Below are 121896 nucleotides of genomic sequence, written 5' to 3' on the forward strand. Positions count from 1 at the left end.
GGTCAGTTTTTTGAAGCATCGAGAATACATTTTGGTCCAAAAATAGCAAAAACTACGACTTTATTCAGCATTGTCTTCTCTTCCGGGTCTGTTGTGAGAGAAAGTTCAAAACAAAGCAGTTTGTGGTATACGGTTCACGAACGAATCATTCGATGTAACCGGATCTTTTTGAACCAGTTCACCAAATCGAACTGAATCGTTTTAAATGGTTCACGTCTCCAATACAGATTAATCCACAAATTACTTAAACTGTTAACTTGTTTTTAACGTGGCTGACGCTCCCTTTGAGTTCAAAACAAACCAATATCCCGGAGTAATGCATGCACTCAAACAGTACGCTGATTGAACTGCTGTGAAGAGAGAATGTCTCGGTTACGTACGTAACCCTCGTTCCCTGATGGAGGGTTAATAGAGTTAATCCACTATAATCCCTAGTGGATTAACACACCTGAGCCACTCCCGTGTCGACGGGTATAAATAGGGCGACAGGTGCATCCACTCATTAGGTTTTACGCTATTTTTGGACCAAAATTTTCGATGCTTCAAAAAATTTACCACTGAGAGGGCATGAGTCTACTTTAATATCACAACTACAGCTCCCTGCATGCCAATAAACCTGCTTATGTGTGTGAAATTCAGGTAGCGTACTCACTGCTGCACAGAGATAAAAATATAGAAGAGGAAGAAGAAAGATATGACAAATCAAGAGAGAGGGGGAAAATGAGGCATGGATTTTGAGCATGAGCGACTGAGAGGTAAGTAGGGTATAGAGAAGAAAAATGCACAAAGCATGCTGGATTTGTAGTTGAATTAATTCATGCCTCTGGCAATAACAAAGCAGAAACGAGTTGATAAGTTCTGACAAGGTGAACAGGCCGCAGCTATAAGCCCCCATAACTACTGCAGTCATACCTACAACATTTAAACATACACACGCAGGAGCAAACACAGAGAACAAAAATAGAGACAACAAGAACAAGAAAAAGACATGGAGTTCAAAGAACAGATTGCCCAAAATCAATTGGACCATTGCAAGCGCTGTTTATTTCTATGCTCTGACTGCACCTGGTTCTACAGAAGTTCTAAGCGGCCATGCATTATAATTTTTTTCCTTTTTGTTTTCTCGCTATAACGACTTAATTTTAGCGTTATCTCGACATAACCAAAGTTTGTTTTCTTGTTATAACGACTTATTTTTATCGTTATCTTGACATAACGAAAGTTTGTTTTCTCGTTATAACGACATGACAGTTTTACTGTTTCTATAGTAACGAACTCAACTTTGACAGGCATCTGATGGACCATGCAGGCGCTCTTACTGTAGCCTATATTTCAGCAAATTTTGCTTCGCCTAGCTAATAATGTCTACAGTACTGTACATAAATAAAGGCTGATCAATCACTGTTGATTTTTCCAGCGACAGTACAACGAACGTTTTGTTTTTGTAATTAACATGTTTAAATGGCAACACCGCCCCATTAGAGCTGCTTGTATTAAACTCACTTTTAATTTCCCTTTATTTTAAATAAAATTATATATAATTTGTAACTCTAGTAGTCATTATATGATACCATATGATACCATATGTGTTACAAGCTTCTGTTTGAAAAGATCGTTCATGTGTAGCTATATGTGTGTGTGTAGAAAAAAATGATTACAACATTATAGGACAAAACTGAATTAAATTAGCCTATGGATTTTACATATACATCACATTTCTCATCAATATGGTTAACAATAAAGATTAGTAATACGGAAAAGAAGCACATCAGCCTACATCGTTAAATCCCGTCCTACTGTAGATAAACAGAATACAGTGATGTCAACCTTGGTTTTGATAAGCAGTTATTTTATGACACAGAACATGTTGGTTAAACTCATGCATCTAGCAGGAACTTAATACACAGAATATTCATATTGATTCAAGCATTTAACATTTATGAATTAATTAAATGTCAGTACTGAACAAGACTGCACAAATTGTAGCGATCACGAGGAAGGTCCGCGTACAGTAAAGTGGATAGTGTACAACACCCCATCAGTTATATTCAGGTCTATAGTGCCACCTGCTGGCGCAGTTTTGTAACTTCTTAGAGAAAACTAAGTTGTTATAACGAGAAAACGAACTTCGTTATGTCGAGAAAACGAGAAAATTAAGTCGTTATAACGAGAAAACTAACTTCGTTATGTCGAGAAAACAAGAAAATTAAGTCGTTATAACGAGAAAACGAACTTCGTTATGTCGAGATAACGAGAAAATTAAGTCGTTATAACGAGAAAACAAAAAGGAAAAAATTATAATGCATGGCCGCTTAGAACTTCCGTATGGTTCACTGAAGATGTACTGAAATATACACATAAATATATAAACCTTTAAAATATATGTTTATGTTGATCGCTGAATTTTGTGAACAAAAGCCATATAATGAGGAAAAATTTACATTAAAAAAAATTACATAAAAATATTGTGTTTCTTTTGAAATGTAAGGCAACAGCTTAAAGAAAATAGAGTTCTGCAATATTTCAACATTTAATGGCTAAACTGGATTTATGGTTTGGAAGAGATATAAAATAAATAAAAAAGTAAATAAATAAATACAGGGCTGTTGAATGAAAACTCAGAATTCTGAGGAATTTTGAGAAATAAACAAAAAATTGTGAGATGTAATTTCAAAATCGTGAGAAATTCAGAATTCTGAGCTTGTATCAGAATTTTTTTTGTTTTCTTTCAAAGATGTGAGGGGAAAAAAGGTTTGAATTGTGAGATTAAAAAGTAATTATTACCTTGTTTTATTCCATAGCAAAAACTGGTTTCCATAGTAAATAAGTACATGATAAACTTTCAAGCGATGAGTGAATAAAGTAGAAAAGTAATATAGCTGGGGAAAGAATAAAGCAGAGATTTTTGTGAAAAAAATAAAAATGAATAAAACAAAACTACACAATGGGCGAAGAGTCTTCAGAATCTTCAAAATTTCTCTTTTTGTGTTGCACTGAACAACAGGAATGACCTGAGGGTGAAGAAATAATCACCGTATTTTTATTTTAATATTTAAATTTTCTAAATTAAATTATTTTTAACTCAATCCAAGGTGATCTTCATTTGCCGGAAGACAAGTGGTTCTCCATTTATAAAAACAGCTCTTGTAATGTGCATGGTGCAAATTATTACCTATCCAGACGAAAGGACGAACAGAGAGCTTCATCTCGGGAATCCTAATGACTGTTTACACTGCCTTGTGTATGTCGATTGGAGTCACGATGTCGTCTCATTAACTTTAATGGACGCAAGAAGGCCTCTTTTTAAAATGTTCCCCCAGAGATACGTGAACCAGGATATCTTGCTCCACACACTCATATTTTGGACTGTTCTTTATGATGAATAGCGACATAAATCACTGATGGCAGCCCAGTAAAACCTAAACTCCCATCCCGAAAAGAAAGCATGTAAAATTAAGAGATGTAGAGAGCAGCAATAAATCTCTCTTGGCTAGCCCTCTCTCTCTCTTCTCTCTGGGAATGAAGTCATCAGTAACTCTTCCACTCTGTCCACTTTATCAGGTACGGTTTTATCTCTGACAGTCTATCATTCTTTCCCTTTCTTTGTTCGTGTTTTTCATTCACTCTCTCCTGTCAGGACTTTACATTGAGTAAAACCTAAGACACAATGACAGAATGTCACAGCTAATCAGAACAGATTTGATGGTCAGTATACTGATATTTAGAGTTTCCCTGGTTGGGTCTGTTTTAGAGTGATACAGCAGAAATAAACAGTCACTGAGGTCTATGTAGGCCTATATAGATCTATATTTATTATCAGTTAACTCAACTGACCAATAACAAAAATATTTTACGTGGCAGATATTATTCATCAAATAGTTGGTTTTTTGCTCAAAAACAATGGTTCATTCAGCCATTTTCAACAATGTCTTAATGGCCAAATCACTGAATCATTCATAACAGATTTGTTTAAAAACATTGATTCGTTCATGAACAAGATTATTTCAAAAGCATTCAGGAGCCGAGCAATCGTCTTTCTTCAGAAACGAGTCATTGAATCATTCACAAGGGATTCGTTCAGCAATACTAACCCATTCAGGAATAAAAAGGGCCTATGAGTGAATTACTCAATCAATTAATTCAACAAAACTGAATCATTTAGGAATGTGGCAGGTCGACTTTCCTTATAAATGACTCATTGAATCGTTAAACTATTCGTTCAACAGCACATTTGAATTTCTTCAAGTTACACCGAAATTTTATTTTGAAAGGGTTGTCGTAAAGACATTGCCGTTTCTGTCAGTCTATGTATACGATACGAATGAATGACGATAGTTTTATCAAATGAAATGGTGAAATCCTCTCATAGCGCACTGACGTGCACATGTGTAGCATACATCATGCATCAATATAGTGAAGAGCTGAAAACACCACGTGTGCTTCAGTGTGTGTGTGTGTGTGTGTGTGTAGTAGTAGAGCACACATTCCCAGAGACGTGTATAACAACACCTTCAGGGCCGCTGCTGGCCGAATGGGTGCCCTGAGCAGGATTGTATTGTTGTGCCCTCCTTCCTCAAATATGATGATGAAAAAACACCTACTAAAGGGGTGAAAAAAGAACTTTAATCAAATAAAAAACTAAATGAATAAATTGTCTTATTTACAAATCACAATTGTAGCTCTCGACATTTACCTGTGGCTATAACTTTATTATGACTCTAATTTAGTTTATAGTCTCAAGCATTCAGAAATCATGCAAAAGGAAATTAAGCAGTTTTACTATGATAAAACCATGGTTTATTTTTGTAAGGGTTGTTGTGATATGCACGTTTTTTTTTTGTTGAAGAAATTATAAAGGCTGTGTCATCTATAGCAAAAAGGTGTCCAAAAATAAAAGATTAAGTGAATATGAATTAAATTTTGGTCAGTAGCCTAAACAAGGATTTGATCGTCCTGTAAGTGTAACAACAGCAATTACAAGGCATTTATAATAACATGTATATAGTTTATTTTGTATTTGCCTACATTATGTATTGTAACAGTGTTATTATTAACCAATCATTATTGCCTCATTATTATTTTTTTTTATATAATGCATTTTAAGTCATTTTAAAGGCTATTGATGGCTTAGGTTTGTTTTTATAGCAACAACAACAACAACAAAAACAAAATATTACAGTATATTGATACTTTGTAAATTATTATTTGAAGTAACAAAACCATGGTTAATTTGCAGTTACCATGGCTACAAGAACAATGATTTGTGGTGTTATTGTTAAAACCATGGGTAATTTTCGTAAGGGAACCTGAAAAAAAACTTTTTGTGAAAGAGTAGCATAATTTACATATGATTTACAGATTATTTTAATAAATATCGAACATTTAATTCAATTGTGCATTATAGCTGACACCTACATGAACAATTACAGTTGTTTTTATGACTGTAAGTCATTCTCCTCAAATGCTACTGACGTTAGAAAAGTGTATAAAAATATTGCATGTAACTTTAGAGACGGTCCCTAAATTTGATACTCGTCCAACGTCCAACATCAAGCCAACTTTATGTCTGTTTTTTTCTTCTTTTTTTTTTTCTTTTAGTTTTCTTTTGTCTTCGCTGGATTGGATTCATCCATCAATTATGAACATTTAGCCGCAAACATGTGAGCGGTCGCGAGCGCGGATGGGAGAATGGATGAAGTTTTTTTTTTTTTTTTTTTTTTTTTTGGAGCAACTGGGATGGTGCCCCCTCTGGGAGTTGGTAGCAGTGTTTTTGATTGAATGCTTTCCTGAATGCAAGTTCGGGAGTTCGGAGCGGGATCGCGAATCATTTGAGTCAGTTATGGGGATCGAGAATCATTTGAGTCAGTTTGGGAGTTCAGAGCGGGTTCGCGAATCATTTGAGTCAGTTATGGGGATCGAGAATCATTTGAGTCAGTTTGGGAGTTCAGAGCGGGTTCGCGAATCATTTGAGTCAGTTATGTGGATCGAGAATCATTTGAGTCAGTTTGGGGATCGCAAATCATTTAAATATGTTCGGGAGTTCTGAGCAGCTTCGCGGATCATTTGTATCAATTCGAGAGTTTGGAGCGGGTTCGCGAATCATTTGAGTCATTTCGGGAGTTCGGAGTGGGATCGCGAATCATTTGAATCAGTTCGGGAGTTCAAAACGGGTTCGCGAATCATTTGAGTCAGTTTGGGGATGGGGATCGCAAATCATTTGAATCAGTTCGGGAGTTCGGAGCAGGTTCGCAAATTATTTGACTTAGTTTGGGAGTTCAAAGTGGGTTCGCGAATCATGTGAGTCAGTTTGGGGATCGCAAATTATTTGAATCAGTTCGGGAGTTCGGAGCGGGATCGCGAATCATTTGAGTCAGTTTGGGGATTGCAAATCATTTGAATCAGTTCGGGAGTTCATAGCAGTATCACGAATCACGAAAGATTCACGCTCCTAAATTTTCAAATTGGCCATAACCTTTAATTCGTTGCTGCCAACTGGGGTAGATCTGCCCCTGCTGATTTTGAACTGTAATGCACTGATAACCACCGAAAACTAGCGGTGATGAGAAAGTCACGTGATGAACCAAAGCTCATCACAGCAAAGAGCAAACATAATGTAGCATTTTTACAGTCTCTTACTGTTAAAATCACAATAATTTTTACAGTGCATGACATACTTAAGAATGTTTCCATGTCACAATTTAATTTGCTCCTAGTATGTTAGCACAACTACTTCACAGAGAACAAGTCACAAGAAAAAAAATAACAGCAGGAGAAATTGCACAACAAAAACAGTATTTACACCCAGAAGGAAAAAAAAACACTTTAACAACTCATAAAAAGAGAGGAAAGAGAGAGAGGGAGAGAGTGCAGCATCAAAAGAAAAGAATGAAAGAGGCCATCCGTGAGGACAGAAGCAGGAACAAGCCTTCACCACTCACATGAATGCGAGGGGAAAATGATCCAGGTTGAGTTTTGCGCTCCTGAAGTGAGATGGGAAAAAAGCCTTTACACTCACACGTCTTTCAACTTGAAAAACGTTCTTCAGAGATTAATCTCCATGATGTATGGCCACATCTCATTATTAAATGAAAAGACAGAACAACAACAGAAAACAGAACTCATTAGAACAGAGGGAGGGGCATAGTGTCTGGGTATGCAGGGTATGCAAGTACATATAGGAACAAGCTGATTGAGGGCCCACCCACGGGGGTATTTTAAAAGGGTTATATGATGCAATTTCAAGTTTTCCTTTCTCTTTGGAGCGTTACAAGCTGTGCATGAATAGATAAGATCCCTAAAGTTAATAAAATGAAAATAATTTTATACACCAAATTCACAAAATAATGTTCTTTTTAGCAGATGATCCTTTGGTGAGCAAGTGCTGTAATGACACATTTTTTTTCCAATTTTATTTTTAACAAAGAAACTATCTCATCTCCATCTTAAATTGCCTGAGCACATTTTCAGCTAATTTTCAGTTTTGGTTTAACAATTTCTGCAGAGAAAGAGAGTGACTGAAAGAGAGAGATTAAAGGATGGAGAGATGGGGAGAGACAGAGGGGAAGTTGTAGGGGAACTTTCCGCCCAGGTTAGCAGTTACAGGTCAGTCACAGACTAAGGTTTGGAACTGTGACAGTGATAGGAATAATATGTTTTATTCAAAAGGATGAAACAGCAAGTCAGGCTGCCGAAGCTCTCAGCGATTCAGACTTCTTGTCATTTGCCGGGGTTCAATTAAGCTGCAAAGTATCAGGATGACGTGATGAGAGAGCAGAAAAGGGGAGAGAAGGCAAGGGAAGCCAAGTATATGACACAGCAGCTGAGAGAAACCAAACACATAAGGAAGGCTACTGAGGATCATTCCCTCATTTTCTCTCACATTGCAGGTATGAGGTCGTCTCTTCAAAGAAACACTCCTGCTCTTCTTCAAATGCAGGTTACACATACTATCTTAGCAGGACACCATGCAGTTGTGGTTAATTTTACATACACCCTACAAAATCTGATTTATTTATTTACCAAAATAAGAGAGATCATACAAAATGCATGTTATGTTTTATTTAGTACTGTGCTGAATAAGATATTTTACATAGGAGACAAAACACTAGCTGAATTTATAAAAAATGACCTGTGTTGTTACCTATGGTAACTAATGCTATGATAATATACCTATGATAATGAATATTTATATGTGTGTGTGTGTGTGTGTGTGTGTGTGTGTGTTTGTCTTGAACAGTTAAACTACTCGTTGTTTTTCTCTAAAAAAAAAAAAAAAAATCCTCCAGGTCCTGCAGATTGTTTGGTTTCCCAGCAACTTTTGCGTATTGGAATATTTTCCAGCAATAACGGTAGGATGTTTTTTTACACTGATGACAACTCAGTGACTCACACCGTCACACGCAACTATCACAAACGGTTCAAACTATCACTGATGCTCCTGAAGGAAACACAATGCATTAAAAGCCAGGGGCTGAAAATATTTGTAAAGGATGAGGAGGTGTACATTTTCTTATTTTGTTTAAATATCATATTTTTCTTTTTAAAAGCTACAAAAGAAACGTATATGTTTCCCAGAAGACAATTTCAATTTACCCTGATCTTCAAATGTAAAAAGTTTATCATTTATAAATGAGTTTGTGGAAGAAGGCAATTGTATGATTCTAGCTCCTTTTTTGTATTTAATTCAGTGTTGATTGCTTGACATCATGCATCTATAAACATGCAACAGAGAGGTCATGTGCATCAGTGTAGGCTATGCAACACACCAGTATTTCTTTTCAAGCAACTGAATGGAGATGATTGAATCCGAGGAAGTTTAAATGCATCACGACTATCTCCTCGCACACTCTCTGCATACCAGCTGTAAGTCAATCACCCCTCCACGTCCATTTATTCTAACAGTAAAGATGAAGTGCGTGCCAGCAGGACAGTATTTGCTAAATATCATATTGTATTCGGTTTTTGTCTCTCTCGCCGCCTGTGAAGGGAAAGTTTCCCTCAGTGTGTGAGTACATGCTCATGCATGGAGAAATGGGTTTTAGTTTCCACATCTGACTTTATAAGTTCTGGTCACTTGAAAGCTAGATTTCTCTCTCTCTCTCTCTCTCTCTCTCTCTCTGTCTCTCTCTCGGGATTGTGGGCAGTGGGAGCATGTTTTTGAGAGTTTGTTTCACTTAACAATATTGTAACTATATATATATATATATATATGTATATATATATATATATATATATATATATATATATATATATATATATATATATATATATATATATATATATATTCTGATTCTGAAAATAAATAAATATAAAGAGGTAACTGCGCTTAAAAGCTTCCATAAACATGACCCTTCATTCTAATATGCTGATAAGTTGTGCTGCTTCATATTTTGGTGCAAATCAAAAGTTGATAAACTAACTACTGTATATATATATATTTCAGAGATTTAAAGGGCTTGCAAATGTCTGTACAGATTTAAATTCGTGTTCACACTACTTTTGCATCTTTTTTCAGTCATGACTCACGCAAAATCCAGTGGAGTTTGGTGTGATTGGTGCACCAGCAAGTTTGAATATGCATATGCAATGAGTTTTTAAGAGCTGCAGCAGAGGAAAAGGTTAACAGTAAATAACGAATCATCTGGGATATGCTACATTTCATTTAGCTAATATATGGGGGACGGGGGGTTGGGGGGAGTATGTGTGTTTATTATGACTGCAAACAATTTAAGGCCTCATCCAGTTACATTGGTCTTCTGTGATTTGTTGCATGTCTTATGACCTGAGGTTATTGAACTATAACAGACACACCAATGGATTTGAGGTATTGGTCAGTGGCTCCTGTCTGACTGATGCCCCCTGCTGGAAAATAATCATCATTCTCTTTAGGAAAATGGCTCACCTAGTTTAAAGGGGTCCTATTATACTTTTTCAACTTTAGTTAGTCTGTAATTTTGCTGTTTGAGCATTAAAAAAAAAGATCTGCAAAGTTACAAAGCTACAAAGGAGATATTTTATTTAACAGAAATCACTTTTCAAGAACTACAATGAACTACTCTTTTGGACTACAAATGCATCATGGGAAAATCACATCCTGGGTGCACTGGGCCTTTGCAGAGAAACAGAAGGAGTAGAGGTGATGGGACTGTTAGCCGTGCTCTGTAGCTACAGTATACTTACCCCGGACTTGTGAGCATCAGCCCGGGAGGTTTCTGAGAGCTCTTTGCTCTCTTAGCTGGGCCTGCCTCACCTCCAGGTCATGAATCTGCTTCTGCACCGAATGCATCTCAAATGTGTCCTCACCTGCACTCAAAGGTAGACACACATCTGCCATTAAAGCAAGGAACAGTGAGTAAAGAAATTGTAATGTGTGTGAATAGAGTATTAGCAATGCAAGCGGGATTATTGGCAACCACGCTGCCGATGCTAACGGGCTATAAGCTACTCTGGAAATTAAATTAAAACTAGTGATAACAAGGCGCTCTGATTGTTTTAGTTGTAGAATACGCTAGAGCAGTGGTTTTCAACCTGTGGTCCGCGGCCCCCTAGTGGGCCGCGGTGGTATTGCAGGTGGGCCGCCAATTATTTTCTGTTCATTTCCAGTCCATTCTAGGGCTGTGCGATTAAAAGAAAACGTCCTAAAATCACAATTTGAGCGTGCGCATATGCCTAACTCCAGGTTCACACACTGTCTGTGATGCGCCTTTTTTCTGAGCCAATGTTGACGGATCAGAGCGTTCTCACTGCGGTAAAAGGCTAAAAATAAAAACGTGCGAAAATAATTCATGTCTAACACATGAGCATAGAGTGAATTTGTTAGTGAACAGGATGCAGTTTAAGTGAGAGGAGACACGTTTTAAGTGTGCACACTCTCTCCTCGCAAAGCAGCGTGTATCTGAGCAAGCACGACCGGTTTTGTGACAGAGCGTTATATATATATATTTCGCGTTATATTTATGCGCTCTCACTGCTGACCGCATACACATACTGTATACACACTGCAAACACCTGAGGCACCGCTACAATTAATGAGCTCTATGAACAATGCATGGCAAAAAAGAAAAAAAAGTCCCTGTATACAGGATTTTTTTTTTATTTATTTTTTTTTGCCACAAGTCTATACATTTTTTTACATCTTCACTATAGTGATAATTTTGACTTATGTCTGTTCTAGAGATGTTACAACTTTTTGATAAAGCTCTGATTGGTTTTCTTTTGGAAATATGTTTCAAATTAATCCTGAATGCATTTATGACTGTAAAAGCACAATTGCAAAATTGATCAAAAAAATCGCGATAGTTTTTTTTTTTTTTTTTTTGTCCATATCGCACAGCCCTAGTTTATTCAATAAATATAGTTTAAAATCTAGCTTCTGAGTACTAAGTTATTAACCCAACAATAGCGGGATCAGTTAATTTTTTTGAAGTGGGCCGCGGAAACATATGTGTTTGGTTGTGTGGGCCGCGAGTTGAAAAAGGTTGGGAACCACTGCGCTAGAGGATATATTCACATGTTATAGAAACGAGAATGCTGGTGTACAACAAAGATTTTTAAGATAAAAAATAATTCCTTCCAAAATGAAAAACTGCTGACATTTTACTCAGACCATCCAAGATGTAGATGAGTTTGTTTTTTTATCAGAACAGATTTGGAGAAATTTAGCATTCCATCACTTGCTCACCAATGGATCCTCTGCGCTGAATGGGTGCCGTCAGAATGAGAGTCCAAACAGCTGATAAAAACATCACAATAATCCACAAGTAATCTACACCACTCCAAACCATCAGTTATCATCTTTAGAAGCCAAAAGCTGTGTGTTTTTAAGAAATAAGTCCAGAATTGAAACGTTTTAACTTCAAACCATTGTTCTGATTAAAAAACAAACTCATCTACATCTTGGATGGCCTGAGGGAGAATACATTTCAGCAAAGATGAGAAATATGCCAAGCAGGTGGAAACAAATTTCCTGAAGCCAAACGTGTGTGGCATCCAAACCAAGGTCTCAGTCCAAGAAGGATAATATGCTAATGGAACTATAACAATCAAATCAAAGACATTCAGAGATTCGGACATAACATATAGTGCTATTCTTTGTTGAGAAATTGCTAGTATAGAATGCATAGCCAGTTTTTTTTTTTTTTTTTTACATATATATATATATATATATATATATATATATGTGTGTGTGTGTGTGTATACAGTATATATATATATATATATATATATGTAAAAATGTGTATGTGTGTGTGTGTGTGTGTGTGTGTGTGTGTATACAGTATTGCAATATTACTGTATTTGATCAAACAAATGCAATCTTGTGAGCAGAAGAGAATTCTTTCAAAAACATAAAAAGAATAAAAAAAAATATTATTCCAGATTATTGAACAAGCGTATAACTGGAGCACATTTTCTACAGTGTAGAACAGCAATGTTTGCCAGACATGATAGATGGATGGACCTAGTTTGTAATGTGAACTAAATTTGCATTTAGTTTACATATTGCATAATATTTAATAAATATTTGCTTCAGGGTGGAAGAACACTTAATTTCCTTGTATGCATTACCTGTGCTGGAATTCAATTCTGCATCCTGCTGTTACTGCCATTTAAATTCCAGTTCAACTTCCTGTGGGTGTGACTAATTCAATTAAAATGAACAAAAATGTAAATAGAGCCAGTTATTTAATTTTGCACAAACCTGATTCATACATGTATATTGCTAGACTATACAATTATTTTTGTTGTAATGGACAGATATACCTAGTTATTATATATATATATATATATATATATATATATATATATATATATATATATATATATATATATATATATATATATATATATATATATATATATATATATATAAATGTATATGTATATATATATATTAAATTAAATTAATAATTAAATTTTATTTAAATTAAATTTTTTTTTTTAATTTTTTATAATTAAAAAATTATAGATTTATATATATATTTATATATTATACAGGTCAGCTCAACAATATTTCAATGCAATTCTCTACAAAATAATCATAATAATGATAATAATAATTATTATTATCACTAATATATGTAACTAATTTCTTAGAATGACTGGAAGAATCATGCAAAGTTGTGAATATTGGTAAAAAAAAAAAAAGAGAATCCAACCCATGTTGCTAACACCATGTGTGTTTTAGCTTAGCTAAGAGACTCACATAGTGCCTGCAGTAACCAGGTGGGGGTGGTGTAGTCCAGATGTTGAGTAATTCTTCACTCTTTCAGTTTGTCTTCGTCAGCATCTGAAGGCATCATCTGTAACACTGCATTTAAGACTGAATCAATTAAAGCGCATTTAACATTTCTGAATGTCATTCATTAGAGACCAAATATCAAGACAAGTGCAAACACAATATTCAAGCAGAATGTTTACAATAAAGAATATTGTTTGGTTTAAAAATGATAAAACATTTGTTGTGTTTGTGATGCAGTAGTAGATAATGTTAATGAACTCAATGTGATGAACTACAGGGACTTCCTTTAAAATTACTCTTACTTTTTCTGTAATTTAATTGCAGTTACTTCTGATCTAATTGCATTAAATACTGTCTAGACTATAGAGCAATAAAACAATAGTGGATTTAACATAAAGATGTAACATCTAATGTTAAAATCCTATGTTTGTAATGTAACCTTCTCCCTTTGAATACTTTGATCAGTTGAAGAATAATTTGTGTAATTTTGTATTATTTATTTGACTTAATTAAAAGAGCAGTTTTATGTCTTTCCTTGTATTTTTCAAGGTTTATATGGGATTTAGTAATAAGTAATGAGTAATGCAGTAGTTTTAATAGAGTAATAAGTACAGTATTACTGTTGAAGTTGTAGTAGCTAGCAATTAAGTTCTTGTTTAGAGTAACAGTTTTAGTGCAGTTGCATTCAGACATTACTTAGGCATATCCAAATACTTTTTGCATTCATGGTTTGTTGCAATTTGATTGATAATCGAAAATATTATCCAAAACTTCTTTAGCTCCTTTTAGCTTTATTCACCCCCCGGAGCCGTGTGAGAGACGTTTATTATAGACGCGCACACTTTATTTCACGTCTTCTGAGCTGTTGATAACAAACACCTTCCCCCATTGAAAGACTTGGAAGAGCAAGGACCGTTTTTAATATAACTCTGACTGGATTATTCTGAAATAAGAAAGTCACACACACCTAGGATGCTTCGATTTGTGTGTGAAGAATAACAGACTATTTCATTTAGACATTTTCCTTTTAAAGATACAATTCTGAATTTGTGTTCCAGTCTCACTGCTGTCCATTCTTACAGCTCTGGAAGTAATTAAATAGGAAAAGGCTGGATTAAGACAGGAGATCAATATGATTGTGTCGGTCAAAGACATTTCTTGCTGCGATGCTTCAAATGGCTCGTCAGCTACAGCAAATCCATGCTGATCCATAATTCACGCATGTCCAGTTGAGCATGATGGAATGGTAGCTCTGAGACACAAGTGAATGGAAAAGATCCCATGCTGGCGGGGTGTGTAGTTTAAGAGACGGACTGATCTCTAAAGGAGCTGCATGCTTGTCTGCTAGTCATTCATGAGATACTGTTACCTGCAGGGCCCGCTTTACAAGCCTCTGTCAGATGTGAGACACCTGGCAATAATGATTTCAGCTGGGAGAAGTGTGAGGGATGTTGCAGCGCTCGGAAAGACGTCAGGCCTTTGTGAACCCGTGTGCAGACCAGGCATTTGTCATGGAAGATAAAAGCCTTTGCCTCCTGGGTGCCGCGGTGCATTGGGCTGCTGTGCCATCACATGAGCGAACGCAACATAAATTACCATTTTGTTTCGCTTTGGCACTGTAGAAAACTTTTTATTGTTTTTTTATTTTTATTTTTTTGTGAGTATCTCATAAGTAGAGACTAAGACATAGATATGTTTTTATGACATATTAAGAAATGGCGTTTGCTAATTTTTATTAACATTTCCCATACTTTTCAATGCCATTTTTAACCATTTCTACTGCATTTCCATTGCCTAGGGTTACTCTGTTATATTAGAATAATTATTCAAGCATACTGTACACATACATTTAATTTTATTATCATTTTTAATTAGATAGATAGATAGATAGATAGATAGATAGATAGATAGATAGATAGATAGATAGATAGATAGATAGATAGATAGATAGATAGATAGATAGATAGATAGATAGATTCTCATTATAACTGTACTGACTGTATATATGATCAAACAAACAGCCTTGGTAATAATTGGTAATAAGAGTTATCTGTAAACATTTAAAAACTTTTACATTTAAATTTAATTCAAAATATAAATTTAAATGAATAAAATAAACATATAATTAAATGTGGTTTATGTATTATATATTATATGGGTATGCTTTTGCTGAACTATTATTGTGCTTTCTTCATACAGTGTGTTTTTGAATATTCCTCAGCTCTTCTGAGCCATGAATAAAAGCGTTCATTTGTGGAAACAACATGCATGCACTGAAGATCTGTGTCTACTTTTGGCAGGAAGTTTCTTTAAGTGTGAACTCACACATTTGGGTGTTGTACACTAATAATTTCAGATAGATATATGGAGTACTAGATGGAAAAAGGTGACCTGACATTATCATGAGAGCTGCACTGCTGTTCCTTCAAGAACATTGTGTAAATGATCCTGATTAGCTGCTCAGTGAAACCCTGAAAACATCCACAGAAAAGACCAGTTTAGACCAGACCAGTTAAAAGAGGTTAGTGCTAGTTTATAGTCGTTGATGGACCACCGAAACCTTCCTGTGAACCTTCTACTTTCAGTTTATTCATATTATGCCCGACTGCCCAGCTCAACTCTTAGGACAACCACTTACTTGACTTATGAAATAATTTTTCCACAAACCAGCAAATCTTACCATGTCCCAATGGATTCATGCAGGCCTTCATACAACCTTCTACAATATATGCTAGTCTGAAGGTTTCAGCAGTGCAGCTTTTTGTCATTAACTTTTCCCCTAATGCTTTCATGCAGTTTTTTGTTGTTGTTGTTTCTATTTTGCTTTCATTTGCATTTTTTTTTAGAAGCAAGCGATATCTGTCAAACAGACTAAAGACAGACTAAACATGTTTCCACAGCATACATCCAACCATAAAGGCCTCAGTCCAACAATTAATCTTTTTTGATGCTTGTCATAAATATTTACTTTAGCCAGCAGTTGTATTTGGCATAATGACTTAAACTAAATTAAAACAAAATAATAATAATATTTATAATATTAATTCAGTTATAAAATTCTGTCTATCTATCTATCTATCTATCTATCTATCTATCTATCTATCTATCTATCTATCTATCTATCTATCTATCTATCTAATCTAAGATTTCATATTTTTTCTGATAGCATAGACACATATTATTGTTTATGTATATATATATATATATATATATATATATATATATATATATATATATATATATATATATTTACAGTATTATATATATATATATATATATATATATATATATATATTTACAGTATTATATATATGCATGTACACAACATATATTTAAAATGTATTTAAAAAGTATTTGTGTATGTGTGTATGTAATTAATAATTAAACAAAGACCAAAAAAATGGCATGTAAATATGCAAATACAAACAAATACATAGTTTTGGTTGCTATAATTTGGATAATGTTCTGTATATATGATTGTAACCCATTTAAAAAACAAAATGGAACATGATTTTACATGAAAAAAAAAAAAATCCAGAGAAGACTTTGCTTAGTCATTTCCAAAGTCCTCTGCAGTGCATTTAAAGTGTTTATTTGCTGATGTTTCTAAGTCACTGTAGTGATTGACATGTGGCGAGAATAAAGCACCTCTCTCTCTTCCTCCAGCTTGCTCCCTTTTATAAGGGGTCGCCACAGCGAACAGACTTTTGGTCTTTCCCAGGAAATCCCTGACTTCATTTCAGCTGCGTTTCTTTCCAGACCATCGACTGGATGACTTCACCTCACTGCCAGTACGATGTCGTCACTCAGCGGCGTGCTTTAGTCATCAGATGGACCTACGAGAGCTTCATTCTGCAGACTAAACACAGACCGTTATGAATCTCCCGCTGCACTGACCGAGGCTGAAGTCACATTAGTTGCTGATAAATCTGAAATGCTAATCACTCAATATAAAGATGTGTCACCAGCAATCTCCATTAGGAGCTCTAAAAGCAAACTCATTCTCAGACACGAATGAATGTAAATGATTGTGTGTAGTCTGAGAATAACTTTAAAATCAATGCTAAATGCTATTTGTGTCATTTGAGACGGTTTGCTAAACTAACTATACTGAAATGAAAGCGAACACTTATACCTTTATACATTTTCTAAACAAAATGTGATAGATGCATGACTATCTGCAACTGCCACCATGATGCTTAGAGGTTTTACAAGGTTTGTGACCATCTTTTAATGTTTATTATTATATATTTTTTGTCTTTCTCTCTCTCATTCTCTCTTTCTATATGTATATTCAGACTGAGGACAACTGAGGGATTCTTATGCGACTATTACAAAAAGTTCAAACGCTCACTGATGCTTCAGAAAGAAACACAATGCATTAAGAGCCTGGAGTTGAAAACTTTTTGAATTTGGTAATATATCTATCATCTTTTGCTCTGTCATTCTGTCTATCTGCTATCGAATCGATCTGCCGATCTGCAAATGCTGGACATGTAGAATGCAATAATGTTTTATAACATATAGATTTAAAGTGGTAAATATGTACCAGCGAGAAGCACACAATGTTCAGTTTGTACTGTGTACTGTATTCCCATGAACAACATATGAGTCAGTATTAGGAGACAGTGTTGTGTTTGTTAGGACAGCCTCAGTAAATAGCATTTCTAGACATTTTGGGGCAGAACTATAATAGCTACGAAGCTTGCTTATATCAAGCGTGTTATTACCAGAAGACTCCATATGAAAGACTTTGAGAAGAAGCAGTCATCCCTTTCCCTGAGGTACTTTACACATCTGAACCCTTACCAGCTCCATGCTGGGATGTTTAAAGAAGAAGTAATAGCCTCCATTTATCTTTCAAGAGCCCTAAGCATATACAACCTAACAATACTAAATAGCCACTTATTCACGATTGTTTTTTGACCCACATTTTTGGCCGCAGAGCGGAACAGTATTTATTTCAAATGGAAATCTTTTGGAAGTGTCAGGATTCTCTGTGATGAGGGACCCAAATGCAGTTAGTTGCTCCAATAAAAACGTATTACAAAAAGGTAAACTGGTGACGATCTGCCACACTTTGGTTCAGAAGACATTGGAGAGGATGCCAAGACAGTTCGATCAGCAAATGAAGTGCAGGAAAGTTATAACACGTACAGAAGTCTGACGAGCGAAGATCAAAAACCAGGCGAGCGGCTGCAGCTGAAGCACATCATAGTCAGGACAGGCGAGGATCAATAACAATGATCAGTCCAAGAAAGCAGGAAGAAGAGAACAGTGATGGTCCAAAGTGAGAGTCTGAAGCCTGGAGAGCAAGATCAAAATCAAAAATCAAAAACAAAATCATAACTGAAAAGAAAAATCAAAACGTCTGTCTGCATTTTTCAGGACCAATTTTTTGTCAGGATTTTTCTAAATTTTCTCTCATAGCAATGTAAACCTGCTATATTTATGTGCATCCATTTAAACTGCAACTCTGTCACACTTTAAATGTTTACTGAGAAAATACATTGAACTGTTGAAATCATGTTCGTCTTTGAACCTTAATCGGAAAAAGCCTTTTAATGAAAGCCTCAGGCACTCTTGTGGCCTCCATAGGTTAGCAAATGCTGAGCTAGTTGACACATTTAAGTTTGAGGTGAATTAGTAGGACATTTATGTTAATCTAAAGAAATATATAGTTGAAGGATGGAAAGTTACAACAAAAAAAGTTAAATAAACTAAAGAAGGAAAGTCTGACATCACTCATTAACCAATTAAGATGCCAGGGAGGAAACTCACAATGATAATGAACATGAGGAGACAGGAAATATGAGTCAAGATCTAAATGGAGATTTCCAAACCTGTTTTTAATTAACTAGTCATCTTGTGCAGTGCAATTTCTGGTCAGTAAGATTTAATTTATTTATCTATATTTAGAAACTAGATATACATTTTTATTTAAATGTATTTAAGATTATAGGCAGCAAAACTGTTTTCAACATTTAAATGTTTATTGAGCAGCAAATCAGTATATTAGAATGATTTCTAGATTTCTAGAATGATCATGTGACACTGAAGACTGGAGGAATGATGCTGAAAATGTTCCATTTAAAAGGTTATTTTAAGTTGTAATAATATTTCACAAATTGGCTGTTTGTTTATTGTTAGCATAAGACATATATGTTACCCACCCCAAACTCTTGAAGTATTATTATGACGGATTTTTTCATTTATGGCTGAAGTATTCCTTTAAATAAGGAATTGCCTTGGAAGTCTGTAATTATTATTATTAATTATTATTATACTGTATCTGGAGAGATCTCAGTATGGCCATTTATTGATTTATCTATTTATTTATTTCAAGCAACATAGAAATTGCAAACTTAAAGAACAAACGAACGCACAAATATATATTCAAAAATCATTCTAATATGCTGATTTGCTGCTCAAGAAAAATTTCATCAGCGATGAAAACAGTTGTTATGTGTGTGTACAGTATATATATATATATATATATATATATATATATATATATATATATATATATATATATATATATATATATATATTAATATGCACACACTGGATATCCATTGAAAAGATGATTGGTTGACAATAAATAAATAAATCATTTTGCATGGTTGTCAAAAATCTAATATTTTTCCTTTTTAATGGTGCAGTTACAGTATCAGCCAAAAGCTGAATGCTCAGGAAATGCTTCCATGTTGTTGGGATTAACAATTATTATGTCAGTGTCAACTGAAGCGAAACTTCCAAGGTGGAGATGGAAGGGAATCCTGGATAATCAGGGAAAAAAAACGTGAAAAGAACTTGACAGACAGGGAATTTATCCAGGCAAAGGAAGTCTTTCCAAAGGGACAGAGTGTTACGGTAAAACCGCAGTGTGTCCCAGCAGTGGATTTAATAACGGCAACAGAAACAACAACAGCACGCCAGATGATGAGGTGGAAGAGATCTGTTTGAAAACCTCAGCTGAATGTACAAAAACAGCTTTCGCTAACCACACAGAAAAAAGGCCGTTAAACCACTTGGCAGGAACAGCAAAACTTTCTTTTCTTCAGCTAATAAATGCAGATACCGCTTTTTTGCTAATGCCTCAGTTTACCATGGTAAAATACGAAAGCAACAAGTTGTTATAAATCATGAACATTTATATTTTCATATTCATATTTATATGTGCATTTTTATATTAATACACTTCTGGACAAACGTTTGGGGTCAGTATGATGATTATTATTATTATTTAATTGTATTTATTTTTTCATAAATTAATAATTTTTTAGCATACATGCATTGCATTGATCAAAAGAGACAGTAAAGACTTTTGAAATGTTACAAAAGATTACTATTTTAAATCAATGCAAATAATTCATCAATACATAATGAATAAAATGTATCATGGTTTGCACAAAAATGTGAATATCACAACTCATTTCTTTTCAGATAATAATAAGAAATGTTATTCCAGTCTTCATGTGACACTGAAGACTGGAATAATGATGCTGAAAATGATGTTGTGTGTCAAAAATAACATTTTTACAATATATTACAATAGAAAACAGGTGTAATAATTGTAATAATTTCCCATAATATTACTGTTTTATGATCAAAATGAATGAATTAATGAATTAATTAAAATAATCCAGCTAAATGTCCCATGGGAAATCTACACTATGTTGGTAACACTGTTTGTTTCTCCATTGCCATCCATTCAAATGTAGCTGCAAATTAAACTAAAGACTTGTGAAAGCTAACTGATATTGGTCATCAAGAATTACTCTTTTGAATTTGCATTGTGTGTGCTTTTGACACGAACAGTGATGAAAGCTTGCAAAAAAAATTAATGACCAACAAAACTCCATTTCCCATAATTCTTTGTGCAGCATGCATGAGCATGAGTTTGTCAGTAGGATCTTTATACTGACAAAAAAGGAGCCAATTGGCATTTACAGATCAGGTGACTGGTTCAAAAACAAAAAAAGATGTCTGCTTCCAGGCCTCAAACTTCCAAGGCTTACTTGAACAAGTTGAGTCGCACAAGAATGCATGGATATGTACGCCAATGTTCATAGTTTGCACAGGGATTATGATTCACATTATGATGTCACACTATGTGATAAGAGTTAAAGCCTGCTTTCATTTGTCCTGCAACAGAACCATCTTCATGAATTGGCAAGATCATGAGCTTCACTTGACACTCTACAGTGATATGCATGAATGTAAACCATCACAGAAAATGTGGAGCTCTGGACTCACTAGCCATCCACCTGTGTTTTGAAATAGTTGATGTATTAGTTATTGACAATCAACAGTGTTTGCTTATCTGAAACAAGAAGGCATTTCCTCAGCTTGTGTAAATCTCAAATGCAAATGTAGTATATATTTTAATATTTTCTTCACTTCAGCAACCTATGATTGCTTTTTATAGTAGAGGATGGTGTAGGAAAGCATACAGTATATGCTTATATTGGATCAAATGAGTGTGTGTATATATGATATATAATGTGATGTGTTTTATATATACGTTTATATGGTGTGTGTATATACAATAAATGTTTACTCTTGGATTAAGTACATAATATTTTCATATTTGTCTAGTACTAAATGAAACAACACTTCAGTGGATCCGGTAGTGAGTCTTTTTTAATGAGTCAATAAACTCATAAGAGTCATTTGGACATGAATCAGACCACTTCTGGTTGCCCATATCTTTACGGTCCATAAGAGTCATTTGTTGGTGTTTGTGCTATAAATTTTGACTTGCTAAAAAGAATTGGATCATAAGAGTAATTTGCTCATGAATCAGAATACACTGCACTGTTTACACGCTGTTTATGATTCACTAAAAACATCTGGCTTAAGAGTCATGTATTCCTGAACTGGACAACACTAGTCTGGCTTTTCTGTGTGTGTTTGTTTTTGCGTGCAGTCCACAATAATGATTCAATGGAAAGATGTGTTTTAGTCGTGTTATTTTGCTGCATGCATCTTTTTTTCATTTAATTCAGAATTGAAGATGGGGTGTTATTTCTCGTGCATTGTTGATGTTGAAGGAAATGCATAGAATAATGTAAATGAAAAGGTGAGTATATAAATATATGGACATAAATATGAGCTATGGCCATGCCCTGAATCTGTGATTTAAACTGGATTTATTCTAGCACACAATGGCACTGGCTTTCAAAGTATCACAGGACATGGTGCATAAAAATTGATGCTATTACATTTCTGATTTCTGAATGATATGTGAGCTTTTTGACAGCCTTTTTTTATTTATTTAAAGCCACTTGTGAATTATTCTGAATGCAACAGCATAGTCTTATCATCCAAACAAAGCCCATCATTAAGGTTCCTTTCACATGTCTTGCACCTGATTCCAACCTCCTCATGCTGGAGAGGTAACTATGACAATCAAATTTTTTAATAAATTCCTTCATAAGAAAAACGATTTGTGTTTTTTGTCACGGTGACAATTCATCAGCAGCTTTGGATGGACAAAGTCAAACATCTGTTTAGAGTTGCTTATCTGTGTAAATCATTGTGACTCGCTCACTCTATGGTCAGCCGTCCAGCACAAGTGGCAGAATACACCGTGGATTAGATCATTCAGCTTTTGAATTTCTCAAATCTTGGATCTTTATGTCATCTTTACTGTAAGTCCCTGAGCTAAGGAAATAAGTATAGACAAATGAGACTCCGGGGCCGTTTTAAACATGTGCAAACCAAGTCACAGCATTGCCCATAAGACCGTTGGCCACACCACAAATAGCTGGTGACTCAGCACAGATTTCCACCACGGTGTGGCAGACGTCTTTCATCCAGAGCCATGCTTCAGTTTAAGTTGTCTGACTTGGTCTGGCTGTGAATCAGCAAGTTAATTATTCGTTTCCTTGAGACTCTTCTCTTCCACAATGTATGATGTTCAGTCCATGAATCGTTGTGTTCAAACAGGCTTTTTAAAGTGCATTCAAGACAGAAAAGTGTCTTATTCAGATTGTTAACATCTACAAAAAATTAACAGGTCGACACGAACGCTAATGTTTGTGCAATAACTTTTGACAGTAAGACTTAAGAAAAACTGTCTGTTTTCTTTCATTCTGATTGTTAATTATGCATCAAATGCATTAATAAAAATATTTTTTACACTGACTGGCATTGCTTGAAAGTGCTGGAAAAGTGCTTGACTAATCCCTGATATTACACTGCTGTTAAATTCAGTCTAAACTGATTATAATTAGTGGTGTTTGTTAAAGCAGTGCATCTCTTTTGCTAGTGAACTGGATTCGAACAGAACCCTAAGTGCTTAGATTTTTATAGAAATTGTTTGTGTTATGAATATGAATTGTAACTCAAATTATGTCTTGTTAAAACTGAAGATTTAAAGGATATTTACAAGTTTCACCTGGCAGACAATAAAATTGAAAATCCCCATAGACTTATATTAGACCCAAGCCATAATTAGAGAGCAGAATATCAGAGATGTCTGTTTTAACAGAACAACTAATTCTATTCTTTCTTACTCTTTTCTGTATTCCATGTGACAATACATACTGTGAAGATGTAGAGGGATGTCATTAGTGTATTGTGTAGTGCTTAATGTAACTGTAATAATTATAACTTTTCATTCATCTCTCTGACCTCTTTCGATTGGCTGATTACTCTGTATTAATATTGACTGCAGGCTCATGCAATATCAGGCTGCATTGAACCATTCACACTGAGGATAAGTGCATGTTAAACTCAGGCTTCAGTCACTCGAAGAATGGATGGATGGATTTCCTTTGCATCTGTTTGTTAGCTGAACACCCGGACACACAAATCAGTAAGTGCTGTTTGTAAACTTTTCCATTACCATGCTCTAGCTGTGTATATATACAAATGTGAAGTAACTTGCATGACAACAGTGATGCAGAGCATGCAGATATATCTCATCACGTAACGCTTTAGAAATTCACATTAAACATCTGTTTAGGCGCTTTCTTTCATTACAGCTGAAATCTCACAGTAGCCTTTCTGAACGTGATCTGCAGACAGATTATTAACTCAGATCTAGGCAAGAGATTTAGATGTTTACTCTGAAATTGGGACATGTTGTACATTTATGTAACATAGTTCAATTGTATTATTTAGATTTTATATTTCAAGGTTATAGTGATTATAGAAATTAACGCTTTGTTTTATGTACTTGATTTTACTTTTGATAGTACTTGCAAAAGTATGAAAAATGAGATGCTTGCTTACATTTTCATAAGAAAATATGCATGGTGCCTGACATGATTGTAGGTTGTTGTGGGTGGATTCCTAGAATCCTACACCTTCAAGTCTCTGATATTCTGTTCTCTAGATATGGCACACACTTAGAGGTGGAATTTATAGCAACAACAAACCTTAAAACTTACAGTTTGCAAGCATTTTTTAGAGGATATCATGCATTTGAGTCTGGTTTGAGTAGGAGACACCAGCTGGTTCTTGTGTTCCATCTGGTCGTCCAAATGGCTTCGGTCTTCCTGTTAATCTGTTGTTGTTTCTGTTTGGGATCATTTATGTCCACTTGTGTTGATGGAAATGGAGTGAGACCAATATCTTGTGATAGCTTCCTCATGGTCTTTCTGATGTTTCTAACATGTTTTCTATAACCCGCCTGCATTTAACAGATGCTTTAAATATGCAATCTGAGATTAAATATCTATCAGTGTTGCTGAAGAAGAGTCAGTAATATAATGTCCACCCTTTAAACTACTGTATTATGGTCATGGACGAGTTTGAGAGAGTCTGTGTCATGTTCCTTTCATCATTTTCTCAAACTCTTAGCTTTATTTGAGTGGGCGTGTTTTGCTACTAACAGGATGCTGATGTCTTTCACTTCCATCACAGACATAATGTGCCATAGAGATGCAATTCATCTAACAGTTGGAATAGTCTGCTCACATGCAAAGAAAAATGACTGATGATTAACATATTTGATTCTGTACCATACACCACAGACTTGTGCATTAGAAAGTGATGATGCAACCGGCGATATAGTCGTGTTTTGGTATAGCGCTTTAGAGACGTTCCACACCAAACTTATTGGCACTAGTAAGCCAAATACAGTCATTGTAATGCCTCTGTGTTCATAAATGCAATGTTCATGTTAAAAATAGCTATTTAAGAGATGATCATCATCCTGCATTATTGACTAACTATTTTCCTGTTTGACAGTGTAAAGCTGCTTTGACACACTCAGTTTATACAGTGCTATATATATAAAGGTGTCATGACTTGACATGACCTGAGGTGACAGTTTTTCGAACAGTGACTGTATTAAATTTGATGCACAAATTTCTAGATTTTTTTGTTTGTTTGTTAAATGAACCTAAAGTCATGACCCCATCAGTGTAACTCTTTAGCTCAGTTTAAAAGTGAAGGTCATTGGTCACTGCTGTGGTCCCTTGGATGTGGTTTCTTTTTTATTTTTATTTTTATTTTTTTTATTTTTTTTTATTGAAAGGCATTCCTGTAGCTCAAACATACAAATTGCAAATGGCAAATTACATTATTGTGTTGATGTAAAATGTAATGGCGGGTTAAGCAAGTATTTTGTGCTACAAAACTGAGCTGTTAATTTGATTCATTTGGCTGCTTAAATTGAGCTGCAGGTTTCATATTCATATTCAGTTTAATGCTGAATATGATAATAAAATGTATTTTATTTGGGCAGTTTAACATCCTGCCTGAAGGTTTTAATTCTGTCTCATTTAGAAAGCTAATGAGGCATATTTACTAAAGGATCTTTGCCAGGGTAATATTTATTTCAGCTATTAGAGACTAATTAAACAAAACTTTTTTTTTTTTTTTTTGCAAGAATATATATATATATATATATATATATATATATATATATATATATATATATATATATATATATATATATATATATATATATATATATATATATATATATATATATTTCGGTTTAATAATAGAAATCCTGCAAATGTAAATGCACAAATGCATCAGTAGAAAGTGAATATACTGACTTACAATAGCAGAACAGAAGTGACTCAGATGTTGTTCAGATTGTGAAGCAGCTGTAGACAGTGGGTGTTAACAGGCTTTTAGTTTTACAATCACCTTAAATCTCTTTTGTTAATAAAGGCCTTCAGTGATCTTCCAAATAAAAGCGCTGGTTCGAATCACGATTACTATTGCTTATAGGTTAAGGGTTTGTTTAAATCATTCACACTAAGTATTAAACTTTGTTTAACTCTCCTACACTGTTTGTGCTCCAGACATGAATGATTCCTCTAATCGCTCTTCTTATTGAGGAGAGTGTGCTGTTTATCTAAATAAATAATTATTAAATGAGGGACTTGCGAACAAATTATGACCGAGACTTTACGGTGGATTTTTGTCAGTAAACACTTAGGAAATGTGTTGCAATGCACTAAAAGCCATTGATTTGTTCAAAATTAGATGAGGAAAATGGGGTGAATTTTGATTTCATGTCTACTATATAAGTAACTGTGACTGTTTACCTATTAACTAAGCAGAAAAACAATCAAACACAGAATTCTTGGAACAAGGCAGGAGGGTTTCATATCTTTGCATGTTTTCTGTTTTCATAAATATTTATGCTGACATCGTTGCACTGTTTTCTGTCAAGACTTTCCTCAGCGGAGAGGTATGCAAATGACAGTCTAATCTAAATATAAACCGATGTGTTTTGTCTGATAAACAGCACAGGTCCAGACAAATGTGTTGCTTTTTTTTCCAGAGCTGTCTGTCATACAGGGAGATGAATCAAACAGGAACGTAAAGCTTCAGAGTTCACTGATCTGATAATCAAATGGATAAGGATGGAGTTTCAGTTCTACTGTTTCTACATGTCTTTAGTATTTATATATCAAGTGTGTTTCGGTTTCATATACGTTTGGTTATATACTGTACAGGTCTGCATACAATTAACATATTGACAGTAAGCCTATAGCCTTTTTTGGAGATAAAATTTTTGGAAAATATTAAATGTTTTTAATCAATGTAGTATAATTTATTTAACCTCCCAAGTGAATTACTCATAAAACTGTCATTTGATGGACAAGTAAAAAAAAAAAAAAAAAAAACTGGACAGGTCACATTTTAAATGTCTTTTATATATATACATATTTCATGTGTTATTGTAAATGAATCATGCATCAGTGCTTTCAATGCATTACCTTTTTTTCATCCAAATGTGATTATTTACTCAACCTTTCCTTTTCGGCTGAAGTTTCCTTGGAAAATGACTTTTAGCAAACAGCTGAATAGATGTTTAGTTTTCATTTTAGGCTGTTGTTGTGGGTAATGTAATGTCTTTTTAAAATCTTGCCAATAGTTTTAGTGCCTTTTAAACAAAAGATGGATAGATAAGTTTGCGGCCGATAAGATTTGTATTATTTATTTATTTTATTTATATAGAATTTTTTTTTTTAGCAAGGACATATTAAATTAATATAAAAAAGTGACCGTTAAGACAATTAAATTGTAAAAATAGATAAATATAATATAATTAATTAATTAATTCAAAATTAAATATTTCCCACAGTTTCTTTGATTTAATAGCTTTTAAAGGCCGTTAATTGTTGAATGGTAAATGAAGACCTACAGAATCCTTGAAAAATGCATTAAATTGATCAAAAGTGACTTATAATGTTCCAAAATATTTTCATTTCAAATAAATGCTGTCTATTCATCAAAGAATCCTAAAAAAAAAATTAGCATCAAGGTTTCCACAACGTTGATTATAATCAGAAATGTTTCTTGAGCAGCAAATCAGCATATGAGAATGATTTTTGAAGAATCATGTGACACTGAAGACTGGAGGAATGATGCTGAAAAGACAGCCTTGGTGAGCAGAAGAAACTTGTTTCATATTCTCCTGTTACAGTTACATTAAAAACGCTTCTCCTTGCGTGCCACATGTGTTTTGTGATATGATCTGACCATGCTGCTTTCTGCCGTCAGGCCACAGGCTACATAAGTGAAGAACATTCCATTGCGCTTAATTTCCAATCTCTCATCTAACCCATCAATGACCCGCCGCATTCATCCGGAGCTCGATTAATAGAAACCATGTGCATTTGTGTCCACATTGGCTCGACAGGTGCTTACTGAACACACATTGCTGTGCTGTTCTCACTCTGATAAATATTTAGACTGCTCCTAACAAGGCATATCTCCTGGCAAAGTTTTTGTGTTATGATTTCTGTGATACGTGATGTATTTTCCTAATGAAACAGGAGCATGTTATTACGTTTGTTGAAACATTTTAGAATAGCATGCACTGAAATGTGCTTTATTAAGACACATTTTGTTGACAGCACATTGGATTGGGTTTCCCGTGACGGTCGCATTGCAAACAATTTAGAAACAATGACGTCACTTCCAGATGTTCAAGAGCTCCAGCTATGAAAGGTTAGGAAATTGTTGGTGTTCATGGATTGACTAAAAATGTATGAGATGTTAATGTGAGAGAAATCTTAATTCTGATATTAATATTAATTAATAATATTAATACGTGGCAGTTGTGGGTGATTTTGGTTTTATTTGGTGAGACAGTGACATAATTGTCAAACAATGATAACAAGCTGAACCAATCCCACTCACCCTGTGCACATACAGGTCTTCCTGACTTAAATGTATGCAACAAAGTCCAGTATCATGGAAGAAAACATTTCACTGACTCACGCTGACCAGTCATCAGTCCCACAAATATTTGACATTTTCCACAAATATCCCATTAGTACTTTTATTTAAAGCAATTTATGTTGCATGAAATGTAGTTAGTTTAAACAACTTGACAGCTACAGCCCAAAAAGGTGATCATTCAGGTAATTTGACGTTCATCAGTTTATGGTACCAAAGTTTGAAAAGTAATTCATGTAAGTAAAACCAGAAACATGCATTGATAAAATGCACCGGCCTGCATCATATTTGCTTAATGAAATCCAAAACTTGTTTCTTACTCATTTTGGGATGCAGATGAGATATATAATACAGTGTTGCTTGAATGTCACAAAATATGATGCATTTTGAAGCATTTTTGGTTTTACCAACCATTTGTAATGTGAAGAAAGCTTGTATTAACCCCTTTATCAGCAGAAAAAAAAGTTTCTCGGCTCATTTTAATGATAGTATAAATGATTCTAAAGACAGATGCTGATTTCATTTTTCAGCAGGATTTGGGACCTGCCCAAAAAAAGAGAGAACTACTTAAGTAGTAAAAGCTGAATTTTCAGCATCATTACTCCAGTCTTCAGTGTCACATGATTTTTCAGAAATCATAATAATATCCTGATTTGCTGTCCAGTAAATATTTCTTAAAATTATGTTGAAAAAAAAAAAAGTACTGCTGCATATCTCTTGTGGAAACTGTGATATATTTTATTTTTCAGGATTCTTTGATGAATAAAGTTCAAAAGAACAGCATTTATTTTAAATAGAAATCTTTTGTGATATTATTCATGTTTTTACTGTCACTTTTGAACAATTTATAGCATCAATACTGAATAAAATATTACATTTTAAAAGAGATTTTCGTATTTTTATTGGCAAACAATTTTATTTCTGCAAGGTATATTTCTGAGTGAACAAAATGTTCAATGAGAAAGAAATGTTGAAAAATACACCTAGACTGCATTTATTTGACAAAAAAACAAAAACAAACAAACAAAAAACCCTGTAATATTATGAAATATTTTTTACCATTTAAAATACATTTTTCTATTTCAATATATGTTCAAATAGAATTTATTCCTGTGGTGCAATGCTGAATTTTCATTATCATTATTCCAGTCTTCAGTGTCACATGATCCTTCAGAAATCGTTCTAATATGCTGATTTGTTGCTTTAAAAATTTTATTTCTTATTTCTTTCTTCTCTAAATTTCTTCTTGTTATCATTGTTGAAAACAGTTGTGCTGCTTCATGTTTTTGTGGAAATGTTTTTGACCTTTTCTATGAGGAATGAATAGGAAGTTCAAAAGAACAGAATTAATTTGAAAAATAAAAACCTTCAGTGACATTATAGATGCCTTTACTGCCACTATTGATCAATGTACTCCATCCATAAAGAATAAAAATATCATTTTATGTAAAAAAAGAAAAAAAAGAACTAAGTTCTTATTTAATTTTTTACATTTTTTTCTTAAAACCTCTTTATATTTCTGTGCATATCTTCATAGCACACTTGGATTAAAATTGTAGGATTATTAAATATTCTATTTGCTTTGATGTCTCTGAAGGAACTCTCTTGAACTCTTGTTCTCACTCCAGGGAGAAGAGAGTATGGGTAATATATGCTGAATGTGTAGGCATCTCAACACCTCAAAGCAGTAGGAGGGATGAACAGGAGAAGAGAGAGAGAGAGAGAGAGAGAGAGAGAACGTGTATGAGTTCATGGAAAGGCTATTTAAGAGCAGTCCTTGTAATTCACAGCGCTCTGACTGAAGTCTCTCATATTAAAGAGATGTAGTGCTTTCATCCTCTCTCTCCTTCTCACACACTTTGGCAGACGTGCGTGTGGAAAAGATCACAGACGCTCTCAGATCTTCCAGCACGTGGAGAGACGGAGACAGACGGAAGCTGGAGGGCTGAAACGCTGGACATCCTCACCTCGTCGCTGTCGTTTGATTTGCTCGGCTGCAGGGTTGTGCTGGAAGCTCCATTCATCACTACAGGTATCTTTATCCACTTTTACTTTCACTTGTTTCTTCTTCATATGGATGCAGTGCTTTTTGGGGAGACTTTGCATTCGCTGGTAACCCATAGAAGAAATTCTATTGCTCAGATGTTTCTCTTTTATAGCTCAGGAGGTTGAGCTGCTTTGTTTTGATATCAACTTTGTCTCCTAAAAATGTCACTATTTTCATGAAGTTCATATTCAGAGGCAGTCTTTTCATTTCTTGGTGAGTCTGAGCACAGTTTGAGACATTAAGATCTCTTCTGAAACTGTAGGAGATGGATGTGAGATGAATGGGTTCTTGATTCACAAATTGCTCTCATAAGAATCAGTTTAGACATTAAAGATATGTAATTATTATGTTCTTATAATATGTGGTGGAACCCAAAGCAACACTGAATTTCTGAGAGGTTCATTTGAAATGTTTGGAATATTGTTTGTTATTCCGACTTGGTCTCAGATGTTTCTCCTAAAAATCCTTGTAAAATAGATGCAAAAGAGTCTGTTATCACAGAGAGTTCATACTGAGTTAAACATACTGTAGGTACGTTTTATTGCAGACTTTGTTTCATGCCAATTGTCTTTTAATACTAAAGATTAATGGGTTATTTTACTCTGGAGACTCATTTTACTCTCTATGCAATCCCATTGCTGTCATGGAGAAACAATTGAGATATTAAAGAGAACAATTCAGTTTCTTAGAGATTCTCAGTTATTTTAGGTATCAACTTTATCGTCTCCAATGTTTCTCTTAAAATTTCTTTGAAGAAATTTAAATGAGACGACTGTAGAAAGCATGCTTAAGCTGGATTCTTGGTTGGGAAATGTAATGAGAGTTTTCTGAGTTCATATTAAGATCTGAATATACATTGCTGGTCCTGTTTAGAATATTTCACCAATGAATATGTGTTGTATAAGTGTATTGTGCATGTACAGCGATTGAATAGGTTGTGGACATTGTTTCATGTTATATATGAGATAATCAAGGCATTGTCATACATATATGTTCACGTGAGGTACTCTGACAGACTGGTGAAAGGCTGAAGCAAGTGGACTTGTCTTACTTTGATATCACCTGGCAAAAGGCACATATCCATCTGTCAGTCTGTGCATGTCTATATGACATGAGTGAACATCCTGAAAATGATATCGTCCTGTGGAAAGAAGAGCATGAGATTTGGAAAGCAGCTGCTCTGTGTGTGTTTGTATTAAAGGAAAAACTCCAGGCATTGTGGTTTCTGAGCTTCAGGTGCATTAACAGACCATTGCTATTTAATGCTGTGTGGCTCTTGCCTTAGCAAATCATTATTACAATTTTAAAGAAGCTTGGAGAAGTTTAGCATTCCATCACTTTATTTAGCAATTGATTCTCTGCAGTGAATGGGTGCCGCCGAACAGTGTCCAAACAGCTGATAAAAACATCCCAAAACTGTAATCCAAAAGTAATCCACACCTCTCCAGTCCATCAGTTAACGTCTTGCAAAGCCAAAATCTGCATGCTTGTGAGAAACAAATCCAACATTGAGACATTTTAGGATTTAAACTACACTTCTAGCTAAAATATGAGTCAATAAACCATAATAACTCTAAAAATAAAATAATAAACAAATTAAAAAATCCATCCTCTGTTGTCCATCACAATTAAATCCACCAACTGTTTTGGCTTGTAAACGATGCTTGATCTGTGCATATTTCTCTCCTGATTCAGCCAAGATGACTTATTCACTGGAGAAATCAATATTATAGACCAAAGACTCTTACTTTAGTTTGCATTGATGATTTTTACAGTGTTTCGAATCATTAAATCATAGGGTTTTAAAAAGTAGTTGCCTGATTTTGGAAAGAAGCCTTTCTTATTAATAAAACATGCTTTTATATGAGGAAGATGTGCAGTATTTTTGGCAAGTGGAAAGTACAGAATTTGTTGATGACACATAAATGGCAGCACATGGTGTTTTGACTTCTGCTGCACTATTAAAAGCAAGTGTGGCCTTTTTGTGGTTTAGAAATCATCACTCTGTATGACAATGCAGAATCTATTACGTATGAATTATTGTAATTCATCTGGATGTTCTAAAGCTCGTGCTAAAAACCAGATGGTCTTTTTTCACCCTGACAGTTTTATCTGCAGCTTTATGGAAGTGCATCAGGTGAGCACAGTGGGACGTTTGAGGTTTAAGACCTGAGGAAAGAGTCAAGCCCCCTTCTCCATCCAGCTGAAATGAAAGGGCAAACATTGTCAGAGGTCAGCGGCAAACAGGGGTTTATGATGCCTCTGCTACAGTATGTGTGGTTCCTCCTGTGATGATGTGGAAGGAATTATGGGAATGGAGAGAAAGAGAAAGTGGAAGGTGTTTGGGTCTGTCAGGACAGCTGGAGTGAGACTGGCCTCAGGGCTTCACTTAAAAACGAGAAAAAGAACATTGTATGAGTGTGAAGTTTTTTTTTTGTTTTTTGTTGACCAATCTGCCATTGATGTGATAGCGGACAATACATTTATTCCAGATTGCTTATGAATAGACTGTCAGAGTGTGAAAAAAAAAAAAAGTTTTATAAAAATGAGAATGAATGTGTCATGCAGTGTTACATTTTATAGCATTTAACTAATACTTTAATTTACATTTATAATTTATAGAACTATATACAGTGCTGGGTAAGTTACTCTAAAAAATTAAATTAATTATTAGCTACTAATTACATACACATACTAATTTTCCACAGTGTAATTATATTACGGCACTAATTACTTGTTTTAAAAAGTATTGCATTTATCATTACTACTTTTTAAATCTCATATAAACCTCGACAAGTTGAACAGTACAAGGATGGACATGAAACTGCTCTTTTAATTATTTCAAATAAATAATATAAAATTGCATACATTTTTCATCTATTGTTTATATTTTATTTCAATTACTGAAAATGTTTTTTAATAGTTTTAGGTAACAATAACAAAACTGTGATATGCTCATGGCAGTGTTTTTATAATTAATTAAAAAAATGAAAACATAAAATTTACATAGATTTTGTTACTTAAAATGTTAACTGGATTTTTTTATCACTAGTTGTCAAGGCAACATTTCTCTTTTTCATTTAGTTTAACTTGATGTACTAAAATAACAAACTAAAACTGAAATTAACAAAACTAAAATGAACTTTAAAATGAAAATGGAAAATATAAAAATACAAATAATTCTAAATATGAATAAAACAATATTTCAGTGATGCTAAAATAACACTGGTTCATGGCAGAAAATTGACATTCTGTAAGAAAACTGAATCTTAAAGATCAATACTACAGGATGTTCAGAATTCATACTGAATGTGTTAACAGTTTGATCAAGTATTGAGTCAAGAAAAACATCAGTTAACCATTGAATTTAGCTATACAGTATTCTGCACAGTGTGCTCTGGGCATATATTGCACATTTTACACTATATGATACATTAGGGTTATTCGAATCTTGCCATGATCAAACCCACCTACCTGTGATTTTCTAATGATCCCAAAGACAATGATTAACAGACTCAGGTGTGTTTGATCAGGGTTGGAGCTAAACTCTGCAGTGCTCTGACCCTCCAGGGCAAGATTTGAATAGATTTGTCATACTCATACATGCAGAAATGTTGGACACTTTCCACAGTACATGTGCTGCACACTGCTCAAACAATGTGAGAAGCAAACTGTTCTGAACATTTAAGATGTCGTCAAGTCTCTCTGTTTGATGCTAGCATGAAAACTAACGAAATCTAAAGCATGTTCATGTGCAGCTTTTCATTCTAGTCAAGTCAAGTACTGTACATTCAGGTGTTCAGGTGCTGAATGAAATGGATGTCAACAGAGATGCGGACAGAACAGCTGCACTGCAAACCAGTTATACGCCGTGTCCTAGAGTCTGTGTTCCCATGAGTAAGCTTTGATATAAGCGCCTACTTCCCATAAATCTCAGCGAGTCTAGACATACAGGTCTGAGTTGCATATGGACAAGTAGTGGAGATGGCCTTCTGCTGATGGATCACTTCCAGGCTCTTTTTTTAAATTTTATTATTATTATTATGAGAATCACTCTTTCACTTTGGTAAGCAGCCACTTAAGATGTGAGTATCCATGTCTGGTGTGTCCGTTTCACTGTCAAATGTGACATAAGGGCTGTTTTCTGATGGTATCCTCATCACTGAAAACACTCTGGAAGTATTCAGCAGGTCAGTGAAACCGGAGATGTCTGGAGGTTGCCTGAATGAGGAAAGCATCGATTCACAGGACAATAAAGTATCTTTCCATCCAGAATTATTCAGATATTACAGATATTACTTGCAACAATATCACAGTTTCAGTTCTTTATCAAGCTATATAATTATTTGTATTATTGGTTTTAAATTATTGGTTTAGAATGAAGTGCTTTTTCATTGATGAAATGCGTTTGCCCTTTGGGGTTATGGCTTCAAACAGCTTTTCTGTGTGCAAAATGCAATAAAGTGTAACTGTATTTTGTCATGCATTTCATTTCACATAATTCATTCAGTTCATGAAATTGGTTACACTTGGTGGCCCATACAGAACAGCTCTAACCTCTCACTCCCATGGATCAATGCAAATTCACTATTATATATACAACGTATATAGTTATAAACTTTAATATTTTGCCTGTACATTTAATTAGTGACTACAAGTAATTATTAATTTTGGTTGTTGTTTATGGCTTAGAATCATCCATCCATCCACGAAGTCGTTACTGAAATCTGCCTATGGAACTAAAGAAGGTCAGATATAAATAAATATATTAAGAAATAGGATGTCATTCTAATGCACTATTCGGAAACTGATATTATCTCATGAATATTCAGAAGCTACCAGATGGATCTGGTTGCACAATTCTCTACTCTAATGATTTAAATACATTTATTAGGATGTTAAGATGTTTTTATTGCAGCTATAATAAAACCATGATCCCTTTTCTAGAGAAAGTTTTTATTACCCAGAAAAATACAAAATCTATTTCTCGTTGTAGACATCAGTCAAAGTATTGTAATCGCCCCCTGGCAGTGGACTAAACATGTTAGTGTTCACATATACAGCATACCGTCTGCTCTATACTTCATCTGGAGTGTAGATTGATACTTCCTGCCATTGGCCTGCAGTGGATAGTTTATCTTTAAGGTATAGATTTTGTATGCCATTTAATTTGACATTTGTTAGAAGCAGTGGAATCTGCTGAACGTTAAACATTTGATGGCTAGAGCTCTTCTAGTCTGAACGTGTATGACACACACATGCACAGAGTCTTTGCTGTGGACCGAGCAAAACAGATGGTCCAAAACAGAGGCCAACATTCCTAGTTCCTGCTTCCAGGTGGGAAAGATTCCTTTCTGTTGCCAGTACAGGGAAAACTAATCAAAATCTTTTTTCAAATCAGGAGAATAACATGTATTTTGATGTGACGTGATATAACCACAATATATAAAATCACTATTTTCAGATAAGTCATAATTATAAGTTCAAAAGTCTGGAAATGTGTCAAAATTGTGACAGTCAATTATTATGAGACATATTATGAGATAAAAGTCTAAATAATGACACGTCTAAATAATGTGATAGAAACTCATAATTGAAAAGTCTAAATATGATTATAAATAAATTATGAGATAAAAGTCATAATGATCTAAGTCAACATTGAGATAGTAAGTAATAATTATGATATATTATCTCAAAATTACGACACTGAATTTGACTTCATTCATGGTATTGCAGATCATCGACAGCTTAACGGGTTTTCGTTTTGCGGTGTTCACAAATAACAAGGCAGATGTGTTGTGAATTGTAGCCAGATTAGCATTAGCCACACAAGGTCTGTAGGGTGACAGGGTCGACCCTTGTTAGGGTTTGAAGGAATGGAAAAAACCTGTGAGTGCAGTGCAATGTGCAATGTATTTCGAGGAATAAAAGTGAAAAAAATAGACCATTGTACGGAAGTTCTAAGCAGCCATGCATTTTAATATTTTTTCTTCTTGTTTTCTCACTATAACGACTTAATTTTCTCGTTTTCTCAACATAACGAAGTTCGTTTTCTCAACATAACAAAGTTCGTTTTCTCAACATAACGAAGTTCGTTTTCTCGACATAACAAAGTTCGTTTTCTCGTTATAACGACTTAATTTTCTCTAAGAAGTTACAAAACTGCTCCAGCAGGTGGCACTATAGACCTGAATATAACTGATAGGGTGTTGTATACTATCCACTTTACTGTATGCGAACCTTCCTCATGATCGCTACAATTTGTGCAGTCTTGTTCAGTACTGACATTTAATTAATTCATAAATGTTAAATGCTTGAATCAATATGAATATTCTGTGTATTAAGTTCCTGCTAGATGCATGAATTTAACCAACATGTTCTGTGTCATAAAATAACTGCTTATCAAAACCAAGGTTGACATCACTGTATTCTGTTTATCTACAGTAGGACGGGATTTAACGATGTTGGCTGATGTGCTTCTTTTCCTTATTACTAATCTTTATTGTTAACCATATTGATGAGAAATGTGATGTATATGTAAAATCCATAGGCTAATTTAATTCAGTTTTTTCCTATAATGTTGTAATCGTTTTTTTCTACACACACACACACACACACACTACATGAACACATGGACGCTCTTTTCAAACAGAAGCTTGTAACACACATGATATCTGCTACAGCATATAATGACTACTACAAATTACAAATTATATATAATTTTTTTTCAAATAAAGGGAAAATGAAAAGTGAGTTTAATCCAAGCAGCTCTAATTTCACGGTGTTGCCATTTAAACATGTTAATTACAAAAACAAAACGTTCATTGTACTGTCTCTGGAAAAATCAACAGTGATCAGCCTTTATTTATGTACAGTATTGTAGACGTTATTACTTAGACGAAGCAAAATTTGCTGAAATATAGGCTACAGTAAGAGCGCCTGCATGGTCCATCAGATGCCTGTTTGCCAAAGATGCCAAAGTTGAGTTCGTTACTATAGCAACAGTAAAACTGTCATGTCGTTATAACGAGAAAACAAACTTTCGTTATGTCGAGATAACGAGAAAAACAAGTCGTTATAATGAGAAAACGAACTTCGTTATGTCGAGATAATGAGAAAAATAGTTCGTTATAACGAGAAAACGAACTTCGTTATGTCGAAATAACGAGAAAAATAAGTCGTTATAACGAGAAAACTAACTTCGTTATGTCGAGATAACGAGAAAAATAAGTTGTTATAACGAGAAAACGAACTTCGTTATGTCGAAATAACGAGAAAAATAAGTCGTTATAACGAGAAAACAAAAAGGAAAATAAATTATAATGCATGGCCGCTTAGAACTTCCGTACCATTGGGCTGAATTCCTAGTCTGACTCACTTAACGATTAGACATAATCATTGCAGGGTTTAAATAACCATCCAACCAGCAGTTTTCAAATCATATGTCTTTTACAAGAAGCGTTTACGTGGACACCTATAAAATAGGGATTTGTCCTTTAATATGAACCTTTGGCCATTACAGGGTGATACAGCTAATTAATATCTAAATAAATTATTGGATAATGGGTTATTCTAGAAGTATTTTTAGTATCTTTCATTCAGAAGTTTGCAGTCTGCAAGTTTTTTATTTGTTTATTTTTAAAGAAATGAATAGATTGTAATATTTTATTTAGTAGGCAATTTATTCGTCAGCAAGTTCATTCAGTAAAGACTTAAATTATGTTACAAAGTTTTCCAGATCAATACTGTTCTTTTGAACTTTCTGTTCATCAAAGAATCCTGAAAAGAAAATGTATCATGATTTCCACAAACATATCAAGCAGCACAAAAGTTTTCGACAATGATAATAATAATCAATGTTTCTTGAGCAGTAAATCAGCCTATTAAAATAAACTCTGAAGGACCATGTGACACCGAAGACTGCTAAAAATTCAGCTTTGCAACACATTAATAAATTGCACTTTGCAATATAATCAAATAGAATACACTTATTTTAAATTGTAGTAATATTTCAAAATATTACTGAAGATTACTCTGATTTCTTTCAAAAACACTGGTAAAAAAAAGAAAGAATTGGTAACACTGTAATCCGTTATGTGTAATGCTTTATAAAGGTATTAGGGATATAGGTTGCAATGCATTGTATGTTTTCATAAATATTTTTACCCAAAGTTAAAATGTTTTATGTTTGAAAGTTTGTTGTTGTGTATTTTATTGCAGATGTATTTTAAATCCATTGTAAAGTGCATTACAAGGCATAATTAATGCATTAGAATTTGTTTAATGCATTAAGTACACAAGGGCTTTGAGTGTTACCAAAAATAAATAAATAAATAACTGACTCCAAACTTTGTTTAATGGTAGTGTGTATAAATATTAATATTTATCATTAATTCATTTAATTAGTTTGATATCTATTTAAAAAAAACTTTTAAAAAATATTTTGAGAGATGGCACAACAAAATCAGTGTTTTAAATTCTTTGAAACAGACTGTTTGATCTGATTCGAAATGAATCAAACTTATTAACTCCAGTCAAACACCTGCAGTATTTTACTGATATCTGACAGGAGGAATGTGTGCTATTCCAAATCATGTCACTTATACCACATTCCTGTTCTATTCTATTCTATTCTATTCTATTCTCTTCTTGTGAATATTCAATATTTTAGCAACAGGAAAGTGTATCCATCATTGAAATGAGCAGGTCTTGTCTGGTTACTCTTATTAACATAATTACAGGCCCTTAACTCAAAGCATCTCATTATAGGCTGCTCAAATTATGCACATAAAAAAATAAAAAAAACCTGGGAAGGTCATTTATAAGCTTGTCACAAAGACAACCTGTGACTGTCACTAATTCTGCACAATGCAGTTCATGTTTTTCAAGCCCCAATATGTGGCATAAAGCTTATAATTGACGGCTGGGTGAAAATAAATGGCTTTTGCAATCAGTTTCCTCCGTGTTTGGAAGTGCCGCTCACGCACACAGCAGAGACAGGAAGTCCTTGTGGCCGTGGTCGAGTAGGTGGTGAAATCTCTTTTGAATCGCGGTCGAGTTGTCCTCTTCAGCATCGCACACGCTCAGACATCTGAGAGATGTGGAGGCTGCTTGGACATCCAGAACGAGCTTCAGATGAGCGTTCCCACGCTGTGGAGGAGACAGAGACTCTGGCCCCCATCCACCATCCACAAATTACACAGCTCCATGTCCAGAGATGAAGACATCCCAGCTCAAGTGTGCAGATGGGAAAGGCAGATTTTATTAATATATGCTCAAAGACAAAAACGGGCTATTTTTTTAGGAATCTGGCAGAGAGTCTTGTAAAGAATTGAATAACTTTATTATTGAACAATACAGATAATGATAGAGATTTGCGATGGTCCTCATAGTCCTATGAGATATAGTGGTAATAAATTTAGTTCAATAACTGGTGCAGACTTTAATCTGGTTTATGTTCAGTGCATGCATTGAATATCAATATTTTTTGATGGATAAATCACTTTACCCCTTGCATAATGCTTAATCAGTTTGTTAAAAAAAACTGATGAAAATCCATCCATGGATGTCATGATCATATATACATCAAAAGTTAAATGAATCCAGAATATTTATAATAAACAAAATTGTTTCTGAAATTATGGTGCTTTGAAAGGCTTTCCCTTATATATGTATATTATATTCAAGTTTGTGTTTGCTTTTTCAGAGACGACAGCACTTTTTCCAGACCCACCAGGCAGGCCTTCTTGCCAAGAAAAGCATCCATTAGTGCAGAAACATGGGTTCAGGAGGCCTGACATTCAGCTGTTTGGTTTTGGCAACCCTGATGACTCTAAATCATGCCGGCCTGGTAAAGAAGATGATCAGACACCGGCGGGAAGCTCTGACGATTCCCGGCATACACAACGTAACCCTTCCAAGCTCTTCTCAACCGGTCGTTTTTAACCATGTCTACAACATCAAAGTTCCCGGTAGCTCTCTGTGCTCAGTGGATCTGGACTCTTCTGTCGGTTCGGATCTTGAGCAGAAGGATGCTCCATCTGGCTCAGAAGAAACAGACCACACGTTAGATGGTGGTAATCAGATCGTCTTTACCCATCGCATCAACGTCCCCAAGCAGGCGTGTGGCTGTACGGAGGGACTGCCGCACCTGAAGGAGCTCCTGAATCGGCTGGAGATGTTGGAGGGCGAGGTGTTGACACTCAGAGAGCACTGCGCCAAAGAAACCACCTGCTGCAGCATTCAGGCCACAGGTACACGTTCAGACACATTTCCAGACACTCCGAGATTATTTTATTGAGGGGTGAAGTTCACGGTATTACGGATAATCCTCAGATACTTTCTCCTATTCAGGTTTAATATGCATAAACAAAGATATATATACAAGATATTCATATGTTGATTCCTTCACAAAGTGCAAAACGCTGTTCTTTTTGAGCATTGTGATTACAATATAGCCCAACCAGTGGTGTAAGTTTAAGGACGGGCTGACCAGTGTAAAAGATGGGAATACATTTAATATAGTTTGGTAACGGTAATGGAGAAGAAATTACACTCTTCAATCATTAACCTTTTGATTCCCCACCCTCTTTTTGGGCAAATGACTTGCTCAAAATAAAATGATTGCAGCTCATGAGCCTTCAGTAGGCCTACTATTGACATAATACTGGTCACGCTTATTTATTTGTTTGTTTTATTTAACCTAAATAACAGAATTTAAATCATAAAAAAACTGTTTATCCTCAGAGTCATAATTAATTCAAATCATAAATAAAATTATTTGTTTGTTTGTGTAACATCAGAGACAGAATTAAAATCATAAAGATAATGTTTTTTATTTATTATTATTATTTGTTTAACCTCAAAGACAAAATTACTTTAAACCATAAAGATATTTATTTATTAAATTTTTCGTCCTTCCATCCTTAGAGAAACATAGTTATTTATTGTGTTATTTATTCACTTATTCATTCATTCAAATTTAGAGACATAATTAAGAAATCATAAATAAAAGTGTTTCAGAAATAGTCTGAAAAATCAGAAATATAATTTATTTAAACGATGAATAAAAATAAGAAGTGCTTAAACTCGTTAACTGTATGTCTAATATTAATGTGACTTTACATTATGTAATCGTGTAGCACCTTGTACAGCTGGGAGGTCATGACCCTTTTAAAGTCTCATAATGTTTTCATCCCTCTTCATTGGCAAATGCAATTAATCTAGCTTTGTAACTGTGACTTTTCAATTATTTTAAATTGCACCTTTTCGGGAAAGAGCATGTTAAATTTCTTACATGTCCTGATTCTGTAGGTGATGTAGGAACAAAGCTCTACTGCAGCGGCCGTGGAAACTACAGCACGGAGGCCTGCGGCTGTATATGTGAGCCCGGATGGAAGGGCCCAAACTGCACCATTCCCGACTGTCCCAGAGATTGCAATGACCAGGGCCGCTGCATTAACGGAAAGTGTGAGTGTTTCGCTGGCTTCACGGGTGAGGACTGTAGCGAGGAGACCTGTCTGGTTGACTGCGGTGAGAACGGACGTTGCATCAATGGAGCATGTGTTTGCAATGAAGGCTTCTCTGGGGACGATTGCACGGAGTCGGATTGTCTCAACAACTGTTTGGGACGCGGCCGCTGCGTTGAAAGCGAGTGTGTTTGTGCCGAACCCTGGACTGGATTCGATTGCTCTGAGCTAATCTGTCCGCATGACTGCTACGACCGTGGACGATGTGACAATGGGACTTGTTATTGTGATAAAGGCTACACCGGAGAGGACTGCGGGGCACTCGCTTGTTCACACGACTGCTCGGGACGAGGTTTTTGTATTGACGGGCTCTGTGTGTGCGACGCCGGCTACTCCGGCGAGGATTGTTCAAGGTTGACCTGTCCAAATGACTGCAACCAAAGAGGGCGATGTTTCAACGGCGTGTGCATTTGTGAAACAGGTTATTTCGGAGAGGACTGCGGGAAGCTCTCCTGCCCGGATAGCTGCAATGGTAGAGGGCGCTGCATTGATGGTCGTTGCGAATGTGACGTCGGATTCAAAGGTCATGATTGTTCAGAGTTTAGCTGCCCCAATGATTGTAACAAACGAGGGCGCTGCGTTAACGGCCAGTGTGTTTGTGAAGAGGGATTTGGTGGCGAGGACTGCAGCGTCAAAACTTGCACGTCAGACTGCTATGGCCAAGGCCAGTGTGTGGATGGGAAATGCATTTGCTTTGCAAACTTTGCTGGCGAAGACTGCAGTGAATTGAGCTGCCCGAGCAACTGCCTGAACCGTGGACGTTGCATCACAGGGCAATGCGTTTGTGATGAAGGCTTCACCGGAGAGGACTGCCGTCAGAGGAAGTGTCCAAACGACTGCCTCAGCCGTGGACGATGCGTGGAGGGACAGTGCACATGCCAGGAGGGTTTTGAGGGCCTGGATTGCTCCGTTCCCACCTGTCCTGGAAACTGCAATAACCATGGGCGCTGTTTCAATGGGAAATGTGTGTGTGATGAGGGATTCGCTGGTGATGTCTGTGGAGAACGAAGCTGTCCGAAGGATTGCAATGGTGCGGGGCAATGTTTGGACGGCCGCTGTGTATGCGATGAAGGCTACATTGGAAAGGATTGCTCAGAAGGTAAGTGTCAAAAGCAGAGTCAATTAGATTCTATATACAAAACTATATAAACTATCGTTTATATACTTGTAACAATATACAAACTTCATAATCACGGGAAGAAGGAGGAGGGAACCGGCGGACATTTAAATCAAAACTTTAATGATAAAATAAACACAAAACAGCACGACAGCCCCTCACGGGCGACTGCCGCGCACAAACAAAAACCAAACACAAAATAAAACCCAGACCTGGTCCTCTCTCGTCCTTCACTGCCGTCGCTCCTCTTTTGTATCCTTCCGATCTTCTTTCATTTTAGTTAAAGTTTAAGTAATTGTATTGTTTGTTTTTTTTTGTTTGTTTGTTTGTTTTTTGTTTTTTAATTCTGGCATGACTTTATCATTTTTATCATTTTTTAAGTAATAGTTGTTATTTTCTCAGTTTTTAAAGTGCTTTTTTAACTTGTTGTGAAGTAAAATAGATGTTGATTGAAATAAAGTTTTTTTTTGTTTTGGATTTTCTGTTATTATTTATTTTATTTCAGGTAACATTATTTTTATTGATTTAGTTAACAATAAGTTAACTGCAAAGCTGTTATGCAGAATGTTTGCATACTTTTCTTTACAACTCAGTGTTGTTGAACATCAAAAGAGACAGATAAGCACCATAAATGCAGGACATATATAAGACTCAAAAATAACTTACTGATGATATACACTACCACTCAAAAAGCTTGAAATGTAATGAAATGAATGAAATTAATTCATTTATTCAGCAAAAGTGAGCAGCAAATCAGCCTATGAGAATGATTTCTGAAGATCATGTGACACTGAATACTGGAGGAATGATTTTCCTACTATTCGGCACAAAATATCATTCACTCTCTCAACATCTGAGATTTAAATTACTCTTAATATTTTTCCCAGTCTCACCACCGGAGGACCTGACCATTACAGATGTGACCACAGAGAAGGTCAACCTCTCCTGGAAGAAGGAGATGCTGGTGACAGAGTATTTGGTTACACACGTCCCAACGTTACCAGGCGGCCTGCAGTTGGACTTCCATGTGCCTGGAGATCGTACGTCTGCTACCGTCTCTGAGCTGGAGCCAGGAATCGAGTATCTCATCAGCGTTTATGCCATCCTCAACAACAAGAAGAGCATTCCTGTCAGCGCCAGAGTGTCCACATGTATGTTCACACGCCCTGATAAACAGTACACAAATGCAACCACTATAAAAAAACTGTGAAGCGTATATTTATATACATATGTGGAACTTATTTTTTTGTCTAACACGGGAGATGTGGTCTTTTGCAGTTGTGCCGTTCTCTAGCCAATAATACTGTTATTTGCATTACAAAAATCTAATTCTTAATGTGTTTTTTCAATAAAAAACAAAACAAAACTAAATACCTAAAACAAAATACATTCACCTGAGAGGCAAAATTGCATAAAATAAATAAAAAATTAAGAAAAAAATGTATCTCATATTTAGTTTTTGTTAGATCTTTCATGTTTCTCATGTATTTAAGGGAAACTCTTGTGAATCATGATAAGAAAATGGTCCAGTCATAATTCACTCTAAAATTAAAAGAGAAAAAAAAAATGTAAATTGAGGAATTAGCCATTTTTATTTTTTATTAAATTCATAATTTTGTATTCATTTTGTAATTTTATATATATATATATATATATATATATATATATATATATATATATATATATATATATATATATATATATATATATATATATATATATATATATATAATGACATTTCCCAACCAGTTCCCATCAATATAATATCAAAATAGTTTTCTTATATTGTTATTACTATGTTATTACTATGTTATTACTATGTAATTATACATTTTTAGATCATACATTACACATCATGATAGTATTGATTGTAGTTTTTATTTTCTGTACCATTAACACACCAAACAGGTTTCCTAAACACACCTTGCTCTCATCTGTAATTTAGCTTTTTCTTTTATTTAAAGTTTGCATATTATAGGATAATTTTAGAACAATCTTGCATGAGCTACTTCCATATGCAAAACTGTCCAAACAGCATTAGGAACTAATCCACCGAGCCACTACACATTTGCTCAAGTAGAGTTTGAATATTCAGCTACTGAATAGTGCTAATAAACTTGAATGAATATCATGATGTACTACTAAGAAACCAGTGCTCTTTTCCTTCAGATCTACCGCAGCCCGAGGGCCTGAAGTTTAAATCCATCAGTGATACGTCTGTGGAGGTTTCGTGGGACCAGCTGGACTTTCCATTTGACGCCTGGGAGCTCATCTTTCGTAACAAGGTTAGTTTCATGGGAGACGATGTTGAAGGCAGTAATCTAGGCAAGAAATTAGAGAATCCAGATGTATCTGTAGATACTGTTGCACATCACTAAAAGCCACAAAATACTATTTTGTTAATTTTTTAGAACGCAAATCTAACTTAAAGATCTTTAAATCTTCCAAAAATACGATTTTAAATCATTCATTTAGCCCTCAGACTGCATCAAACCAAAGAAATTGGGTGAGAAAATACACTATATTATATCCATAATGTACTATACAGGTGATGGTCATATAATTAGAATATCATCAAAAAGTTGATTTATTTCACTAATTCCATTCAAAAAGTGAAACTTGTATATTATATTCATTCATTACACACAGACTGATATATTTCAAATTTTTCTTTCTTTTCAATTTGATGTTTATAACTGACAACTAAGGAAAATCCCAAATTCAGTATCTCAGAAAATGCTTTTATTTCATAGTTTCTCTCTCATATTTAAAACAGAGCAATGGATAATTTCATCACTGTTCATAATGATATGAGGGGGCATTTTCTCCATTTGAGTCAGAGCTGCAGGCGGCCACGAGCTCATACACTCATTTAAGGAGCCATTAAAAAAGAACCATCCTTGAACCATAAAGTCTCCATTAAGACTCACTTTAATGGTCCTCCAGAAATCCCACATGTTTGAACTTATTGCTCACTATTAGTGCTGCTGTTGTTTCATGCCAGCAGCATTTAGGAAACTAATAACATTTAAATGCATGACACGTTTTCCCTGTCATATCATGACTCTTAAAAAGGGGTTATAAATATAGACACTGAGAAACTGTTACTGGAATTTTGTGACTTTTAGTACATGAATATTAGCTCTGAGTTCATCTAGATCAATGGTTTCCAACCTATTTGACTCCAAGGATTTTTTAAATATATATATATATTTTTTTTTAACTCGCAATTTCTTCTCAATGAAAGATTTCATAACTTGGCATTTAAAAAAAAAATCATTATAAGTGTGGCCATGGGATTTTATTTTATTTTATTTTATCAAAATTTTACGATTTTTCATAAAAATTATTGTTTATTTTTACTTATTTTTATTTCAGTCAAGTTTATTTATTTATTTGTTTATGATGATGCCTTTAGGTCAGTTTAATTAACTTTTAAAGTGTCTATTAGTTAGCTTTGAGGTAATCTTTTTTGATAGTAACAGTAATATTTTAGATATATTGATATATGAATATTTTATTAATTGGCATAATTACAAATATGTATACTCATTTTAAAAATGCCCATGGAGTTATACATTTTTAACAGTTTGTATGCCTTTTAATCTCTAAAAATCATGTTTTTAAAATTAGACTACCTCTTATATCCAGTTTGAATTAAAACAAGAAATATCTAGATTTATAGTTGTTTTGTCTTATTTTAAATCATCTTAAGTTTCCGAGGACCTCTGGTTGCAAACCACTGATCTATACAGTATATTCTCCTAAATATATTTCAGGTTTAACAAAAATAACTAAGGCTAAATCAAGTTAAATGCATGTCTTTTCCTGTCTCCCTAATAACAGAAAGAAGAAAACGGGAAGATTGTGAACAATCTGACACCTTCCCAGACCAACTTTGAGCAGCCGGGACTCGGCCCCGGACAGGAATATGAAGTCACTTTGTCCGTCATTAAGAACAACACCAGAGGACCCGAAACCAGCTCCACTGTAGTAACAAGTAATGCACCTTCTCTAAAGTAAACCTTCCCTCTTGCTAATTGTCTGTGTCATGAGATCATTTAAATGTCTCAGTAAATGTTGATGGATTAATCTACATCTGCTAAACGGCTCTAAAGCGTCGGAGGTTGACGGTGAAACCAGCTCAGCAGTAAAGAAGAATAGGAGCCATCATTAACCTTATGAAATACAGTATCCACCGTGGGCTGGCCAACAGGGCTTTAACATCCCAATTCAGTGCTTAACCGTGAGAAATTTAGACGATACCTGTGTCTGGCTTGACATTTATAGCCTTTGCACCAATGACATCCATGATAACAACCAATAAGGCATTTTTAGTTTCAAAAGGCCCTTGATTTCTGACCGTAGTGAGTGTTTTTCCCTATTTTACTGCCTGTAAATGTGCTCAGATTTCTAGATTTGGAAACCTCCCTCACAAGTGTGTGCTTCCTGGTGCATTAAATCTTATTTACTGCATGAAAGATTTTTGTAGACATTGACTGACTTTAAAAGACCTAATCAAGTTCAGAAGTGGTCTTTGCCAAGTCAAGCATCGCTGGGATTTTTGCTCAGACTGAGAGTTATTAATTTAAATAAACCCTTGACACTAAATATCAAACTCTATCATTTGCACATTCACAACACATGGCTTTCTTCTTTCTGTCGTTCTAGTGTACGTAGGAGTTTTCTAAATGAACGGCTATATGCCTAAAGTTAATCATCTGCATAAAACGCCCAAACAATCGTAATATCAGGGCTTTCTAAGGATTATTATAGGTGCTTAATTATTAATAATGGTTTGTATTATTTTCAGTGTTGAAAACTGTGCTGCTTCATATTTATGTAGAAACCATGATGCATGTGTTGTTCAGGGTTCTCTGGTGAATAAAAAAGTTCAAAAGAGCAGCATTTATTTGAAACAGAAATCTTTAGTCTCACTTTTGATCAGTTTAATGCATCCTTGCTGAATAAAAGTATTACCTAAACTTTTGAATGATAGTGTATCACAGTTTCCACAAAAATATTAAGCAGCAAGAAACATTTACATCATTGATAATAAGAAATTTGTCTTGAAGAGCAAATCTCAATATTAAGCCCGATTCGGATGGTAATTGTTTCTCATGTGGACGTCTGTAAAAATTAATTTACATATCACCTCAGTGATTAAACTCATGGATTACTCACATAATTGTCTGGTGTACATAAAATTAATTATATTTACAAAATGTATTCTTATTGTGTAAACTGCATTTAAAAATACCTATAATGTAAAATGTATTCTTATTATTCCAAACACATTTTATAAAATATAATCCTATTTATTATTTGATTATTTAAATCTCCTGTTTAAAAACATGCATTATACCCAATATAGTTATGTAGCTTGTATATTCATTTATAAAACACTTTTTAAAAACTGTATTGCATACCTGCTGCTGCCATAATAAAGACCCTATTCCTAATGTTTAAGTGCTTTTCTTCTCTTTCTGCTCCCAGTCGCTGTGAACAGTCATGAAGTCTTGTTCTTTTAAATACTTTCCAGCATTTCAGAAATAAATATGTATGCAAATTACACCGAAGTACAAAGTTACGTAACATTACCTTAGGGTGTTAAGTTACCTTACTTAAGCTCTAAAAGGAGTTGAATTTTGAATTGACTTCTTGTAAACTCTTAGATGTGGATTCTGGCGGCAATTAAATTACAACACGACCTCGGTGTTTGTCAAAAAACAGTTGGTAATTTGGCCAGGGATTTTTACGGGGGTGGTGAGAGAAAAACACTGACATCCTGGATTCGGAAAGCAATTAAATCACCGACTATTCCCTGTAAATGGTGAAAATCACTTACGTCCCCCTGAGAAACAATTACCATCCGAACAGCTCTTTAGAATGATGTGTGTGTGTGTGTGTGTGTGTGTGTGTATATATACACAAACACACACACACACACACACACACACACACACACACACACATATATATATATATATATATATATATATATATATATGACTTATCAGTTCATGAGAGTTTGTCCTTTAAAAGCTCGTTTTCTCTTGTGAGTTTTTTAATTATTTTCAACAATGATCAGATTTTAGTTTCAGACACTTTCACATGCAATAGATATACAGTATAACAGACGGCTTGTGCTCAGGTTCAGTTTCAGTTTGCAACTTAACTTGGCTTGCTTAAGGAAAAGAAAGCAGTAACTCATTTTTGCATCAGCCATTGCATCAACACAGATGGATGATATTGATTCCTTGAAGCTTTTTATCATTGCTTATGCATGCACTCGTATTGCAAGTGCTCTATTATTTTACATGGAGAAACCAAGAATAGAAAGCTCATACAGCATCATTTGACAAATAACAAGCTATTTTACCTTGGACCTCACCCTGTGTTGTCCCCTTCTATAACACTGCAACTACAGGACTCAAATGAAACGGGACATTATTTGAACTGACTGTGATCACAAGTATTATCATGTATCTGTCCTCTTGATGCAGGAATCGATTCTCCGGGGCAGATTGATGTTGGCGATGTGACAGACCGGTCTGCAGTGGTCTCCTGGTCCAGGCCCGTGGCTCAGGTGGACGGGTTCAGGGTGTCGTATGGGCCGAGCACTGACCCATTAGTCCATCGAGATGTCGACCTCCTGGCCACAGACACACAGTACAGCCTGGAAGACCTGGAACCAGACACTGAATACAGAGTGTCTCTCAGTTCAAAGAGGGGAGACGTGAGCAGCGAGCCCATCTTTGAGAGCTTCACCACGGGTACGAACGCTCTACAGGCTTCTCACAAAGATGAACTCAAAGCAGTGTTTTAATGAGGTGTGATGGTTTTCTGTGTGTCCCAGGTCTGGATGCCCCCACTGACCTCAGAGCTGTTAACCAGACTGACAACAGCATCACACTGGAATGGAAAAACAGCCGTTCATCCATCGACGGATACCGTATCAAGTACGGTCCGATCAAAGGAGGTGCTCATGGTGAAGACATGTTCCCTAAAAGAGCAGGAGACACAACATGGGCTACAATTACAGGTAAAGTGATGCTCCTGTAATGAGACATTTTTTAAGAATTTCAAGTTATTTGCTAGTTGCACTGCAAAAAATGATTTCTTCCTCAGTATTTTTGTTTTGTTTTCCAGTACAAATACCTAAACATTCTTAAATTAAGGTACATTTACTTGAAGCTAAATGACTTGAGACATCAAGTATTTTTTTCTAATAAATACAATTATGTGACTTTATGCTTGACAAAAAAAAAAAATAATAATCTGTCAGTGAGATCAGAAAAATATTCTTAATTCAAAAGGGGGGGGGGGGATCACATCGCTTCATCAAATACAGAATTTTTTACTGGACAAAAATATTTTTGCAATTGAAAACATATTTAGGTTTCAACCTTTATACACGAAAATATATTTCGAAATGTATTTCAGGGGCAAGAAATATAACGATCTTAATTTAGTTTTACATTTAATACATCAAAAATAATATATATTTTTTATATATATTGTAATACTGTATTTTTCAACATAGTAAAGTACAGTATGATCCTTTCTGATTTGGTATTTAATATGTATTTATTTTTATGTTCACATGTATTTTATGTAAACAAGTTCTTTTTCAAATGTGATTCTTGGACTGATATATGGAGGGCAAAATATATTTGCTTTTTAAAAATATATTTACATTGTGTATATATATATATATATATATTGTTTATCTTTTTTTAAGCACTTTTGTGATCTTTTCAGACTTTAATATCTTAAGTAATTTTCCTTCTCAGATAAATGAACCTTAATACTTTTCCGATATATGTAATGGAAAACAAGACACAAATACTAAATAAGAAAATAATTTTTAGCACTGTGTTGGTTGTGATTTAATTTAGACTGAAAATGCATGATATGAAAGTATCACCACAAAACAATATGTTAACATCAGACTACTGTAGTATGTCCCAATAAAAGGATAATTGCACATTTCTGTTGTCGTCAGAAATCCATGTAGCTCTGCATTATAGGTCCATTAGTGTAAACATGATAAAGGAGTAAATGTATTCACATAGAGATGTCATAATACAGAAATGTTCCCCTCATTCTCTGCTTGAAAATGCATCAGTTTAGTGTTTCATCTGCTGGATTAATGGATTTGGTGTGCCGTAGGCCTGAAGCCTGGAACGGAGTACGGTATTGGAGTCACAGCCATTCAGAACGAAAGAGAGAGTGAGCCAGCGACCACAAACACACTGACCGGTGAGACCAGCTCTCTTTATATCAGCTACAGACATCAGCGCGCAAAAGCTTGGGATTACTATGGTTTTTGTTTTGTTTTGTTTTGAATAAATTAAGAATTTTATTTAGCAAGGATGCATTAAATTGATTAAAGATGACAGGAAATGTATTTATAATATTACAAAAGATTTCAAAGAAATGTTGTTCTTTTGAATTTTCTATAAATACAACTGTTTTCATCATAATATCAGAAATGTTTCTTGAGCAGCAAATCAGAATATTAGAATTTATATTTACAAATTATATTTTACTGTATATTCAAATAGTAATACAATTTCACAATTATTGACTATATTTTTGATCAGTAAATGCATCCTTGGTGAAGACACTGCTATATATATATATATATAGGGGGCTGGGCAAGTTAACGCATTATTAACTCGTTAATGCATTGATTGATTAATGCTGATAATTAATATTGCGCATTAACGCAGTTTTTTATTATTATGAAAGTCCGTTGCTCACTGGCTCTCGATCAAATTATTTAGGCTAAGCATCAGCATTCACAAACCACTGTTATTTTTAATCAAAGAATGCGACGAGCTCATGATCACGACATCATAAATGGGAAATAGGAAGTTTCCGATAGCACATGAAGACAGCAGAGAAGCGCTTGCTCAGCACAGTGGAGTGCATTGTTTTGTCAACTTTGTGGTTTATTATTTTGAGTCCTATGGGATACGGTTACACACGGCCCTCTCACTATATATTGCATTACACATCTATCATTTCTGCAACTCAGAAATATTCACGTAATCATGCAACAGGGGAAGTCGTGGCCTAATGGTTAGAGGGTTGGACTCCCAATCGAAGGGTTGTGGGTTCTAGTCTCGGGCCGGACGGAATTGTGGGTGGGGGGAGTGCATGTTCAGTTCTCTCTCCACCTTCAATACCACGACTTAGGTGCCCTTGAGCAAGGCATCGAACCCCCAACTGCTCCCCGGGCGCCGCAGCATAAATGGCTGCCCACTGCTCCGGGTGTGTGCTCACAGTGTGTGTGTGTGTGTTCACTGCTCTGTGTGTGTGCATTTCGGATGGGTTAAATGCAGAGCACAAATTCTGAGTGTGGGTCACCATACTTGGCTGAATGTCACTTCACTTCACTTCACTTCACTTCAACAGGTATCAGAAGAAGCGATTAAGACGTTAACATGAACATAACTATTTTAAACCATTTAAAGAGAATTTACCCAGATATTTGAATTCTGTCCTCATTTATCCACTTTCTTGTCTTTCTAAACCACTGAGACTTTCCTCAATTTCTCATGTTCATTCTGCTCTTTTTTTGAAGTGAACACAGTGACCAAAAGTACCATGAAAACATCATCCAGGCTAACTTCTTTTATGGTGTTTTCTGACTCACATTCATTATATGAAGCACCACAAAAACGATCCTAAATCCTCCTAAAACAACATGAAAGTGAATAGATGATAACAGATTAGTCTGTATCTCTTCAGTCTTTTTCCTGGCATGAATGTGTCTTTAGTTCTGTCATTTCTAACCTCCACCCACACAGATCTGGATCGTCCACGAGACTTGGAAGTGCGAGACTCCACCGAAACCACCCTGGAATTGGTCTGGAAGAGGCCCAGGGCCAAGATCTCCACCTACAAGCTAGCGTTTGTCTCTGCCGACGGCCGACGAGAAGAAGTCGAGCTGCCTGCTACCACGACCGGCTACACCCTGAGCAGCTTGAGCCCTGGCGTGCACTACACCATCACCCTCGTGGCAGAACGCGGACGGAGGAGAAGTGCTCCTGTCACCGTCACCGCATCCACAGGTGAGCGATTCCTATTGAAACAGTGGATTTTGTTTGCTGGAGTCTTACATGATAATGTCATTGTTCTGTTTTCAGGTGTGAACAACAAAGACTGTGTCGTGAAAATGATCATGACTAACTTTTATATGCATTTTTCCCAAATATTTATTCAAAATAATCAGTTTTGGATCTGAAACATACTCTATGCAAGAACGTGAATACAAACCCTTCTAGCTGCGTTTAATTTGCATGGCGTTATATTCGTAAATGTGCCAGAATGCACTGCAGTTCATATTGCACTGTAATGCATGAATGAATTGCACATTATAAAAAAATAAATAATAATAATAATTTGTCAGTTTTCTATAACTGGTGAGCAAATTGTCTTAAGTCGGCATGTTTTTCCATCTTATTTTTAATGTAAGAGTGCAAGGCTTTCAGGGTTTCAGCTACTTCCAGTTACTTTAGCTGTGCAGAAAACAGTCCATTCACTGGACAAATGCTTATAGCATTGAAAAATAAGGTTGATAAAATTATAAAACACAAGGAAACTTTATTATCTTTGCCAGTACAATGCAACAGTGCATGAATGAAAATGTACTCCCATCCTATCCCAAATGTAGATGAGCCTAAGCATTACATCTCTTGCTCACTAATGGATCCTCAGCAGTGAATGGGTGCCGTCAGAATGAGAGTCCAAACAGCTGATAAAAACATCCCAATCCACACCAGTCCAGTCCATCATGTATTGTGAAGCGTAAGCAGCATGTTTATAATAAACAGATGCATCGTTAAGACATTTATAACTTCAAACCAATGTTTCTAACAAAAAAAAATGAGTCCTCTAGCATTGATTTATCCCAAATGGTTTGGGTTACTTGCGGATTATTATGATGTTTTTGTCAGCTGTTTGGACTCTCATTCTGACGGCACCCATTCACTGCAGAGGATCCATTGGTGAGCAAGTGATGCAATGCTACATTTCTCCAAATCTCTTCTGATGAACAAATACTCATCTACATCTTTTGGGTGAACTATCAGTAGATTCTGCAGATCTGCATACAGTACTTGTAGTGCATTGGCCAAGTATTTACGTCTGCCTTTGTGTACTTCAGTAAAGTATGTTTCTGGTCTTAATTTATGACACTGTGTCCAAACCAGCTGCAACACCATAAAACCAACAAAAAAAAGAGTTTCTGGAAAGCCTCGCCCACAATGCAATCTCATTGGTCAAATTTGACAAAATTGCATATTAAAAATCAGATATGTTCCAATTAATGGTGTGGATTTACACTTTTAGGAAACGTATTTTGTTGCACCTGGTAAAGGAACACTGTGAGGAATTTTGCTGATAAGCCAAGCAAGGGACATCATGCCATGTCATCTGTTGTTCCCAAGTGTCCTGTGTTTTTGTCTTTTTTTTTGTAGCATCTTTCACCTTTTATCTAGCGAACACATTTCCTGAGCTCGGTTCAGCCAAAGTTACTGACGACAATGTCATTAGCTTTGTGTCTCTCAAAAACTCAGAGATCCCGTTCTCTGGGAGCGGATACGAGGATCCCACTGGCACCTTGACCGTGTCTAATGCCACATCTGAAGGATTTGATCTTGCATGGGAGTCACATAAACACAGTGGCTATGATAGTTACACTGTAGAACTTAAAGATTCCTCAGGGAAGTGGAAGGAGGAGGTTCATCTCCACGGGCAGGTGAATGACACTAGAATCCGTGGCCTAAAAGATTCCACAGAGTACCAAGTAAGGCTTTATGGAATATCCAATAACCAAAGATTTACAGTACTTGAAGCAGTTGCAGTTACAGGTATAAATTGTTTTTGGGTTTCAAATCATCTGTTTGATTTAATGTCATTGCAACTTAATTTTTTTTAAAACATTTTTATTTCATAGGTTAAAGTAAGAAATGACACACATTTTGCATGACATGAGATGTGCAACTGCTCCCATATGTCATATGGTAGAGCACAAACATGCATGATAACACATAAGTGTATGAATGTGTATTTAGGCTGGGTGATTATAAGTATAGATATATCTGACTTTTTATGCAATTCAGTATTTATCTGGATTTTTTCAGTTAGAGGAACCGTCGTTTTAACAATAATTTTTCAAGTAATCTTTTTTAACGGTCATTTAATGCAAGATATGCAAGTCAAAATATTTCAAGAAATTTTATTAAAAAAAACAATTTCAAGAAATTTTATTAAAAAAAAAAAAAAAAAAATATATATATATATATATATATATATATATATATATATTATTCAGTAATTTAATTTAAAATAATTTATATTGAAATAATATTTATTTATATATATATATATATATATATATATATATATATATATATATATATATATATATATATATGTATGTATGTATATGTACATTTAAACAAATACATTAACACATAAAAATGACAAATACATGTAATGCAGCAACTTCCATGAATTCGACTCTATTGCTGTTTTTGCTACTGAGATATTTTATGGTTTTTATTTAATTTTTACAATATACTGTACATTTTGTTCAATTCACCTGAAGAATCATGAAAAATATATTGTGCATATTCAGTATTCATCATCCCTTTTCTGTATATGGCTACTTATTGGCTCAGAAAAGAAGATCCACAATATTTTTACAGGATACATTTTTTATTTTGCTTGATTTTATAATATTTATTATTTTACTTTTTTTTTTTATTATTATTGCAAATGTTGTGATAATTCAGTATATCACCCAGCCCTACTGTGCATATGGCTACTCATTGGCTCAGACAAGGAAATCAACAAAGGTTTTTGCAGTGGAAATTATTAACCTCATAACAAACTAAACTGTGTGGTGAAAATGCCTGAAAAGCCGATCAGAACAGAATACTGTTTGTGGTTTGTTAAATCTCTGGGAATCGTCTTCATGCATGTCCTTTCCTCAGAACATCTTGAGGTCTGCATGGATTATCCATCAACCTGAAGCGTCCCTTGTACTTCCACTCTAGTGGACTTCTTGGAAACTTCAGCAATTAATGGCTCATGGTCATTAATGTCAGATGTTTTCAGATACATGCATGTAGACTGAAATGTTTCAAGAAGAATGGTAACGTCATATGCATGTGAATTGACTTTTATTGCATGCATTGTAACTCAAACCCCAGTTTACATTGAGAAACTGAGGGGTGAATTTACTAAGAAATTATCTGTAGCATTATTTCTGTAAATACTCACGTCACAGTGCTATTTCTATGCATTTTGAATATGTCTTAAAATCATAAAATATGCACAATGCATAAAATATTTGTGGTCCTGAAATTGGCTTAGTTTTTTTTTCTTTGGATTTTGACGGGCAATAGGACATATGCCAGTGTTATTTTAATATCTGTTAGAGACTATAAGCCTGGGTTTTATTTTATATTTCGAGTTAGTTTTTACTGTTGAATGTGTTTGTCATTTTTATTATTATTTATATATATATATATATATATATATACTGTACGTCAAGAATACTGTACCGTCGTATATATATATATATATATATATATATATATATTAAATGAAATTAAATGTAATGAAATGTATTCATGCATGACTTACAGTGCATTCAGGCTATCAATTTTTACCTATTTTATATATTCTATATATACTGTATATAATTTTAGTAATAATCCTGACAGACATGATGAAATACAATCCTGCAGTTGATGTTTTGTCAATTAGGCCCTCGAGGTACTTAAGTCAAAATATTATTAACCATCATAATATTTAAAAAGGATTAAAAAATGCACTTAATTTCAATAATTTAAGAGAAATTAATTTGCAGGTATTTACTGTGCAAAGCAAGAGATTAATAGTAGATTAAATTGTATATATTCGTATTCTAATTGTGCATTTTTTTACTTCTTGTTTTTACAGGTAAAGCATCCCAAATTCTGTCTTATCTTTAATCTCTGACTTTAATCCGACTGAATGTACTTTCCTCTATAGCACCAAAGTCTACCTCTCCTGATGTTGTTGCAATGACCTTCAAAAGTGTTTCAACAACGCTACCAAGCCTCGATAAGGAGGTTCAGCCATCAGTCTCTACCTCCACTCTTTTAACAGAGGATTTTAAAACTGAAGCCTCAGGTTATGAATTCGAGGGCCCAAATCAAGGGTCCCTGGGTGACCTAAATGTCACTGATGTGAGCAGGAATAGTTTGATGCTGTTTTGGTCGGCTCCTGAAGGAGCCTTCGATAGCTTCATCGTTGAGTTAAACTCAACATCAAATAAATCCAAAGACAAAGTCATTGAAATGTCTGGAGAAGCCAGGCTGGTCCATGTAGATGGACTGAACCCTGAAACGCTTTATGAGATTACTTTATTTGGGATGAAGGAGGGCGAGAAATCCAAACCAGTCAATGTTCACATCAAGTGAACAGGTACATGGACATGAGATTCAGAAACCTCAGTCATCTGTCATCCACCATAACTACAACATTCATAATACTACAGAATATCATACATTTGTTCATTCATTTAAAGTAATTCTTAAAATGTAAAAGTTAGCCCATCATCTTGAGATCAATTCTGCAGTCGCAATACGGTTTGTGGGAAAATTGTGTTTTTACACTACAGAGTTTAATGCAAACCCAAGACCTTTTGACATCAAAGTTTGGTTTATTTGGTTAGTTTAAAAGATTTTTGGGTCAACACCAAGAAACCACACCTAGTTTGCTTGAACAATGGCTGTGGGCTTTGGTTTATGTAGACTTCCATGACTATAATGAAAGCAGTCCAGTGTAATTAAAACGTTTTTGTTAATTCTAGCTTGTCAGCTGTTGCATGTAAGCATAATTTTGTGCATGTTGAGTATTTAGTTTACACACTACAGTTCAAATTTATATGAATATATGCACTCACCAGCCAGTTTATTAGTTACCTGTTTAATTGTTTGGTAATACAAATTGCTAATCAGCCAATCACATGACAGCAACTCATTGCATTTAGGCATTTAGACGTGGAGAAGACAAATTTCTGTAGTTCAAACTGAGTGGGCAATGGGGAAGAAAGGGTGAAGAGTGACTGAATAAGTGGAATGGTTGCTGTTGCCAGATGGGCTGGTCTTTCAAAAACTGCTGATCTACTGGGATTTTCACACACGGCCATCTCTAGGGTTTACTTGGGCAGTTGGATGAAAATTCCTTGTTGATGTCAGAGGTCAGAGGAGCATGGGCAGACTGGTTTGAGATAATAGAAAGGCAACATTAACTCAAATAACCAGTCGTTACAATCAAGGGATGAAGAATAACATCTCTGAACGCACGCTTCGAACCCTGAAACAGATGAGGTACAGCAGCAGAAGACCACACCAGGTGCAGCTCCTTTCAGCTAAGAACAGAACAGGAAACTGAGGCTAACACTACAGGCTCACCAAAATTGTACAAAAACAGATTGGAAAAACATTGCTTGGTCTGATGAGTCTCGATTTCTGCTGCGACATTCAGATGGTAGAGTCAGAGTTTGGTGTAAAGAACATGAAAGCATGGATCCATCCTGCCTTGTCTCAATGTTTCAGGCTGCTGGTGATGGTATATTGCTGTGTGGGATATGTCTTGGCACAATTTGGGCCGCTTAGTACCAACTGAGCATCGTTTAAATGCCACGGCCTACCTGAGTATTGTTGCTGACCATGTCCATCTCTTTATGACTACAGTGTACCTTTCTTCTGATGGCTAGTTCCAGCAGGATAATGCGCCATGTCACAAAGCTCAAATCATCTCAGACTGGTTTCTTGAACATGACAATAAGACAAATCTGCAGCAACTTTGTGATGCTATCATGTCAATATGGACCAAAATATCTGAGGAACGATTCCAACACTTTGTTGAATCTAAGCCACAAAGAATTAAGGCAGTTCTGAAGGCAAAGGGGGGTCCATCCCAGCACTAGCAAGGTGTACCTAATAAAGTGGCCAGTGACTATATATATATATATATATATATATATATATATATATATATATATATATATATATATATATATATATATATATATATATATAGCAAAGAAAGACTCAAAAACATTGGTTAAATCTTACCGAACTGTACTGTACTTAAACATCAAATATCATTCAAAATTTGCTTCTCCGATCAAGCTCATATTCACATAAAATTGTAACTATTACGCAAGATGTAATCTCAGTACCTATAATGCCATAAAAACTAGCAGAATTGTTTCATGAGAAACCTCCACTTTAATGTTTTATTTGATCACTCTGACCATTGTTTCTCAATGTTAATGAACACAATCTCTCTGTGCCTCATGTCTTTATCCATATCATTTCATTACATCTATTAACTGTTTCTTCTGTATCTGTCAACATGCTAAGCTAGTGGCACTTACAAGTTCAGCTCATTTTATTATGCAAATGTAATTCATTTCAGTGACAATAACTCTCAAAATGTCTGATTTCTTTGTCCGTCAGAGGAGCAGAGACCGCAGATTGGCAGTCTGAGTGTGTCTGATGTATCTTGGGATAGCTTCAATGTGTCCTGGACCATTGAGGATGGCTTTGTCTTTGAGAGTTTTGTGATTGAAGTGGCAAATTCAGCAGGTCCAGAAAGACAGAACCTTTCAGTATTTGGCGATGCACATAGTTTGTGGATGTCTGGGCTCAGTCCTGACACATCCTATATAATTACGTTATACGGAGTGCATCAAGGCTCGATCCTGGGGTCGATCTACACTCAAACAGCTACAGGTACCCATGCTTACCTGGATGTCCTTGCTGAAAAAGAAGTGTACTTTAGCAGACCTTTAAAAACAGTGCTTATTATGGAAATAATATTCTTAAGATTTAATGTTTTCGGAGCCCTAATTGCATTTACAATTAAATGAAAATATATTCAATTAGTTGAACTTAAGAGTGCTTTTTTAACATTTGACACACTGAAGTGTACATTTATTATTAATATTTCATGTGATATATTAATATTTCAGAATATACATCAGTATTAACAATATATTTTGTATTGTTTTACATATTAAATATACTCTTACACATATTCTATGTATATTTCATTAATTTAATACTTCATACAAACACACACACACACACACATATACACTCTAAAAAATGCTGGGTTGTTTCAACCCAACTTTGGGTCAAATATGGACTGACCCAACGGTTGCGTTAAATTTGTACATTATATTTTTAACCCAAAAGTTGGGTTAGTCCTAATTTGACCCAAAATTGGATTGAAATAACCCAGCATATATATATATATATATATATATATATATATATATATATATATATATAATATATATATATATATATATATATATATATATATATATATATATATATATATATATATATATATATATATATGCTTTGAAGTTTTGAAACACAATTCAGCACACTTCTTTTTCCCAAGGGCTGGGACATCTTTAATCTATTACGCCTTTTTCTCTCTTTTGGACATTTGTATTTCTAGTTGGGAGATGTGGTGTCAAGCGGGTGTTTCTGCTTTAACATTTCATTTTATTTTTTTGTGAAACCTAAACGTCTTTGTTGCATGGGGCCATTGTGAATGATGAGCAAGCACTTAATGCTGTCCATTATAATTAGTTGATTGTTAAATTACTTCTTTTAAGGTAAACTGATTGTCACCTCTACTGTTCCAGCCACTGTGTCGGTCTTGCCTCACAATTGATTGCGCTGGGGCACAGAAAATTCTGTGTTTCCATTCAATTCCTTCCACTGAAATCAAAGCTTTGTGTTCAACAGTGTCAACCATTACACTATCATCCATTTTATCCATCTGCCCACATGCATGCCACTAGTACCCATTTCACACATTTACCACATTGTGGTGAGTTTTGATGAGCTGCAGTGATTGCAACATATTTCATCCTCTTAATTTCATTCACTTTATCTCATACCCTACTTGCATAATTTCACACACTTTTTGAATTGATATAGAAGCAATGTGCACTGAATAAGTAAGGTCAATATTTATCTATTTTTATTTATTTTATTTTTTTGAGGACTTTCTATGTCAGCGGTTCCAAAATTTGTTTTGTCAGTCAAACCTCTTACTAAATATATTTTATAAAAGTTCACATTTCAACAATTTAGCCTCACATTTGCTTGTTCTCGGGACTCTGATGCTGTATATATTTTAAATAATTTCATTTAATTCAGTCAAAAAAAAAAATTTGTTTTAATGTAAGATTAATGGAAGATTTTTTAATGTAAAAACCTTATTTAAAAATATTCAGCTATTATTAGCTGTTTTTTTTATTAGAAGTAGAAGTAATTAGAAAATGTAAAAAACAAAACAAAAACATATTAATTGGCTTTTAATTCTCTGTTGATAGCTATTTTTTATATTAAAACATTATAAATTGTTGTAATTATCAATGTTTGGTGTAATAAAAGTAACGATATAATTTAGCGAACAATATAAAAAAAAAAAAAAATGCAATAAATTAATATTTTTAATAATAGATCAAATAATAACTTACAATTAGTTATAGTAATTAAATGTAATAATTATTTTAAAATGTACTTAAATATTCAGACACTGCTGTCTGGGCATCACCAAGCATCATACTGCACTGAGCAAAGAGCATAACTCTATGGTTTTGTTTGAAAGGCAATAATAAAAACTAGGCATCTTGATGCATCTTTTGTGTGAATTGCTTCTTATGCACTAACACAATATTCTTGTCAACCTGTTTTGACACTACAATGAACAAAAACAACAAAATAGCCTTTATTCAATTTGTGTTTTCCAATCTTTTTAAAAATTTGTTCTGCTTTTTTTGTTTTCATAGTGAGGTCTATTTGCAGCCAATTCTCTATATACAGAAAATTTGATGATTTCTGTGTTACTATACTGAGTATTTCTTTAATATTAAACTAATTACAATTAATTGCCTTATTTATTTTTTATTATATTTATTACAAACATTATCATCATGAAACCTAATTTACATGAAAAAGCACATTATGCATGCATGCATGCAAAAATAAACATGCATTGTGCATGCTCCAGCTGTGGGCTGTGGAAAACAGGCCAAATCCAGCACACACACTTGAGGTACTTTTTAATACTTAAACCATAATACTCCTCAGTATTCATAGCAATTCTTACAAAAGAAAAGCAAATATTTCCTAGAATTAATCTGTCAGACGTATCTCAGTTAAACAAATTATGCATATTGTACAGTGCAACTGCGCTATTCCAATAATCGTTTCTCCCTTTAGATAGCGCTCCAGTGGTTGGCAATGTGTATGTTTCTAATATTACATCAGAGAGCTTCTCCATTTCATGGAATGGCACGAGAGGAGATATTGAGAGGTTTATTCTGGAGATTATAGACTCTAGCTGGCGGCGGGAGCCAGTTGAATATAATCTGTCAGGAAGCACACAGTCATATGAAATCACTGGGCTACGGCCGACTACTGACTATATAGCTTACCTCACTGGAGTCGTGAAGGGAAGGAGAACAGACTCCGTCAGTGCTGTCGCCTCCACAGGTAACTGCAATTCTCTTGTTTCCTTGCTTCTTTCCCCCGTTTGTTTAAACTTGAAATCATAAATCAGGCCTTAAAGGAGTAGTTCAACTAAAAACATCACATTTACTCATGTCATGCCAAGCTTAAATGTTGTTTTTCTTCTTCTTCTTTATATGTTAAAAGTTATATTCTCTAAAATGGGTCCATGTAACTCAAGCAATATATGTCTTCTGAAGTCATATTGTAGCTTTTTGTGAGGAACATGCAAAATTGTAGAAGTAAAAAGAAAAAAAAGAAGTAAATCACTGAAAACCCTCTGCTATGTATATTGAAATCTGGTGCCTCAAGATGAGTTGCATCAGACCTAAATTTAAAACTGTTTGCAAGCACCTGAGAGGCTAAATTAAGCCTATTACTCAAAGAAAGACCCAGCTAACAGAGATCATTCTGAGAACTAAAGCAACTTTCAAAATCTTAGCACAAAAGCATTAATTGTAAATCATTAACTTTTTTTTGTTTTGTTTTTTTGTATTTAAGTCGAACAATTATCTAACCAGTTTTTTAATGCCACTTCTTGTTTCAGAACTTTTTGCAGAAACATTCAGATGTTCCCATAATTTTTGCAAAATTATATAAAAAAAAAAGAATGTTCCCTTAACATTTGCATTACCAAGAAAAATGTTTTTAAAAGGGACATTTTGAACATTTAGAGAACATACTGAAATAACGTTTTCATAACTCAATGGGAACATTTGCCTATGTTTACTTTTTGTTTGCAAGGGACATGGAATATATGAAGTATGTTGTACTCTTTTGTCAGTAATGTTAATAGAACACTCACTGAAAGTGTCTAGTCTTCAATAATGTTCTCAAAATGTTAGCATTAAAACATATATATTAATATATATATATATTAGTTGAATATTCATCTAACGTTTTTTAAACGTTCAGAGAACATTCTACAGAAATGCTCCCATTATGTTTGAAATACACACACATATATATATCTGTGTATGTGTATTAATAGAATTAAACATCTTGATATATAATTAAATGTATAATTTATTTTATTTTAAAGTATTATGTAAATGCTTCTTTTTTTTTTTTTTCCTGAGTCCTGATTTTAAATTATTTTCTGATGCAACTGACTGCAAACCACAGATGCTTTCCTAGACGTTAAAGCAATTAACCCAGAATATTCTTACTGTATTAAACCTCCAGTGTTCATTTGTTTCAGCTGGCATTAAATTTTGTAACAATACCTAGTACTTTCTTTTATTCCTCCAGAGCCTAAGCCTAAACTGGGCCCCGTTGTGGTGTCTGAAACACGGCCGGATGGCTTGACGCTGTCCTGGAGCACACTGTCAGGCCACTTCGATGGCTTTGCTGCTCGTGTCACTGACCGTGAGCAGCTGTATGATGTTGTAGAGCTCAGGCTGTCAGGTGCAGAGAGGAACGTTACCGTCACAGGTCTTATGGACTCTGCGGTCTATGACACAGTGTTTTATGGTCTGTCTCGTGGCCGTCAAACTCCAGCAGTTTCCTTCAATACCAGAACAGGTACTGTGCAAGCTTTCCATGCCTCTCTCACAACAAATCAGAACTTTGACAGAACTAACAATTTTGCATCCAGGTGGAGGATGTTGCAAGCAAATTACTGAAACTGCCTGTGGCTTTTTATTGTATATTATTTATTTATTTATTTATTTTGCACCCTTGCATGCATGTAGTAATTTACAAGACTCTAATTAAATGACTCTGAAGGCCATTTTACACCAAGTAAAACATCAGTTTTTGACAATTTGTGTATGTATGTTTGTATGTGTGTGTGTATATATATATATATATGCATACAGTATACATAAAATTATACTTTTTTGTAAATTCTTTTTACAATTTGTCACATTAGATACTGATATGAAAATATTTATATGTATTTTTCTTTGTGACAATTTCTCATGTTGGTCTTGGTATAAAGCACTTTTTTTCTTTCTTTAAGTTTTATGTTATATTCAGTGGTCTGAGATTTATTTTCAGATACAAATAGCTTGTGTTCAGGAGCAGTTTCAGTTTGCAACTTGGCTTGCTTAAGAAAAACAAAGTGGTATTTGAGGTTGAAAACTCATTTTTGTATCAGCCTGAACTCATGTTGTCTAATGACATTAACACAGACTAATGATTTCAGTTTTTTACTATTGCGTATGCATGCAGTTCTATTGCACCCATTGAATACTCTATTATTTTGCATGGAGAAGCCAAGAATAGATAGCTCATACAATAAAAATCGATAAGCATCCTTTGACAGATAACAAGCTATTTTGACCTTGCAATCACTGCAGAATCAGTTATACATCCTCACCCTGTATTGTCCCTTCCTTTAACACTTCAACCATGGGACCCAAATGAATGCTGTACCACGTGACCCAGCATCATTACCTAAAGTGGAAAACCTCACGGTTTCGGATATTACCCCATACAGATTTCGGGTGTCCTGGGTGGCAGATTCCTCCGAGGGCTTCAGCTATTTTCAGGTAAAGGTGTCGGACTCTGGTCAGCTGCTGGAGCCGCAAGAGTTCATAGTGCCGGGGAACCAGACCGAACTGGATGTTTTGGGCCTGATCACTGGCATTGGCTATGAGGTCAGTGTGACCGGGGTGTCAGGGGATGGGTTACAGTCTCGTCCAGTCACCACAGTGGCTGTTACAGGTACAGCTCTCTGCTTTTCAACTGCACGTCACTCCATCAAATCAAAGTTTCACTGCCCAAGCTTGGTAGTTTAAACTATGTTGAGTAGTAAAATGTTTTTCATATCTAATAAATGAATGTCAATTCTTTTCAGGGATTGTATGTTCAAGAGTGTAGTTTCTCTCTGATATGTTGATATATTGTAGGTGCACATAATGAAAAAACAATAATAATAAAAAAAATATCTCCCTGTAGAGTATGGCAAAATAATCTGAAGAATTAATACATTATGCAGTATTGCTGCTCAACCTACATATATATATATATATATATATATATATATATATATATATATATATATATATATATATATATGTATATATGTATATATATATATATATATATATATATATATATATATATATATATATATATATATATATATATATATAAAATATTTTATTTTTTAAAAATGTAATGTGTGATTTCCCCAAAATAGTGACTGCAACTAGTTTAGACTGATCTAAAAGTCACAAAATAAAATAGTAGCCATGACATAAAAAATAATAATAATTGTGCAGATGCAACGCAAGAACATGTGTGTTTACACGTTCTTTGAGATGTTACAGTCCAAATTCTAGATGATGAGCTGCTGTTTGATATAAGCTTTGGGAAACTTCTACACAACTCGATGGGTGGAAACCGGGAGGTAGTTGTCTCAGACTTGATAAAACAAGAAAAAAGCCACATTTCTCCTTGTCAATCAGAGGCAGAGCCGGAGATCCAGCAGCTTTTTGTGTCGGGCATCACCCCTGATGTCACCCACATCACCCACAATGTCTTTGATCGATTCGTGCTCAAAGTTAGAGATTCAAGCAAGCTCTCCCACCCTCGAGAGTTTGTTGTTCCGGGCGATGAAAGAACCAAAGTTTTAACGCAGCTTTTTGGGGGAACTGAGTATTAAATTGAGCTTTACGGTGTCACGCTGGAACATCGCTCCCAACCCATTACTGCTGTTGTCAGAACAGGTACTGTATTTGTCAAACATGTTCATTCCTGGATTCAAGGGGCTTTCTTGGCTGCAATGTGATGGAAGGAGGATCTGAATAACACTCTTCATCCTAAACAGGCACTGATCTTGATGCATTGTGATTTGAAATGTATCTGTCATGATATATTTCAATCCGAGGTTAAAGACTGCAGCAAATACTGTTTGCATGCAATGCATTTAAACTGGATATCAACAAGAACAAGACTGCTTGCTGCTTGACTTTATCTATTGGGTGAAAAAACACTAATCAGAAGTTTTGACAAAACGGACGGTTGGTTTTCAGTTGACGTTGACTTTAACCTTGCATGCTCTTATGAAGGAACATAATGTGTGTACATGCATCCAGAGGAAAGTCTCCCGATGTTCATTTCTCTACTAAACCATCACGTCTCATCGTTGTTGGGAAACGTGATGTTAATTTGTCTGCATGCACTAAGAACTAACGTCTGTTCATGATCAAAATAACATGCCTTCATTTGTCATCGTCTCGATCCAGGTTAAATTTATGGAATGTAATTGGAATGATTTTGGCATGATTGATCATGTTAAAAATGGTTTCTTGCACTATTATAACTAATGAATCTATCTTTTAGGACTTTTTTCATTCCACCAGGGAAAGACCTGTTTCTCCTGCAGTTCAGTGGCCTTCTCTTTGTCCATTTTCCAGTGGCTGTTTGAGTTAACTTCATAACTTAATGGACACACTGGGTGGATCATTTTCCCAATTTCTTTCCACATTTTCTCTTGCTATTGCTAAATGTGTATGTGCATTGCTGTCTGGCAGGCCTTGGAGCTCTACGGGACCTTGGTTTCTCCGACATCACGGACACAACAGCTGTAGTTTCCTGGACTCGACCTCGATCCCAACCGGACTCCCACAGAATCACTTACATCTCCATCCAAGGAGGCGAGTGCCGGAGCTGAAAATGATTGAAAACATGTATTAGATTTATGCAAACCACACAGTTGAAGATGAAGACTGTAAAAACTCAGTTGATTACACGGCATTGAGCAACTTTTGAGACACACTGATGAAGTTCATGCATCAAGTCTGGCTTCTCTTCTGGGTTTTATCAGGTGCTCCTGTGATGTTGACGGCGGACGGGTCACAGTCTCAGGTTTCCCTGATGAATCTGATTCCTGGAGAGACGTATCAGGTGTCAGTTGTTGCAGTGAAAGGTCTGGAGGAGAGCGAACCAGTGTCCAACACTTTCACTACAGGTCGGTTAAGTCACTTCACTGATTAGTGGTGTTTTTGAAGATTTTTGCTCAAACTATGTGTACATGATCTAAAAAAATAAAATAATTCAACCATAATATAATATAATATATTTAATTTAATTTAATTTAATTTTTAATAATATGGAATATCAGTAATTCATGTATATTAAAATGTAAAGATGTGAAAATGTATATAAATATATTATTGAATAAATTATATTCATTTTTATATATAGTATTACAAAATAAAGTAATTTATTAAGTTTTAGTTTTATTTATTTAAATTTTATGTGGAATGTTTGTTTGTTTGTTTTGTATGTAACAAATTAAAACAATAAAAAAAATCTATTTTATTTTGTATACGTCTGTATTTTAACAAATAACGTAATATAATATTGTTTACTTTAAAAGATCAGTAATTATGTACATTCAAATGTAAAGACATGAAAATATCTCAAATGTAGTCATATAAATTATATAAATGTTATATTATTGTATAAATTTAAACAAACAAACAAAAATACATATTACATATGAAATAAAATAAAAACTGTTATTTTACACTATATAAATATATAAAACACATTTATACAAGTTTAAGTTTAATAATGTAATAATGTAACATTTGATGATGTAAATTAATAGTTTTTTCATATGTAATATTTATTTTGTTTAGTTTTTTGTTTTACATATAAAAATGTATAAAATAACAAATCATATATATATATATATATATATATATATATATATATATATATATATATATATATATATATATATATATATATATATATATATATATATATATATATATATATATATATATTCAGATAACACAATACCAAAATAATGTTTTTATTATTTAATGTATTGATTTATTGACCTCCAGCCCTGGATGCAGCACGTGGCCTGATTGCTGTCAATGTCACCGACACAAAGGCACTGTTGCTGTGGCAACCTGCCGTGGCGACCGTGGATGGATATGTGATCACATACAGCGCAGACACTGGTGAGGAAACTCCTGAACTCTCTGTTGTGCTCCGTTTTGGGTTTCTTTATTCATGCTTGACTTGTCTGCATCGTCTCTGCTGCTGCACGCCCTGCTCCAGTAGAACAAAAATCATTTGAGATTTTGAATATCACGTGTCTCACTGCAGGACACCGAAATTAACCCATATCTGTTCTTAAAGTTATTGTATTTTCATTTCTCTTCATTTTTTTTTTCGGTTTTATAGAATAATTTCTGTTACATGTGTTTTCTGCACAGTGCCACAGATATCAGAGCAGGTTTCTGGGAACACGGTGGAGTTTGAGATGAGTTCACTGGCTCCAGCAACTCATTACACTGTTAATGTGTATGCCATCAGAAACAGGGAGAAAAGTGCTCCAGCGACCACAGACTTCAGCACAGGTGTGTGAGCTCCAGCATGACTAGTGCTCTGGCGCCCCCTGTAGACCTGCTCCAATACAGCAGCACTTCTCCATTGAGCAGTTCATGTGGGAAACGGAGGAATTTGATTTAAAATAATTGTGAAATTCTGTAAAGCATTTACATTTTTTTGAATTTGACTTAATATTTAAATTTATTAACATTAATAGAAATATATTTATTTTGTGTGTTGTTTTACGTCCACTTCATTTTAATTATATTATTATTATTAAATCATTTTCTATTTCATTACACTCATTATATTCTATTCATTCTATTCATTTTTATAATTATTTAATTATTATTTTGTCCTATTATTTCATATGTCCTTATTGAAAATTAAAACCATTTAATTTATCATCAAAAAATAATATTTTCAAAATAAAAATAATTAGCAGTAATATTAGAAATAATAAAAGCTTTTCATTCTTAAATAAGACAAAACATTAAAAGCGGTGTTAAATGTCCTATTATTCTATCATATGTGCCCTAACTGAGAAAAAAATAAAAATAATGTATCAATAGTAATAATAATAATAATAATAATAATAATAATAACAACAACAACAAATGTGCATTATTAAAATCAGAATTTACACAGCTTTACATTTTTTTGTATTTTATTAAAGCTAATTACTGTTAGTTTCTCATGTGTCCTGTTGAAAAAGAAACATTTAATGTGCCAAAAGTTACTTATAAAAATTATAATAGTAATAATAATGATATTAATAATAATAATAATTATTATTATTATTAATATTATTATTATTATTATTGTTATTATTGTTATTATATTAAAATATGTAATTATAATATATAATTATAATAAAAATAATGCTTATTATTATTATTATTTATTTTAATACAATTTCAAAAGTATTTCAAATATGGTATCCCCTGCATCTGATAATCAATTAAAAAAATAAATAAATAAAAAGGGGAAAAAATATATTTTTCCAAAAAACTACCTGCATAATAATAATAAACTGCTGTTAAAAAAATTAATAATAATAATTAAAAATATATTCTCCCATAATGCATCAGTGAGAGAACCTGAGTTTAGGATTCTTTTTAAGTTTCTTCTCCTGACTCCTAAAATAATGGACTGTCATTGACACGACTAATGCTGAATTTATAAAACTTCAATGATCAAATCTAAACAATGAATGCATTTTTTAATCTGGTTGTCTGAATCAACGTGAGTGTAATCTGGTTTGTCTGGTGTAATGTAGATGTGGACGCTCCGCGTGATCTGGTTGCCAGTAATATTCAGACAGACAGCGCCGTTCTCAGCTGGACGCCGCCGCGGGCCGCCATCACCGCATACATCCTGACCTTTGAACCATCTGACGGGGATGTCAGGGTCAGACATCACTCACATACTCATTTTTTATTTCATTTTAAGAATTGTAAGCTTTTAGTGTAATTATATAGGCCATATAAAAGGGATCGTTCAACAAAGATCACCTTGTGTTGTTTACAAACTTTCGTTCTTCTGTGGAACACAAATTATGTTTTTGAGGTTGAAATATCTATTTAAAAACTATACTGTATACAATTAATGCAGATTTAAATCGTATTAGTCGTCATATATAACTAATATAACCTATATGCATTAGTGATTTATATGGCTCAAGGCAGTTTGAGCATTTGGATAATATTGTATAAATATATTATATCATAATAAAGTTTATAATTCATATTATTTCATGCATAAAAATACTATAACAAAATGTATTTATTTATTAATTTATTCATGTAAAAAATTAACACCATAACAAAATAATGTTGTATTTTATTGAAGTAATTAATTGTAGACACAATTTGAACATCTAAAGAGTTTTGTTAATTTTGAAAATTCTAGAATTATGATTTTTGGATACTTTTAGACCACAACAACAGTAATAATAATAAAAAAAAACAGTAGTAATAAACAAAAAGTAATAATAATCAGAATAATAATAATATGGTTTCACTTCACTTTATTTATAGATAATAATATATGATGCATAACAAAAATTATTTAATTATTGAGATTTTTTTTTTTTTTTACTGATGTTGAGATCAGAATTAACGCACTGTATGTTCACACAGGAGCTGAATCTGGATCCGTCTGTGACCTCACACGCTCTGTCTGATCTGAGGAGCAGCACTGAACACACAGTTCGACTGCAGGCCGTCTCTGAGGACAAGAGGAGCACACAGATCAGCTCCGTCTTCAGCACAGGTCAGTCTGTTCACTAACACAACTACAACTTCCAATCGGTGTTGGGGGGTAACGCATTACAAGTAATGCAAGTTGTTTTTCAAGTAACTAGTAACACATTACTTTTTCAATTCTGAAGAGCGTTGAACTTTCTTCTTCTGTGTTCTACTGGACAGACATGGATTTACATTTCCTTCAGCCTGAGGCTTTTGATGTGAAGGGCTTGTACAGTACATTTGCCAAAAATATAACTTTTTATATTAAAAGCAAACAAGCAAACCCAGCTCACATTTGAAAAGTAAGGCAAATGTTACCTAATGCATTACTTTCAATAAAAAAAAGTAATTAACATAATTAGTTACTTTTTAGGAAGTAACGCAATATTGTAATGCATTACTTTTAAAAGTAACTTTCCCAAACACGGCTTCCAATCACGCTTAAAGTCACCATGAAATCAAAACTGACAATTCCATAAAATAAATCAAAATCAAAATAAAAATAAAAAAGTTTCCAAGGAAGCGTTTCTAATTTTTGCTCAGTTTAAGCTGAATTATTAAAATAACTAAAACGAAATAAACTAAAAATAAAAATTAGAAGTAAATAAGAATTATTTATACATATTTAAAAAAAGAAAAAGATAAAAATTTATTTAAAATGTATAAAAACTAGAAAAAACTAAAAACTATTTGTATATATTTAAAAATAAAAACTGATAAAAATGTATTAAAAACATAACAAAATTATAACACCTTTAAAAATTTAAATGAAAACCTAAAATATATCAAAAAAATATAAATCAAGACAATAGCAAAAACTACAGTATATAAATAATTCTGTAATAACACATTCTTTGTACATCATTAATCAATAACTTTAATGCTTCTCAAAAAGGAAAATACTATTGTTTGAAGTGTGTGTGCGTGTGTACCATTTAATTTATTTCTTTATTTATCTGCAGAATATATATTTTTTAACTTTCATTTATGTACTTTTGTTTTTTTAGTTCTTAAACTAAATAAAACCAATAAAAGTAACCTTGACAAAAAGTTAAAATATAAAAAGTTTTCTTTTTTGTTAAGTTACTCTTTACTTTATTTAAAATAATGAAAGAAAATCCAGTTTTAGTTAACAATAATAACCCTGCGTTTTATTGTGCAGTCCAATTTATTTGATTATTTTTATTTGATTTATGCATGAAGATCTTTAAAGACAGATCCACTTTTTGGCTGTGAGGGAGAATGCACTCCCTGCTTGTCTGATCTGTGTGTGTTATTCACTGTCTGATTGTTGAATCAGACCTTGTTTTGTTCCTCATATTGTGTGCAGCTGGCATGCGCTTCAGGAACACCAAGGACTGCTCAGAAGCTCTGCTGAACGGAGAGACTTCCTCCGGTCCGTACACCATTTACATCAGCGGAGACGAGAAGCAGCCCGTCCGAGTTTACTGTGACATGAGCACCGACGGCGGTGGCTGGATGGTGACGCTCACACACTACTAAACATGTTTGCATTGCAACATTAATCTCAGTTGAGACTAACTTCTATGTCTGACTGAATGTTAGAAAATAGATTGAATAAACTGAACGGAATAGTGTTGACTCTCTAACTCTAACTTTGAGCAGTAATATAGTTTTAAAAGTGTTTCTGAATTTTATTTAAATATAAGAATAGCTGCTTTCCATGATTAAGTTGTATCGTATTTCAATGGAAACATTTGTAGCAAGTTTGGAAGCTTGGCTTTGCCACAAATTAAAAAAAAAAAAATACAGTTAAAAAGGTAACTGGGCTTTTTATTGCAGAGTTCTATAAGAAAATAAAAAAGCCAAGGTCATAGGTTCAGTTTTCAGAGATTGCATGGACTCATTTCTCCCGTAAACAAATGTGTTTGTCTCCACAGGTGTTCGTTCGGCGTCAGAGCGGAAAGCTGGATTTCTACAGGAACTGGAGGAACTACTCTGCAGGATTCGGTGACACGAGCGATGAGTTCTGGCTCGGTGCGACTCGATTTCAACAGGCCATTCCAGCACTCAAATCTACTCAGTCTGGTTTACTGACACAGACGGTGCGTCTTTGTCTTTCAGGACTTTCAAATCTTCACAGAATCACCTCAGCAGGTCAGTACGAGCTGCGCGTGGACCTGCGTGACGGACAGGAGAGTGTGTTTGCAGTCTACGAAACATTTTACATCGCAGATCCTCGTTCCCGCTACAAGATCCAGATTGGTGCATACAGTGGCACCGCAGGTGAACTCCATATACATTATGCCTTCGGTATACACCGTTATCCAATATTACACTCTTATAAATAAAGGTTCCAAAAAAGAGGTGATGTCATAGAAGAATTTTTGGTTTTGGTTCCAAAAATAACTTTTCAGTCAACGGTTCTAAAAAGAAGCACTTTTCTTAGTGTGAAGAACACTTTAATAATCTAAAGATTGTTTTTTCACTATAAAAACCTTTTGTACATGTCTTCATAGAACAATTAATGCCAATAAAGACAGTATCTCATGCAAATATGATGATCATAAGATCATTTCACCCTTAGAATACATGCAAACAATGCATCGTTTTAAACTTTGTTCATATATCTCATGCCCAATGATGGCAAAGGTTTTGTAATATTCTGTCTCTCTTTAGGTGATTCATTGTCATATCACCAGAACAGACCCTTCTCCACCTATGACAATGACAATGACATTGCGGTCACCAACTGTGCCCTGTCCTACAAGGGAGCGTTCTGGTATAAAAACTGCCATCGAGTGAACCTGATGGGGAAATATGGAGACAGCAGTCACAGCAAAGTAAGCCGTTCTCCAATATTTTGGCCAATTCAATGTTAAATCAAAATTATTTTTACTGGCTGTTTTGTTTTGACTTTTATCAGTAAAATTGACAAAAAATATACATACTTAACAATAAGGACCCATTAGTTCATGTCAGTTAATGCATTAACTAACAATGCGTAGCACATTTTACCTGGTTTATTTTATTTTTTATTTTTTTTATAAGCATACAATTTATTATTTTTTAATTAAGCATAAAATTTAATTGTTAGTTCATGTTGGCGCCATTAAATAATACGAACAGATACAACTTTTGATTTGAATAATGTATTAGAAAATGTAAATAAACATTAACTAAGATTGATCAATGCTTTTGAAATTTTTGTTTTCAATTGTTAGTTTAGAACAATCTAAAACTATCTAAAACTAAAACGTATCATTTTTAATTGAAATAAAGCTGAAATAAAATCAAATAAATATTAGGTGAATGACTTAACTTGTTTCAGTTTCTAATTTTAGTTTAATTGAATTTAGTAAAATCAAAAATAAAAATCGAATTGAACTAAAACTTAAATAAAAATAAATGAAACCGAAAAAAGCACGTAAAAAAATTACGAATTTTAACTAAATTGAAATTAAAAGTATAAAAAATAAATAAAATCAAAAATAAAAATAAAATCGAATTCAAAATTTTTATAAAAACTATTATAATAATACCGTATTTTCCGGACTATAAGTCACACTTTTCTTCATAGTTTGGCTAGTCCTGCGACTTATAGTCAGGTGCGACCTATTTATCTAAATTAATTTGACATGAACCAAGAGAAAACATTACCGTCTAGAGTCGCCAGAGGGCGCTCTATACTGCTCAGTGCTCCTGTAGTCTACCACTGAGCAGCATAGAGCGCCCTCTGGCGGCTGGAGACGGTAATGTTTTCTCTTGGTTCTTGGTTCTAAATAAATGTGACTTATAGTCCAGTGCGACATATATATGTTTTTTTCCTCATCATGACGTATTTTTGGACTGATGCGACTTATACTCAGGTGCGACTTTTATTCCGAAAAATACGGTTTATACTTTATACTAAATTAACACTGGATAATTCATGTTAAATAATGTAGTTAATAAAAGTTAAAAAATGAAACCTTATTGTAAAGTGTTACCAGCATAGCATAATATTAAGAGGATAGATTTTGCATCATTATAACCAGCGGTCTAAATGAAAGTGTAATAATAAAAAAAAACAAAAAAAAAAGTCCTCAGGTTCAATAATGCTTGAGTAGATAAAAGTACAAATTTCCCAAAATAATATTCAACTACAATAATTAAGTACTTTATACCCTTTGATATACAACACTGAAATGTTTTGTAAGATATTGAAATTAAATTAGACAATTTTAATTCACAGGGGATCAACTGGTTCCACTGGAAAGGCCATGAGCATTCGATTCCATTCGCGGAGATGAAGATCCGGCCAGTCAATTTCAGAAACTTGGAAGGCAGACGGAAAAGAACATAGACTTTAAATGTCCCTCTTTCTATTTTCTCCAAAGTCCCACACATCTCTCATCAACAGCCCGTCTCTCGTCGCAGACAGACACGATTAAAACTCCTGAGTGGAACATTTCTCACCATTCGAACTCTGCCTTTCATATCAACTTTATCAGACCAGTGATCGCCAGCGAATACTGTTTCTGTAGACCTTTGATCTGCTAGAAACAGTTGTGATTGGTGGAGGGTTTTACTGACACTTGGTAAAAACATGAATCTGAAATGTGATATTTGAATGTGACACCAGTCACGGTTCAAGACCATCCTACAACAAACCTACTTTTTCAGGAAATATTCAATGATCTTGTACAGTTTTTTTCAGAAAAGGAAGTGTCTTCGAGACCAGTGATGTCATTTCCTCAACTGAATCATTACCACTCTCAGGTCTGACATGCAGTAAACAGAAAGGTGCAGATAAGTGTGTAAATTTTGTCAGTTTGCTTATTTCCTAAAGAGTTTGTATGTCAAGCCAGTTTGCTTATTGATGTGTTATTAATTATTGTTTTATAATTATTTATTTTTATAATGTTTTCTTTTCCCCCATAGAGTCCTCAGCATCTGTAATCCCTAGAAAAAAGTGTTAATTTAACTTTATCTCTTCACCTGGAATGTGTCTAAAATGTATCTTCAAAAAAAAAAAAAAAAAAAAAAACAGGAAATAAAAATGTAAAATGTAATATGGGAGTTTTTAATGTGTTTTCAAGTTCTCTTTACCTATCCAGAAAAAAAAAATATATACAACATAATGCAAATACATAATTATTAATTGCTAAAACTAAGTTGTCAATGAGGATATTGACTAAAGGACTAAAAAGCAGACTAAGAAGACCATGAAGTTTGAGACTGTAAAATATGAACAGTAGCCATGATCAAGGTTTGTGAAATGTAATGTTTTATGACAATTTTTGCATCTTACATAGAAACATACCTGGATAAACTTTTAAAAGATAGAGGTACAGGAAAAACATCTTCTGAATAATAAAAAAAATTGTGAGCTGTCAAAATCAACTGAAAGTGTGGCATTAATTATAGTAGCTTCGTTTTTGTACATACGGTACATTTAGTTAATTCTGTTAGTCAGAATAATAATTCAGTAAATTAAATTGTTTATTAAAAGTAATAAAATATTTTAAATCAGCAGCCCATTGTTATAGATTTTACAAATCTGCGGGTATATCATTTGCAGTGTGATATTACTTGACAAATTTAGCTGGAAATTTCACCTGGAACAAATCTCAGTAAAAAAAAAAAAAAAAATGCACATTTTTGAGTTTGACATACATTCAATCTGTTTTCATTAAAGGACAGATCATGATCTAATAACTCTAACAACACTTCACTATGCATATTTGGCACGAATAATGTCACAGAAACACAGTATAGCATATCTTTTCAATGTATGGCATCATCTATTTCATCCCTTTTAAGAAATGCCCTAAAATTGAGCTTCATTAGTATTGCAGTTTATAGATCCTCATCTTTGTGATGAACTATTTCTCAAATCAAGCGATCAGGTTTAGTTTATCGCAAGGCATCGCATGTACAAATTAATCAGTATTTCTGACAATTTACTAAGAAGAAGTGAAAACTAGTTTTAAACCACCATGACTGCACATGTACAGCTATATAATATGCATTAAATATAATAAAATAGATGTAAACTGTATATACATTTACTGTATAAAGATCCCTCGCTTTGAGAGTTTATGGTTATATATAAAGATACATTGCATATATAGAGTACGAGAATATCAATATCTGCTTTTATTTTTTAAGAATAAAAGCAGTGTATCATATAAAATAATAGTCATTGTGTTTAATATTTATTTTATTTGTCTCTAAAGTATGTCAGCAGTGGTGTCGTCACTCACTGGATGAGTAAACTGTGTGTGATAATAAATATCATGTGCATTTGCAGATTGAGGCTCCCCATGCACAGAGAAGTTTCAATAGTTGTCATAACTGGTTTAAAATCAGTGGATTCGGGTTATTAGTGACACCCCCAATGCCAAATATAAAAGACAATTGTATATCAAAAGTTTTCAAATGCTTGGTCCTGTGTAAACATCTCAGTTTAGCCTAGAAAACACACAAACTGCCTCGTTTGGCAGTGAGAAGAATCGAAAAAGAAATAAAATCAAGCAAGCACTACAAACTCAAGCTCAGATGTACCATGTAAACTGTAGAAATATTCCTATTTACAAAAGACTAGTCATTGTTTCTTATAAATGTACAAAATGCAACGTAATAACTTGAATATTCATGTGCACGGGACCGTTTATTTCACAGACACCTACGGTAAGATTTATACGATTTTTACCTTTAAACTTCAAACTATCTTCCACAGATGTATCCAAACACCGAATAAAGGAAATCCACGATCTTGACCCTCACTATACTTACTGTATGACAATTAAAACCCCTTTGACCCCTTAAAAAACAGTTTAGCATTACAGGAGCACAAGTTATCGTCTTAGCATGGATGTTTCCTAAATAAAGTCTGCTGGCCACATTTCGTGGTAATCAACATGCAAATTGCAATTTATAAAAATGCTAATCAGCGTGTTTGTTTATTAAACAAATTGTATAATTAGAGGATGCATTCTGCTAGCGATAATATTAATGCATTTGACTGTGATTAAATCAATAAGTAATTAGTACGGTAAACGCAAAAAGTCTATGTTGTGCTGAAGCGCTAAAAGGAATAGTTAAAAAAAAAAATAATAAAATTACTGAAAATTTTCTCCCTGTCAGACCATCCAAGATGTAGATGAGTTTATTTATTAATTCGATCAAGTTTGGAGAAATGTAGCATTGCATCACTTGCTCACCAGTGGATGCTCTGCAGTGAATGGGTGCCGTCAGAATGAGAGTCCAAACATCTGATAAAAACATCACAATAATCCAAACCACTCCAGTCCATCAGTTAATGTCTTGAGAAGCCAAATGCTGTGTGTTTGTAAGAAACAAATCCATCATTAAGACATTTTTAACTTTAAACTGTTGCTTCCGACTTTGAAAAAGATAATACAAATAGTCCATAATCCATAATCATGCTTCCATTAGTGGAAAAGTCCATCTCCTGTTGTCCTCTCACATCAAAATCCACCCACATATTTGCATAAAACAGTTTTGGATGCTTGATCTATGCATATTTCTCTCCTTATTCTGACCACATTATTATGGATAGAGGACTTCTTTGAAATTAAAAACACCTTAATAGGTTTGTTTTCCACAAATGTCAAGCTTTTTACTTTACTAGCATTAACTGATGGACTGGATTGGTGTGGATTACTGTGATGTTTTCATCAGCTGGTTGACTCTCATTCTGACGGCACCCATTCACTGCAGAGCATCCTCTGGTTAGCAAGTGATGCAATGCTACATTTCTCCAAATCTGTGATCTATCATGTTCTGAGAGCGAGTCAAATAAAAAAAAACATCTAATTTCTGTATGATCTATTTTGCATTATGATCTACACTATGCAACTGGACCGGACTTCACGTTCAATCCCAGTGTTTCACGACTCTTTTTCCTATTATAGAGCTCTACTGAGCCTTTCGGGAACTGTGCATCAGTGCAGCTTTTGTGACGGCTGAACACATGCAGGGAAACGTGTCAAAACAGACGTCATGGAATAAATCTCCTGCTGTGGTGAAGAAGATTCTCCATCAGAGGCAGCGTATAAGAAAGTAGAAAACTTTAAAGGCCAGTGAGGTCCACGATGACTTTGATGAAGATGGTGTCGTCACGTATGTATGAGTTCTTGCCCTCCAGCTTGGACAGTGGACAGAAGAGCGGGCAGCCGCTGGCGATGTTCATCTCGCTTACAGGCCTCTGGAACGAGGAGGAAGTGACATCGGGACGGAAAGCATCGATGATGTGCTCTCTGTTACTCTGGTCCAGCAGCATCAGTGTGACCTGGAAGAAGGTAACTAACTTCAGCTCACAAACACATAACAATGCATGCATTTTGTGATGGCCTAGGTTAGGCTGGTTCATTTCGTTTCCCCACCTGCATGGCCTTGGTTAAACCACAGAACGTTAATACTGTTCTTAATATTAAAATAGATATCAAATATATAATTTTAATACATGAAATGTATTAGTTCATTTATTATTTATTATTATTGAAACATACTGTATGGAATAAATCTCCTGCTGTGGTTAAGCAGATCCTGCAGCAGAAGCAGCGTCTAACCATGTCGTACAAAAGTAGTAAAATATATATATGTGTGTGTAAATTAACATATCTATAAATATAATACATTTAATTATATTCATTGTATTCATTTTATTATTTTTATTCTGTTCACAAAAATAAATTTCTATATTCAATTAATTCTATATTCACTTAAAAACTTACAATTTCCCTATTTGTAATTTTAGAAGTGTCTGTTTTATCTATTTGCATATATACATACATACACTACTGTCATGATTCTGCCCTCGTGTCCTTGATTTTTTCCTAGTCTTGAGGCAGGATCATGACAGACCCGTGTTTGGTGTACAAGCGCATGGCCTTGTCTTTGGGCCATGTGCTTGTGTTGTCTCGTTCCCTTGCCCCGCCCCCCTTGTTAACCTAGTCGTGTCTTGATTGTCCCATCTGTGCCTCCTGTCGTGTCTTGATTGTTCCCCCTATTTAGATCTCCTAGTGTGCTCTGTCTTGTGTCGGTTCATTGTTTCACATATGTATTCCTACTGGTCAGTCTTGTGAGAAGTTTACCCTTGTAACCCCCTTTGAGAAGTCTTTGTATTACCGTGAGTGTTTGTTTGTAGTTAGTGTTTAAGAGTTTGTTTTTTCATGTCAATCCTGTCCTGTTAAGTTGTTTTGTTTCTGGCCTAGCCGTTGTTTTCCCCCTCGTGGGTTTTTGTTTTTCCCCTTTTTGTAAATAAACCCCTTGTTTTGTGATTCCCTGTCTGCACTTGAGTTCCTCCTTGCCTAACCCTGACAGAATGAACCGACCACGAAGGAACTCAGCAGACAGGAGGCAATGCTGGATGGCATCAGCCAGCCAGCGAGATTGTTTTGAGGGCTCTCGCCTTGTGGTGTTCCGGGGGACCAGGGGAGGTCGTTCCGGAGCGAGCGGGCAAGAGGAGGAGCCCCAGAGGTCCCCACCTACCCAGCTGCCGGCGATCCCGGAGGGTCGTGTCCTGGCCGTGGCAACCCTGGGGGATCAGTTAGGTCCCTCCCAAGATCCTGAGGTACCTCCCACTACCTTAAGTCTCCCCAACAAGCGAGGGAGACGGCTTTCATGGGAGTCAGCTTCAGAGTCTTCGGCGTCCGAGGCTGCCCTGCCCGAGACCAAACTCCCCCAACCCGCCTCTGACCCAGCTGTAGCCTCTGCACCGCGCCCGAGGAGGAAGAGGAGGAAGAAGGGGCCTGCCGGTCCTGTGACCCTGTCTCCTCCCGTGCCAGCAGCGGTGAGCGCTGGCGTGCCCGTGCCAGCAGCGGAGAGAGCTGGCGTGCCCGAGCCAGTAGCGGTGAGCGTGCCCGAGCCTGTAGCGGTGAGCGTGCCCGAGCCAGCAGCGGTGAGCGTGCCCGAGCCAGCAGCGGTGAGCGTGCCTGAGCCAGCAGCGGTGAGCGTGTCCGAGCCAGCAGCGGTGAGCGTGTCCGAGCCAGCAGCGGTGAGCGCTGGCATGCCCGAGCCAGCAGCGGTGAGCGTGCCCGAGCCAGCAGCGGTGAGCGTGCCCGAGCCAGCAGCGGTGAGCGTGCCCGAGCCAGCTGCGGTGAGCGTGCCCGAGCCAGCTGCGGTGAGCGTGCCCGAGCCAGCAGCGAAGAGCGCTGGCGTGCCCGAGCCAGCAGCGGTGAGCGTGCCCGAGCCAGCAGCGGTGGGCGTGCCCGAGCCAGCAGCGGTGAGCGCTGGCGTGCCCGAGGCGGCAAAGAAGAAAGCCGTATTCAAGTCGGCAGTCGTGAGAGCGGAGGAGAGAGCCGCGGCCGACTCTGCAGCAAAGACTCTTGTACAGTCGGTCTCATCTCATAAGGAGATGCCAATTGTCCTAGCTGCTAAAGCCTTTTCTGATTATTTGTCCCGTCTTGTCCAAATTTTAGAAATCCCCGTCAGTCCTGTCTTGTCCCCTGACCCTGTCCCCAGAAGTCCCAAGTGTCCAGCCGTTGTCTCCCCGTGTCCTGCTGATGTGGCCCCGTGTCCTGCTGATGTGGTCCCGTGTCCTGCTGATGTAGTCATGTGTCCCGTTGATGTGGCCCCGTGTCCCGTTAATGTCCCCCCGTGTCCTGTGGTCCCCCCGTGTCCAGTAGATGTTGTCCCCCCGTGTCCAGTAGATGTCGTCTCCCCGCGTCCCGTAAGTCTTGCCCCGCGTCCCGTAAGTGTTGCCCCGCGTCCCTTGTCTGCTCCTGTCATGTCCCCTGTCAGTTGTCCCGAGACCCCTCCCCGCCCCTCACCACCCAGACCTGCCCGTACCCCCCGTCGTCAGCCTTCGTCCTGTCCTCCTAAGATTCCTGCACCACCCACCCACCCTGGTCTGTCCCCCATGAACTTTGTGGTCCCGCCTCCTCCCCTTCCCTGTTTGTTTTTTTTGATTTGTCACCCTAACCCTGCCGTCGTGTATTCATGTCTGCCTTTGTTGTTATTTGTCATGTCTTGTTGGTTTGTGTCTGTGTCCCAGTCTGTCATGTCAGTCGTGTCCCGTGTTTGATGTTCCCTTGAGGAGCGTCTGGAAGCCGCTCCTTAAGGGAGGGGTTCTGTCATGATTCTGCCCTCGTGTCCTTGATTTTTTTCCTAGTCTTGAGGCAGGATATTAGCTGTGTCCAAATTCAGGGTCTGCATCCTCCTTAGGATCCTTCCTACCCGGTTGAAGGAGGATGGGTCCTCCGACGACAGCAATAACCGGAAGTCGGTGTTTGTGAATTTGGACAGCCTACCCTTCTTTCAGTTCCCTCCCTTAACCGTTGCTCATATCCTGTCGCCTAGCAACCGTGACAGCGCCAAGCAAGACGCCGGTGAAGAGCTCATCGTTCTCTCCCCGGAGCTTTATAAACACTTCTGTCTGCTCTTTCGTCCTTAGAAGCGTTAAAACAGCTTCAATCACTAACAAATAAGCTGTGTGTAAGGGGATATTCACACAGGCAGTAAGGAAGAAGCTAGTTTACAAAAGTAAACGTTTTTTTTTTTTTTTTTTTTTTTTTTACATATACACGTACACATGTAAAAAAAAAATGCTTAACGCTAAAACAAAATGCCTAACTAGAAAACCACTGAAAAAATATATTTTTGAAAAGCCAGTTTTTAAAAAACATCGAAATTAATACTCCTCCCCCACTCCGCTACCGCTCGCTTCGTCCTGCCGAAAAGAATTATGGGATAGGTAGGACGCGAAAGGATCCACCACACCCATCCTTCTAATTCGGGGAAAAGGAGGACGCATTTGTGGGCCGCATTTGAAGGATCCTACGAATTTGGACAGCCTTCGTCGCGGCGCTGTGACGTAACATCCTTCAAATGCGTCCTCCGAAGGATGTAGACCCTGAATTTGGACACAATCCATGACAGACCCGTGTTTGGTGTACAAGCGCATGGCCTTGTCTTTGGGCCATGTGCTTGTGTTGTCTCGTTCCCTTGCCCCGCCCCCCTTGTTAACCTAGTCGTGTCTTGATTGTCCCATCTGTGCCTCCTGTCGTGTCTTAATTGTTCCCCCTATTTAGATCTCCTAGTGTGCTCTGTCTTGTGTCGGTTCATTGTTTCACATATGTATTCCTACTGGTCAGTCTTGTGAGAAGTTTACCCTTGTAACCCCCTTTGAGAAGTCTTTGTATTACCGTGAGTGTTTGTTTGTAGTTAGTGTTTAAGAGTTTGTTTTTTCATGTCAATCCTGTCCTGTTAAGTTGTTTTGTTTCTGGCCTAGCCGTTGTTTTCCCCCTCGTGGGTTTTTGTTTTTCCCCTTTTTGTAAATAAACCCCTTGTTTTGTGATTCCCTGTCTGCACTTGAGTTCCTCCTTGCCTAACCCTGACACACTACAGTTATTTTATTATAACTGTATTGTTATAAATTATTAACTGTATTGTTATAAATTATTTTATTTTTATAAAAAAAAGAATGTGTATATATATATATATATATATATATATATATATATATATATATATATCCCAAAATAAATTTATTTACATTCTGTAATTTTTAAAGAAAAATTTTTATACGTCTAAATAATTTTTTTTTAAATATTTTTTAATCCATAATATATGTTTATATTTATATTTATATATATATATATATATATATATATATATATATAATATATTTATATATATATATATATATATATATATATATATATATATACACAGACTTATTTATTTATTTATATATATTTATATAGAAACTTTGTGTGTGTGTGTTATAACTAAAATAGAAAATGCATTATTAACATATTATAAATCCTACATTAAAAAAAAAATCAGGTTTCTAAGTTATGTATTATTATTATCATTATCATTATCATTATCATTATTATATGCATCCTTTAAGAAATATAAAAAAATTATGCAACATTAAAATATTCAATCATAATTTATTCACAATTATAAATTATCACTTAAAGTTGCCCTATTTGAATTTAAATGACCTTTGATGAAAAGTAACAATATCATTTATTTTGTATCAGGAGTAGTGTAATAGTGTAATGTGTTCATTTAAAACATCAAGTCTCCTCACTGCTGCTTTAACGCATGAAAACAAACATTAAAAATGGTGATGCACCTTCTGGTTGAAGGGCCATTTGAGCAGCGCATCACTCAACCCTCTCATGACCACAAAAAACAGCGAGAGATGCGTTCCCCGTCCCGTCCCGTCGCCGTTCAGGTAAATCCGCAGGCACATCCTGTAGCCGTACTTGCTTGTGTAAAATGCTGAACAAAATGAGGAGCGTGTTAGTCAAAACTTATAATTTGCAAATCAACACAATGATCATTGTGTCTATTCTGACTAATGTGGGTTTTTTACCGGGTGAAAACATGGCAGGCGCCCGTCCAGCAATGGCATCTTGTCTCTTTTTAGTGAAATCTGCTATCCGCCAGATGAAGACGCCGTCAAACGTGGTGGCAGACATCTCCCGCAATCTGCCCTCCATTTCAGCCACAGTCAGGTCTTTAACACCCACCTGCCGCTCCAGCTGACGCACCTACAGGAGACATGATGGAGAAATATTCGATATGGAGCATAAATCATTCTCACATGGCAAAAAAAAAGATGCAATCACATAACTAAAGGTTTATACTGATGATATTAACCCTGTAATGCTTACTGTGTCATATTCGATACATACATTTCTAAGGCCTCTAAATTATCTGCATCATACATTTTCTGAAATACTTGTACAAAATCTATTCTGTCGTCTCATTGATAGTTTATATATTTTAGCAAGTTTTTAGTTTAATTGTTCAAACATCCACCCCTGTGCCTCACCTTAATAAGTCATATTAAACACAAATATATATATATATATATATATATATATATATATATATATATATATATATATATATATATATATTCACTTACAATTTTAAAAGCTTCTATTTTATGATAAATATTGTTTTTCTTATTATGCATTATCCTAGTTTCATTTATATATATGTGCATACATACATTATATTTTTATATATGCTGCAAAAAGAAAAGTAACCTTGGAATATATTCAAATTACAATTTATTTAAAAATACATTTCTATTTGAATATATGATTTAAAAAGGCTTCTATGTTATGTATTATTATTATAAAAAATGTATATTAATATTAATATATTCAGTCCTAATTTATTCACAGTAATAACACTATGTATACAGTGTGTGTGTGTGTGTGTGTATGTATATATATATATATATATATATATTGCATTATATGTTTTGAAACTATTGAGCTTTGATCATAAGACTAAGCATTTAAATATCATCTAAAACAAATTGCGGAAGTTACATAGGCACAACTGATATTTACATGTATTTTTTTGTAAGAATCTGCTATAGATCTCAATTATTTATGTTACAAGCTATCAGAATTAAATGATTCTTTTTGGCCATTTAAATATCAGTATCTGCACCAAATTGCATTGGAATAAAACTAAGGTGTTTATTCCTCCATATTCTCACTATATCATACTATAAGAGCCATAAAAGCCTATTGTCTCAACAAAAATCACATATGCAACCTAAATCTATAATAAACTGTTCCATTTCTGACTGTTATTTTATACGTCAGGCTTAACAGGGTTAAAACAGACAGCACACCTTGTTACTAAGAGCCTCGATTTTGTCCTGATCGAGTCTGTGTTGGCGGTTGCTGGCCTCCATGGTGGTTGCGAAGCGCTCCACTTCTCGGTTTAGCACGCAGACCACGTCTTCAAACGTCCCCGCCTTCACCTCCAGCTCCTGGCAGCGACGGCCCAGATCTGCCACCTTGGTCTTCTCGCTGTGCAGCTGGAGCTCCAGCGCTGCGCCCACCGAGCTGGGCAGAGGGGTGAAGGAGGTGGGCAGCGTGGTCGGAAGCGCAGAGGAGGACGAGGATGAGGATGAAGAGGAGGGGACCCCCTGCACGGGCGGTCCGTTCAGCTGACTGACTCTGGTCTCTAGGTCTCGGAGCGCCTGGTGAAGCTCTTGTGCTTTGTGACCGGCCAGCTCCAGGCTTTGGGGCTGCAGACCCTCCAGACAGACCTTCATGCTCATGATGTAGTGCAACAGCAGGTTGAGATGTTCGTGAGCACAGACACGCTCGTGATCGTGGATCTTCTCCTTCTCCACCTCAAAGGGAAAACAATTCGATTAAACTTCAACGTGAATGATTCGTCAGTCATGTGGTTTGCATCATGACACTGCATTATGAGTTAGGAAATCGGTTCACTTTGTTTTTTTTTTTTCTAATAGTGATATTTGATACATTTGAGATCTCCTTTAGTGTTACAATTATTAATATTTTAAATTAACTAAGTTTTAAAGTTTTCGATTTAATTGTAGTTTAATTTTTGATAATTGTGCTTGTCATTTTTTTTTTTTTATATTTCGATTTATTTTTAATTGATTTTGTTTCAACTTTTCAAACATTTGTATCTGTATGAAAGTTATATTTGATAAATTTTGATTAAATAAAACATATTTTTACGTTTTTTGTAATTTTGTGATGTGCTTTTGTAATTTCTATAATATTGTATTAATATTTTTAAACATTTCTAGTAAGTTTTAAATTCGATTTAATTCAGTTTTAACTATTTTAGTACTTGAACAATTTTATTTCAGTTTGTGGTCATTTAAGTTATTTTTTAAAAGTTTAATTTGTTATTGGATAATTTTTTACTTTTTTTTTCAATTAAGCATCTTAATAGTTTTATTTCTTATAAGAAATACTAGTCTGTTTTCTGAACATTTCTGTAATTTTGTTGTTGTTTTTTATTATTATTTTTCGATCCCGGAGGGCTCTCTTCGAGGAGGGAGCCTTCACCAGCGTTCCTCGCGATACCGGTCCCGTTTTTGCCGAGGCGGAACGGCGCCGGCATTCGTTGGGTTCACAGATCGATCTGTTGGAGGGAATGGAGACGGGCACGTCCTTATCTCCTACCTTACCCATCAGATCTGGCCGGTTCCGGGGTTCGGAAGTCCGAGCTTCGGTTCTTCTCATAGACAGTAAAAGAAATGGACACAGCGACCCCATTGGAACTCAATTGAGACAAGTGAAGCCCATTTTTAGCGTTTTTAAGCACTTCTGTTTCTGACGCAAAGACTCAAACGAAGCTTGGCGACGTCAGCAACCTGTCTGGCAGATGTAAATCTTCTAAGTGGCTGTGCGTGCAAACTGCCATCGTTAATCTTGCAGAGACGGCGAGCTTGAGCGGGGAGTTTTTTTCCGTGAGTGAGCAGGAGTAAGTATTCTGATTAATTATTTTGTATAGTATTTTAAAATGTAACGCCAGTACGCCATATTAAGTTAATTGCCTGCAAGCTTTTCCTCCTGTCTGTACGGTAATGCGACAGAGAGTCTAGTCGTTATGACGCAATCGTTAGCCTATTTTTTACAAAAAACTGTTTATACGGGCCCATAATGTAACATAGAAGGTAATGGGGCCCTTTATACATTGTCGTGTATCTTTAGAAATAAATAATGGACAAACGGAGTCTTTAAACGCCTCAGATGTAAAGTTATTCGCTGTCAAAGTGACGCCAAAATGAATGGGAGTCAATGGGAATGCTAACGCAAGTGAAGTTCTGCTAAAAGATGGCAGCCCCCACCCGACTTCAACTTCCGGTCGAGTTCCTTGCCACCTGGTTCTTCCCCCCCGAGCATCGGGCTTGACGCTCCGCCTTTCTTTGTTTCTTTGTCAATAAACAGTGTTATGCCTAACATTATACGAGCAGCTATTTAAGTCTCCGAGGGGATTAATATTGTTTGTGTGACTAATTATTTGCGCGCTGTCGAGGCAACGCGTGTATTACATCATTTTCAGTTTTGATGTGAATTTTCCTTACCCGACCGCTTGTCTGGTTGTTTAAACTCCATTTAAAAAAGGAGGAGTTAGTTCTATCACTTCAATGTGTACTTTGTCACAATCTAGACCGTGTTTACTCGTCTGATTGTTTTGATTTCATTAAATTCTAAGAAATTTAATAACTGAGAAGTTAATATATCACTTCAATGTTTATTGTATCACAATCCAGACCGTGTTTACTTGTCTGATTGTTTGATTGTTTAAAAATTCTAAGAAATATAATGACTTTGAGAAGTCAGCTATTCAATGTGTACTTTATCTCAATCTAGACCGTGTTTACTTGTCTGATTGCTGAATTTCATTAGATTCTGAGGAATTTAATGACCGTTATCTAACTTCAAGAAGTTCAATATATCACTTCAATGCGAATTGTATCACAATCCAGACCGTGTTTACTTGTCTGATTGTTTGATTGCATTAAATTCTGAGGAATATAATGACAGTTATTGAACATGTGAAGTTAGATGTACTGGAGGGACTGCTGGGCGGGAGCAGCCCCTCCATGTACAAACAGAGCAACACTCTGGGCCGGCGACTTCTCAGCCTAATCCCCATCTGAGGTCAGGCTGGGAGGTCCACGGCCAAGAAGTCATGACGCATTTCAGTCACGACTACAGAGGGCGGCCCCTACTGGGGTAGAGCGATGTCCACCTCATTATACGGTGCCCGTCTCACCTCAGTGCCCTCAGAAGGTGGGTCTGCCAACCCTGCCAGAGTTTCAGGGTGCAGCAGCTTCCAGCGAGCACTGCTCTCAGTTATTTCCGCCCGTGAGCGTAGCAGAGCTGAGACGCTCGCCACCCCTTCAGAGGCCTCTTACACCAGAGGTCAGTCTCGAGGGACTGATTCCCTTAGTACATCAGTTAGCAGCGTGAAACATACTGCCAAATGTATCTCAATGGCACACGGTAGAAAGAGGCTATCGCATTCAGTTCGGCCATCCACCGCCGACATTCAATGGGGTTACACCGACAGTAGTCGGCCCCCAGCAGGCTCTGGTGATGGAACAAGAAGTGAATACCCTATTAAAGAAGGCGGCCATCCAGGTGGTCCCTCCTCTGGACAGGGAATCCGGGTTTTACAGCCGGTATTTCATAGTTCCAAAGAAGGATGGGGGGGGTTGCGTCCGATCTTAGACTTACGTCATCTAAACCTCTCAGTTATGTCACTGAAGTTCAAAATGCTCACTGTCAAACAGGATGTAGCTCAAATCAGATCCGAGGACTGGTTTGTCGCAGTAGATCTCAAAGACGCATACTTCCAAATATCCATCCTTCCACAACACAGGAAGTCTCTGAGGTTCACTTTTGGGGGCAAAGTCTACCAATATCGAGTACTTCCCTTCGGCCTTGCACTCTCACCCCGCACGTTCATGAAATGTGTAGATGTGGCTCTGGTATCCCTCCGTATGCAGGGCATCCGCATTCTAAATTATATCGACGATTGGTTGATTCTAGCTCAATCAGAGCAGATGGCGGTTCGACATCGAGGTGTCGTTCTCGCCCATATGGGGGAGCTGGGTTTGAGACTGAATGCCAAGAAGAGTGTACTTTCTCCAGTTCAGAGATCCACCTATCTAGGCGCATTATGGGATTCGACCACGATGCGCCTCGATCCTCACATCAGTCAAGAGAGTCAAAGAAGGCCAGTCACTCACTGTCAAGCAGTTTCAGAGACTGTTAGGGCTCATGGCAGCTGCATCCAACGTGATACCTTTTGGCCTCCTGCACATGAGGCCCCTACAGTGGTGGCTCAAGACCAAGGGGTTTTACCCGAGGGGAAATCTTTTCCGAACTATTCAAGTCACGCGGCGATGCCTTCGTGCCTTAGACATATGGAAGAAACCTTGGTTCTTGAAACAGGGCCCGGTGTTGGGAGCTCTTGGTCGCTGTGTAACGCTAGCGACAGACGTGTCCCTCACCGGTTGGGGTGCGGTCATGAGTGGCCACCCTGCCCGCGGTCTGTGGAGCGGTCGCCATCTGACATGGCATACCAGTTGTGTAAAGATGCTAGCTGTGCATCGAGCATTGAAATATTTCCTCCCAGACCTGAGAGGTCACCATGTGTTGGTGCGCACCGACAACACATTGGCGATCTCTTATATCAGTCACCAGAGAGATCGGCATTCGTACCCCTTGTACAAGCTGGCACACCAGATCCTTCTGTGGTCCCAGGACAAACTACTCTCGTTCGGAGCAGTGTATATTCCTGGGAGATTGACTGTGGGAGCAGACATACTGTCGAGACAGGGGCCGAGACCCGGGGGCTTCACCCCAAGGTGGTGAAGTAGATATGGAGAGTTTTTTGGACCTCTTTGCGACTCAAGAGATATTGCAATGTCCCCTCTGTTTCTCTCTAGTTCATCCAGCTCCTCTGGGACTGGACGCTATGGTACAGACATGGCCGAGGCTTCGTCTGTACGCTTTTCCCCCATCGCTCTGCTCCCGGGAGTTCTGGCGAGAGTACGCCGGGATGAGGTCCATCTTCTATTAGTAGCCCCGTTCTGGCCGGGCCCAGTATGGCTCGCAGATCTGATCTCTCTCCTCGACGGCCCTCCATGGGTGATTCCGATCAGGACAGATCTGCTCTCTCAGGCAAAATATTCACCCTCGCCCGGAGTTGTGGAAGTTGTCTGTGTAGCCCCTGAGGGGGCACAGCTCATAGCTTCCGGTCTCCCAACCGAGGTTGTTGAGACCCCCAAACTCCAATCCAGAGCTCCCTCTACGAGGAAACTGTACGCCCTGAGGTTGAAACCCTTCTCCTCATGGTGCAGAGACAGCCAGCTTGACCCTGTTAACTGCACAGTTGGTACCGTTTTGGAGTTTCTCCAAGCTAGGCTCTCTGCGGGGTTAACTCACTCCACCTTAAAGCTGTACGTGGCGGCCATGGCTGCTTAGCACGTCCCTTTCAACGGTCAGTCAGTGGGTAGACACCCCCTAGTTACACGTTTCCTCCACGGTGCGAGGCTATCAACGAGTCCTATGAGTCCTCTGGTCTTAGCCTTTCTTTGGGAGCCAAGGCTCACTCTACACGGAGTATGGCTGCCTCTAAGGCCATTCTAGCAGGTGTGTCCCTATTGGACATCTGCAACGCTGCGGGGTGGTCCACGCCCTCTACATTCGCCATATTTTACAATCTTGATATGCAAGCCGCTCCTGGCTCTTCTGTCCTCTCGCCTTAGCTGTGCTCTTCGGATACACAGTAGGCAGGGGTTTGGTAGTCTGGCAGCGTTGGCACATCGTTCCCCAAAAGCGCTCGACGCAGCTCGAGTTCCCGAAGAGGAACGTCCCTAGGTTACGTATGTAACCCTAGTTCCTCGAGGGAACGAGACGCTGCGTCGCAGAGCCATACTCCCGGCACCCCTGCCTGCGCTTGCTTCCCTACTCGAAGCTGAAGTCAGCTGTGTGGCAGGTGCCTTTATAGCTTCCTGGTCGCTGCGTCACCCCGTCCGTGACGTCACGCTCTTCCATTGGACTGATTGCACACGATATTCAGAGTTGTTCTTGCCAAAGGCGTTCCCCAAAAGCGCCCGACGCAGCGTCTCGTTCCCTCGAGGGACTAGGGTTACATACGTAACCTAGGGACGTTTTTTTTCTTCTTTTTTTGTACAACAATGTGTTAAATAATAGGATTCTAGAAATGAAAACTTACTGAAATGTCGCAGCCAACCACATGATATCTGCATGGAGTCCTGAACTTGCTGCAGAACTTGATGTGGTCAACATACTAAAAAGAGGAGAGCAAAGAAATAACTAATATAATACTATATAACTATTTACCATCCGTACATACAGTATATCACTTGTTCTGTTTTCTTTAACTGAGTGTTACTGAATAACACTGGGTGTGACATGTTTTTGATTACCACACCTTTTCCCTGGGGATTTTCTTCTTCGCACATCCTTCACAAATCATAGGATATTTGGGGCAGATCTCATCATGGGCCTGTGAAAACATTATTTTGTAACATGAAATGCCTTTTTCCTCCTTCAAATGTATGGCGCTTTTGTCAGACCGCTCGCTTACCTTGATGTTTTTGAAATGAAATGGTTCTTTACAGTACTTGCAGTTGAGCGTTCTCTCAGGACACTCGCGTTCATTATGACGCTCCTGTTCGTTCAGTCTAATGAGCTCTTTGCACAAGGGACACGGCAGAATCATGAACTCACACTTCCCTTCATGGCTCAACTAGAAAAACAGAGATGTGACACAAGTTACCAAATGAGAAACTGTCCATTTATACTGGATGTTATTGCATATGTAGTGTCTAAATACATCTGCTCCAGTATATCAATAAAGCTAATGTTAATGAACACAACCTCATAATCTTTAATACTGCCTTTCCAGGAGCAGCCTTCGTTGAAGCAAACAGCTGGAAGATTTTCAACTTCTCTTCTGGCAGCATTGTCGGGAAACGCCTGCAAGAAAACACAGAGAATGTGCATGCTCTGCGATAAAAGTTTGGCTTTAAATCATTTTAAAAATGCTCACAAATCTGGATTGACATCTAGCAAAGCATTTGCACGTACGCAGCCTGGTTTGAGGATGGACGTGGGCTCTTCGAAGATGTCCTCCTTGATACAGGCATTACATTTCTGTGGTCCTGATCTAAAATGGCAATGAAACACACATGTGCTATTTTGACATCAACATTTTTGGCATCAATACAAGCTAATCAATGCTTAAATATCTGTTGTGATGTGGAACTGTATTTTTTAAAATGCATAATCACTTATAATTCCAAAGTAAAACTAAAGAAAAAACATTGAATACAAAATATATAAAAAAAATGATGGATCATTTTCAGAAATGATGGATTAAATTGATCAAAAGTGGCAGTCAAATGATTAATCGTAAATAAAGTTTTTGTTTGCACAATATATGTGTGTGTGTGTGTCTGTGTATATTTATTATGTATATTTAAATATACTCACATGCATGTATTTATTTCAGAAAAATATCTTGTTTATATTAAATATATTTATTTATCATATAAATAATATGAATATAAATATAGACATAGACAAATATTTTCACAGTAATATATACCTCATGTGTGTGTATTTATACATAATAAACATTCACAGAAAACACACATGTATTATGCAAACAAAAACATTTATTTTGGATGCCATTTATCATGATTAATCGTTTGACAGCACTAATCCAAATAAAAAAGTTATTTTGAATTGAAATAATATTTCACAGTATCAAAGTTTTTACTGTATTTCTGATCAAATAAATGCAGCCTTAGTGAATATACGAATAAAAGAACAGTAAAACATTTGAACAATAAAATTGTCATCATTCTGCTATTGCCATATGTGTCCATCGTCCCAGTAAATGTTTTTAAGTCACTGCATCAGAACTGAATTTTAGCGGCCAAATAACTTCATCTGTTTGCGATCATCAGACTGAGTTACCCAACAGTCCGGTTGAAGCAGTAAGAACAAAAGCGATGGCCGCACTGCGCTTGGAACGGTCTCCTCAAAATGTTCTGACAGCAGTTGCATAAATGTTTGTCTTCAAGTTTGATGGCCAGAATCTTCTTTGGGAACCCGGGCTTGTTGTTCTCTATGGAGGACGGGGGGGAGGGTTCTTGAGCAGCCATGTCCTCCTCTAAACTTTCCTGATCTAAACAGAAGAGAAACCACAGTGGGAGAAGACTATTATTAAATATAGACAACAACAGGGACTTTCCATTAAAAATAAAGATTGTTACACAGCTCTCTGGAATTCTTTAATATGATTGGTCAATCAAGGTATTCTCTGGGCAAACATATTTCTATAATCATGCTAAACTGCTATGGAAGCCTGTTTCTGCCATAATTATAATAAAGGTAATTATAACTTTTTATCTTACAATGTTACAATGTTTCTTGCAATCAAATATAAAATAAAAATTGTGTGATATAAATTCAAATCTTTTTTTTCCTCATTTCTTTTTTTTTTATATAACAAAAAAAGCAATTGTGACATTTTATCTCATGATCTGACTTTTCCCTCACATTTGTGAGTTTACATCTCAGCTTTTTTTCTATTTCAGCTATGGAATATATATATATATATTAAAAATAAAAATAAAAAATTCTACTTTTTATCTAAATTTATTTTTCAGTAATGAGTATATAACTCTAAAATCAGAGTTTTTATAGCTCAAAATTCTAACTTTATCAGAGTTTACTCTTATAGTTTTTACTATAGTTCTGACTTTTTCTTAGAATTACAAGTTTGTTTCTCGTAATTCTTAGTTTATATCCCACAAGATTAAAATGTTAGATTTTTTCACAAAATTGCGAATTCATATTTCAAAATTCTGATTTTATTTTTTCTCAAAATTGCGGGTTTATTCTGAGTTTATATTTCTTCTTTTTTAGATTTGTAGATATTTTTAATTATTTATTTATTTATTTTATTTTATTTTTTGCGAGATATAAACTCAGAATTGTGAAATTTTTAAAATTGCAATTACATTATCATGAAATACACCCTTTCAGGGTGATGCAAACCCCTCAGTTTCACGTAAGGGTCCTGATGATCTGATTATTTTATTTATTTTGTTCAATTTTGAACATAATCATTTACCTAACTATTTAAATAAGCACTGAAATGCGAAATGTATCATTACACCTAACACATATGTCTGTTATGATTTTAGAAACATATTTAGAGCTGTCTTGCTGTTTGTAAGCACATTATTAACAATAAATAGCATTATTATTTGTACATTAATAGCATTTATTGCATTTGATAAGATTGTTATACTCTGACAGGGTGAAATAAAAAGGCTCTAAAGTAATTAGACAAACATTTTAAAGCTTTAATGATTGACAGACTCCTAAACAGCAGGCCACATAATACGAAACCTCATCTCTTTGTTTCTGTTTCAGTTTTGCTTGTATGTGCGTGTTTGCATACAGACATCCACACAAATGATGTATAATAGTCTAGTGTACAGCGGTGTAAACATTAACATGAAACACACACACTGGAACCTTTCATGCGTATCTCAAAGCACTTTTGTCAGATATCGACCATGAAGCCGTCGATATACATAATGCAATCAGCTGACAATTGCACATCTCATCTTTTCCTCTGTTGCTAAGCAAATACAACATCTGTCAGATTGTTGTTGCGTCCTTTCTGTACCGCCACGCCTCTTTTACATGCATTAAAGGCATATGGTGAGCCTGACAATAAACATACATGCAATAAAATAAGAATCAAAGAGTGCATTATGAGACAGACGCACTAATGTGCGCGTCAGACTTACCGCACCGCGATGAGATTTCGCTTTCATTTGCTCGGTTCCGCTCGAGCTCTGATGGACGGAGGCGCGCGGAGCGTCTGCTCTGTTTTGGTGGTCGACATTGTTGAGAAGAGCGCGTGCTCTTTCACGGGATTACGTCATAATGTGAGCGTGCACTGGGGTTTGGGATCTCTGAGGTTGTATTCATGATAACCTCTTAAAATGCAGGATGAATGATTATTTGGTGCATAATGTCATAATATTCATTTAAATATAAACTATTAATATATATTTTTATTATTATTGTTAGTTAGTTTAGTGCATATTGTAAATATAGTACATAATATTCATACAAATGTATAATATACATATTGTCTATTATTATACAGATCTATTGTAGTGTACTAATCTCAATAATAGCGAGGAATTTAGAATAATAATACAATATTTTCTAAATGTTATAGAATAATATTGTAAGATATATATAAATAACCAAACAGTGCTATATGTGCTATATACTGTATGTATGGATGGATGTGTGTGTGACACACACACACACACACACACATATTACTGTATAATATATCATAGAATATTATTATATTCTTACATGCATATGCAAAAGCATGTTTTCAATTATTTTGTTTAAATATATAAATATATATTTTATTATTACTGTATATATAATTATATTACATTTTATTATATTATGTTATTATATGATATGATTGATTTTATATATTACAGTAAATTCAAGTTTATTTGTATTGCGCTTCTTACGATACACATAATTGCAAAGCAACTAAAATCTTAAATATTAAGTAGTAGCTTATCAGTGGTGATTGACAGTTTTTGTATGTGCACATGACATAAATGTACAGAAAAATCAATTAAAGACGTAATCAAACAGACGATGAACACTGTTAAAAGCAATTTTTATATCTGATTATATCTTTTCTGAGAGGTGTAAATAGCAGTATACAGTACTTTCCCGGTTGTCTATTTAGATTGTGGATCCCATTCTACCACTCAAGGCATTAAAGGCCTGCTGTTTCATCATAACACCGCCAAAAGGCGTTGAGCGCAACAGCGCCGCTATTCATCATCCTACCGCTAGAGGCGCTGCAGCACAAGCGACGCTCGCCCACCTCACAGTGCTCCTCACGGCATTCCACAGCTGACGGACTCCAAGGGATGAGACGAGAGAGGGATGCTAAGGAAATGTTTCCCTTCAGCGCGGAAAACGGGATACAGTGAAACTCAGCAGTCAGCAGAATGCGACTGAAATATCGCGGGCGAAGACTGTCAACCAGGTAATGCGGTAGCTAGAATAAAACAGAGCTGAGTTTCAATGAAACGTCGATGTTTTGGTTACCGTTAATTGACACGTCGCTTTAGCCGCGCAGCTGATGGCCCTCAAACAGACGAGCGCAAATAATTCACCTCACTAAAATAAACACGGCTATCAATGAGCGCCTTCTCTGGGACAGTTTTCACACTTCCCCGTCAGAGGTTCAGCAGCTTTTAGGTGTAATGTCTCAGTGAATGTATCTGGAGCTGCTAAACAACATTTAACAGCTGGTTCGTCTTGTTATTAAGGTTAGAATACACTGCGATTTAATGTTTATTTAATGTTTTTATGATGTTTAAGTAACGTTAACTAATCAAATCTACGAGTCTGCTGCTATATCGGTCTTGATCTGAGGTTGTGATGATGTTTTCGAGGTTATATGATGTAATTGTCAAATGTGATGCCATACTACATTGTTTCTGCATTTTAAATCTATTTTTACTTGTAGTACTTTGTTGCTTGGGTTAATTTTAAAATTAACCTTAACGCAAGATTAAAATATGACACTTAAAAAAAAAAAAAAACACACAATTCAGAGTTAGTTCTGCTACCAAATTTGCGAAGGAGATTTAGACCAGTAATAACAGACCATCTTAATAAACATAAATAACAATCATTATTATTTTGGAAATTATTGTAATGTTAGAATAAATATGGTAACCATAATAAAACATTAATGTGTTTTATACTTATTAAAGGTGTAGTTCAGCCAAAAATTAAACATTTAAAATATATATTTTTGAGTACGGAGATTGAAAGAATGTAAATTATTTTTTTTATATTTGAGAGAACAAACCCGAAACCTGACTAACTGACTTAAAAACAGCATTCACCAGAAAAAAATACAGTATATTATAATATTTTAGGTTTCTGATAACTGATAAAAATGTATTTATGGTTTAATTTTACCTTTTACAGTGTTTTTAATAAGTAAATTGTCATATAAACACACATATGTAAACCTTGAATTGATAAAAAAGCCAAAATTTTAAATTCTGTCATCATTTATTTACCCTCATGCGGTACAAAATCCCTTTGCTCTTCTTCGTAACACAAATTACGATATTTTTGATGAAATCCAAGAGCCGAGGGTCAGAAAGCTCTCGGATTTCATCAAAAATATCGTAATTTGTGTTCCCAAGATGTAAGATCTCATGGATTTGGAACGACATGAGAGTAATTAATGAGAGAATTTGTATTTGTAGAAGGTTTACATGGACAAGTTACTAAAAACACTTTAAAAAGTAAAAATTAAACCAAAATGTTATCCATTATCAAAAATATTTACCTAAAATATTATTATATAGTGTAGTGTCTTCTGACGAATGCTGTCTCTAATTCAGAAAGTCGGTTAATTAGGTTCGAAGTAGTTTTCAAATATGAAAATTAATTTACTTTAAAATTTCACAATCTTTCTATCTTGGAACTAAAAAATTGATATTTTAAATGTTCATGCTGCTCTTTTCCATGCAAGTAACTTTTCATATGTAAATTTCGGTCCATTTCTCACATGGACTTCTTGTATTGCTTTGGAAAACTTGGCGAATATGAATCCGGACACTTTTATGGTGTTTTATGTGGAAAAGGACAGTGTGAACTAACTTGTGCTCCATGAAAGAAAGAAACTGGAAATGACACGAGAGGGAGTAAATGAAGACTGAATTGATCTTATTTTTGTGAAACTGATGGCTGTTTCTGTGTGCCCATGTTGTTTTTCCTCACAGGTGATGCCAGTAGATGGACAGATATCATCGCAACGGTTACAGTAGCTAAAATGGCACATTTTAGGATTGTAATCTAGAAAGTAAACATCTGTTATCTGCATCAATATATATTGAAGACGGACTCCACTCCTGACCTTCAGACCACGTCACACCTGTCGGCAATATGTTGGGTTAATAATCTCAGAAGTCTTCAATCTTTAAGAGTTTCTCTGGAAGACCAGGTTTTAGTGTTGTTGGACTGCTGAAGAGGCTTTCATCGAGATGTTCACCGCTCTGAAGAAGCTGGTGGGCTCTGAAGCAGGGCAGCTCAGGGATAGAAATATCCCAGCAGGCCTGCAGTCCATGAACCAGAGTCTACAGAGGCGTTTCGCCAAGGGCGTACAATATAACAGTAAGAGCTTTGTGCTTAATCTGATTTTCTTTGAGTAGAGCCTCTCACAAATAGTTTTCGATTGTGTTGAAGACATCCATTGTTTTCTGTTGGGCTTGCCGAGTGAGTTTTTCTTTGTGGTTTGTCTGCTGTATTATACTGTGTTGAATAGAACTCGGCAGCACTTGTTTTGCAACGTTAAACTGTGTTGACAATTTAAAATCAAATTCAAATTTGTGAAACGCTTTGTTTCATTTATTCCGCTTGTGTTAGAAACAAAACTCCTCCTGAACTCTGTTAAGAACTTGTCTTGGTCATGTTTCATCCACAAATCATAAAAAAAAAAATTCAATAAATTCAAAAATATTTAATATAAAAAAGTGAATTTATATATATATATATATATATATATATATATATATATATATATATATATATATATATATATATATATAAAATCTTAAAAGCCCATTTTATATATATATATATATATATATATATATATATATATATATATATATATATATATATATATATATATATATATATATATATATATATATATATAAAATCTTAAAAGCCCATTTTATATATATATATATATATATATATATATATATATATATAAAAAGGGATTTTTCAGGGATTGTTATTTTTAATTGTTGATATTTTCATAGTGAAACACATCTAATGCATGCCAAAAAGTACAATGCATATAATGCACAATTAAATATAATAAAATATATATAATTTAAAAAGTATGTATACTAGTTGTAGACTAGTTTGTGTGTGTTTCAATTTATGCTGACTTAAATAAATAAATAAAAGTGCAAATCCAAATGACAATAACTGTTGAGAATCAAAGGTCAAATCTCATTCTGTGCGTTTTAGTAATGGGATTTATTTTTTTTACTTTTTTTTACGTTACAGTAATGTGAATTTGATTTGAAAATGCAAAATTAAATGTCATGAAAATAGTGTCAACGCAAAAAACAACAACAATAATGTTATTTTCTGTTTATTTACCCACATAATGAAACACAATGTTAAAAACTCGTTAACATCTAATGCATTATACTATATATATAAATAAAGTACACCATTTAAAAAGAACTTGTAAAAATAGTCGTAGATTAGTGTTTTTTTTTACTGCTTGCAATTAATGCTGATTTTAAAAAAAGCATTACAAAATGTGAAAATGCAGTGAGAATCACCTGTATAAAAAAAAAAAGTTCAAATGTCATGCAATGCATTTTAGCCTATTTTGCATTACAGTAATGTGTATTTAAAACAAATATTGTCTTTGTTAACTTTATTAGCTTTATTTTCTTAATGCAAAAACTTCTCTTTATCTTTCCCTTATAAAACTGTTAGGAAACACAAAGTTAAAGATTTGTCCCTTGGAAATGTGAGACATCATAACGCGTGTCATAAGACCAAGATCTCACTCTGTGTCTTAAACATATAACTGTACAGTAACTGAATCCTTCTTTCTTTGCCTGTCACTGGTGTGATGGAGTTGTGTAGAAGTTGTGTTTGACATGCGACGCTGCAGCAGTGAGCCACTCGGTGTTTCTTCATGGACCTGGCTTTGAATACTTACTGTTTTTGTGGCACTGTGTTGTTAAAAAATGCATGAATGATACATGATCACCCACCTACTGGCCTATTTTTCCAGTTGCTTCTCCTTGGTAGAGGTGTCTTTTTTTTTTGACATGCAGATATCCCAAGATGCCAAGCATTTCAACTGTGAAAATTGCATTGTGGTATACACTGTGCTGTATCAGTGCAACTTTATTAATACAAACTTGGTTGAAATTGTCTTGGTTTAGATCTTTCCATTTCCAATCAGTGTGCTTTTTTTATGCTTTGAAACTTGAGATTGTTGATGTATTGCTTGGGTCATATTAATGTTCTTGTGTCTGCTTGATTCTCTCAGTGAAAATAGTCATCCGTGGGGACAGAAACACGGGTAAAAGTGCACTTTGGCACCGACTTCAAGGGAAGAAGTTTCTGGAAGAGTACATCCCTACACAGGAGATCCAGGTCACCAGCATTCACTGGAACTACAAAAGTGAGTTTTGGAATTTTGGAATATCGCAGAAGACATGCAAATAAGCACCGTTTCCATCCAATGAGTCAACGAGAACAAAATCATCGCTTCCTGATAAACTGTTGCTAAATATCAGAAGCAGAAGCCACTGAATATAATTATTTTCAAATATAATAAATTACTTGCGACTCAGAGCGAGCAGACGAAACGAAATAAATGTGGTCATTACTTTCAGTGATGGATGCCTGCTGAAGAAATACTTTGATGCCAGAAATTACTCAGGCAATTAAGAATGACCGTAACATTTCAGATGCTGTGCAACCAGATGGGTCCACTGGTAAATCAGGTTTTGTCGTCCTATAGCGTGAAGCAAATTACTTTTTTGATGCACATGGAGAAATTTACTCCGCAAATGTGTCTAAAACCACCTCAAGCAAGCATAAAAACTTTTTTGTGAATTAAGGGATTAAAAACGGCACGATGGAAACTTAGCTAATGAGTGCCTCGTGCACTATATAACGTCATCCTTCATGGTTTAGGCTAGTCATGTACTGAAAATTCAGCGGTTGAAATAGCAGTTTCCAGTTTTGGCACAAAATATTTTGGAGGTCGAAATCATTGGCTGAAAAACAGTGATGTGTAACTCAGGTATGGACTTTGTCAGTGGCTATTTCATGCTCACTACCTGGATAAACTCCAACGAGTAAACATTTCAGCTGTGTGGAAACTAGTGCTGATTAACAATATTGATTTTTGTCAATACTAATGAGTTCTTAAATCTCAAGATCAGTCTTTTAGTCAGTGTAAATTCTATTTTCTCTTGATGCATGAACTTCACTAAACGTTGTAGCACAACTTTTTGCTTTGTTACTTTTAATATGCAACAAAGTCTCAGATATCAAAATCGTTGAATTATCATGAAATGCAATGTTTTGACATTCTTTAATTTGATGCAACAGATTGATGAATCCTCATCAGTTCAAGCAGCATATTAACTGCTCTTTTCCTCTGTAGTACTACTTAACTCTAGAGAGAAGCATTTTGCTAATTTTATGCATTATTTCACATTATATTTTTACTTAACCAGTTGTCTTTATGTTTTGATAAATCTGTCATTAACATTCAAAAATAATCTTGACTTAAAATGCACTCATGGCAGTTTATATATATTTGTACAACTTGTTGATCATTCAATAAATATAATTGATTATTAAAAAAATATATATTTTAATTCAGTCATCTAAATGAAAAAAAAAAAAATCAGTAAGACAACAAATTATGCAATAATATGTATACCAGTTTATATATATACACACACAATTATAAAGTAGGGTTATTTTATAGTTTTTTTGCCAAGTGCATCCTGAATCTTTCGGTTTTGGCTCAGAATTTAAAGTCAGAATTAGAAAATGTATAATTTTGTAAAAGCATAGATAATAACTGACGTGATTTACCAGCCAAACACATCTGGGCCAAATTTGGTATTAGATTTCTGTCTAATACATTACCCTGCTGTCTGCAACCCTTTCAGAACAGACCTGCGACTCACTTTCGCTTCTCCACTGGTTAAGTAGTCTTTTATGAAGGGAAGTGGTTTATATTCAAAGAACTTTCCGGTAACATAAATTCAATTATATAAATAGACCACCTTATCAGAAATGAGAAATATACTGTACTAACTAGGTAATCTTTTGTAAAGTATCAAAACCTGTTGACTCTTTTTCTAACTGTATTTTGTTCTTGCTTTTATTTGTGCACCGCAGCAACAGACGATGTAGTGAAAGTTGAAGTCTGGGATGTGGTAGATAAAGGTGAGTCTTAACACAACACATACTAGTGCTATAGTTAGTGCAGCTATGCAATATGTGATCCCAAACAAATTTTGTATTTGCAAAGAATCGGTTGAAAGATCTGAATTATGTTTTGTCCGAAAGTCTGTTTTCAGCTATGTTTAAAGGTAACAGTGCAATGTCATATTTTACTTCTTTTTTGTGGTCTGCATATACTCAAAGGGCAAAAGCTTCCTCTTCCAGAAGGTGTAGGTGAGAACTAGTAATCTAGTAGTAAAAAACATTAAACAGCCTCTCTCTCTCTGTGTGTGTGTGTGTGTGTGTGTGTGTGTGTGTGTGTGTGTGTGTGTGTGTCACTTCTCTTCTTTTACTATAAAACCGTGCTCAGAATAGACATCTATATTCAGTAGCCTGTGCTATTATTAGACCCTAGTGTGAATCTGATGGCAACATCTTTCCCACAGTGCATTCATTTTAATAGGGGGTGGGTGATATGTTTAATTTATAATGCATTTTTTATTCCCTTCTGAAATTGTCGTCAGAATGATCTTCTACGATGTAAACATTTCAAACAGCCCCCTTTTAAAAGTTCATAAATGATGCATGAATTGGAAATTCTGTTGATTTTCAGCTTGTTTGAATGACAATACTGCTCTTAAACAGTTTTCTTTTTACACTCTTTGTGAATAAGTAGTTATTACCGGCAAAAATTTACCATGGTAGCCATATTTTTTTTATGACATGCATTATTAAAGTTTTTTTTTCCACCATTATCATCAAAAAATAAAAATGATGATCCCATGTGAATTCATGTGCATCAGACCTGAAGTTTATGTACAGTATAGCTTAATTTGTTTTCTTTAAAATATAATGTTTGTGCTGTTTAAGTTATGTGTCAAACCAGTAGGACATAACAGTAGTGAACTGATAAAATCTGTACCTTAAATGCAATTTTTTTATAATGGTAATGGTACTAATAGGATTATTATTTTATTTTTGGATTGCTTTGACGAACTAGTTGTTTAAGATACTCAGGGTTCCAGTTGGTCTCACTAAAGTGTAAACAAATCCAGTGCAGCTTATGTATGATGACAGTGAAATATTAGTTTGGGTACTGAATGGGTAAGCTTATGATTATTACTCTACTCGTATCTCAGACTCACAGTTACTGAAGTACTGCCACACTAATTGTAATATCCGTGTTTCTCCAACTACTGCAGGGAAAGGGAAAAGACGCGGAGAGAATCTGAAATTGGAAAATGAACCTCAGGAGGTATTTGATAAACAAGGAATATTTGTAGGTAGTTACACTACTGTTGAAAAGTTTGGGGTTGCCAAGTGTTTTTGAAAGGCTCTTCTGCTCACCAAGGAAATGTAATAAAACAGTAATACTGTGAAATGTTGCTACAAATTAAAGTATCTGTTTTTTTATGTAAATATGTATTTTAAAATGTGATTTGTTCCTGTGATGCACAGCAAAATCATTACTCCAGTCTTCAGTGTCACATGATTCTATAGAAATCATTCAAATATGCTGATTTGCCGCTTAAAAATCATTAATTTTGAAAACAGTTTCATATTTTTGTTGAAAGCATGCAAAAAAAAATAAAAAATCTGCAGTCTTTGATGAATAGAAAGTTCAAAAGAACAGCATTCATTTGAAAACGTTTGATCAGTTTAATTCTTTATTTCTGAATAAAAGTGTTAATTTCTTTAAAAAAGGAAAACTTACAGACCACAAACTTTTGATCTGAAGTGTAAGTCTACTTGACAGTTACCATGCAATTAATACTTCAAAGTTTTATTTTGGCTGAATTAAAATCATTTGGCATTTTCAGATGTCTCACTATGTTATCTGTCAACTACTTGCAAGCTGACTTTAATGTTGCATATTCTGCTGGAAACCAGATATAATTTTTTCAATCTTGGCGTTGTTTTGCTGTCTGAGCAGTCTGAAGCCGAGGTGGCTCTCGACGCAGAGTTCCTGGATGTTTATAAGAACTGTAACGGCGTGATCATGATGTTCGACATCACCAAACAGTGGTAAGGAATCTGCCTTTCATTTTTCCCCACATTCACTCTCTTTAAACCCCTCATTCATTCTCCCTCTCCTGTCCCTCCATTTCCACCCCATCATCGCTCTTTCTGATCAGTGGTCAGGATCAGGTGCCAGAAATAGGCGTTGGGTTGCAGCAGGTCTTTGAACGTCTCTTTCTCAGTAGAGTCGAGGAACAAAGAAAGTAATGAAACCAAAACCTGCAGCCCAGAAAAGTATGAGAGACATTGTCAGAGTAGTCCATGTGCCATCAGTGGTTCAACAGTAATGTTATGAAGCGACGAGAATACTGTTCATACACGAATAAAACAAAAATAACGATTTTATTCAACAATTTGCCTCCTCTGTTGTATCTCCACATCACCGTACAGCCAGAATATGAGCTGAATATAGGCAGCTTACGCTCTTGTATGTCAGCCGTGCCACAAGGATGTGCTGTTTTCTTTCAAATCAAAGTGTAAATACATGTAGAGAACGTATCCTTGTGGCGCGGCTGACTCAGAAGAGCTGCCTGCATTCAGCTCATATTCTCCAAAATATGGCACTACGGTGATGTGGAGAGACAAAGAGGAGACAAATTGTTGAATAAAACCATTATTTTTGTTTTATTCGCGTACAAAAAGTATTCTCGTTGCTTCATAACGTTGTGGTTGAACCACTGATGGCTTATGATGCTTATCATCAGTTGGGTAACTTTGGGTATGTGCAGCTCCAACAAAGTTTGAGGTGAAGTATTGCCTTATGACTAAAGTGGCAAACTTGGTCTTATATTAAAATGTTGGCCAATGCTGAAAGTTGCTCTCATAAGAACATTGGGCATTTCCACTTATAAAGCCAAATTTGAATTCTGTTTGTTACATTTAACCTGCTTCTGGGCAGATTTGAGCGTAGATATGTGGAAACTGAATTAAGAATGGAACAATATAGGATCAATTTGTCTATAAAATTCAGCTACCTCAAAGATAGATGTATGGAAAATGGGGCTCAGCTCACTAAATGAATGTTGGCTGGCTGTGATCTTGGCTTACTCAGTCTTCTTTTTTCTGGTCAAAATCTTTTACAAGATAAAGTATCGATGACCAAACAAGACTTTGCTTTTTAATGCTGCTTGCTCTTATGAAACTGGCATTTCTACTATGTGTCTTGCCAATGTATATGTGGATGGTCACACAAGTCTAGGAGTGCTGGCCAAAAATGAAAATAAGATGTTTCGATAAAATCGTTCAAAAATACCCAAACCCAAACTGCGCAAAATGTTAAAACTCATATTTTTAGATATAGATATGTTTATAATATATAAACATATCATCATATGTAAAAGAAAATGTATGCCATTGTGCGTTACACAAGGAAATCATGTCAAAGTAGGTTTCATATGAATCACAGACTCTGTCTTTGCTGCAGGACGTTCAACTACATCCTTAGGGAGTTGCCGAAAGTGCCGACACACATCCCAGTGTGTGTCCTGGGTAACCAGCGGGACATGGGCGAGCACCGGGTCATCTTACCCGACGACATCAGAGACTTCATCAGCAGTCTTAACAGGTGGACAGTTCAAGATTATCCCTCAAAACCAGGGGCTTACGGGCCCCTTTTAGTCCAGCTCAATGTTTGTAGTAGGGCCATGTGAAATATTTGTAATATTTTTCCCAAATTCCGGGATTTTCTTTCCCAGTCATACACACACACACACACACACACACACACACACACACACACACACACACACACATATATATATATATATAAATAAATTCTGGGTTCTGTGTTAATTGTTAAATAAAATGCTAGTAATCAAAAATCATGTCTAATTAACTGAAATCATGAAATGCATACAAATTAATAGCATTTTATTTTTTATGAATTTTTAGGGCCAGATGGAATACAAAAAAATTATCTCTCTCCAAATTTTGTTTTAGAATATAGATTGTTTTTTTTCTTTTATTGGTTTAATTAAATTTTACAAATCAAAAGCCTGTCTAAAAAATTTAAATCATAAAACCTTAACAATATATTAATTTATTACAATTTCTACAATAATTCTATGTTGGCTGTTTAATTATCATAGGCAGCAGTAATCAAATAAAGGATAAAACGGTAACAATATTTCTGTCACAGTTTCTTCAAGTTAAACTTATTTTGATGAGTAGTTGTGAAGACCTTTGAGTTTCAAACAGGTAGTTTTTGTGTCAGATGGCTAAAAAATTATCAGTTTTTTTTTTTTGTGTGTGTGTTAAAAATGTTCAGTAAGCCAGTCTACAAACGAGAAAGCATTTGAACAAATTAAAATTGCACACTTCTAGATTATCTGACCTTGAAAAATGAATTATTTTTGCCAATGTGAAAAATATTCAGCAGTTTATGCTAATGAGTCAAGCAACGGAAGTAACAAGCTTTTCAATAAAAACTGGAAAGATCTGTCTTTTATGAATTACCTACACAAAAAAAAAAAAATTATAATTAAAATAAGTGTATATGTAATTTATCAGTCAACTTTTCCCTAATCCCATAATCCTTTTTTATTGTAGACCTCCAGGCTCCTCCTACATTCACTATGCTGAGTCCTCCATGAAAAACGGCTTTGGTCTCAAATACCTCCATCGCTTCTTCAACATCCCGTTCCTGCAGCTGCAGGTCAGAGGAAACTCTCAAAGTCAGATATGGATGTTTATCTAGTGTTATCATAATTTCAAGTGGAATCTTCACATATCTTACATGGGGATTTGATTTTCATCCGTCGTCTTGCTGTAACACATCTACTGTAGTTGGGGAAGTCGTGGCCTAATGGTTAGAGAGTCGGACTCCCAATCGAAGTGTTGTGGGTTCTAGTCTCGGGCCGGACGGAATTGTGGGTGGGGGGAGTGCATGAACAGTTCTCTCTCCACCTTCAATACCATGACTTAGGTGCCCTTGAGCAAGGCATCGAACCCCCAACTGCTCCCCGGGCGCCGCAGCATAAATGGCTGCCCACTGCTCCGGGTGTGTGCTCACAGTGTGTGTGTGTGTGTGTGTTCACTGCTCTGTGTGTGTGCATTTCGGATGGGTTAAATGCAGAGCACAAATTCTGAGTATGGGTCATCATACTTGGCTGAATGTCACTTCACATGTCACTTACAATGCATTGAAATTTACTTTTTTTTTTTCAAAGCATTATGAAAGAATAGTACGATTGTCACCCAAGTATTCTTAAGATTGCCTTTGTAAACTTATATATTTGTATGCATGCACGGTTTGGGGCTAATAGCGGAATTTTTTTTATTGTGTGTAATTTGTTTTATCACTTTATTTATTAAATTTTTTTGCACTAGTACTGAAATGCTTCTCTCTTTGTTAGGAAGTAAAAAAGAGAGAAATACGAAATTTCCTAATGCATGCATTTTTATTAATTTTTTATTCTGAGCAAAATCTCTTGAATTCACATGTCATAATTAGGATTTCTGAACTCACAGTAGTTCCCACGGTCATTGAAAACCTAGAAATACCAGACGATCAAATCAGATCAAATTGTGATTTTCCTGACCTGGAAAAATCACAGAAATTAATGAAATCTTTAAAGTCTATCATGGAAAACTCCATCAAAAATACTATTTTTTTTTTTTTTTTTTTTAAGATATGCATTGCTCTAAAATATTCCAGTAGCTTGTAATTGATATTAATGAGATTATTAATTTAAAGGAAATTAAACAAGTGTTTTTTAGCATTGTTTGTATATTATTATAGTATTTATTAATATTTTATATAAGCTTTTATATTCATATTCTCGGTTTTCATTTTAATTTAACAATTTTAACGTAATGTTTTAGTAATTTTGTCATTTGTTTTTTAGGTTTTTGTATATTTCTATTTGGTTTTTATTTTTAAATTAGAATTTAAAAATAATATTAAGTTTTACATCTAATATTTCAAAATTATTTTAATTATTTGATATTTTAATCATATTTAAATTATTTAAATAGGTTTAGTATTACATTTAGATTTTGTTACCAATAACAACACTGATGTTAATCACAAATGTTAAAAAAATGGAAATGAATGGGTCAGAAGTTGAGGGAAACCTACAGTAAGACCTTCTTGAGAGCACTCAGTAGGCAACTGTGGAGCAGATTTGAGCACCCCTATTTTAGCAGTAGAGTTAAAGTCTTTACTTTAGATGTATTCTCGTCATGCGTCTCTTGCGACTGGCTGGATGGCATTCATTAATAAGGTAGGTTGAAATTAACCTAGGCATCAATGGCGACGGCTGAGTCTTATGTGTCAGCGTCTCAGGCTCTTCTTGAGGTTACTCCACAGTCAGTAGGTTAGAGGACTGGTTTCAGTTTAATGTATTTTATTGATCCTATTAGAGAAATTAACTTACCTAGTCTAGTTCAATTAACCACCCACACAAGATCATAAATACAGATGCAACCTCTATAGATCTTAAAAGTATCCAATACCATATCATCATGTTATGCCATTTATGAATCCATTTATGAATCTTTTGTCTGTTGGACACTGTTTAGATCTTCTGTTAGTAACAAGTCTTTATTATCTTTGAATAGTGTTGTAAGTAGAACAACCCCGCAAATCCCTCTGCTCAGAATCAGTCCGTCGAGCACAGCATGTCAAACTCATGAAAATTTCAGTGCTGTGTCCAGATCTGTTTTCCTCTCTTTGCTATCTTTTTCAGTCAAAGTTTAAAGGCCACTTCTAACTTGCATGACTTTAAACAAACTTCTAACCCCGAGTATCAGTTCTGTTGGTTGGGGGGGGGGGGGTGAAATGCTCATTTTCACTCAATATCCTGTTAATCTTGAGTACATATAGAGTAGTACTGCATCCTTCATAACTCCATAAAGTCTTTAGTTTTATTATATTTATAAGAGAAAGATAGTCTGTAACGATTTTTCCCGGAAAAACACGACCGGCTGGAGGCGTGACGTGTGGGCGGAGCTAAAGAATCACGAGCACGAGTAAGCTTTTGCAGTTGAGCGCATCTGGAAGCTGTGACATTACCGTGAGGAAAACATCATCCAAAACAAACCATGGCTAACAGTTAGATTCAGCCGTTTATTTATGATCCAGAATCAGATCCAGTGGCTGAATTTTAACAAGAGCAGCATCAGCAACAATGTCTCTATGTGGTATGTACTGAAACTGTATATATTTGCTTAGCGGTTTTGGAAAATGACTAAGTTCCACTTTGTCGTCTTTTTTTTTTTTTTTTTTTTTAAGCTGTAACGTTACATGTGGAAAGTGCAGTTTGATGACAACATCACATGTTGTTTACTTTATGTGCTTACGCGCCGATAGCTAAGTTAACAACACAGAGATATTTGAAGCAGTTTTACTCACCGCATGCGGTTCCAACACACAATCGTGACCCTTTTTCGTTGGGACTGCATTATCCTTAAGAAATAAACGATACGCAAATCCGTCGTCAAATGGCGTCAAAGCATCTTCGAAATGCAGGGAACAAACAAAAACACTTGCACAACTCCGTTGATGCTCTGTAAAAATAAACTCCATCCACTGGTCCCTTAATGCTGTTTCTCTTTTGGTAATCTGTGCAGGGTTGTCTTGCCCTGGCAACCAAAAACACACTTCTTTTGTGACATTTCGCAACGCTCTCGCTCTGATCAGTGAAGTCTGTTGTGCTCTCAGTGCTCTGCTATACGGGAGCGCGCTCTTCCGGCAGAAGTGCCCTTAGGACCCATATAAGGAAATTCCGCTCCATCTAACGTCACACAGAGCCATACTCGAAAAAAACTTTCCGAAACTTGGGACAAACCGAAAGGAGTATTTTTGGAACAGAAATACTCCTTCAAACGTACAACTTAATTTTTGAAACTTTGTCCATGTTTAGCATGGGAATCCAACTCTTTAACAGTGTAAAAAACTCAGTATGCATGAAATAGCATTTCACCCCCCCTTTAAAGGTTTAGTTCACTCCCAGAATAAAAGTGTCCTGATTATTTAATCTCCCACCATGTCATCCAAGATGTCCATGTCTTTCTGTCTTCAGTCACAAAAGAGATGACGGTTTTTGAGAAAACATCCAGGATTTTCTCCATATAATGGACTTCAGTGGTGCTCAATGGGTTGAAGGTCCAAATTGCAGCTTCAGTGCAGCTTCAAAAGGACCTGATCCCACCCGAGGAAGAAGGATCTTATCTTGCAAATCCAATCGTTAATTTTCTAAAAAAATAAATAAACATTTAAATACTTTTTAACCACAAATGCTTGTCTTGCACTAGCTCTGTGATGCTCTTCTGCAAATTCACGCATTATGTACTCATCTAATTTTCTCCTCCAACTTCAAAACTTTCTGCGATTTGTTGTTTTACAATTTTTTAATTAAAGATTGGTTTTGCTAGATAAGATCCTTATTCCTCGGCATGGATCGTGTTGAGCCCTTTGAAGCTGCACTGAAACTGAAGTTTGGACCTTCAACCCGTTATAAAATAATACTACTAATAATAAATAATAATAGGAATAAATAACATTTGCAAATACCATGATATTTTTAATCGTAATTAGTGATTGTGCATTAACAGCTGGCAACATGTCCGTGCACAAATTAGTGTTCTGAACTTATTTACCCAGCGCATTTTTTTTTATTTAGGTCGTACATGCGCATCACTTATGTGCATCTCGGGTTATTGGTAAGTCTGTGTATTTCAGAAAAAGTTGAGCTACAGGCTTGAAGTTTTGCATATTTCTCTACCCATTCGTTTTTAGTCCTCCTCCTAATTTAGAAATAATAAAGCAGGTATCTACTTGAGTAAAAATGAGGTCAGTGTTGATGTCCCTTGAGTTGACCGTGTGTTTGATGTGGCGTGTTTGTGTGTGCAGAGGGAGACTCTGTTACGGCAACTGGAGACAAATCAGCTTGACATCGATGCCACGTTAGAAGAGCTCAGTGTCCAGCAGGAGACTGAGGACCAGAACTATGACATGTGAGTGTGAACCTCATGTACACATACCAGTATGCACACAATATATTTCAGATGCAGTAAAGCAGTGTTTCCCAAACTCCCAAACTATTTTAGATTCAGAAAGAACGCGTAGTCATATCGTATTGTATCGATATCGAGATATCTGGCATGAAAATCGAATCAAATATATAACCTAATATATATAATAAACATATTTAATATTGTGTATTTAATATATAATACTAGCGATTCATATTAATGTGTTGGTAAATTATTGAAATATTAAGGGGGTACCTCAAGTAAATGTTTTACATATAAGGGTTATGGCTGAAAATGTTTTGCTAAGCCTTGCTATAGAACATCATACAGGCTCAGGATTAAGTTGCACTATATTGCCACTGGGACTTTGACATTACAGTCAAGTATATTTCGTTTTTTACTCTGGCCAAGAGCTGCCCACTTAAACAGGAATTTCATCTGACCATCATTTTCAGAATTTTACAAGTTGACTGTCTTTCCAGATTTCTTGAGATGATGGAGTCACGCAAAGCTTATGGCTCTCCGGCTCCCTCTAATGGCCAGAGCCCATCCTCGGGCTCCCAGTCCCCTGTGGTGCTGCCCGGTGCTGCCTCTCCCAGTAACTCCAGCCCCAGTACCCCACAGGTCCCTGTCCCGCTCCAGACCCAATCTGCCCCTCCACCACCTCCATCTATACCACACCCTCCCGCCCAGACCACAGCCACCCATGTACCCCAGACACCATCACAAACCCTGGAGCCTTCGCCCACAGCACCGGTGCCCACACCTGCCCAACCCGCACCTCCTCCTGCCCAGAAACGAGGCTTCATCTCACGCCTGTTCGGATCATCCACTGCAGAGCCATCACCGGACAAACCTGGTCAGTATAGGACGGTGTTATTATAGAGATCATTGATATATTATTGGAGTTTTTCTTTTTTTATATACAGGTTTTCTGCAGATCTTAAAAGCCTTAATTCAATATTCCCTCCACATATTCAGGTCTTTAAATCAAGATGCATTTACTTGAAAAGCAAATTGAAGATATGTAGTCTTGTTTTCTAGTTTACTCTAGTTTATGCTTTAAACAAGAACAAATATCAGCCAGTGGAATATGAATTAATATGAATCCCTTTGAATTAAGGTGGGTTTTTTTTTTTGTTTTTTGTTTTTCTGAATCCACTGGCAGATATTTGTTTGTTTTAATCATAAACTTTTTTTAAATTTAAGAATTTATTCGTATACATTTTTTTTGACTTGGTTTTTGTTTTTATATTTTCTTTTTTTCATTTTAATTTTATTTAAAGTAATAAGTAATTGTGTTGGGCTTTTTTATTATGGTATAAAAAGTTTTTATTACTTTTTAATTAGTACATGAAAATGAGAAATAATGCTTGATTAAAAAAAAAAAAAGCTTAGGTTTTTTTATTCATTTTATTTCAAGAAATAAATATACTTTATGGTTTTAGTTTTAATTAACAATGACAACCCTGGAACAGAAGTCAAAACAACGTCAGTAGAGTTTGCTTAATTCTGGAGATTTTTAGCTGAATAAAAATTATGCTATAAAACATTTAACTTACACACTTGCTCTAGTGTGTTTTTAGATCTGTGTGTGTGTGTGTTTGTGTGTGTGTTGTGCGTTTGTACATGGTTTTTCTATCCCGGTTGCGACTTAAATCTGAACACACACTGACTCATGGGGACTCGTGTCCCCGTTGGGACCTAAATCCCCATGAGGAAACAAGCTTATAAATCATACAGAAGGAGGCTTTTTTTGAGACTGTGAAAATGCTGAATGTTTTCTGTGAGGGGAAGGTTTAGTGTACAGGGATATGATATACAGTTTGTACAGTAGAAGAGCCATTACATCTGTGGAGAGTCCCAACAGGGATAGTAAACCTGACGTGTGTGTGTGTGTGTGTGTGTAGGTTTGCTAATGTGACTATATTGACTGTAGTAAAGAGGGGCTGTCTTCCAGAGACTACATTCATTGCCTTATATACTGAATACCACTGAGACATTATCAGGCAACACTGGAGCTGCCACTGCACAGTCATTACAGAGACCGGTGGACTGACAAACACATGCACAGCTCTGCACCAGTGCATTTACTGCTGCATTGCAGATCCTGGGGGATGGGACCAAGCAGAAGGACACTAATGCACTTCCTGTCAACACACATATATATATTATATGCATATATTTTGCTTGCTTAATTTTGTGTGGTTTCACAAAAGCTCCCTTGTTCTGGGGAATGCTGGATCCAGTTTCCATTAATAATTTAATCAGCATCACAGATGGTATGTTTTATCAGTTTCTTTTTCGTTTTATTTGGATTTTAGCATGAGAAGTATAGATATATTCATATATTAATTTCCATACTGCATTTTATGTGTTTTGGTGAAATTTTAGCACAAATACTGGATATTTAACTTTTGAGTTTGTAGTATTATTGAAATTACTTCTTCTGAATGTTGTATTGCTGAATGTTAATATATATATATATATATATATATATATATATATATATATATATTAGTAAACATATTTTAATAATTAATAATAAAAGTTTAATATAATATAATAACAGGAAAATACTATAATGGTCAAATATTTGCACAAATTTGTGCCTCTTACCATTAATACACAATACATTAATAGGATTTCACTCAACTTGCGTTTGGTTAAAATGCACGCCTGACCTGTTGCCATGTAGCTAGAAAAGCATTTAGCTTATTACATGCATTAGTTTTAAAACCTTTAAGGTCTTTTATCTTCTTTAGAAACTGCAGGTTCTGAAGACCCAAAGTCCTCTGGAAATGTGCAGTGTGTGGATGACTTTGTGCCGGAGGTGGGCCTGGACCGGACCTTTCTGGAAGATGGTGGAACAGCAGCAGTTAAATCAAAGAAAAAACCTCCAGCATCAGCTCCCATCCTGGACAGTGATAGGTAAGCTGTGATAACGGATAGTTTGTTTCTAAAAGCAAAAAACATAGCTTGTCTGAGTATTACTGTAGTCATCTCAGCAGTTTATGAACAAACTGGACAGGATTACAAATAGGATTTTTTCATTTCCTCAGATCAACGTGATTTTTCTGTCTCGGAATGAGTTTGATTATGGTTCTGTTGTTTTATAAGAGATGAAGAAAGTAGTGAACAAACATCTTTATTTAAAATAAGGACTGATGCATTGATCACAAAAAGAGCAGGGGGATTTATTAAGAAAGTGAGTTTAATTTTGGTCACGTTAAACTCCTGAGAGCTCTCCTGTGTTTTCCTCAGTGATGGAGAGGGACGGGGAAATCCTCTGGTCTCCGGCTTCCAGGATGATTTAGATCCGGATGACAGAGTGCCGTCCCATCCTGCTGTTAAAGCGGCGGTCCCGAGCATAGGCGTCACACTCACGAGTGATGATGAGGAGGAAGATTCATCTCTGCCCTCAGCTGCCCAGCACAAAGGCATCGGCTCGGGGTCAAACTCAAAGGGGTAAGAACCGCCTGCAGATGTGTCAAATGCGTCATACATTTCACAGATAGACTTCAGTGAGATGCAGACGTGCTGAGACCTGACCAGAACTTCCTGAAGATCTGTTGTGTGTTTTTAATTAATTTCCCTCACTGTTGATGAGCTTTCGAAATAGAAATGATTCCATCAGCAGAGAGACTTATCTAATTTACTTTAATTAAATCACTCTTAATGAAGGCAAAACCTGTTTTCATTTCTTAATGATATTATTGTTTTCAATTAATGCTACTTGGCACAAGTGATTTCCATGGATGGAGGGATGGATGGATGGATGGAATGACTGACAAATGGAGAGATGGATTGAAGGATAGATAGAGGGATGGAAGGATGGATAGATAGACTGACAAATGGAGAGATGGATGGATAGAAGGATAGATTGACAAATTGAGAGATGGATTGAAGGATAGATAGAGGGATGGAAGGATGGATAGATAGACTGACAAATGGAGAGATGGATGGATGGAAGGATAGATTGACAAATTGAGAGATGGATTGAAGGATAGAGGGATGGATGGATGGATGGATGGATAGACTGACAAATGGAGAGATGGATGGATGGAAGGATAGATTGACAAATTGAGAGATGGATTGAAGGATAGAGGGATGGATGGATGGATGGATGGATAGACTGACAAATGGAGAGATGGATTGAAGCATAGATAGAGGGATGGATGGATGTTTGGATGGATGGATAGACTGACAAATGGAGAGATGGATTGAAGGATAGAGGGATGGATGGATGGATGGATGGATAGACTGACAAATGGAGAGGCGGATTGAAAGGTAGATGGAAGGATGGAGGAAAGGATGGATTGAAGGAAGGATGGATGGATAGACAGACTGACAAATGTAGAGACTGATTGAAGGATGGCTAGATAGATGGATAGATAGTTGGATAAATTGACAGATAATTCATGGATGGAGTGATTGATAGATGGATACATGGCTGGACGGATAGAAGGACTGATGGAGAGACAGACAGATGGATAGATGTATGTATAGATGGACAGAAGGCTAGATCTCTGATGAATAATTATTTGGAGTCAGGATGTTATTTGCTTAGAAAGCACCTCATATTTTCTGTGGAATCTGACTTTCAACTTTAGATCTACAGTGAACTCTGTCAAACAGCTGCAAAACAAGCCAAAGCCAGCAGAGAGACCCCAAAGCCTGAAGACCCCCGCAGGACCTGCAGTGCAGCGACAAGGCCTGAAGACAGGAGGCGCCGTCGAGGCCAACTCAGATTCAGACCAAGAGGCTCCAGTTGCTCATCAGATCATTTCACTTGTCATGGACGACCCTGAATTTGAGAGTGAAGAGCTTGACGTACCTAATATCAAGAAGGTAGAAAAACAGTTTTTAGGCTTTTGATAATAAGTTGCTTAAGTTTAACCAATCAGCGACTTAAATTTCGAGCCATGGCCTGCTATTCCACGCTAATTTTTTAAATATGTCGAATTAGATTTCATTTTAATCTTAGTGAAAGTTTTTCTGAAAAGAAAAATTTTGTTTTTAGCTTTTAATTTACTTAATGATAATATCTTTGACTGAAATACACTTAAATCTATCACAAATGTTGTTCTCAGAGAAATAAAAATCATCTAATGCGCCTAGATAATAAATGGTTACTTTGCCACCAGATAAATGCCATTCAGTCTCTCATCTTCTCTGCTTTGTCTGTTTTCTGCAGGGCACTTTTTCTGCACGAGATGACTTATCTGACCCGTCAGATGATGGGTTTGTGCTAGCTGGACTCCCAGAGCCCCCCAAACCTGTTGCCCCCTCATTTAAGACCCTCAACAGCAACATTGACCTGTTTGGCCTAGGATTTGAAGAGATGACACATAATAGTAAAGACAGCAGTGAAGACCAGGAAGGTAACATTCAGTAAATGACTTGCTGATCAAAGCAATACTGAAAACTAACGAGGATTCACGCCCTTATCTTTCTTTAGCCAAAGGGGAATGGAGATATATATATATATATATATATACATTATTACAAGATAAGTCAAGATTACATTATTTAATCAGTCATTTAAATCTAGCCTACTTTTTGATGGTTAATTTAAGTGTCAATTTAATGAACTGTTCAAATGAAAAAAAAGTTAACTTTTAGTGGATCTTTGAAAACATTGGTGCATTTTTTGGTCTGGGTGAGATTAACACAGGTTATGCTGTCACAGAGCACTGCAACTTCATTGCTTTCTGAATGTGACGCATTTCCATGTGTGTTTTATCTTGCAGATAATGAAAGCAGACACTCCACAAAGGAAAAGAAAAAGAAGAAAAAGAAAAGCAAAGAGGTAAGATACAGAAAAAACCTAACCATATTAAAACTAACCTAAAATATGGTTACCCAAAACCTAACCATATTAGTGATTGATTGTGACTGATATATCATCCAAGGCAATTAAACCTGCACATATTGTAATGTTTGCAGCATCAGTAGTGTGTGTCACTTCCAAAATCTACCAGCAAGCTTGTCATCTGATAGTGTCCAGTTTGTTTATTGATATTTGTGGCACATTTAGTCGGATCTTGTTTACTTGTGTAGTGCTTATATCCAACTTGTTTCAAAACAATTTACAGATAATAAACAGAAAAAGAAAACAATTTCAGAGTTGTAATATTCTTCCTTTTTTTTATGCCATCAGATTTTGTTGCTTGTGCACAAACTGTCTTTACATGTAATGAAATTTTTTGTTCTAGGAGGATGAGAAAAGCAGCAAGAAACGAAACAAACACAAGAAAAAGGAAAAAGATGAGGTGGGAACAGGAGATGAGAAAGAAAAGAAGAAGAAGAAATCATCAAGGACCAAGAAAGCAGGAACCGTGGACGCTCTTGAGGCCTTCCTCACGGGTGGAGACGGACCAGGAAACAGTGAGGGCGGAAACTATGAAGAACTCTAACCAATCAGGGTTTGACATCGCCAGCTCATTTTCAAGTCCATTCCGCTTGTTTTTCAGTGCCTAACCTTTCAGATTTTCACAGCGTTTTTGTTCTTCCAGCATTGCAGCTTTATAAATTGGTATGTTGGCACTATTTGTCACATCATGACGCTTTTTAAAGTATATCAGAATTTTCAGACCTGTAATTTTTAGATGCGTTTTCTCAGAAAGATTCTGATATGAACTGATACAAACTCACTTTGCCGTTCCACGAGCAGGTCATTTTAGCTTTATTGGTTTTGTCCGTCTTTGTCAGTGTATCTATGTGTCCCTGGAAGTTTTTGGCAACTCTGTGTGCTTGCATTTTCATTTAGCAAAAATATAGAGGGATTAATCAGACTTGCTTTCAAATCGAGCAAACAAATTTGCCCGCAATACATGAGCAGAACTAATTTCTGTGTCATGCATTCAAAAAACTGTTTGCATTTAATTGAATATTTCCACTCACGTCTGTAAACCATTCTTGCATAAATTGTCCAGTGCAATTATATTCAACAATTAATGGTTTTCATGAACGGTTTGCACACAATTTAATTCTGCATGTGCTTCATGATTGAGACCTGATATGTTGTGACGCTGAATTGTCTTCCAAATGCTACATCATATTACAAACCTTTAAAAATAATCAGTCGTAACTAATTTAATACCATAAGCCTCTTTCGCCATCAGTTTCTTTCCATTAATGCCTTGTATTGTTTAACACTTAACACTAATAAAATGAATGCCTTTATAGAGCAATCCTAAAACATAAATTAGTAACCGAGGCTCTGATAGATTGCACAGAATTACTGTGAGCTGGAGACACACCACTGCAGCAACTGCAATCACGTTTGCAATTAGATATAAGATTAATTAGGACAAAGTCAATCAGATTGTTTTTTTGTTTTTTTTTGGCAACTTCTGCAGTTAGTATAATTAGGATCTACAAATGTGTTTCGTAATCATAGTAGTTATTTCTTGTTCCAAATTCTTCTCTCATTGTCTGTTTGCCGTGTCCTGTCTGTTAAATGTTACGTCTGTTATTTTTGTCATGGCTTGTGTACTTGTAGATCTAGTGTTTTAGATGCACTCCAGATCATTTCAGTGATGGACAACCAGGAACATCGTCTCTGGTCCTGTGATGATGAGGCACTTTGAATGTCCTTTATGTTATGGCAAACTCATTTAGAGGTGGCTCGTGCATAAAAATTTCATAATTTTGAGTGACAGCCCTGTGTAAATTACTAAATGCAACTAAACAGAGCTGAGCTAAAAGTGATCAAAATAATGAGTTCTGCTTGATTTGGTGACCCAAGGGGGGAAAAAGTGTTTTAGTGAAAGATCTAAAAGAAAAAGAAAAAAACTATGTAAATTTGTAAAATATTCAGCACATAAAGTGGAAGTAAAATCATAGTTTGAATGCACACATTTATACTTTGTAATATCATCATAAATTGGATAATATAAATGATCCATTAATATTTTGAAGTTTAGACAAATGATTGTTTACTCGTCATTCCTAATGGGCATCATTCATGAATCCAGATCAGAATCGTTTTAATCAGTGGTTAAATCAAATTAAAGTGAAATGACCATTTACTCTACACAAACGATTCATTCTCATCGTGTTTCATGAATCAATCCCAGTGTTTACTTCAATGCCCCCTTTTTATGCTTTTGATTAATCAAATATTGATAAATGATTACCAAATAATTCCATGCAATCTTACTTCAGTTGTTCCATCATATGGAATGTTTAATAACTATTTCTGTACAGTTTTACCAGTTATTCATTTTGCTTGCGTTTCATGAATGAATCCCAGAGTTTACTTGCACTGCCCCTTTATGCTTTTTTAATTAGCATTTATCGTGTATTGATAAATGATTAGGCCTACTAAATAATTGCAGGTGTTTGTATTTCAATTGCTGGATCACATTGAATGTGAGAACAGATTTACCAGTGATTCATTTCGATTGTGTTTCATGAATGAATTCCATTGTTTACTTGCAATGCCCGTTTTTGCTCTTGTTATCATCATATATTGATAAACAACCAAATAATTTCAGGCGGGAATCTATTATTCTAATGAGCCAGAATGTTGTGGAATCTGATTGGTTTCATCTTAAGTGGAAGAATGACATCACCCATAGAGTTGTGCACCTCAGACAAAATGACAATGTACTTTCTTTTGTTTTCCATTTGACAGTACTATGAACATTCACCTTGGCATCAACCTTTGAACTTCCAGCTTTTTTGGTCCAAAAATTGTCCATCCCTTTTGTAAACTATCCCACTATGGCTTACCCTCAGGATACGCCCTCAACCTGTTGAAACTGGATTTTGATTTCTGCCGGTAAAGATGTTTTCTCAGAATCCCACAAGGAGTTCAAGGTCATCCTTAGGGTGAATAGCCTGTAACTAAAGGTACGTTTAAAGACGTGCAGATTCCTGTCTGTCTCGTGCAGCAATCATCTGCATATCTTATGTGGCTGCAAATTGGCTCCACACGCGCCTGAGAGCATGTGATGCATCACGCTGTCACCATGGAAGCACACGCCTGGGAAAACTGTCTCTACACGCTCACTGTGATAAACAGTCCCACTGTCCTGGATTTACGAGCATACTGTTAATACTCTAACCCCAAACCAGCCTAAGGGCAGAAGTGCGCACCTCGAACACATATCAACTTCCTTTTTACTCTGCCCTCTAGTGTGATTGAGCCTGAAGGGCCCTTGATTTATTTATCTATTCGTTTGGCATGCATATTTTTTCCGAACCACATGAGAAAAGGAGATGGGAAATTAATGTATTGGTGCTGCATTAGCTCTTGCTGGCTTTTGGACTGCATGCAATTATTAGCATATTTCCTGTGTAATGTTTCACAACTACTGCTTTCATGGACCAAAAATGTTTGAGAACACTAGTTTTATACCGTATATTGGTTTTATTTTATTCATAAAGCATATATGCATTCCAAAGCCTTTGTTTGGAATGGCTGTGTTTGCCTATTTATTGTTTTTGCTATACCCTGTTTCATTACCCAATGTATTCATGTTTCATTTGTGTTTCAATTGTTTAATAAATACAATAAATTTTTGACCCGTTTTGTATGGAGTTAAGCTACTTAAGTTAAAGATTAATTTGTTGTAATGATGAAAAATGAATATATATATATATATATAAATTATGCATAATATACACACAAACAAAGTTTGTTTGTTTTTTGGAGGGGGAGGGGGGTCAAATCGATTAACCGGGATCAATTGCATCCAAAATAAAAGTATAAAATATATATTTATATATATATTTAAATCAT

The 121896-nt window shown here is 35.6% G+C and overlaps 4 protein-coding genes across 8 annotated transcripts; 3 read left to right on the forward strand and 1 right to left on the reverse strand.

The window, feature by feature from the left end:
* Positions 1-23969: 23969 nt before the first annotated feature.
* Positions 23970-76667, forward strand: LOC113073229 (tenascin-like). Its single transcript, XM_026246111.1, has 22 exons — positions 23970-24062; positions 30770-30935; positions 40657-41203; positions 42264-43577; positions 44483-44746; positions 45765-45880; positions 47442-47595; positions 50102-50371; positions 50455-50640; positions 51771-51860; positions 53417-53680; positions 67699-67821; positions 67992-68135; positions 69025-69144; positions 69403-69546; positions 70797-70927; positions 71659-71791; positions 73097-73248; positions 73668-73764; positions 73852-74013; positions 74407-74570; positions 75962-76667. Exons 3-22 carry the CDS (start codon positions 40729-40731, stop codon positions 76070-76072), a joined length of 4614 nt encoding a protein of 1537 aa, XP_026101896.1. The 5' UTR covers positions 23970-24062; positions 30770-30935; positions 40657-40728; the 3' UTR covers positions 76073-76667.
* On the forward strand, positions 65066-66099 carry LOC113073239 (tenascin-like). Its single transcript, XM_026246118.1, has one exon. It carries the CDS (start codon positions 65581-65583, stop codon positions 65956-65958), a length of 378 nt encoding a protein of 125 aa, XP_026101903.1. The 5' UTR covers positions 65066-65580; the 3' UTR covers positions 65959-66099.
* Positions 76668-79012: 2345 nt separating the features above from the next.
* LOC113073269 (TNF receptor-associated factor 2-like) lies at positions 79013-96081 on the reverse strand. 2 transcript variants are annotated; one of them, XM_026246168.1, is made up of 11 exons: positions 95867-96080; positions 94017-94227; positions 93123-93201; positions 92913-93011; positions 92620-92781; positions 92464-92538; positions 92245-92319; positions 86351-86860; positions 85067-85244; positions 84824-84972; positions 79013-80026 (listed from the first exon to the last, which is right to left on the reverse strand). In XM_026246168.1, exons 2-11 carry the CDS (start codon positions 94202-94204, stop codon positions 79808-79810), a joined length of 1734 nt encoding a protein of 577 aa, XP_026101953.1. In that variant the 5' UTR covers positions 94205-94227; positions 95867-96080; the 3' UTR covers positions 79013-79807. The 2 variants fall into 2 exon arrangements, with proteins under 2 accessions (XP_026101953.1, XP_026101946.1); XM_026246161.1 differs by having other exon boundaries at positions 92464-92781; positions 95867-96081.
* Positions 96082-96995: 914 nt separating this feature from the next.
* LOC113073251 (rab-like protein 6) lies at positions 96996-121694 on the forward strand. 4 transcript variants are annotated; one of them, XM_026246143.1, is made up of 17 exons: positions 96997-97155; positions 98918-99308; positions 101227-101361; positions 103104-103151; positions 104348-104403; positions 105082-105173; positions 106591-106731; positions 107715-107820; positions 112021-112124; positions 112625-113001; positions 114908-115073; positions 115407-115610; positions 116756-116993; positions 117340-117526; positions 117896-117954; positions 118361-118570; positions 120787-121694. In XM_026246143.1, the coding sequence occupies exons 2-16, from the start codon at positions 99179-99181 to the stop codon at positions 118559-118561; spliced, it is 2244 nt and encodes a 747-aa protein (XP_026101928.1). In that variant the 5' UTR covers positions 96997-97155; positions 98918-99178; the 3' UTR covers positions 118562-118570; positions 120787-121694. The 4 variants fall into 4 exon arrangements, with proteins under 4 accessions (XP_026101923.1, XP_026101928.1, XP_026101912.1 ...); XM_026246138.1 differs by having other exon boundaries at positions 96996-97441; positions 118361-121694; XM_026246127.1 differs by having other exon boundaries at positions 118361-121694.
* Positions 121695-121896: the final 202 nt, after the last annotated feature.

This window comes from Carassius auratus, chromosome 5 (assembly GCF_003368295.1).
Source record: "Carassius auratus strain Wakin chromosome 5, ASM336829v1, whole genome shotgun sequence".
Lineage (NCBI taxonomy): Eukaryota > Metazoa > Chordata > Actinopteri > Cypriniformes > Cyprinidae > Carassius > Carassius auratus.

Bases quoted from the DNA above. Each gene is read 5' to 3' on its own strand.
- LOC113073229 (XM_026246111.1), top strand. From the start codon at position 40,729: ATGGGTTCAGGAGGCCTGACATTCAGCTGTTTGGTTTTGGCAACCCTG. The intron at 47,596-50,101 runs GTAATGCACCTT...CTCTTGATGCAG, and splicing joins CAGCTCCACTGTAGTAACAA to GAATCGATTCTCCGGGGCAG. The intron at 74,571-75,961 runs GTAAGCCGTTCT...TTTAATTCACAG, and splicing joins GAGACAGCAGTCACAGCAAA to GGGATCAACTGGTTCCACTG.
- LOC113073239 (XM_026246118.1), top strand. From the start codon at position 65,581: ATGAATGCTGTACCACGTGACCCAGCATCATTACCTAAAGTGGAAAAC.
- LOC113073269 (XM_026246161.1), bottom strand. From the start codon at position 94,204: ATGGCTGCTCAAGAACCCTCCCCCCCGTCCTCCATAGAGAACAACAAG. The intron at 93,012-93,122 runs GTACGTGCAAAT...GTTTTCTTGCAG, and splicing joins CCATCCTCAAACCAGGCTGC to GCGTTTCCCGACAATGCTGC. The intron at 84,973-85,066 runs GTAAAAAACCCA...CATTTTGTTCAG, and splicing joins GCCTGCCATGTTTTCACCCG to CATTTTACACAAGCAAGTAC.
- LOC113073251 (XM_026246138.1), top strand. From the start codon at position 99,179: ATGTTCACCGCTCTGAAGAAGCTGGTGGGCTCTGAAGCAGGGCAGCTC. The intron at 104,404-105,081 runs GTATTTGATAAA...CTGTCTGAGCAG, and splicing joins TGGAAAATGAACCTCAGGAG to TCTGAAGCCGAGGTGGCTCT. The intron at 116,994-117,339 runs GTAGAAAAACAG...TGTTTTCTGCAG, and splicing joins ACGTACCTAATATCAAGAAG to GGCACTTTTTCTGCACGAGA.